Source organism: Larimichthys crocea, chromosome XXIV (genome assembly GCF_000972845.2).
Source record: "Larimichthys crocea isolate SSNF chromosome XXIV, L_crocea_2.0, whole genome shotgun sequence".
NCBI lineage: Eukaryota > Metazoa > Chordata > Actinopteri > Sciaenidae > Larimichthys > Larimichthys crocea.
In genome coordinates this window covers 10,129,071-10,273,249 of record NC_040034.1, presented here as the reverse complement: position 1 = coordinate 10,273,249, position 144,179 = coordinate 10,129,071, and the positions used below count along the sequence as shown (strand labels likewise).

Below are 144,179 nucleotides of genomic sequence, written 5' to 3'. Positions count from 1 at the left end.
TGGTTCATAATCCCTCCTTTATGGAGGCAGAATAGCGCACTGCTGTCTCACTTCAGCGCCTAACTTCAAGGCCAGATATTCCGCGCGGCAGCCTCGCGATGTGTTCTCATTGTCGGAGCGCCTCTGCTGGCAGTCCACATCTCGCCCCAGGGTGACCTCTCCCTTACTCGGGCTATTTTCCAATATTATTTATGCAGAGACTCTCTTTAGTCCTCTCTAAGCTGGCTTTTTGAAGGCTTTTCGCTAAAGGGCTAAAAACATACAAATACTCCTGAAAAAAAAAACCCTCAGAATAACCATACGGAGCACTATACCTTAATCAGAGCAGTCACTGTGTGTGTGTATGTGTGTGTGTGTGCGCTCACTAATATTAGAATAATCCCTGGTGATTATGGGAGTGGTTATTAGGATGAATATGGCAGCAGGGTTGGGTCGGGCCGAGCTGAGCTGAGCCCAGGCTGTAGTGAGAAACAGATGTCAGTTGACCCACATCTGCCGAGCATGCTGGGACGTTGGAGTGTCAGGTCACAGCTCTGATCACCTCAGGGACACTGTACATCTGGGGCCCGAAAGATCATTGGCTTTTTTCTCTTGGTTCACAGTGTCCCCTGAAAGCTGTCTCTGACTGTCTCTCTGCTGCCGTCTCTCTCTCTACCTGTCTGTCTCCCTGTTGTGCCAACATACACACATGTAAAGACTACGCACACACATGTACACACTTAGTACAAATACAAATATTTCTGGCATGAAGAACAAGTTTGACTCTGATCTCTAGATCAAAGGTTTTGGCCAGTCTACCCTCTTGGATTGTGACCCAGACTGGTAAAGTCTAGGGATGCTTGACTATAAGCACTCACTGGTGCAGCACTGTGGTTGAAAGGGAAATTGGTTGAAGCCCTGGCAATGAACTGTTATGTGTATATATGATATGTACATATTTGGCATCTTTGATCTCTCTGTGTATGCTGCCAGGACCCGCCACCATTCCTTTACTGGTCATCTCAGACCAGAATACAGAATACACATGTGATTACTGGTGTGAAATGCAGCCTACTTGAGAATAATACGCTATAAAACTAAACTAAATCTACCAGGACTCCTTGTCAGCTTTTAAATTCTTAACCCATTAATTCATGACTTGATGCAGACAAATATCTTTGTGTCATGTAGAATCTAAAAGCAACAAATCAGTAGATGGATTTGTGCTAAAAATGGCAATAAGTGCAGCTGTTATGAAGCAGCAGGCACGAAGTCAAGCTGCGAACGGCCTGTTAGAATTATACGCTTCTCTCCAGATGTTATATCTTCATATTCTGTGGTTTATGCACTTTGTGCCGTTGTTTATATACATATTATCATCTTAGTCTGCTTTATTCAGACTTTATATTCTACTTTCTGTAAAGAACTTTGTAGAAGAGTATACTGATAATATGCAATTTGTATCCCTTAATCCAGCTTTCTGTTCTTTTTATAAATTCTATTTTTCGTTCTATCTTTTGAAACTCTGTTTGCATTTTGACTTTTCTGTCAATTCCTCTTCTTATGTATTATGTTTTTCTTGGAGTTTTTCCTTCCAGTCTAGGTCAGGAGCCATAGCTTTCGGTGGCCTATAAAGCCCACTGAGACACTGCATGTGATATTAGGCTATACAAATAAACTTGGCTTCACTTAACTATGTACGCATTGCTTTACTCATACCCCATTCCCAAGAGAACATCTTTCGTGAAGTATATTTTTATTGCTTATGACTTTACTCTGATTTTAACATTGACTTATTTTGTTCTGCGCCTAGGCTTTGATTTTCTGTGATCTGGTGTTTGCTGTATTACATTACATCACTGTAAAACATCCAAGAAAGAGTAATTCTACTGAAGAATCAGCAACACAAATGGATGTTAGAGGACTCCTGCAGCGGCTACCACTGACAAGAGAAAGCAGAGAAGCACAGATTTTGTCATTGGCCAAACCAAACATTGTGGCTTAAAGTTATGGTTGTATTTACTTGAAATGATGTGGTAGACCAACACGGAGAATCAGCGAGTGCTAATTGAAAACAGCTTGCTGGAGTTCCAGTGAATGCTAACTGTGGGATAGTGTCTTTTTCTATTGTGTTCTATGTTCTGGTTCCCTGGTCATTCCTCTGTGTTCCCAGGAGGCCTGAGGGGTTATGGTCCTAGATAGCTAGAGTATGACTCATATGGGCCTTTCTGGCCGTCAAATAACAAGTTCACACAGTGTCATATTGCCTACTAAGGCGAGGGTCATCAAATATTTTATTTCCCAATGGCTCCATGGTGAAACCCAAATTGAAAAGTGAATGGCTGCAATTTTCACTGCCTGTAACAAAGGATGCATACTTCACGAGGTTACACAATCACCTGTTGGGTTTAGTTTTCCTGGAGTTAAATGACTTCAGCACATTTCCTGAATAAATGATAAACAACTCTCTCCCTGTGAGAGTCTTTCTCTGATCTTTTCTCATTTCTCCCTGTCTAATTTCTCTCTTCTGCCTTTCCACCGCTTCGCTTCGCTTCGCCTCGCCTCGCCTCTCTCTCTTTTTCTCTTTCAGCAGGATTAAGGCCCATCCTTGTCATCCCATAGGGCAGAGCGCTTTGATTGACAGCTGGGTTCAGCATCTTGACACAGGTCCGTGGCCCCGTCATCATCACTGATCGTCCCATGCTGGCCCTCGGAGTGACAGGCGCCTGCAGAGCCATTTACTCCTGGTGCAGCCAAAAAAAGCCCTCCTCGATCACCGACGCTGCAGACGTACAACCTCCTCCCTCCTCTCTTTCCTCCCGTTCCTTACCTTCATAACTTATTTCCTTTCCATTCAACAGCCTTCTCCACCCTCCTTTTTTTAATTTTTATTTATTTATCTGTCTCTCTCCACCTTTCTCCTCCTCCTCCTTCTACTCTTCTTTTCAACTATATTGTATTGAGTACAAGCTACTATTAATCTAAAGAAATCTGACAGATCTTAATTAGGGTAATTACTGTGTTTGTTTTAACTTAACACTGATGATTCCACTCAAGCTACTATTTTTGAGCAGACCATAACAGATGGGGTGCTTAGTACTCTTTTGGGAAGGCTGACAGGAGTCAGGATGGAGCTGTATGATTTTTGGACTTGATGTTTGTCAACTTAATTTAACTTACAAAACTGTTCAGCAGGAATTCTTCTAAACCCTAAACCACTGGCAAAATGGTGTGTGTCACTTTTGTTTTGATTGATGTAGTGTGAACAAGCCTTTTGGCACAAACTTTTAAGCTTTTATTCTCCGCCCTCTAATACAGCACATAACATTGCCTGAAACTGAAACTACTCAGTAATGTCACAGTGTGTTGCATTTTTCACAAATCCTCGATTTTCTGGTTAACATTTTACTCTTGTTCATAAATCAGTTCAAGGAGAGACTTGAAGGTTTTGTTGTGCAGGATTTCGTAACATCTAGCAGAGAAGTTGCAGACTGCAAACAACTGAATACCGCTCGCCTCACTCTGCCCGTAGGGGAAAAAAAAAAAAAAACGCCCCAAATTTTACACACTGGACCTTTAATAATGTGCTGCATCTTCATGTGACTCCTCATTCCTGGTGTCATATCTTTACCAGTTGTGACCAGTTACAGTAAAACAAGGAATGAAGGGTATTTTTCTTGGGGGGGAGTCAAGCTTTTTGTTAACTAAAAATGAAAGAGCAAAAAGCACAGGAACTTACTTAAAATATACATAACTTTTTAGCAGTTTTCAGCTTTCTTCTTTTCTTAATCATCTCACAACCTCTCAGATTTCCCTTCAACCTGTCATGGGAGCCCAAGGTTATGACTGAACTATATTAGTATCTCTTCCTATCTTGTCCTTCGCTCTAAAAGTCAGAAAAATTTTAGAAACATTTCAAGTTGCTCAGCTTCTTGCGTCAAGTTTCTTACTTGTGTAATTTCACTTCTACTTTCTGTCTCACAGGGGGCTGCCTCACTGCCTCTCAATCTGAAACAAAGCTACGATTCAGGTTGTATGCATTGTAATATGACAGTACGCTTATGACCAAGTTACATGTTATGTGTCTGTGTGTGTGTGTTTGTGAGAGAGCGCAGAAGGACAGGAGGGCATCAGATGAGTACAGACTGTTTCCACCTGCCAGGTGCCTGGTCTCTAATCCCCCCTCTCTGTCTGATTAAACACACACACACACAGACACACACACACATACACACAGGCGCAACAAGGTCATCTCTCTGTCAACCATACAATAGCGCTGTGTACCCATCTGGCCTACATCCTAAATACTTCCTCTTTAGAAAGCAAATAAAAAAGGAGAAGAGAGCTAACATTTGGTGCCTTAGAAACAGGTCACACGTAAGTTACTATTGTTCTAAGTTGCAACAATAAATTTATACTGTATTTAGCACGATTTTATGCCGTTACCACATATTCTGTATTTGTCATCTGGGAGTGCTGCAGACAGTGTTATAAGAGACAAGCGCTCAGTTGTTTTGTCTTATGTCCTCTCGGTCTTGCTCACTCCTGGGTTCACCTCAGTGAGGGGAGGACGCCTCACATAATACTTTCTTTGTATGTTATCAAAAACATCTTTTAAGAACACTGTTGTACGCCCATGCACTGCCAAAACCGCATGAATTTTTTTTACAATAATTATTCTTTCTTTCTTTCTTTCTTTCTTTCTTTCTTTCTTTCTTTCTTCCTGTTTTTACTTTGGCATTGGACAAGTTCCCCCTGTGGTGAGTCATATCATTCTGACAATATTTTATGTTGTGAGTACAGAGCTTTGATATCTAGAGGATAAGAAGGCTTTTGTAGAGACAGTGACACCCATCGTCCTCCTCCTTCCCTCCCTCCATCTCCTCCATCTCCTCCCACTCCTCTGCTTTTCCTTACCCTGGGGAGGTTTGGCTTCTTCTGCCCCCTCCGACGGCTTTTATGTCTGACGAGGTTCTGTGCTGTCGAGGTGAGGACGAGGTCAAGCGACTTCAAACGCCGCGCTGAGGAACATCACATGTAAATGAATAAAGATTAATGCAATAATGTTTGTGTACGCTTGAACGAATGCCTGAACACTGCGGTTTCTGTCTTCAATTTGTTATAAATCCTTGTGGATTTGATCCTGTTAGCATGCTGACAGTAAACACACTGTAACACAATATAGCATGATGTATTCTAATACTATGTGTGCTATTCTGTACTGTGAATTATTTGCTGTATTTGGTACCACAGTAGAGAGCAATATATATTTAGCATAAATCCTGAATACTGTGTGTGTGGTTTGATCTACATTATGATAGTGTAGGAATTCCATGTGGTGCCATGCTGTCTGCTGTCTCCTCTCCTCACCTGTTGAAGCTGTGATTAGATACTGTCAACCCTCAGGCCATAGCTATCACATACGGATAGAGCACAGTGGAGCTATAGCTTTCCCTCATACTGTGGGATGGAAGAGAGAACTGGTGAACTCCAGAAACTGCAGACGGTGCTGAAAGTTTGTGTCACACTAATGAGCAATCTGTCAACAAGTGTGCGCTACAGGGAACTTGGAAAAAAAAATGGAAAAAATGTAGATTATATGGCGGAAATCCTTCTATGAATCCCTCTACCAACCACACACACACAAACACACACACGCACCATGGCAGAAAAATTATGAAATGATATCCCTGTTACAGACGGTTGTGTAGGTGTAATGGTTCTTTACCTCTCAAGTATTTTTAAGTTGCAGTGTGTAGGAGACAGGCTGGCAGTGATTTAAAGGAAAAGTTCAACATTATTGGACTCTCTCTCAATAATCAATACCACTCATGTCTATGTGTTAAGCTGAATTTGACTCCAGTTTTACGTTGCTCTCAATGCGCTTTTTGCAGTGTATGTAGACATACACGTGACAAATGGACGGCTTAACGCATGACAGTGTGCCAGCATCCGTAGACTGTGCATATTTACATGTTTGAAAAACAAAATCGTATTTGAACAATAACAATAAGTGAATACATGAATTAATAAACAAATAAAAGATAATTAAAAAAAAGAAGAACAACATCCATCCACTGGCTAAAGACCTGGTTGCCTGGCAACCTCTCAGTGACCATTTCTGCTTTTATTTTATTTAATTTAATTTTATTTTATTTTATTTAATTTAGCTAGTGCTAAGCAGTTGCTAGGAAAATTACATTTCTATATGTATTGTTTTATTTTGGTTCCCCGATTGCTTACAGTGCCTCCTATCTTTGTTTGTCTGATGTAATTTAATTTCCTAAAAACCCCTGAAAGCAATCTAAACAATAAATAGCTTTAATAAAGTAACCACCAGTTTTCATCCTGAGCTTTTGACAGATGCAGTTTAAAAGTCAGAAAAAAACTGGTAAGTGGACAGATTACATATATTTACCATATACATGTATGTTTAACATTTGTCCAGTGACATTAGGATCATGTTACTTCATCTTTCTCAACACTGTCTTGTAACCAATACTTTCAAATAGACTGATTTTGCTGACACATTTAAATCTCACATTACAGAAAATCAGTACTGGGGTTGTTTTTCTTTTTGTCCAAATGACCTCCTGTAGAGGAGTTAAACACAGAAGCCGGTTTGACATTAGTCATGAGTTATCCTGAGATTATATTTCTCTCTTTAAACTGTTGTTGGGTAAAACTGATCCGAGATAACCAGCATTAAAAATATATAAATTCATTCATGTAGTTTTAATAACTTAGCCTTACATTAAATAAAGACGGAATTAAATTACTTCTAGTGCCGATATATAACTTCTGTTTCAGCTCTGCTACCTGCTGTACTCTACCTTATACATATTGTTTATATTTAAAGGATGGTTCATCCAAATGACAACAGTCACACTTTCTAAGCATGCAAACAATACTTTACTGGCTTATGACATATGCATTTATAAGCTTTCCTTCCCCTAATACAATGAAAATGAATGGCATTTAGCTTGTTTTACTTTAAGAGTTAGTATTGCTCTGTATAAACCACAAACACATTGTCAGTTTTCAGAGTAGTTAATTCGATTCACCTCTACTGTACTGCGGTGAAGGTAGAAATATTACTGTTATCTCAGAACCTTGGAAAATAAATTTTCTGGATGACTACATACCACTCAGGGTAAGTGAAAAAATATGTGTTCTTTTCAATTTGGGTGAATCAAACCTTTAAATATAATTACTTTCAGCCTGAAGGTACCATAAAGCAGCTATATATCATTGACCTTGCAATCCCTTACACAAGATGGTCCTGATTGTGCACTGAAGGGGCCCATCTTGCAAGCAGGGAGGCTGACAAAGTAGGCTTGACCCCGGGCTGAGGCTTGTTGTGGCGCTTCGTCTCTCTCTGGAGGGCTTGTCTGGAGGTTGGCTGTGCTCTGTCTGGGCCGCGCTGCTCTCTAATCACCCTGACACTGCACTTACAGGGCTGACAGCTATGGCGCCAGAGAGAGGGAGAGGGAAAGAGGGAGAGAGAGAGAGATTGTACACGTGACAAGGCCCACCTTGGCTCTCCACTTGTTCCCTCTCAAGATAATCACTTTCTATTGATTTTCTTGCAGCACACACATTCCTGTTACTGTTCAACCTCTCTGATGCTGCTTGTCAAAATATCCAAGGGCCAAAGCAGACAGACCTGTTACCTATTACCTTTCCTGATCCCACTTAATAATTGATAATGTATGCCAATGAGAGAATAGTGAAGCTGCCTGCAGGTCTTCATTTTTGTGCCATGATCAATAATGGCGCTTGATTGTAAGAGCAAATTTTATCCATCCCTTTTGAAAATAATCAGGGCTATTATTGAGGTTAGGGAGTCGGGCGTGGGGGTGGGGGGCTGGGGGTGTGCAGTGAAACATAAACCCAAATACTGTGTGTGTGTGTGTGTGTGTGTGTGTGTGTGTGTGTGTGTGTGTGTGTGTGTGTGTGTGTGTGTGTGTGTGTCGTGCACGCGCAGTCGATGCTTCATTCCTTTACAGCTCATATCAGTGAGCTGAGGCGTCACAGCCGGCGCCCTCTGCTACTTACCTAATTAGCTCTAGGAGCCCCTGCATTATTAACAGACCCCCTAAATCATTCAGAGGGGCCCTAATGTGTGTGCGTGTGGGCGTACGTGTGGGTGTGTGTGTGTGTGTGTATGTGTGTGTGCAAGGGTACACACAGAGGGGGTACAGAGGATCACTGCGATAATGTCCCTCCCTATTCACGACATGTCAGACGTAATTATTCACCCAGGGAAGACACGGGTCCAGAACACTGGTAATGGCACTCTTCTTATCCCCTCCTCCTCCGTCTCCACCTCCACCTCCACCTCCTCTTCCTCCTCCTCCTCCTCCTTCTCCTCCCTTCCCCCCTCTCCCACTGCTTTTATGACTGACAAGGTGCTAGATGGCTCAGACACACTCTAGAGATAGACAAATAGTGGAGGATGGTTGGTATTGTTAGACAAGAATGTTCATGTTACAAAGGTCATGTGTTAATGCGGGCGGAACAGCAGAAATAGACGGATGATGTTTATTTTATTGTGTACATGGATCTCATTAATGCGAGAAGCTATGCCATTTGTAGGCCTCATTTGGTTATATTACATGTAATGTACTAATCATTTTAGAGGAATATTACAGCGATAATAATGTGAGTGTCATTTTGCTACTTTAACCACTGGATGACTCACAATCGTGTCTCCAGTCCAGCAGAAGTGTTTGATGAATATATAATAATTCAAGAGTCAAAATGCAGCTGAATCATGTTCAGCAGAATGTGCTTGTTTTCTCGAGGTTTAGCAGCTGGAAGTGGTTTGGTCTTTTTGTCAGCAGAGTCAGCAAGACACAAATGAAAAGTCAATATACATCACTTCCTCCCTCTCAGCCAATAGCTGCCGTGTAGGGGGGTGATATTGTTCTGTATGAGATAATATTTGGCTAGGCTGGTGACCAGGAGCTCTTGCCCTGGTAATTCCACATGTGTTTACAGGAATGTGACTGTTTCCTGAAGCACTGCAGTAGCTCTGGTATGTGGGTTGAATTCCAAAACATTGCTCCCCTTCTTTGCGGCGTAGTTCACTCTGCCACATAGATTTTGTATGAGTATGAAGGATGAGGTTTGTGGACACGGTGGAGATGATGACTTTCAGTTCTGTAAAAATATTTGTGATGAATTTGCAGCAATCTTTCATGTTGTTAAATATATCAAGGTGTTGATTTGTGTGAATTAATGCAGTTAATTTGGTTTAAATATTGCAGTGTCAGTTTTGTATTTGGATGGATTTGGCACGGTCTGCAGTGTGCATTACTCTAACATACTTCACTTCTTGCACAGATTTTAAAGGCCTATGTGAGGAAGACGATGCTCTGTCAGTCTTCCTTTGCAGCTTTAGTGTTTAGAAGGGTGTATCAGTGATCGTGATTGTGCAGATGCAGGTTCGTGATATACAGCAGTTTAAAATAGGATTGCAAAATTCTGGGAATTTTCAAAGTTGGAAAATTTTCCATGGGAATTAATGGGAATTTATAGGAATAAATAGGAATTTACTAAATTGAAGGTTGGTCCTTAAAAGGGAACTTAAATATAGTTAGGGAAAATATGTTTTAGCATAATCTTGACTTCACCCCCTACAAGCACTGTGAAAATCCTCACATCTCATGCACGGGTAATTTCTACAACCCTGCACCACACTTTAGAGCCCAGAGTCTATTGAAGCCACATATAGACTACATATAGTGACACAAGTTTTGTTGATGGGGTGGATATATTTGATGTATGGTATTAATGTTTAACTTGCAAATAACACATGAAAGATAAGTTAAGATCACAAATGAGATGCTAAATAAGCCTAATTTCATTGACTATTTATGAGGCTATGTTATCATGATGTTAGCTTACCCCAATTACTAAATTACCCTCAATGACCAGTGAATTCCCATACATTTCCATAATTCCCATGGAAAGTTGCCAAGTTGGAATATTTCCAAAATTCCCCAGCTTAACTTCCTATACAAATTGTCTGGAAATTTGCTGAAAATTTTCCTCCTCTTTGCACCCCTAATATAAAAGCATATTACAGGGCACATATGCATAGAAAGTTGGTTCCACTGACACATTTAGCAAAATTAGGAGAAAACAAAGGTTTTACATTACAGCAGTGGACATAATAACACCAGGATGCTTTGAGTATAACTCTTCCAAATTCTGGCAACAGAGGGCTTTAGTGGTGTTTGTTAAAAAACCTGGTTAATGGCGGTGAATATACGTGTAAAAAGCAGCAGCATAGGAGCTGCACTGTTCTTCAGAAATAGTTTTAGCATAACCCCGTCTATCTTTTTAAGTGTGTGAGAGGCTGAGTAGATTACGGGCTTTTTACTGCAGTTGCAGGATGAAGGAAAAATTAGGGTGAAATCCGTAATGGGAAAAAGAATTAGACAAGATAAAAGTCTCAAGATGTCGGGAGAGTGCAAATGAGCGAGAGGGAGAGAGAAACACTTCTTTACATTGTTAATCTGGTCTGCCCCACCCCCCTCTGTTTCAATTAAGAAAATTACTTTTTAGTTCAATTAACAATAATTCACGGTTAACTGAATAAAGTTTATTACACAATCAAGGCGACAACAGAGTGAGAGGGACACACACGCACACTTATACTCACAAGCACGCACACACAGGACCTCCTTGTTGTAGCAGGTGTCAGGGCCCCTGATCTGTCGACCCATGCGGGCTTTGGTGAACTGTGGTCGGAGGAGGCAGGATGTTGGTGGTGACGGCGTGATGCCGGAGGTCGTGGGAGGACGATGTTGTTAAGGGATGTTAGGGAGAAATGTGTCAGCGCGCTCTTAGATGGAGAGGCCCCTCTATCCTCTATCCTTGGCCTCAGGCAGCAGCTTGCATCACAGCGATTAGCTCCAAAACACAGACAATAACACTAGCAGCCACATTGTCATAATCGCCATTACCCCCCCTCTCCCTCTCTTTCCTCCACCACCACCACACCACCATCTCTACAAAACATGGCAGAGACTCATTTCTGGAAGCTTCCGTCCTCTTTTATGGAACTACAGATGAGCTGTCTACCTATAAACATTTAGAAAAAATGAAATAGGGCAGTGTAGAAATTGTCCTATTTTACATTTACATACTGACAATAAGGTGTTCTTTGCTTCAGCCGCGGTTCATCCTCTTTTGTTCCATCCCCACCTCCTCCCCCTCCCGAAATGATTTACGCTGCTACAATTATTGGGTAATCTCCACTGTCATTACTCTTAACATCTGCTCTGTCACAATGCTAAGGGCTTTTGGCTGTGCTCTGCGACAGTTATTCTATGCGCTTACAGTCCTGTGATGCAGACAGACAATCCCCTGCTTTATCCACTTGCCTCCTCTCGGTATATGCTATCTGCATTAGAGAGATGAAAAAGGCTTTTATATGAGCGGGAGCAGTATGGTGGTATGATTTGTTTGTGCTTGTGTGTGAGTGATCCGACTGGAGAGGTAGGCGTAGGAGTTGTTGACTTGGCCCCGTCGGAGTATCTAGAGGTCAAAGTTCAGCTGATGTTCTTGAGTCAGATATCAGCTGAGGGGAAACCTTTTGATAACACAGAGAAGGCAAAGCAACTGATATGTTTTCCATTTGAAACTGACAAAACTACCACCCACCATCTTGATTTCCTCTAATGCATACACCCATTCTCTCATGTGTCTATGTCTGTCTGTCTGTATGAATAACAAGCAACCACCCAGCAGACAGGCAGTTAAGCAGCCTAACCTTTAGCGAGTAGGGAGAGGAACATTCAGAGATTTCCATCAGATTACCCTCTCCAGTTTCCATTGTGTGTGTGTTGGCCCCCTCCGTGGTATTCCCCCCCCCACCACCCCTCACGCAGCAAATTGGAACCATTTGGTATTCAGATAACGGCAAACAGCTCAGATCTGCTGGAACAATAAGCAGTTTCCAACCAATCGCCCACCTGGACTGAGCTACGCTAAGACGGACTTGATAGTCGTCAGTTCTTTCACCACCACTCAATTGCCAGTGTGGGTTTCTTTTTTTTTCCCATGACAAATAGCGTTTCTAAAGCCTCCCTTCTGATTCTACTTTCACCTCCCTCTCCCCTCACTGCTGATTGACCTTCAGCTTCTCCACAAATCACTCCGGAGTGCCATACAAGATGAATTCGGTCTAGTGCATGTCACAACCTGGCAACTTTCTGTCTGTAATAGTTGTCTACGGACTGAAGCAGTTGTTTGTGAGTGTGTATACTTTCTGCTCTTCACCCCAGTGAGAGGAATGTAATGACATGGGTCCAATACTGTGTGATTAAGATGGATGACCTGTTTTATTATCTGTGTTTTGTATGTATGTGCATGTGTGCATATACTCCCAGAGTGCTGAGGGAACACATTGTGACCCTAGTTGTATTTGGCCACTAGAGGCCATGCTGGCAAAGGCTGAAATGATGATTAAGGACAGGGGGGCTGAATGGGAAAATGTGGATTAATGAAGCTCAGATAGAATTAATATCCATGACATCCCACAACAGCGGAGCCTCTAAATGAGAATATGTCGTGGGTCCACCAGAGTCTCAACGCTTGTTTCGCTTTCAAGGTGATGGTAGGAGTAAAGAAGGAAAAGTTGCATCTCTCAGCTGACTTACCTAACTTGTACACACTTGATGGGGAATTTCGTTCTGGTGGTCCCAGTCCATTATCCCCAGGAATTTTTGTTCGTAATAATGTTCTGCAGGGCCAATGCAGGAAGCAGTGTGAGAAACCAATGTTGTGGTGATTGGATGGCAGAGAAGAGCATCAAACTTATGTTTTGTCACAGTAATGCTGACTTTTCTTTTGTCACTTACCTAACTGAAGGTAATGGTGCCGTTCCTTTCCAACTAGACAAACTCGAGTGTTATGAAGACTGTTTAATTTACTGACAGGCAGGAAATGTTTAATATTTCCTGATTCATTGGTTGGCATTTTTATTTAGACCCACTGGTGCAGCACAAGTCACCACTAAATATACACTGTTTTTCAGGAAGTTTGAAATTTGATTTATAGCTTAGCCATAACCAACAACTCTTTGTACCCTTAACTCTACAGGAAAGGGGTAGTATTGCACAGGTGGGAGCAGCAAAGGTGAATATATCCTGACTTTTAGTTCCTTGTATGGGTCAAAATCTATACAAGGTCCTATGAAGCAACTCAGTAGCCACCCCTGAACTCAATGATATCACCCTAAAGATATCATTCAGGGTTATTCTTAAAAGCACTGTTTTCACTAGCTGAGTACTAATCATGAGAAAGAAACTGAACTTACCCATACTGCAGTCGGCATGACATTGTAGAAATAAATAATAATAATAAAAAAGTTCACATCAAACAGTACAAAATGTTGAATGCAATCTGAGGTTTTGCAGAAATGTCCATAAAGTTTTGTCCTCTCCTAAATCATCCCAGATGGGTCCCATCTTATAAGATTCAGCCACAGATCAGCATTACATCCATGAGCTTAAACTTCCAATTAGGGAAGTCATATTTCCAACAAATGAACCTCTCTGGCAGACATTTTAAAAATTCTGCACATTCAGGCGCATATTGAGAAGGAGAAATAAGTGCATATTATAAAAAATGATTTGGACTTTTCAGTTTTGGATGGATTAGATTCAATATGAAATAAACATTGCAAAAATATTATTGTTAGTGCTTGGCTGCAATATGTTTGTTTCTGAGAACCTCAGATGTTTTTAGCAGCAGCTGCAAAGACTACAGATCCAACCCCCTGAAGTTTTAGTTTGGCTGTTTTAGGATAACAGTTGCTGGACCGACTTGTCTTGTCTTTGATTTCACCACCTGGTTCGTTGTTCAGTTGGTGGTCTTTCACTTCTACCTCCTGCAGGCTACAAACATCCCAGGCTTGTGTGTATGCTCACATGCACACACACCTGGACAACTTATTAGCATGTTAAGTCAGGAACCGGAGAATGGTTTAGCTCCAGGTGGTGATCAGTCATTAATGCCCGATCAGTTCTACAGGTAAATGTTTACCTCACACTGGTTAGACATTACTGGAGCCTGGAGGCTAGGATCAGTAAGGCTTCCCTGCAGTATTTCTAACAGTTAACGACTAACTTGTTGTTTTAAGAACAGGAAAAAGTGCAAACACGGAGGTGTTTAAGGTGAGTGTACATCAGGGTCATTTTGTTGTTTCGTGAGGAAAAAAAAACAAATGTTTTGTCTTGGTAACAGGTTACATGATATAACACCACATAGTTTGGTGGGACTGAGTGATTTAGAGAAAACAAAAGGGGAAAGTGGGTGGCAGTTGATAGAGTTCACTCCAGAGCATCTTGCTTTCTATGAAAACATAACTGTGTTTTTTTTTTCTTACAGTATGTGAAGTCAGAGAGGAGACCATGGAGAGTGAGAAAGAAACGCATAATAGTGCACTAACTTACTGTGCTTTATTCTGACACATGAGATGCTGTCAGCTGGACTAACCAGCTGCTCAACCAGCTATTCTGCAGGGCACTAACTCACACCCTGTTGTGCAATGAAGGTACATATAAAAAGGTCCTTTTTAAGAAGTGCCAAGATAGATCCACTTTTGGAGAAAGTTCACATCTCTAACCTGAACTCTTGATGATCCTTTCTCTATAGGCGTCAACAAAAGACTTAAGTCATCTTTTCTCTGCCAAGATATAGGTGATGACAGGTAGGTGTCATTTTGTTACCCCCCTCCTCTTTTAAACTCTATTAAGACATTTTCTCATGAGATTTCATCATCTCATCTCTTTTTTTTTTTTTTCAAGTGGGCCTGAACTCTTCAAGAATGATCCCTCATTACGCCACCTTGCTGCTTTCCTTCTTAAGTATCTAAAGCTGTGACTGGGGTTAGCGCTGACCCAGGGCGGGGGGTGGAGTAAACTCTGGGAATGAGTGTAACAAGAGAGAACATACTCGACTGAAAGGGAAACTGAGATAGTGAGCACTGACAGGATTGAGCTCCCAGGTGGGGTGTTACCCTCAGGGGAGGCAACAGTTGCTGACAAAGCTGTGAATGTGTGTGTGTGTGTGTGTGTGTGTGTGTGTGTGTGTCACACGAGATGGTCTTGGCAAGTTCTCTCTTCATGAATGAAGATTATTTGGTTATTACTCATTAGAGGCCAGTGTCGGTCTAGGATGATGACAATTTGACGTGTTGAAGCGTCCCATTGATTCAAGCTGTGGTCATTGTTGCAGAAATATTATGCAAGTCATGTCTAGAAAACAAATATTAAAGAGCTTTAGTTATTCCCCATTCACTCGGGATATTCTACCACAAATAAATGAACAAGCTCTCATTGACAGTGACAAAATAATAGACATTTGCCATTTTACAGTAGCTTTAGTCACGCAGCAAGTGTTGTTGACTTTGTCGCTACCTTCCCATTGTGAAAGGGTGACCTTCCTCTTTCTCCCACTCTCTGTTCTGCTCAGCTCCGTACATCTGTGTCTGTTTACCAGCCTGCCTGTGTCTCCCTCAATCTGAACTGATGAGTGCAACTCACAGCTGCTCCTCTCTTGTTTCCCGCTGCTTGGGTTGTGTTTGTGTGTGTGTGTGTGTGTGTGTGTGTGTGTGTGTGTGTGAGTGAGTGTGTGCGCACGAGCGTGTTGGTGTGTGGTGTCATTGTGCTCGGCGGTGACAGTGCCATGCTCCCAAATCAAAGACGACTGGCTTGGTACCACAACACACCTCTGATTGCAGAAACAAGAAAAGTTTAGATAAAAGGAGTAAACACGAGTTTATATTCTACTTTTGATCGCTCTGTTTTCTTTATACCAGAATGGAGACATGCATGTGTACAATGTACTACAGACATGTAGTACTATATGTGCATGTACACACACAACGAATATCCACATCTGTGTCACCTGAGCCTTCTGACCTGCATTCTTTCGTGTTTTATCTCTGTATTTTGTAATTTCCTGCTCTATCATTAATAGAATGACAAAAATCTTGTGGTTGATTGGTCATGTGTCAGTAGTCTGGGCCTGTACACCATCCACAGTTCAAATACAAAGATAATAAAAGATAACAATGTGACTTTTACAGTCAATGGGGTGTTAAATTGATTTTTAAGGAGTATTTGAGAGGTTCGTTGCTCACTCGTGGTGACTAATGGGAACAGGATGAGAGGATGGTTTCAGGGAGGGCACAGAGAGGTGAAGAAGAAGGAGGTTAAGAAGTGAGTATGTCTTCAGGCGAGTATGGGATACCTCTGAGAGCCTGACATCATCAGGACAGGTGTTGTTTGCTGTTGTTCTCCTGAAGTTAGGGCGAGGGAGCCTTGAGGTTTTTTGACTGTCAGCCTGAACCTGTCGGACCTGTTTTAGACCCTCAGGACCACATCTGCGTGTTTTCAGATTGAAACATGATGAACATATAGATTTAGGGTGAGTCATCATAGAGAAGCCACACAGTATTTTGAATTCTGGCCATTGTTTTTTCATTTTAATTTTGGTTTAAGTTTAAATTATATGTGAGTTTTTTTGTTATAATCTTTTTTTTATTGACAGAACATCATAAGAGCTGAATGATTATCAGATAGTTAATCCAGTTTTAAGTTAATTGTAATGACTTTGTACTTATTTTTGTCTTATGTAATAGTGACTGAATATCTTTGGATTTTGGACTGTTGGTTGGACACCAAGGTCAGTTTTATGGTGTCTCCTTAGGCTTTAGGATATTATCAGATTAATAAATTGAGAAATTAATCGGCTGGGTAATGGATATATAATTTTCCTAGTCCCTGGTTTATACTGCATATCTATAATTGTTGATTAAGTAACTACATAACTGTATAGATCTAAGTTTGGTATCTTAATTATACAATTTTTTCTGTCTTGCGCCTCAGAGTTGAAGCTCTTGCATAAACACAGTCGCTAATGTATGTACACATACATTTGCATTCCTACATACATTCAGACTAATTTCAGGGGACTGTTGGCTTATGTAGAAGTTTTTCTAAGCCTCCTATAAATATTTCTGTGAAAACACTTTCTCCTTCAGGTAGAACTCGTCTCTGTGTCGTGTTGCCTGTTGGTGCTGGGGAGATGTTTCTTTGGTAATTCATTTGCAATTAGGAAATGTAAATCAGACAGGTGCTGCTGGCATCTATCAGAGTCTGTATTTGTTTTACCTAAGGCATCTCAGATCCTCCCTTTGTAATCACACACACACGCACTCTTACACATTTGAACACACACATGCACGCACGCAGACACAACAAGGTCACCTCCGCGAATCACTTAGGGTCTTTCTACATGAGTCTGAGGAGACTTTAGAAGTGCTGCGTGAAAAGAGAAAGCAAACTTTTTTTTTTTTTTTTAAATGAAGGAATACAGAGTCTGCCTTGTTTCTGACTGACATATGTTCACTGTGTGTGAGAGAAGAACTGGGATCAACACTCTCTGCACATAAGGAGAGGTACAGCTGCTAGATAGCATTGCTTAGTTTGTGTGTGTGAAGTGAGGGAAAGTGTAGGGGGGGGTGCACACGGGAATGCACACTTTCATCAGTGTGTTGGTGGTGTGTGTGTGTGTGTTTGTGTGCAAGAAGAGGCGATTGACTTCACACAGGCGTAGTAGTAATGAAGCGTGCCAGTGTGGAGAGAGTGGAAGTTGAGTGTCAAACTGGTGAAGAGGAAGGAGGAATCTGCAACATTTGGTTTCCAGTATGTCACATTTCCACCGCATTTTAATCACCTTTATTAATGCCAAATACTGAGCACGAGAGATAAATCCTTGTTTACAAAGACTGACCAATATGACAAATGTGCAATTTTAATATTTGGACTGCGGACAAGTAACTTTTAAAAGACAGTTTTTAATATTCAGATGCCCTCCCACACACGAAGGCACACGCCGACCACATTTATATACACACATACACACACACACACACACACATACACACACAGTGTTTTATACCACTGGCAACTGCCTTATTCCCACCAGCTGTCTGAATGCATAAAACCCAGGCTTGTTGTTAAGTCTGGGGCTTAAAAGCACTGCCAAAAAGAAAGCTGGGCAGGAATAACGGCATTAATTCTGTGATTTCAGCCACCACTCAGACTCAGCATTTAAAAGTGCTTAAAACTAGCAGCTGGTGTCAACAAGGTAATAAAAGCAGGCACAAGGGATCACTCTGCCTGACTTGTGTTGGGCAGCAGGTCGTCCATGTTAGTTTAAACGGTAGTGATGCGGGCAGAGAGGAGACACTGGCACGGGCCACAGCCTCCCATACTGCCAGAGAAAAGAGGGGCCAGTTAGGGTAATGTGCGATAGTAATTTGTAGTTTATTAGCTTGTGTCATAGATATATAACATACAATAGATTGATGCTGGCACGTCACGCCCCCCATCTTTTGGTTTCTGTGTTGTGGTTGTGAAATGGCTTGAGAGAGCTCTGCCAGTGACATCACTCTCGCTGCAACGTCTCCCTCCCTCCCTCTTCAGGTGAAGGTATCATTTGCCACGACTCCTGCCAAGTCAGGAGTTGGAAAACTTTAATTTCCCTGGCTCCAGAGACAGTGCCAGAGGTTTGATGTCCATTACCCAACCCTTGAAACAAGAATTGACGTAAACTTGGATTGAGCTAAACACTCTGTGGCAACATTAGCTAACCCCCAGAACCTCTGTATCGTCTTTCTTACTGTCTCTCCGCCTTTTCATGACTTCCTCCCTCCCTCTTCGCTCTCACTTTCCCTCCTTTGTTGTCCTTCTTTTCCGAGGGCATCCTCGTCAGCAAGGTTGAGATTCCTGTTAAAAAGTCAAGTCTCAGCTGGACCCGGGCCACAAAGTGCATTATGATCCACCTCCTCTCTGCTACCCATTAACTTGTCCTTCATGATGTGGCAGCGGCTTGTAAATGCTTCGGCACTTCAGCACTCAAGCTCCTTTGCTCTTAAATCTGCACGCCACAGTCTGTAAAACATCTTGACTGTCCTCGCCACTTTGCACTGATCCATTTTGAAAAGTGAAACGCAGCCTGTGAGTCAGCGTGGGTATCTGCACATCATCACGCCACACAAAACGTGATAGAAATCTGAGCAACATTAACACTAGAACTCGCAGTAAGAAATTAGTATCTGTTACACAAACTTTTTTTCTTCCTTTTTCTTGTGCAGTTCTGGATACTTTAGACACACTTCATTATAAGGGGTCACAACCCAATAATGTTGGCAATGCAGTGTATTGTACACATGAATTTTTTACTTAATAGTGAGGATGTTTTATAAAATCTACACATAGCTGTCAGTCAAAGTAAAGGACAAGTGCAAGGTGTCCTGAAGGTTAATGGCTTAGGAAACGCTGAGCGATTTAAACACCATATGGATAGGCTCATCATCTACAAGCTGTTCAAGGTTGAACCCATCCAGAACACTGTAGGATTGAGATAATAGCCTTCTTCGCCCAACTGTTGTTAAGCTACCAATCTCCTGTCAGCTGCAGAGGAACTGATAGGCATTAGGACCTGACACCGCCGGCAACTTTCTCTCTCTTTGCACAATCTTTGACTCATTCTCTCTCTCATCAGTCTCTCAGGTACACAATACAGAGGCGTTGATGACGCGTCTTTCTTTCTTTCCTTTCTCTCTTCGTCTCACACCAGCGTTTTTTTCTTCCTCTCCTTTCCCTTTTTCCTCATCACTCCCATTTCCCCTCTCCCTTTTACTCCTCAGCCATACACATCCTTTGGAGAGTGGCTCGCCCTCAGAGCCATCTGTTTCCAGGCAGCCTGTGAGCATTGCTGAAATATGTAGGGCCTAATTAATTCAACCAAATTGTTTTAGAATAGATTAATACAATAATGGCAGCGCATGAAAGGTTATTTCAAGTACACCACTCAGCTAATCTCATCAAAGGGTAGATTTCACTGCTCTGCACTCCGTGAACACCCACTGCCATATAGACCCTCATATACAGGAAGCCAATCTGTATGTACTGGAAAGCTTCTCAGTGTGGGCGCTGATTACACAATCATCAAGGAAAGGCAATTATTAGAGAGAGGATTGATTGATACTATAGATGATGAAATGAATACTGTATGCTATGTATGCGATTCAAATGCGGGGCCTACACAGAATTCCTGTATAATGGAAAACAGTTTGAAAACCTATGATTACAAGTATTAAAACTGCATGTAAAATACACATTTAACGAGACGGCACAGCAACTACACTTTAAAGGAAACCCAACAGCCCTATCTCCAGTCCTAGATCATGATCCAATATGTGAACCTGGACCGTAAATGCTTATTTTGGCTGTAAAATGATCCACCTATAAGAATTTGTTATTATTACCTAATTATGATGACGTTGGCAGAGTGCTTCTTAACCTTTTAGAGCCCTGACCGTCAAGAATAATCGGGTTGGTGTTCGTGAGCCAAACCCCCTTCTCCACCTACCCTCGCTCATTTACCTGAGACTGTTCAGGCATTACTATTATGAGCCACTACTCAGGATGACCATTGCTTCGCCCACAGTCAGAACACAAGTAATCGGATTTTTAATTAATTAGTGTTTAGATTTATTGTAATAATGACAGGATTTTTAATTAATTAGTGTTTAGATTTATTGTAATAATGACAGACAGTCAACATGTCTGCTATTACCTAAAAGAGCAATAATAGATAGAAATACATGCTCATATTACTGAGGCCTGTTCACATGTACCAAACATATCCTGTCCCCTTTGTTGACATGGCAGAGAGCTTTCTGCTGCTGAGACACAATATGTTATTTTATATTATTGTCCCACAGTCTGTGGTCTACACAGTCAATGACTGGAATCATTTTTTAGTGCTTTCTCTTCCTCATTTTGAGGTATTTAAGGTCAACTCTAACACAATACAGTTAATATAATAGTAACGCTAATTCTCAGTATTTGTAGTGCGGTGGGGTCGAAAAGCTTGTTTTTGAACTAGTAACCTTTTAGTTTTAGATGGCTCCACTGCTCCTGCCAAGCTTCCAGCTCATACATTATAGAAGATGGATCTGTGATTGTTTTTCCTTTGATGGTTGTTTTGAGCAGAACAGCTGGCGCTGCTTTAAATCCTGTGACCTCTAGAAACAAAACAATAGTCACTCACTTGAAAGCACTTTATAAATGATATGACAGCAAACTCATTATAAAGGGTGTCATTTGAAGTACTCGATATCCATGTTGAGAAAGACAAGTTTTCCTTGATGTATTAGTAATTTTTTTTGTTTGTTTGTGGTTGTCTATTGATCCCTGAAGGAGAAATATGACCTTGCGGGTGAAAAATGGCTCCTCATTCATTAAACTACACACCATGCAGCTCTTGTACTTTGTGAAAAAAAAAAAGCTTTGTAGAGAACATAAATAATATTTTAAGGTAAGCTCGGTCAGTTAGCGCTGCAGTGGACTCATTGCCTGTCCATGGTGTGTCTTTCATGCGAGCATAGGCTCCCAGTTGGCACATTAATCACTTAAAAAATGAATGTATTGAACCATCGAGCCAAGAACAATTTTTAAGAGCAAGTGTCACATTTTCTAAACAGCGGGTGTCTCATTTTCAAATGAAGCTCTTCACATACTACTCCTATGAGACAGAGAGGCTGTGCCATCAGTCACCTGGACTAACCTCTGTGGGGAATGATACAGACAAGCAGAAGTCACAGGGCTGTTGTTCATCAAGATTAATACCAGCTCACTGTCCTCCCCGGAGAGGCAAACTAACAGATTCCCTACTTGACTTCTAGAGCCGACTCCTATAGATGGCTCTGGTTCATTAACACCAGTATTATGGCTGAACCACTTGCAATTAGGAATGTGTTTAAGACGGAGCGCATACACTTACACCAGTGTGTGCTCATGTCTGAATACACACATACCCTTACACCTACACCTATGCGCGCACACACACCCACACACACACACACACAGACAGTGGCACCGTGTCGGGTGCGTTTTTTAAGAGGAGGAATATGATAATGAACCTGGCTTGATAGAGTAATTAACTGGGCTAAATGGAAATCCCACGAGGTTCAGTGATAGTTAGCAGATGTTCTCTGAAATACATTAAAGACCAAACGTCTTGTGAAGGGGGGGGGAGAAAAGAGGGAGAGTAAAAGAAGGAGAATATTGCCACTGTGGATAAAGTTTGGGGTTTTTCAAATAAGGAGTGGAATTTGAGGTCTGGACTTCTGTGGTGGGAGTCTTTTATTTGGAAACAATGTCTCTGTAGGGGGGGGGGTTAATCAGCTGATCAGAGTCATGTGGCGTACAGAAGTAAGAGTCATCAAAAAAGGAACAACCTCAAGCAGGCTTTGTTTTAAATAGAGGGTTTTTATGACCAAGAGAAATTTCTGGTTAGTTAAATTTGCCTGTGACTATGTCGGCGAAGCGGCATGTTTTGAGTTAGGAACAAGCCAATAAATGTGACCCAATAAATCTGCCCCTGGAAATGTTACTGATTTAATAAAGTCTGAAACACACCAATATGTTTCTCTGATACAGTAACTGTTTCCAGTGACACTGATTGTAAAATAGAGATGTGGTGGAATCAGCACCACTAATACTTGTTAATCATTGTGTCCTTCTTGTGGCTTATCGGACGATGTTGGTTAACAGCAGTAGCTCTCAAACAAATGATTTTCATAAACACAGAACCATCATTCGATCGCAGACTGTTCAACAACTTCCATTACCTTTAGGCTGGTGAAAGGTGTTTTTGGAAAGTGTGATCGTATCAAGATCATTTTAATTAGACCAGTGGTTCTTAACCTTGTTGGAGGTACCGAACCCCACGAGTTTCATATGCTCATTCACCGAACCCTTCTTTAGTAAAAAATAAAATATGATTTTTTTTACTGGTGCACAAAATGAACCGTGCATTAACATCACCTTGTTCAAATAACAAAACCAACACAGTGCATGAACTCACAACAACTTACCTCAGTGTGACTTCTGCTGTTGCCTTTGAGAGACCAGTTCAGATATGCGTGGCTTCACCTTGGCAAGTGCCAGTCTCATGTCATTTTCACAGCAAAGTCTGTTCCTTTTCTTAGTTTTTATGTCCAGCATCCTCAAAAAACGATTGCTCACAAAGATATGTTGTAACAAATGGTATGAAAAATTCCAGGGCGGAGGCTCCACCGAACCCCTGAGACCGACTCACCGAACCCCTATAGGGTTCGATCGAACCCAGGTTAAGAACCATTGTATTAGAGCATTCTCAATCACTGTTTACACATAACAACAGTTGAAATGCATGAGAAGTAGCAGAACCATATAAGAGATGAATTTATGCATTGTGTTCACTCATCCAGCCTCTCAATACACGGGTGGCTTGCTGTCTCAGACAGGCTCAGTCTATAGTTTGGCTCTCGTCTTCTATACAGCAATATCTGTGGCACCACCAGAGGCGGTGAAGTCGCACTCCACAGCTAGCTAGCTTGCTAAGTCACACTGAGAAGAGCCATCTGCTTCCCTGTCTGAACTTTAGAACAAAGGCGCCAGGCTGTCAAAGTTTCCCTCAAACAGAAATGCACCCTGACTCAATCGCAAGCAGACGCATACAGGCAGATCGCCATGAACGCATATACATACACAGACACACACGCGCACACAGACACTCCACCCACATATGCGCACTCGTTTTGGACTTGTGTCCTTCTGTTCTGGATGGACTTTCCCATTCTTAGTTCAGTGGCATCATCCGAGTGAACGGATGTAATTTTGGATATTTCCTCTTTTTGCAAACTCAGAAATAGTCCCCTGAAAGAAAAAACAAAAAAAACAAATAAGAAACAAAAAGTGAAGCATGTGGTTTAAAAAGAAAAAAAAACCCAACATGTGCGTGTGTTTGTGCTTGTGGAGAGGAACACCTGTTAATATTGAGTTTATTACTGAATTTCTTCCAGTCAGTCCATGTGGTCAGTAGGTGTAAAGCAGCTGCAGGAAGTGTAATAATGACTTCCTGTTTACTCCGCCTCCTACCACCCACTCACCGGTTACAGCCGGCCATGTGGTCCTGCGTGGACCAACTCCATCGCTAATGAATTGGCACTGGAAGCAACCCTATGTCAGACTAAACACCCGAACATACACTTGCAAGACGTGCATCATCAAGTTTTACATTAAAAACCTGATCTGTCTCACACTCTCTCTCTCATATAAGCCGATGCGATCCTCACTCACTGTGGTTGACACCCCAGATACTTGTTGTGGGTGAGCTCGAACTTCCGGTGACCTCACACCTTAATGTATTGATCAATCAGTGTTCCATTAATGCCACCCCCGCCTCGTTCTAATCTAATCTTTGTTTTCTCTTTCCGACTCGCGTAGGCACATCTGCGCTGTCACACATGAGCAAAGAGCAAAAGAAACCTGGAAAACCTTTTAGCAAACCTTATTTTGACATACTTAATGTGTTCCAGAGGAGTACACTTGAATCCTGTGTCAAGCCAATCTGTTTACATTAAGTGTGAAGAATGCCTGAGCACGAACCCTCCTACCCTAACACGAGAGGACAGCTGATATCAAGCTACAACACTTGGCCTATTTCTGTTTTTCACACAGTGTCTCAGAATGAATTATAAGATAGGACGGTAACTGTCCATAACATGACATGAAGAAATATTACTGACACTTTGACATTTTGCTATCTTTAACACCTAAGATGAAAACCAGAAGGCTCAGAGTTACAGTTGTGGTCATATCTATCATAAACAGTGCAGCGTAAGCGTCACTGTCGATAAAACATAACAGTTCTGTGTGCAGGCGTGCCACATTGCACTAGCAGGCTGCCATGAAGTCTTCCTCTGTGCTGATGCGGAACTTGATATATTGCACTTCTCTCTTTGATGATCCTATTGGCTAGCACTCTCTGATAACTTGGGGAACAACAAAGAGGGAAGTTCTAAATCATACAGTGAGATCTGGTGTTTTTTATTTTTTCATTTTTTATGACCTGACAAAGATCCTATTTAGATTGAAATGCTGTCAGCGGGAGATGCTGTATAGCATTGTAGTGCTGTGACAGCTTCTGTGCATTTAGCCGTCTGAGCCTGGTATGTGCGCGGGAATCTATGTTGAGATGATGATGTTTCTATGGTGCAGCTTGTAAAGATAATGTTAGAGGTTAGCGAGGAGTTAAAAGTTAGATTCTGGGGAGTCAGAGGTCGAACAACCCCTGCTGCGTCAGGGGATGATGGTTTCCTTGTGGCTCTTATACAAGGGTGTGACTGTGTGCTTTATATATTATAAGAAAACTTAAATATCTATAAAAAAAACAATAATACTTGGCTATAGATTAGTGGAAAATAAATAATTGGTTTATGTATCTTTTTATGGGTTCACGTTTTTTTTATTTTCTACATGTGATTCACACATCTAATTCAAAATAAAGTGGCATACAATGGTTACAGCTACAATAGCAGTGTCTGACCACCCTGTGCTGCCATGGTAACCTCTTTAATAGTCCACAGTGTATGGATGTGACATCTGCCATGGTGTGCTTGGTTTGTTTGATTATTGAAAGCCCAGGCAAAGCAAAGGCACATTGATTAAAACAGAAAATGTTCCTCTCCCAAGTAAATGACTGCAGCACGTGTCTCCTGCAAATAAGTGGGACAATGTATTTATTTTTATGAAGTATGAAGGTTAAAAATGCTGCTGCTAAACTGGCACAGTTTCCTTGTTTTGTACAGTACAGTTACACCATCTTACATCAGCAGTGGAACTATTTAGAGTGTTTGGCCTTTAGTTCAGGTCTTAGAGATATGTAAAATCAAATGTTTCTCAACATATCCTAAATTAATGTGAGGTTGTTTTTGTGTTTATCTACTATATCTCCACCCAAGTTTGTATTCCTCCCACTGAGCACAAGGGTCAGCTCAGTTAAGCGCTTGAGTTAATCTGTGCGACATTCCCAGGAAGACAAAATCACTCCATGCTGGTTAACCATTACCATACTCAATTAATCATTCTCCGAGCCTATATGAGAATTTCATGATGCCTGTCTCCTCCTCTTTCCCCTTTTTCTCATGCCACTGGTCTTACTTCATCACATCCTTGTTGACACTCGCTAGCCGCATGGCCACAAAGCCTGCCTTTCATGTGCTCCCCAGCCGGCTCGGAAACACCGGTGTCGCAAGTGCCCCAAAGCGCCATCTGCCACCGCCCCTCCAAGCAGATGATAGAGTTAGCATCTCCGCTTTGCATCCTCCCCGTGGATACAGACAAAGAGACACACATAGATACACCTACACAAACGTATACAGCACACACACTCTGTGCCAGGTATTAGCATATCCGTGTCTGTGTGCGTGTGCTGAGAGAGGAAATGACCAACTTTCCAACTCGACTCTCTGGGCACAGAAAACATGTAGAATAGGAGGAAGAGGGGGATGAGAGTGATAAGATGGTGATAGAGTGGGGAGGATAATGGCATGGGTCAACAGAGGTTGTAAGGTTGAAGGGTCACTTATGCCTTTGTCACACTACATGAGTTTTAAAGTCATCAGGTCGCTGTACCCTTCACAATACATAACTTTCTATCTTGTAATGGTGACTCTTGAAACCGCTGTGGTTGTGACAGATCAGCGTACATTACAAGATCTTTCACCAGGAGGAATCCTTGACGTGTGTCAGGACTCCTACAAACTATGTTTAGTCATGGAAACATATACAAGAAGTGACATGGGAAATGACGTGGTACCATGCGTTTGTGCGCTAATTTGCAGCATAAAACAAGGAGAAAAAGAAAAGATTAAGGGAGAAAGAATAGTTTGAGATGCACACGCAGCAAGAGATATCTGTTTTTGCAATGAAAACTATAGCAGATGACAGTAGAAGAGTTTGATTTCTTGTTCTCATTGGTTGTATCTCATTGCTGCTTGATAGCTTTTGGGTGTCTGCAAGGCTGTGGCCAGCTCTCTGTGAGTATTCAGATCGCATCTTTGAATAATTCACACAAAGCGATAGAGTGTCGATTTGTAAACAACATTTTGCCACATACCTTAGGGGCTTTTGTCAACGATCTCCAAAAATCAGGGCTACAGGGGGTATAGATGGTAACCTTGAAAAAATAAATGCACTGATTGATCAATTTAATAAGTATGTAAAGCTGCGAAAGAGTTTTATTCAACTCTATTAGAGCTTTACTAGGTCATATTTGTAGCACTGGGTAATTTTACATCAAACATTGAAACAATATTTGGGATAAACTGAAGTTAACTTTTGTTTTCCACATGTGAGAGAGATGACTATCCAGGTGAATATCCACTCTGCATCTGTAACTTCATTTTTTTTATTGCAGTTTTGCATAAACTTTCCTTGATTTCTGGAGCAATTAGAGCTTGAAAGAAATTAAATGAAACTGACAGTGGTTCACTGAACACATCTTTTCAACTGCGCTTCTTCAGCTTGGTTTCTCTATCAAGATAGTGTGACGTTTTAATTCTGCCACTGCAGGATTTTTAATGTAGGAAAATAAGACCGAGCTGAAAGAAAGACTCCAGATGCAAATGATAAAGGTGAGTTAAAATTCAGTGCTAATATCATCACACACACACACACACACACACACACAGACACACACAAAAAAAATATGGTGGGTCTATTTTCTGAAGCAAAGAATCCGATTTGATTGAGTAAGTGATTAAAGTCCTTGCCTGTCAGTCAACAGATTTAGTTGAAATTGGCAGCTTTATCACAGTACATCTTGCATAGATTAATTTAATCAGATTCCACTTTAAATGCTTTTCACTGCCACGATAACCCCAAACAGATCTATAATGATGGCTTTAGCCCCAAACTAAAACAAGCCAAAGTGTCTAATGGAGTCATCAGCCCACTCAGATTATCATCATCTGTTTGGGCTAGCTACCTCCGTGTTCCATGCTCCTGCACACAAACACACACACACACACACACACACATGCGCATATCCCTCAGATTCCCAACTACAAGGAGCAAAGAAGCGTCAGGAGATGTTTAATTAAGACAACAGATCAATTAACAGCTCAATTAGCCTGGCTAATTAGGGGCTCAGTTGGAACAAAAGCTTGCTCTCCTCTGCTCTCTCTTTCTATTGGTCTCTCTCTCTCTCTCTCTCTCCCTCACTCTCTCACCCCCTCTCTTTCTCTCCCCCTCTCTCCCTCTCTCATTCACATGCACACTCATACACTCACACCCCTCTCTCACAGGGTTTGAGCACAGGACATGGTTGTCGCAAAAACCTCGCTATAGAGCACATAATCCTACTTAATCGTCAGTCCAGATTTTGGCTGAAAATTGCCTGGAAGGGAGGATAGGAGCAGGAATTCTCTCTCCCTCTCAGTTTTATCTGTGAATCCAGGACGGCAAGGATCTCAGAGGACTAATTGAAGTTACAGAAGCCCGGGGGGGTGGGGGCGCGCGTTTTAGTTAACCTGGCTTTTTTTGTGGCAGTGTGCATAACATCATTCTAACATGTTCAGGTACAGTGTAGCGTACATATAAACTCGCGTGAACTCAGCTTCAACCAGCAAATTATCCTCTTAAGTACAGAAAATGCATGCGCGTGTGTGCACGTGCTCACAAAAGCCATTCTGCCAGGTGTACCTAAGCTTGTCGCGTGTATCGAGTCTTTTGGGGGTGGTGGCGGGGGACACTCCTGACGTTTACATGCCTCTGAGTCTACATGTATTTGGCAGAAGCTCACGCTCTGGACCCCCCTGCCCAGTCAATTAGGATGACTGTGCTAGTTGGTACACAGCCCCATTTGTGTGCGTCTGTGTGAGAAAGAGAGAGAGAGACAGGAGGAGGTATGTTTCCATTCAAAGCCCGAACAATTCTTTAAGCAAATTTTCAAAAAGTCAGCAGAAGAACTTGTGTTTCCATGAACAAGCCTCATGGCTGTAACAAGATTATATAATTAAAATAGCACCTGTAGCCGAGGGCGTAGGTTTTTAAATTTTTTTATTTAAATATACACACTGGTCTGTGTGTGTTTCTATGTTTTACTTAGACGTGTACACACACACACACACACACACATACACCTTCATAAAGTATATGAAGGAATTTAAACAATTTAAACATAAAATCAACTGACACATGTTGAAGTCTCTTCAGGAATAAACTATATGGAATTATATGAATTGTTTAGGATATGAATACTATATATCTAGTTAGTTACAGTCAGATCATTAGGTCACATGTCTCTCACCTTTTCTCTCTTTGCAGTGACAATTCACCTTTTGCACCTTGACTATATTTATAAAATAATTTATTCTCCATCTACACAATATCATTGATGTTTTGGTGTGTTGTCTATTTTATTGTACTGTTTTGGGCTTTCCCTCTCATTTCTATCGTCTAACGCCCTTCGTCGCATTTATTAACAATATTTCAGTCTCATTTTGCCATGTAAAGGCGTCGTTCCCATAATATTTGAGTCGAAACATGCATAAAAACAGGTGGATGGAAACATACTTGGAGAGATGGCCAGAAGGGAGTGTGTGTGTGTTTGTTTGTGCTGGTGGTGGGTAGTGTCCTCATCTGCCCTTCCCTTGCTGTCCCTGGGGTGTTTGTCTGTGTTTTTGTGTGTGTACAAGCTAGCATGCATGCATATGTACTAATGTGTGTGTGTGCTTGTGTATGTGTGAGAGTGAGTGTGTGTGTGTGTGTGTGTGTGTGTCAAGCAGGGTTCAGATGCCCGGTCACCCCATATATCTCCAATGCAGCAGACAGGTCTGGGGTTCTGTTGCTGATGCACTGTCTTCTCTCATTACTGAGCAGGCCCAGGAGCAGGCCCAGGCTCTACACACACACAAACACACACACAGACACACGCACACATGGTTTTGCTGGGACAATTAAATGCGACTGGAAACACTGGAAGAATCTGCCTAAAGTGAAGGAGACGGCTGGAAAACAGCTTCGAATTGATGCATGTTGAATTACCTTCATAGCACAGCTAGATTCATATAAACCCACACACACACCACACACACACACACACACACACCACACACACACACACACACACACACAATGGGACACACTGTGCAAGTCTTGTGACAGGATGACTGACAGAAGGACAGGCTGTGGCCGCATGACTTCCTCTCTCTCTCTCCATACACGCACACGCACCCAGACAGACACACACACACTTCCCTATGTTCCAGTGTTAATAAATTGTGTCCCAGCAGCTGTGTGCTCTGACTGCAGCCTCCGTCTGCCGTGTGATCTGATCTGGCAATGACGTTCGGTAGCCACAGACTCTCCTCCTTCCTGTTTCTCTCCCGCTTCCTGTCCGTCTGAACCTGCCCAGTAACAAATGAATTCTGACCAGTTACTAATGAAACCTTTAAGAATTTGTGAATTTTATACAGCTTGTGCTTATTTTCTTGTACAAAAACAAACCCAATATAAAGTAAGGGAGTGTCTGCAGGATGTTAAATAAAAATGAATGAATCAATATATTTCTGACCGACGTCTACAGTATATCCTTATGCTGCTGTCTGGGCTAAGTCTCCCTTACAAAAGAGTTTTCTGACATCAGTGGGACTTTTATTATGTTTAAATAAAATGAATACAAGCCTAGCCCTTGAAAGAGTGGCCACTGCATTGTTCTACACTTTCTGTAGACACTATAACTTTATCTTTGTGTGTGTGTGCATCCTGTCCTGAGTAGACTGATTCGAGTAATCTTGCTGTTAATAGAAATAGGTCACTCATTAGGCCTCCAGGCTACAATGTAACTGTGCTTAATTACCAGCCTATCTTATTTGCATTCTCAGACAATGTATTCTCAGACAACCCTTTAATATATCCATACATATATATCTGTATATATACATACAGTATATATATATATGTGTGTGTGTGTGTGTGTGTGTGTGTGTGTGTGTGTGTGTGTGTGTGTGTGTGTGTGTGTGTGTGTGTGTGTGTATGGCTATTATACTATACTATACCATTACTAAAAAGAAAAGAGAGACGTTGAGTGCAGAGCAGCCGGGGGAAGATTCCAGCAGTGGATAATTGGCCTTAAGCCATTCCTCTGGCCTGCTGCTCTCTGAATAATGCATGGTCTTTTTAATGAAGCCCCTTTTTGTTGTCTTTCTACTTCTCTAGGATGTAGGGTAAAATTAGCATACTCCTGTGTCTGCATCTTAATGAGGGTTTGGCCACTGAGGCTTGGTCGTGCTCAGAGCTACGCCCATACTTACTGATCTTAGTTTAAAGTTAAGATAAGGATAGCCGTAACAAGAATTCAACCACCCTGCCAGTTGTTGTAGACAGCGGGGCTTCATCAAAGTGCTTTCATAGTGATGAAGGAAAGACAGTTACACACTGCTTTGTCTCAGGATGAATGGAGTTTAGCAGTCACCGCTCTGAAGTTACGGGTCCCAGGAGGCTATGGTCAATACAACTTAAACAAAACATTTAACTTTTAGTTTCATTTAGTTTCTTTTATGCTCCAGAGTACATGCACGTGAACATTTTCACATGAGGCTTACAGTAAGACCCTCTCACTGCTGTCCACATCTGAGAGTGCCGTCTTTTTTAGCTCCAGACTGGAGCCAGGAGTCTGAAGTGTTTGAGCCTGTCCTTGAGTGGGGCAGGAGAGCATTCCTCAATCACTGGGGCATGTACAACAGTTCCCTAATCCTACTGTAGAACCCTCTTTCATCTACAGGCTAATGCTTTGTGAAGCACTGAGCTGTGATCAGGAGAAACTGGTGGAGCAGGTCAAAGGGGGCAAAGTAAAGACAGAGTGAGAGTCAAAAAAAAAGAAGAAAGGAGCTGGAAACTGTAAAGTGGGAGACCTAAAAATGTTGTTGTCATATAGTTTTGACTGAAATCAGGATGGAAGTGTCCGTATCCTCCCTTGGTGATCTTACAATGCTTGATGGCTGTGTGACATATAGCGCTGGATAGACATGGATATAGACAATAGAGTCCTCATAGTGTGTGTGGAAATTGATTTGGGAATCATGAAATGGTAATTTCTCAGGAGTCTTAGAGTGCAGTAGCTTCTTTAGGGGGAATATGACAAATTACATTCTCTACACAGGCAATATTTGGCTGCTGATTTGTTGGTGTTTACTGTAGACTTATAAGAAGCAGCTGAGTGATTTAACAACATCTGCCTTCATTTGTCCAGGCCATCAAGTCACCAGCCTTGCAAATGATACTTGCTTTCTGGCATTTCTTTATTGACTGATTTGTCACAAGCTGAGAGGAGTGGTAAGTTGAGAATATCACGGATGACAACAACAATGCTGGCCTAACAAACTACACTTGGCTGGGATTCTGTTTTCTCCAAACAGAGTTGCCTGGATAATTAACCTGTACATTAACTTCCCAGCTGATAGGAAACGGCATGTGGATATGAGCTCAGTGAGTCATGGAGATTGATCCTGAGTGCGATGGGATGGCAGAGGCAGGAAGCCTCACAGTTTGGCAGACGCTGCCATACCTGTCAATTCTCACATTCTGTTCAGTCTACCAGGTTCAGAGAGAGTCTCATTTCCTAGTTTGGCTCGGGAAGGAGTTTGGCACAGGAACAGAATAAGAAGTGAAGTTACAAGATGCTTCCTCGCTGGAATTGTGTACCAGCAAACTTTCTGACAGCTTGAGCAACCGACTGGTTCTCTGTGATGGACTGAAGTCACGGCTGGGTTGTTGTTCCAGCTGACAGTATGCACAATTATCATGTATCGAAAAGTATCGCGCTATTCTGACAGTGCGACAAATTGACAGAAAGCTTGTTTTTTAATGTTTCAATTTTCAAATCATTTAGTGTGAGATTAGTTTAACGACAGGAAGCTGTCTATCTAGGTTATCTAGCTTTTCCCTTCTCTGTTGGAAACCAGAGTGCCAATCACTGTACTGTGTGTATCGCTGTTTGTTATTGTGAAGTTGGTGATCACTTCAGGCAGCTGATGGTGCACACCACTGCACATCTTTAACTGTTGGCACAAACCTTTCCTCTGTGCTGGGTGAAAGCCTGTGGGACTAGAGGTCAACCCACCGCTGGGCACTGGGCACCGAGTAATGGGCTAGTGGCAGCAGGCACTGGGCACTGGGCGGTGAGTTGGGACACAATAGTAGAAGGCTAGTCCAGGCCAAAATCAGGCCAAGTAGTTGCAATCAGTGGTGCATGAGGAGATCTGGCACAGGCTTTCAGCTGCCTCTCCTCTCCACAGCAGTGAACTGCAGTGATGAGCACCAGGACCAGCTACTGTCTGCCCTGTCTCAATTAGCACTATTCTGTGTTCTATTTACCCCAGAGAAGACAGGCAGAGTCCTCTGTCTGTTTTTTACTTGTGTTGTATTGGGTAATGCTTTATTTCGATAATATCCTATAACAGTTTCCAAACGAAGTCTCCTGTACTTCGTTGCTGATTAGAGTGAAAACACAGAGACAGTACATGCATCAACTACTCACTCGGTTTTTAAGATAGAACCAGGAAATTATGTAGTTAGAGCGATGATCAGTTTGTTAGCCACTTTTGATACCCAGATGAATTCCCTTGAAAAATCAGTTGAAACCATTTAAATCCATGTATTCATTTATTTGTTGTAAACATTATTCTCCATGTCTGTAATTCCCTCTTAATCACAAAGACATTTTTTCCATTTTTGTATGTTCAGCTGACTTAAAGGCCCAGTGTGTAAGATTTAGGAGTATTTATTAGCAGGAATATTCATTAGTATGTTTTCTTTAGTAAATATAGAGTATATAATATAAATAGTATAATCACCTGAAAAAAAAAAAAGAATTGTTGTGTTTTCGTCGCCCTTTATATCCACAGAAAGAGCAGGTCCTCTTCCATGGAGTCCGCCAGTACAGTGGCAGACAAACCAAACCCAGATTTAGATATGACTTTTGCTTTTAATGTGAATTTGGCAACCAGAGTTTTTCTTACAAGCTTGGAAAGAGAGGGTGAGGCATTTATTTCATTGCAATCTTGGATCTTTAATAAAAAAAGTCAAGCTACCTATTTGATGGAATTAACCAAAAGTCAAAAAGTTATTTTGTCTATAAAATGTCACAGAACTACCAGTCACAGTTTTCTACAGCCAAAAGTGACATTCAGATTGATAGTTTTTTCTAATTTACAATGGTATAAAGATTCAAAGAAAAGGAAATCCTGACATCTGTGAAACAAAAGTCTTCAGAAAACTATTGGACCTGTGTTGCCCTGTAAGGTAAAGAGGAAAGTAACAACACCCCTGTTCCTTCTCAGTGCAAATGTCAGTATGTGCAGTTGCAAACTAACTTCTGTTTCCATACTTAATTCAGTAGCTGACCGTGTGGCTTGTTTGGATGTATTTTTTAGTGTACAACATGGCACAGCTGGGTTTTGATCTGAATTCACATGCTTTTTGGCTAATATCACCACCATCTATTTTTAATAAGCACACCACCGTCATGGAATGGCAATGAACAGGACACCTCCAATCATCAGTGCGGCTTGGAGCCCCAGCAATGTTAAATTAACTATGTGAAGGCAGCTGCTCTTTGAGCTCAAACACTTTTGTTGTGTGGTGAAAACAATGAATAATTCTCTTTACACCCCATATGTGGGTGTTGCGAGCAGGGCAGCAGGCAGGGGTACCATTCGCCGCTCAGATCAAAAGCCAGGCAAAGTTTAGAATTAACACACACATCGAGCGGAGGGGAGGTGGGAGGTGCGGGAATGTTTGTTTGTGTGCGAAAGAGAATCCCCCCCCCCTCCCGTATCATCAGGCGAAAAAACAAGATGTCTGTGTGTGTATTTGTCTGAGTGAAAGAGTGAGGATGTTTACATGTGACGAGTGAGTGCGTATGTGTTCACCTTTCGGAGACGACATCTGTGTAAGTGGCTCACCGTTGTTCACGGCGTATGGTACAATAGGCTGTGCTGGTAAAAGATCTGCAGCAGCTCAGCAGATGCATTAGAGATGGCACCAGATTGTAAGCAGTTACAAGAGTAGGTGTGGGTCACATATGTAGATATTTGGACACTTTTTAGATATATGACACATCTGAACTACAGCAGGTGAATATACTGTTAGATATTTGGATTTCTACATGAGTGGGCCTGATGTGGGATGAGCTGAACACAATCGAAAACACCTTAAGAAGTAGTTTTCATTCAAAATAGCTTTGAAAATTTTTGGGACCATGTGTGCACAAACACCCACGCTCGCTATTTACTTATAATAACTTTATAAAGTCATCAGAGTTGAATAGTTGATGGTATTAATGTTAACAATTCTGAAACTAAAGCCTTCCTACCTTTTTTTTATTACACCAAACAGACCCCTCCCCCCCCCAAAAAAAGAAAGAAATTCAACTCAACTCCCAGCATCTCAGTAAAAAGAAATCAGTCCCTAATGGTAAAAAAAAAAAAAAAAAAAACCCAGGCAATTTTCATCAAAACAGTTCAGTGTGCAATTTACCGCAACCTCACCGTCTCCCTCAGATCTTTTTCTCTCTCTCTCTCTCTCACTTCAGCTGTGATTCCTGTGAAGCTTCCGCCAACCCAGAAACACCTTCAGAAAATAAAGTCAGCCTGTTGGTGTGTTGTCTGCAGGGCATTCACCTGCCTGACAGACACTCAGGGAGAGGGAAAAGGAATAAGGAGGGAGTGGGGGGAAGAAAGAGGGAGAGCAAGAGAGAAAGAGAGGCAACTTGTTACCAAGCTCCTCCACATTGATCGTGACAGATTTTTTTTTTTTTTGGTTTTGCATCGAAAGTTAAGCACCGGAGGAGTTTAGCGGGTTCAGTAACTCACTCAGGAACATTTCTACGAACGGACGGAGAAGTTTATTATTAGCCAATAATTCCAGCAGCTGCAGTCAGGCAGTCAGTCTATATGAGAAAATATGGGAAAATGATGCAGTGTGTGTTTACCATGATTTGGTTTGGAGGAGGAATCCAATAAAGATGATGAAGAAGCCTCATCTCCGCACCTCGCAGGGCTGGGCTGGGTGGCAGAGTATTCAGCGGAGTGAGGGGAGAGGGAGCGCAGGGAGAGGGAAGTGATTACTGTCGTTAAGTTGACAGGAAATGTTGCATCTCCTTGACGTTTAGTAATGATCGCAGCAGCTGGGAACAATAAAACTCCAACATTGCGCAATTATTGGCCTCCTTCACTTACATTGGATAAAAGTAATAATGCACATTATCCCCACATCCCCCTTTATAGTCGCACCAGCGAGGGAGCAGAGGCAGCAAATGAGATTTGCTGCGCAGGAAGCTGAGTAGGCTGACGGTTATGATTGACTGGAGGAAGACTTCCTGCAGTGTTGTGTGATGTGACCACTCTCGCTCTCTCTCTCTCGCGCTATAAATTCATCCGTTTTTCTGCTTCCTCGTTTTATTTCTCATGATTCGACTTTGTGCCTTTGGGACAGAGAGGGAAGATTAGAAAGTTAAAACGACACCAAGAGACTGTTGACAGCAGCTTGGATTCATGACAGGCAGAAACCACAAACATTCGCCATTGGCAGTGAGTTAACAAGATATGAGTGAGAGAGAGAGGCAGACAGAAAGGAAGAGAATGTTCTCACATTACCATTACATTCAATTATCAAACTGTAACATTTTCTGTCATGATTTGTTTTTCTTTTATTTAAGTTTAATGTGTAGGAACGATTAAACTGTTCGCCTTTTCCTTATAGATTCTAGATTATTATACTTATATATTACACTTTACTCTAAACCTTGTACAACCTGCTTTGGCTGATAATGCCAATAAATCAAAGTTGAATTTAGGAGAGAGAAAAGTGAAAAGGACGAGATTTGATTAGATTCTGTCAACATTAGTTAAAACTACAAATAATGGTCCAAAATTTGTAATCTAAATACGGAGCTACTCAAATAGATTACTGTCATTTAGCTGTCTCGCAAAGATGAGTGTTTATGTCTCTCACAAACTTTTTCTTTGCTTTCCTGTTTAAAACATTTCAGACGAAGAACACAATGCATGAGTGTATCTACAGCATTTGTATACAAATATCCTATATTTCCATTTGGCCGATTACTGTTATTGATTTATTTATTTGTATTTATTCAGTAATGATTATGCATTAATCATGAGATGTTTATACAGTTTATGGTTCACACCCATTCATACAAATGAAGTGTATTTGAAATGGACTGAGAGCATGATCATTTTTACATATTTAATTGAGGCCTACAGATGAAAGATCGTTTTGACCTTTCTGCTCTGCGTGTGTGTCTGTTATGCATGAGTTTGAGGAGGATACAACCAGTTGAATATTAATGATTGATTAGGTCTGTCGTGGTTGTGCATGAATATCAAGGGTAAGTTTGTAGTACGAAGTGCATTTTGTAGTACTTGTACTTCTCCCCTGAATTAAAACTGCCCAGATTCCCTTTTAATGATCATTACTGGTACCGCACAGGAGGTAAATGAAGGAAATGACTGAGAAGGTCAAGCCTTGAACTGAGTAATTGAGTATTTTATTGGTTTAAACTGCTTTTTTTTCAGTTCACCAACAACATCAACATCTTCATCCTCATGGAGCCCTAAATATATATTGCTGAGGACTGTTGTGAAATTGTGTAGGAGCACTAAAACCGTGACATCTTAGAAAGATGCTTTTTTTGAAGAAGGAAACTAGTTTGTCTTCATCTAGTGCCCTGGCTTCCTGTCTGGGAGTTGTTTCAAGAACAAAAGAAACATCTTGTTCTGTTGAAGAGAAGAGTGAAGTGGAGTAAAAAAAAATCAGATGTGCCTCAGAGTGCCTTCTCAGAAACTCCTCTGACGCCGGATGCTTACTTCTAGATATAGCGAGTGTGTGGTTGCGTGCGTCTTCCGGGATACTTTTACCTTTTCGGAGGGCCTTTGAAGGAAGTTATCAAAACCTCGTTCTTTCATCTTCTCCGGCCCCAGCGCTCTCCTCTCCTCCGCAGGTGGTTTCCCCTCCAGTCCCTTCGCTCTCTTCTCTCGCTTGCTCTTGCCCACGCCTCCTTCACCCTTGCCTTGGGGAAAAAACTCACACACATGCGCGTGCACACTATACTACTGCCCTCGCATGGTCTTCCAATAACTCATAAAAATAGGCCTCACAATGTGTGTGCATTTTTAGCAACTCTCCCAACAAACCTCCCCTCCTGTTTGCGCACTCATCTCTGCAGGTTGAAGTAGGTAGATGTTCAAAACCGCAATGATGCCGTACATTGATTATGTCATGTTTGTTTCTTCTAGGGTTGTATCACTTGTTATGAGTCATGCCAGGGTGCTGACTCTGTGTGCTGATGGTGGAGGAAGAGTTCACGTTCAGTGGGAGGCTTTTGGAAATCACCTCTTTCTTTTATACCCACTGGTTTCAAACGTTTGTGGGTATACTGGCCAAAGCAGTAGCAGGTTTCCTTTAACGGTCAGATGGTTTCATATGGTGTGATGTTAGTTTGAGATAGATATTGGTTGGTTGTGTATGATTATAACCTGCCCGTCGAAATGGCTAAATGCCACTGTCATTCCAATTCCTGGAAGAGAAAATCTCGGCACTTGGATTTCCATCACTCTGTAACTGACTTGCCAATCATTTCAGGTCACTGTTTGTCGCACGTCTTACCAGTCAGACAGGGAGACCGAGCGAGATGTGGCAAACTCCTGAAAATCCTTCTCTGTGTTTCTGTTTCTCTCACCCTTCTCTCCCAAAGTTTTCCTCTCTCTGGCTGGGCGGCCGCAGGTTTCCAAACAAACTAGCTGAAACATGTTGTCTGTGAGTCCGTCCATCCAGCCCTCCTGCTGGGCACCAAAGCTGCCATCCACAATGTAAGCAGGTGGCGCTGGCATCCCAGGGAGAACGGGCAGAGCGCGTGGGCGTCACGCAGGCGACGCCAATCCAAAATTCCCAGCTGACCTCCAAACCAAGGCTTTGGCTGCGCTCGCCAATCTTTGGGAAAACGCTAGTTTTGGTTTGTCTGCGTGCATCTTTCTCTCGCTATCACGCTCTTGTTTTTCCAGCTGCATTCACATATTCTCTTAAATAATCACAATTTCTTGTGCTTCACTTTGTTTGAACGTCTTTCTCTTTGCTTGCATGTCTGCCTCTTTCTGTCTTTCTCTCTGTGTTTGCTTTGTGGGGGTGCTGTTTAGTCGAGTGGGACTAGCTGTAGGCCCCAGGCCAGCCGCCTTCGGTTGGACGTTAATGAACGGAACAGGAGTGGGCACATCTGATGAAGCTGGCCATGCTGTCAACTGATTTTCATCTGGTGTGTGTGTGTGTGCGTGTATGTGTGTGTCTGACAACAGGTGCAGACCAGATCTCTATGCACTGACAAAATACAGACTCTGCTGTGCCAACACAGGTGATTTCCATCTAGAAAGGCACACACAAACACACATCCCTTCCACTCTCCACAGTTTTTCTTACTCTTTTTTTTCTTTAAATACAGAATGCCTTCAGACCTAAATGACAGTTTGATTACTTAGATTATCTTGAGAGTTTGAACTTCCACACTCTTCACCGGGGTCCCTCATTGATCAATTATAAATCATTGCCTTTGAGCTGACAATGTAAAACCAGTCTGATAGACAAACAAGGAAACACCTGTCACACACAGCCCTCAGTCAAACGACTCACTCGTGAGTAACATAACACACACCCAGTGGAAGGTCTGAGTGACAACATCCTGTTCCTCTCTGGTTGTCAACAGGCCTGAAGCAACAACAGTATAAGCGTGTGTGTTCATTAGAATAGTACCTGTCTGGGAGTCCCTTAGCCACCTGGCTTTTCAAACAGAAGCAACTAACACTCCTAATCTTTCTTTCTATATGCCACAGGCAGACAAGATCCAAATCCACGTCAGGAAAAAACAACAAAACCAAACATCACAGCGTTCCCAAATGTCACATTATTGTGCATCGTACAACGGACAGAAGCTAACGAGACGGGGAGACAGGAACGTGATTCTCCTTGGAGAGAGACAATTTTTCGCTGCCGCGTCCGAGTCCAAAAATAACAAAGAACAAAGGCGGATAAATGAGTGAGTTTTTGAGCACAGGCTAGTGGGCTTTGGCAGCACCGGCCAAGGCAGGAGGGGAGGGAGAGACAGGGAGAGCTAGATAGCGGCCCGTCCACACATCTGTCCACACAGCACGGGGTGGGTTCCAGCGACACCCACAGAAACAGGCTTAACCTTCTCTTCCCCCCACCACCTGTTCATTACTATGGGCCCCCCCACCGAGCCACCGCCACTCTGCTCTTCTCCTCTCACCCGCTCCCTTGTTCTTGTTTTCTCTCTGTCTGTCTGTCGCTACTCGTTCCAGTTCTCTTTGTTATCCCGCCGTTTTTTTTTTTTTACCCAATCTCTCCCTTTCTTTTATTTTTACTGTGCTTTTTTTTCCCCTTTTCTCCTCAGCAGTGCAGCAGTGCTATCTCGATCCTCGCTGTCCTCACCGATCAGGCTTTTCAGTTGAAGTTTAAAAAATCCGTGGGACTAACGGAAAGATGGTCTTTGCCGTAACAGGAAGGGATCATCAGACAGGTTGTTTTAACTAGTGTGAAGGAGAAAGAAGTGGTTCAGGCTTACGTGGAGGGGGGTGAAGAAGAAGAGGTTTTTGATGAATTGTCTCTGAAAGTGCATCAGTCTACCCACATCTTCAAACCCCCCCGGTGCCTCTTGTCTGCTTTCAGACCCATTTTTCTCCACATTGTTGGTAATTTGAGCATTCTCGCCCATGGCATCGTTCATAGTTGGCCCATTTAAATCCCCTTAGAAATTCAATTTGGAGAAAGGAAATGACAAGATTTAGCTTATTGAGGTATGCCAGAACATCCATGAAAATCAGACATGGGAATATGTGAGATTGTAAAAGCCTCATCATCGCTCCCCTTTGTTACTGTGCAAAAAGAAGCAATGAATATTCTCTGTGCTTGTTAGGGCTTGTTTGGATTTTTGATCATTTGTTTAGCCAAGGTGAATCACGAAATAGCCTTCCGACTCAGAGGACTGTAGCTGAACACGTTATCTTTGAAAAATCGAAACACTTTCCTATATAGTAGGAAGGATTTTTTGTTTTTAGCCACGTTATTTCTATACCATAATTCTCGTCCAAAACGAAACAAAAGAGGAAAAAAAAAGAAAAAAAAGAAAAATAAATTGCACCCGCAGTCTCTCATATGGTACCACAGTGAGAGCAACTTGGCATCGGCTTATGCCATCATTGTACATAATGTGGTACATATTTCAATTCAGCCAATTGTTATTTTTAACTGTGAAAGATTGGGATTGTGAAACATTGTGGGCTGTGCATGTAAGGAATGCAAATATCTGTCATGAAAACATGTAAAAAAAAAAAAACAGTATTATTTTTAAATATTTCACACGCGTGTTTGAGACGTGTCCACGCTAAAGACGAGAATAATGATCATCAAAACATCATACCAGACTGAATAACTGATGGGCCTCTAATAAGCTCTTTCTCATATTGTATTTTCCATATCAGAAAAAACAAATAACTACGATCTGCCATTCCTATCCTCTTCTTCTTTGGTGTGAGAATGTGTGTGTGTGTGTGTGTGTTTTGTGTGTACAGGGGCATCTTGTTGACTTGCGTTCTGCTCCCTTGGATGCTGCATAACTCCAGATATTCTTTTTGACTCTTTAATTGCTTTTGCACAGTGGCCCTGATGATGATAAGGAGGACTTGGTGACAACATCTCAATTTCTCTCCCCAACTGAATGCTCCCCGTTTCAATTATCCTCGCCGTTTTCCTTGCCGCCCTCACTCTCTTGCCTCCAAATAAATTTCATTTCCCTTAAGCCCGCTGCTTCCAGTATCTGATGGCGTCTCACTCAGTTATCCATGCATGGTATTATCGGGGAGACAGGCCCTTACTACTCACTGAGAGGGAAAGGCTGCAGGGCCCTTATTACATACCAAATATCAGGCACCATATTCAAATCCAAAGTAGCTGCCTGTGGGGAATATGCCTAAACTGGTTCAGCCTTTTAAGAGTTTTGCACCAGATAAAAGTCCACACACTGTATGGAATAAGGGAATTTACTTTGAATGTTACATATTTTAATGTATTTATGTGTTTTTCAGCTATTCTGATGTATTTGTTAACTTCATAAATTGTTTTTCTCTCACCGAACCTGAGCCAAACAGTCACTCTGGGTGGATAAATGCAATTTGAAATCTGAGAACGTGTGTAATGGTGTGTGAAAGGCGACTAAATCCAAATAAGTAATTTGACTGTACCTTTTACTGCATTTTGAGAGTGTATGCAGAACTGTCATGACATCAGTGGATTCGAAGGAGAACTCGCCTTAGCTCTCCAAACAATGAAATCATTATAAGCTGCTTTTTTCAGGTTGCCTACCTTTTAAAAGAGAATAAGGAGGTAAGAAGTTGGATACAGCCACTGGGAATTGTGCAACGTTACAAAGAAAGCAATGAGACAATCAAACAGCGTGATATCATATTGTTTTATTGCCTCCCAAAAGCTCAAAGTAATATTCTGCTTTTGAAAATGACATAAAAATCTCTCTGTGGATTATGGCATGAATATGAGTTCATGCCATGACAATTTTCCCACAGAGAAGAAACTCAAAGTCATATAATAATTACAGAGCAATGAACGTGCAACAATAAACATGTAAACTATTCAAGGCAGCTGAGATAAGATAGCGTTAAAGTACCTTTTTATTGGGAGAGGTTCTCACAGTTCAGGGTGTTCAAAGGTCTCTTACACAACCACAGATGTCCATAAAAACCAGCAGTTCTTGATCAAAGCAGGGAGTGAATAAATATGTGTCAGAGATGAGCTACCAGTGATTAGGTTTGTTAACAGAAGGCAGCCCCTTTCATTTTCAGTCCAGCCCACGCAGTAAGCTAAACTTAAAATTCACATTTAAATTACAGAGAACATCCACATCTTGCAGTTGCTACTTGGACTGGTATGAAAAACGCTTTTGTTTTTCACCCTTTTGAATAAATTATTAGTTTTGATAATCCAACTTTTAGTGATGATACATTTCATCTTGATTTAAAAAAAAACAGCAATAAATGGAAATCAAACATAATATTGCACAACCGCAAATAAAAAAAAAGTGCTTCTCATTCTCGACTTATCACAACAAAAAAATAAACATTTAGTGTGTTTCATTTATTAAATTAGATGTTAATGTTATAGCCAACCAAGCAGGTCATTTGAAAGCTTTGTGAATCTGAACTGAATCTTAACCCTGATGATCTGAAACAATCGGATCAGAAATAATATTAAATGAAATACAACAACTTAATTTAATTTCTCTTGTGTAAGTGTGTGTAAGTTGTTCAAACAAACAAATCTCTTTTTGGTTTTTATGGGTAATTATAACTGAGATAAATTGTGTTAGTATCATTATGATGTTAGAAGATGCAGTGTAGTACTGAGCATGGCAGATCAAACTGAATGAAATCAGATGTAACCAGTTACTCTGTTGTTCCAATGAAAATTGAAATCATATGTAAGTTTAGAAAAATAAATACTCTCACTGTCCTCAGAAATAAGAAGCTGACACCAGAGAATGTTTGCCATCTTTGCTTAATTATTAGTTGTAGAAAGGATTTTCTATCATGTATAACTTCTAACAGTCTAGTGGTTCATTCAAAAACATTTCTGTGCAGTGACTTAAAAACATCAATAATAGTTTAGGTAATGAGATAAAAGGGCTTCACTAATTGCATATTCTGTGATAATTGCTCTGAGACGACGGCCTCTAAGTGTTTCATGAATGGTGGGAACTCTTGATTTCTTCGTCAGCTTTATAATCTCTTTGATAACAGCTCAGAGGTGGGCGGGTTTCACTGCTGTAAAACTGACCGGCAAACTCTTTCATGTGTGGACTTTATGCAGTGATGCAGCCCTATCAACCTGTTTGTTCACTCTGTTATTGAATACTTATCTTTTCCACGAGAAGACACTCAATACCGGAGCAGATAAAGATGAAAAGCGCAGACAGTTTTTTTTTTTTCTTTTTCTTTGTGTGTCAAACCGAGAGCTACCTATTTTCAGTTTCATTGGATTGAAGAAAGACAGAGATGGCTCGAAATGAGACAATCAATGTTGCATGGTCTGAGTCTCAATAATAGCACTCCACATTCATGGCCGGGTGCATTATGGGAATTTGGCGAATCGATCGATCAGTCTGCTCAACCATCAAAAGTGGGACACTTCAAAGCAAATTCAAAAGTCATTATGACATTTGCAGGCTTTTATGCTGCATAGAAATCTATGAGAGCTGGATGATTTGGACAGATTTACTCGGAATAAAATCAGAATATGACAAAATTAAAAGAGTTATTAGGAGCTGAAACAGCAACTCACATGATGCTGAATGCTGTACTGAGATGCATCAGTCCGCTACCTTCCGCCAGTCTCCCTTTATTTTGGGGCTAATTCAATTTCCCTCTGACAGACTCTCACACGCTGACGCCGTCTCCATTACAACGCGCAGCCAAACACAAGCATTCATTAATTAGTGGCATCGTTGTCTTTTAATTATGCATGTGGCTTATTAGGCGCCTCACCCATTCACCCAAGCCTTTCCCGTCTACACTCCCCTCTGTTTCCTCGCTGTGCTCATACGGGACCTTTAAACTTCCACCTGCACATTATAGCTCTAATAAAGCTGTTATCAGCCCGTGAAGGAGATGGCAAACAGGTGAGAAAGGAAGAGAGGGAGAGAGATGGCAAACAGGCGACTGAGGGTTCTGATATGTCAGCAACAGAAATTAGCTAACTGCACTCCCGACTGTGACACAGGCAGGGAGAAAATAAACCCACCAACTCTTCTCTCCCTCTCTCTCTTGCTCTCTCTTGCTCTCTCTTGTCTTCTTTCCTTTAATTGTATCTTCCTCTCTCTCTCTCTCTCTCTCTCTCTCTCCCTTTCTGTCTGTGGTTTGTAAAGGCAGAGAGAGAGAGAGAGGGAGAGAGCGTCAGCCGGTGAATTTTTACAGCTCTCCAAAATCATTATTGGCAATTAGCGTTCGTCAGGGAAGACAGCAGCTGCTTGTAATTACAGGTAGCCCCTCATTACTTCTCAGTGTAGGGGAGAGGAGGGATGGGGAGGGATGGGTGGGTGGGAGGGAGGGAGGGAGAAAACATGTTCCAGAGCCAGTGTTTATATTTATTTATATATATCTTTACCTGTGATGTTGAGCCACATAATGTATACCAGCTATAGTGGAGGGCTGGAGACTTCAGCAGGTGCAGCTTGAGAGGAGGAGGAGGAGGAGAAGGAGGAGGAGGAGGAGGAGGAGGAGAGACTAAACTCATTGTAAACAGCCAACGTTATCATACAAATATTGTGCTTATTGCAGCAGTGCTGTGCATGTGTGTGTAAGAGTGGATATGATTGTATATACAGGCATCAGTGAACGCTCATTACAAAGTTTAGTTACGAGCCTTGACTAATTCTTCAATTTCTCCTGCTGCTTATGAGCTGAGAAGCTCTATGAGCTTCCTGCTCATAGAGCTGTGAGATCTCAGCCTGATGGCACAGGTTGAGGTTAAGATGACCTGACGTCTTCACTGTTACCGTGCCCTAAAATTCAGCACCGCATGGCACGGCGGAGCGATCATCTTGTACGGTTTCACTGTAGTCATTCCCCCCCTGAAGATCTTGGCTTACTCATGCAGGAGTAAGCCTAAAACTGGCCTGGCCAGAAACTCCTGTGATTTAAGAAGAGTCACTCCCTGATAGAAGAAGTATTTCTATCTAATCAGCACACTGAAGCTTAAAACTGGCACGGGTCAAACAGTGTGTTCATTTTAAAAAGCTTTATTTTTTAATCTCAAGGCAAACCATCTCATTAAATGATAGCTGGAGTATCAGATTCAACCATCAAGCGGTTATATATTTTCATACCTTTTAAGCTACGTTCAGCATTTCCTCATGTTTTGTGCTGCCCGTGTTTTTTTATTTATTTTATTTTATGAGGGTTTGGCAAAGTGAAATTGTCAAGCTTTCATTCTGACACACCTGTCAAAACAACATATTTTCTTTTTGCGTAGCCAAAAAAATGTCATTTTGTTCAGATGTTTGCACCAGACTGGGCCAGGTTGACATTAATTTGACTGCATAGCTAAAATAGTTAAACGTTTACTCATGAACGTGGAGAGGTGTACCCTTTGGTAACTATAAAAGGAGATATTTCTGTGGGTGATGAAGATGAGGTAAACACATACCTCGGGCAGGGGTTAGACTCCTATGAATAGTTAATTAATACCATCTGAATGCTTTATATGCCCTAGCGACTGCAAGGTTTAAAGTCCCCCCACAGAATCCACCATAGCCTAGGGCAACAATCAAACCAATTAACCCAGGGCAGAAAACAGTGGAGGCGGAGTGTGTGTGCAGCTCGGCAATACAGTGGACCATTGCTTCTACTGATCCCTTACCTCAGACAGGGCAAGGTTAGGTTCAGGGGAGTGAACGCCCTGCTCCGTGTCGAGGTGTACTTTTCAACATGGAGGTCAGGTCTGCTACATGCAAGGCCTCTCTGCAAGACTAACAGAGGGCATACTAATAGGAGCCAAACATTAGCCTCTTAGCCTCAGCGGAGGGTTTGGCTTTCTCTCAGAGGAAAAGAACGTCTGAGTTTGTTTTTCCTCTTTGTTACTAAACGTAATTATTAGTCTCACTTACCGAATGAGTCATTTTTGGTTCATATGTTCCAGGGGAAAAAAAGTCACAACTGTCAATCTTCAGCTGGTTCCCATGACATGGCGCCGTCGTTCATCCCCCTCCCTGGTGATCAGCATCATAACAGTATACATAACAGTCAATAAACAGCTCTTTCTGCCAACAACGTAAAGCCCTAAGCATGTTCTTGCTAATTCATAAAGGATTGCCTCTTTCAATAAACATATACTATGATTGTCTGTTACAAATAGGAAAGAAAAAAAAAATCTCTTTAGACCTGGAGGATATCTGCAAAGCTTTATTCGCTGTGAGGGTGCTGGTATTTATTTTCTGCACACACACACACACACACACACACACACATGCACACACACAGGCTCCTGCTCAGTTACAGTAGAACAACCGGCATCCTGGCAGCAGAATAGCTCACATTTGCAGGGCATCTCTCGTTTCCACTGTAGACCGTCCAACGCAAATACAAAGAACAACTGTCACATTCAAACTGGAGCTGAAATGACTGGCTGGGTTTCGATTCATCTTGTCTGTCCGGGTCTCTCTTTTTTATTCGCTGCCATGAAAAGTTGGAACTGTATGAGAACCCCGCGCTAGAGGGAGAAGATCAAGTGTGTAAGGATTTAACAGATGGAATTGGGACTAAATGAAGCGCTAATGCATGGATGGTATGAATCCACTGTGCATTTTTTTTTTTTTTTTTTTTCAGGGACATGATGAGATGGTTTCTGTTCAAGGTGGAAGTTAGTCGTTGATTTAATTTCCACTTTAGTTGTAAAATATGCAGTAATATGCATTTAAAAATATACGTTCATCTGTGTTAAAATATTCTGTGTGATTTCACTTTATTTAGATAATTCGCTCATTATTTGCATCTAGAAAAACTGATGATTTATGTAATTTATTCAACTTGATTACGGTTAAGAACTGGGTGGAAGAACTAATACTAGTATTTCGTTAAAAGGATAAAAAGATGCCTTGTGTGTTGGAACAGCAGCAACTATTGTAGTGGACGTGTCAGCGGGCACCTGTTCCATTTAATACTTCATTAATAGGTGGACTGATAGGAATTTTAAAGAATCCACATTTCGCTTTGTGCACTCTCTTATGTTTTGTGCTGTCTGATGGGTGCAACCTTGGTAAAATAAATTTGAGTGGCATGCTTGTGAACACACTTGACATGTTGCCCCCAGTATTTTTACACTGCTGCTGGGACTTGTAATGAGTGCCTAATGCGCTGCCACTATTCTAAAATAGGGAAAATTATAGTGCATGTTTGACACTCAAATCAATTTTTTAAGCTACACAGAAAACATTCCCTCTCTCACATCCGTAGCAGGCTACATGCGGTGTACCCGAGAAAAGCGAGATCTTAAAACAAACCCTTATTTGGATGCTCCTGCTGCTTGTTACTGTGGCAGCTTTGAGAAATATTGTCGTTTTGTTCTACTGATGCCCGCGCCGCTGCAGTGCTGCATTTTAAACTGTTGAGTCAGATTTCATTTACCAGCTCTTTCATCTGTTTTAACTCAGTGAGGCGAGGTATCGCACAGAGTGTGTCCGCGCGCCCGTGCGCACGTTTGTGATTTAGCAGTGAGAGTATGTGTATTCTCTTCGCTGAATTTGTGTGGGCCTTGTCTGTGAACGGTGTTGTTTGTGCTTGTTTGGTTTGCATGTGTATGTGCACCCTGTCGTGTGTGTATCCTAATGTGTGTGTGTGTGGCTCCCAACCCAGAGCTATTATGTGGAGACAGCAGGTATAATATCTGCAAACCTTTGCCGCTGTGCTGGATAAGTAATGGCCTCAAGACGTCACCTTTATCTGTAGCCACACTCCTGCAGCTGGGGCTGTGTACTCCCTGCCTCACACTCCCTCCATGATACACAGGTGTGGCATTATGTGTGTGTGTATGCCGTTTATCCCACAACTCCCCCAACCTCCCCCCCACCCCTTATGTATTTGCCACACACAAAAGTGGTCATGAGGAAGGCAGATAGGACCAAGACTGACACATTCATTTTCTTAACGGCCGTGGATGTGGCGGCGGCGCCGCCGTCTTTTAAGCAGCTTTAGCTATATATCCCCTACAGACGCAGACACTGTGTGAGCGCAGAGTGAGGCGCCACTGGGAGCATCCCATCATGCCCTGCAAACAGAAAGAGAAAGAGAGGCCATGGTGGGGACAGATAGGAGGAAGGAGGATTGGAGGGTGGAAGAAGGAGGAGGGCGATATTTAGACAGAGACGGAGGAAGGCAGTAGCAGAGAGATGCGGGAGGAAGAGACAGAATGACGAGTGAGACAGATAGGGAGAAAAAATTGAAATGAGACGGAGGGAGGGAGAGAGAGAGAGAGAGAGAGAGGTGAAACAAAGGAAGAGTTAGATGGGGAGTGAGTGAGCTTTGTGGTCTCAGGCTCCATGGGAGGTTCAGCCCAATCATTTATAAAAGGTAAATGCTGTCAGGACGCAGGGCGTTTAAAGGCGCGGCGCTGCAGGTGTGATTTATGCTCTCAGTACGGGGCTATAAATCACCCTGCCTTTGTTTCCACAGGCTGCTACTGCTGCTGCTGCTACTGCTGCTACTGCTGCCGCGTCAAGACATACCCATCCTTGCCTCATCTACGGCAGGCACACACAGTGGACAGCAATAAAGACAGAGCAAAGAAGCATGATGATGGGAATGGATGGCTGGATGGAGAGTGAGGAGAGAAGGGGTGACCAGTTGGAGTCTATGATGAGATGTGTTGAGTCAAAGAGGTGTGGTGGGTGTGCTCACACACACACACACACACATACACACAGTCACACACAGCTATCGGTGCAAAGCATGGAGAACCTACTTCATGTTTCTCCATTGTTGTAATTCAGACAGTGTTTGCGAATGTGACCTGCTGTCTTCTAGTCTGACTCCACACACAAAAAAAAGAAAACAAAAAAAAGGAACCAGACTCCAATCTGTGAAGCTGTCAGAAAGCAATTTCTGCTCGGTTCTGGTCTGTAGACTCGTGCAATATTACTCTGAGCTCCTTCACCCAAATTAACATTTTTGCATCCATATTTTAAGTCATTTTTACTGGTCTAATCCAGATGTACTTGAAGCAGCAGAATGATCTGTATCTCCTCACCAAGTCTGTCTAGTGTCCTTTGTAAACAGAGCTACTCCGGAAATTGTCTCTTCATGCCATTACAGACAGGATTCTTGTTCCTTTTAGCTCTGTCAGGCAGGCAAAATGGATTTGTAGAGTCCTACAGGCCTTTTTTTATACAGTGTAAATTATCACATCATTCTTTTGGAGGATTCTGGTTCTTTTCAGCGTAACAATGCAATCATAGTTATACAATCATTTCTCTGGTGGATAACACAGCATTACTGTACAGCGACCAATGTCTTGCCTCTGTCACAAGCCCTAGTTTACCAGAGTTTGAGTGTTGAGGACATAGGCAGTATTGATATGATCGTTGTGTGGGAGGGAATGGCACTTGAGCAAGGTCACAAGTCCTGCTTATGACAGTCACATTGTCAGCATTCTTGTTCTTTCTTCTTTGTTCACCACAAAACACCCACCACTTTTGATGGGGTAGGAAATGGGTTCAACTTCTGTCAACTCTGACGTATGCGGAACAGCACAGTAACATTGTGGAGGGTGTGAGAAGGTTCTCCATGATAAACGATGACAGTCTGCTACTCATTAGAGTGAGGCTTAGTGAAACCAATATCACGTTTAGTAATTTAACCCGCTTTTGCTCTGCCATACACAGTGTCATCAGTCTAAGATATTTAAAGCATTTTCCTGAGTCATTCAGCACTTGCATGTCTTTGAATGACTTTCCACAATGCCCCTGAGAACGAGCCTGAATGGGTTGCAACCATGCTGTTGTTTTTACAAGATGGAGAGATCACTGGCAAGAGTGAGAAGCAATAAAGTCCCTTACTCAAAGCGCAACTTGTCTTGCTTGCATTGTGCAATATTTAGGTTAGGTTAGGTAGGGAGACTGTATGTCCTTGTTTACCCCTGTTTTTTTTCTTCTGCCATTTAACTTAATTTATACTGTAAATTACTGGAAATATAGTCAAAGTACATGTTTGGCTGTTTGATTTGTCACAAAATTGTCCACAAGAAACTTTATCACATAATAATAATTTAACACCTGGACTCAAAAACATCTAAACTTCCAGGTTATGGAGGTCACACACATACCTACTCACACACTGGTGACCTGACAGCACATACTGTATAGCCTCGGATGAGGATGATCAGAGGAAAAACCTGCTACAGTAAATTCTTAATTTCTTTGCTGGTTGTCAGTGGTGTAACAATGCAATATTACATATTTTATCATGTGGGATTATTTGCTTTTTTGACAGATAAAAGAATAAAAGTAGACTCAAATGGAGGTCTGGCTATAGAAATAAGAAAAGCCAAATAAAACAAAGGGAAATAAAATCATGAGATTTGATTAATGGTGTCAGTGTGCTCAACTAAAACATATGAACTCATGCCCTCTGTGGCATATATCAGACAGCATATGCTCTTTATATTTGTAGAACTGTAGATGCATTGTATTGTGTCTCTTGCATCCACATTGTCTGAAAATCATCTTTTGTGGTCTCAATACAGTCAGAAAATCAAGAAGTACATAGCATTTGATATTGTAATTTAATAATTACTTTTGAATCAATTATTTGACTAATAATTTAAGCACTATATATATATATATTTCTCCTGCCTCTTTCCAGTTCAAGAAAGCAGAGATACTATACCACCACAGAAATGATGCAAAAGCAACTCACACCAGCACTTCATCTTCACACATAATCAATCCCCTCATTCAAACCATATTTCAGCCTTGTACGCATCACTCTCAACAGAAACCCAATTGTATTCCACAAAGCAGTCAACAATGTTCTGCACTCAATACATAATACAAGCGTATAAATCACCTCAGCGAAGACTTTCTGTCTGTGTGGCTGTGAGGGCTGAGGGGTGGGGGGGTGGTGGGTGGGGGAAATGGAGCTGTAACACGCAGCGAACACGTACAAGCTGACCTGAATGGCTGCTGGTATTCTGATTTCCCCCAGGAGCTCCTCTCTGGCCTGTGCCGGTGTTTTAGATTCCAGAGGGAGGCCATTAATGCTCAGCCTGTCGACCTGATCCATATGTATGGCTGGCTGTTGCGTTCTGTTCAGCTCCTGCCTCCCTGCGTCGCCTACCTGACTGTCTCAAGGCCTGCTGGAGCCCAAATTGGTTCCTCGTCCCGCAAAGATGGAAATAGAATAGTGGACATGGCCGGCACAAAGGACAAGCAGTGCTGGTTTTACAAGGTGATTATTCAGACCATGCATCTGGATGTCTAGCAGCAGCTAATGGGCTCCATTTGCAGACTGAGGAACACAAACGGGTTCCTGTCCTTTAACTCTGGGTCCAGTTGGAATGGGTTATCAGTACATGAGTGATTACCACGCTGTCCTGTCAAACAGACCAGTTAAACCTCCTGACACTGCAGGCTGTACTACAAACGAATAATGGAAATGCTTTTTTGCTGCAGCAATTATTCCAGCCCTGTGAGGTGAATATAGTTTATATCGGTTTATTGGTTGCAGCTCACTTGGTCTCTCTTTTTTTTTTTTTTTTTTACCCCTCTCTCTCTCTCATCCCCTTTTTGATTTCCAGTCCAACAGGGTGTGATTTGTCACTCATGACGAGATGGGCCTGATATGCTTTTAATGGTCACATACACTTATTCTCCACAATTTCCAATTGGCCAGCTGCACTGAGCGCAGTTGAACAACGTCTAGACAGTCTAATTAACAAATCATCTCTAAAGCTCTATTATGCCACTTTGGTGACAGAACAGAGAAGACAGAAAGAGTAAAAGAGAGGACCACTGATTCACTGTATGATATTTATTTCATTGCTGTCCTTCTAATACATCTTCCAGGGCTCTTTGTTCATTGTTCGTCGCCTTGTGTTAATTCACAGGTTAAAAATATTTTTTGAGGAATGGCCAGGACTCACTTGACATCAAATTGAAATGCTCGTGGTGGAGGGTCTCTTTGTCTTTCTAATGCTGGGAGCCGTTTTGGCCTGTGTTAATATTAAAAATTAATAAAGCTAGAAAATAAAGTGGATATGAACCGTGCTATCCAGATATAGCTGGCTCTCATCGTGTCCATTTAGCACTCAGCATGAGTCTAAGTCATCTTCTGGAACAAATAGTAAGCCCATCTTGTATCACAATACATCCCATCACATTAGGTTGTGCAACATGAACAGGGTCTCTGTGGGATTGAGGAAGACTCAGTAGATAGCCTTTTTCATCGTGGAAAAAATCATGTATTTTCTGGTATTTCTCTACCACTGCAACACAGAAATAAAGATGGGTGAGGCATTCTCTGATCATCAGTATATACTGAAAATAATATCTAAAAATTTTCAAACAACTTATATATCACAGTGGAAGCAGGATTTCTGTATATAACAAAATAAACAGTACTATATCTGTACTGTCATTCCCATATCAGCAATAAACCACACAATTAAGCAACAACAAAATACTGTATTAGACTCACTTCGTTATGATGTGTCATTTTTGCTGCATGTGGATGAAACAATGTAAAATCTTTAGCCTCGGCAAATAAAACTACAATAAGAAATAGACAGCTCTACATAAGAGGAATCCCTGTAGTATTGTACTGTAGTGTACTAGAATCCAGAGGCAAACCATTTCAATTGAAGTTTGCTCTTTATATTTTGGCTCTTGAAAAGTATTAAATACATTTGCTGTGATTAACCAACATTTTCCACTATCCTCGCTCAGCTATGCCTAAATGTTTGGACATAGAAATTCCTTTTTAATCATCAGATGATGAAGAAAAAACCTGCGCTCATTAAACGTCTTTCAGTTCTTGTGCAGTACATTCTGTACATTTTGTGTTGAAGAACATTTTGTCTCCTAAGCCTTCTGTAAGATTATAACGGCTTAAGGCAGAAACATTTCAAAAATATTTGATATGTTTATTTAAATTCAATTTTCATTCAACACTTCTGAATGAAAGTGGTCACATAAACTAATAATAGACCAATATAAACTTAACATACTTCAAACATTTGAAATAATCCATTCGCATAAAGGGATTAATGACAGCAGACATTGTATTTTTTGTATTAATTTAATGCTTTTAATTAGATGATCGGATTATAATAAAGTGGGCACAATTTGAAACTTAGTAAAAGATGGTTATAATTAAATTAAATGTCATGAATTCACATAAATACTCTGTGTTCCTGTTACTGTTTGAATTGATTTCAATTTCAAATTGGATTCAAGCTCCCATGTGAGCATAAGGCAAAAACTGGACAACTGTGGACCTTTTTATATTTATTTTATTTATCCTTTTCCCCATACCACTAGTATTATAGTATATAATATTACTGACATACTGTGTGCATTTATCAGTTTTACTTTGATTATCATAATTGCCATGAATCTAAAACAATTAGGATTAAGACATGTTCTTTTGCCAAGTAGAAAAATAAGGCTTGATGATTGGCTGAGAAAATTATCAAAGAACAGTTTGCCCATCACTTGTTGTTGGCTAAGGGTATAATCCTAATGTTGGCAGTCTGGAAAGAGTCGACTTCTTTCCAGTCGACACTCTGGGAATTTTTTTAGATGTGTGATTTTGTATTTAATTTCAAATTGTTCCTCTCAAATTTGTCATCTGTGTTTCTGCATTTCAATTTTTAAAACAGTTTAATACGAGCGGCACATTTAGAAATATATGCAGGGAGGTTTTCTGTTCCGCATATGCATTCTTCCCTCAAAGGATATGAACAATATAATAGTGATGGTGTCTCGCCGGAGGAGAGTCTCCAGTGGATTGCCCTGTCAGACTTTCATTAATGACAGCTATAAAGCAGAACATGTGAAGAACACACACAGCGGGACACAACTACTTTAAAGTATCTCTCTTTCCTCCTGCCACCTTCTTTCCTTTCCTTTCCTTTCTTCTTACCTTTCCTCCGTTCTCCATCCTCCTCTCTCCACTTTGCATAAAACCCAGGTAACACTTGACTTTTATTGTGCTTATGAGGGTGTAACAACACTGTGTGCAGATGTGGCTGCTTGGTTTTGACATTGTTTCTGCCTTGCATTTTACATTCACTCAATGTAATCAAAGGATTTTCAGTTTTATTGTGTACCCCCACTTAGACTTTTCCATAGTTTACTGCACATTGGAATAAGGCCACCCTAAAGTAAAGTGTTACCAAGACGATTCCTAAAGCAAGAGCTCTGAGAGCTATAATGCGTACACGCTATCATCCCTGGTTAAAAACAAGGGGATTTATCAGGGATGTCTCTGCCTCGGCTGGGGCTAGGGGGACCAAATTACACCCCCAGTGTCTGGTTGGAGGCGGAGAAGGAAATAGATGGGTCCAGATATAATGGTGATGGCCCCTGGGTGGTACTCCTGTGAGGGAGAAAGAGGAGATTAGAGTGGAGGTGTGAGCTCGCAGTAAGATTACATTTTCCCTCTTTTTAATGGATAAGTGCTTCTCTCTTTTTTTTTTTCCTGTTTCACTCCCACTATTCTGCTTCTGTTTCACAGTGTTCCATCTCTCTCTCTGCCCTCCACATACACACACGCAAAATACACACACGTATTAGAAAGCATACACATGCACACACACTAAAAAACACACACACACATGGACTCAGACACACACATCTCTCTTCTCTCCCTCTGTCACCCTCTCCCTCCGTCCTCCCTCACTTGATCCTTACACCTACGTGCTACAGATGGTTTCATTTTATAAGAGATAAAACCACATTTGGTGGAACTGATTAAACAGAGGGAACAACATCCCCATCTGCCATTTATTCCAATCTGAAATTGCTTGGGCAGATGCTGACATCTTTGGAGATGATTGATTCACCCCGTCTGGCCAGAGAGGAGTGGAGAGGAGAGCGGGGCTGGATCCTCCCCGGGGCTGCAGCTTCCTGCCGCCCTGCCATGGCACCACCACAGTGTCACTTCACTAGTGATGGAGCTCCCAGCCCCTCACCCACACACCCGCACCGAGACCCCCATCTCTTGTCTCCAAGCAAGCTGCTGCAATCAGCAGAGGCCCTGATTGGACTTGGGCAGGTGAGCGCAATACACTTTAATCACGGGGGCCAGAACATGCCAGATCATCCCCTCTGTATCCGAGTGTGACTGTGTGGTGGCAGAAAGAGAGAGGGGGAGAGGGAGGATGATCTGTGCGGTTCAACCTTATTACAAATTACAAATAAACATATTTTCCCACTTACCGGGCTGTAACCATGCAGATAGTTTGGGTTTTTATATGCTTGGATTACACTTTGTTTTCCACACCAATACAGCAGAGAATATACAACGGAGGTAGCACTGAGAAATAACAGTTTGCCGTGCTGAGACTGTGTTCCTCAGCATGTTAACATGCTCACAATGAAAAGTGATGTTTACCATGTTCACCATCTTAGTTCATTGTGCTATCCTGCTAACATCTGATGATTAGCACTAAAAACAAAGTACGGCTGTTGCAAGTCATTTGAGTTTATCTTGAGGGCAACATGAATCTGTGCAGCAGTCCATCCAATGGTTCTAAGTCTGGACCAAAGTGGTGGCCTGACTGACCACAAATAGTATTTACGTTAATCCGGACACCCACATATCTTGCTTTTTAACATTTATCATTAGAGCTACATTCTACTAAAGGAAAAGTGTAGCAACAGGGTTCTCTGTGCTATCAAGGGTAACGCTGAGTCTAATTCTGGAAGGAAGTGTTGCCAGTGATTTATTTAACTGCCACTTTTCTACGCTCTGACCAACATGAAATCAGATTCGCTCAAAACCTGGGCACATAAAATCAGAACCACGCGGATGGCTAGATATCATTAGATGTAAGTGAGAAAATATGTTTCTTTTTTTATATGTATGGAACCAATCCTTTCATTGATTCATGGAAATATCACAGTCCTTCAACCGTGCTAGTAAAGACCTTTGTCCTCCATCCTTTGAGCCTTGTTTGTTTACAGTAATTATCATCAAGCTGGGACTTAACCTTGCCTGACGTATTGTAACCTCTGATCAGATAATCAAGGCTCTTTTCACATCATTCTGTTTGTGAACTTTCCTGATTGTGGGGAACGTGAACTAGAATTGTTGCCGTGCTCTCTACGGCCGAGGCCACGTGATATAGCCGTTGTATGAAAAGAATACCAATGGGTCCCTGGTGATTAGATATTCCACTCAACCTTCATCTAATCAACATTTATAGTGTCCTGCCTGTGGAATTACACTGCCCTCCACTAAATCGACTCTGCGTCATCACTTGTAAACACTCAAGCATTTTAAGATGGAAAACTCTTCCTGCAAAAGTGCCATCAAAGCCATCGGTGTGTGAGTTCGAGTGCGCGATCAAACGCGCATAGTCTCATAAAAACTGCTGAGCTGGGCTCTTCAATGCAATCAGGCGCCGGTCTCAGCTCATATACTTGTTTGATGATAACCGAAGATGGAGAGAGAGTGATGGAGCTCTCCGAGGGACTGCAGCGATAATTTAGCTCGGGGAGTGGGTGTGAATCATGGTGGAAGGGGGTTGGGGAGGTGGGGGGGGCCTGGAGGTGGTGGATGAATCATTAGGGTGGGGGCATGGGGAGGATGGAGAGATGGAAAAGAGAGGGTAGAGTCCCTGGGGACTTAGATCCATCAGACAGCACTGCTGTGGCCTCGACTGCAGCATCGACCCGTAGGACTGCAGCCCAAACCCGTCCATCTTTCTTTCTCATCTCTCTCCCTTTTCGAACAGCGCTGGTCTTACTATTCCTCCATCAGTGTGATTCATACTCTCTCTCTTTCTCTCTTCCACCTCTCCCTATGTCATCAGGCATGTCATTCCACATCAGGAGGCCTCAATTCTCCCTTCTCCATGTCTCTCGTAAGCCTCCTGAAGTATGACTGGACCTGACAATGGCAAATGAATTCCCAATCTGAATGCATACTCTCACCCTCTCCTCTCTCGGCCACCCTCTATCTCTCACCTCGGGCTACTCATTCTACCTCTCCTCCCCTCTGTCCTCCTCTCCTCCACTCCCTCTACACCCATGGCAAATTCTGATGGGATTCAGAGGAAATTGCTCACCCCTTGAAAAAAAAGGGAAAAAAAAGAGACAGGATAACATAAAAGGAAGAAAGTGAATTGTTTCAGTTAGTCGACTGCCATTTTGCATGACTGTGTGACATGATGAACAGTGTGCACTCTAAAACATAGCCCTAGACTGCCCTACTTCTCCCAGTGCAATAATCCATTACCAGCAAACATCCACGGCTTTTCAAGAGTTTCAGCTCCCTAAGGCTTTGACTTTGGACAGGCAGAGGTTAGAGGAAAACAACCTGAAAACAGCCTTATCTCCCAACACACGAATGTTTGTTAAGGCTCCCCATTAAGTCTCCCCCTGAATTTGCATATTAATTGCATTTTGGCTCTACTTCCCTCCTTTAAGGCTGCTGTTTATAGGTGCTTTATTTCTTTGAGAAGACACAGACGTCCGCAGGGAGCTCACCTGCAACAGAGGACAAGAATTGAATTCTGCAGGAAATTGCTTTAACTTGAATGTAATCGAATTTGCTCCCACACACACCTTGACTCGAGGACCTGGAGGTCACACACGCATGTGGATATACATGTAGGACATAAAAATGCACAAATCCACATGAAATGCACCGTTACGAAACAAAGCCTTCAAAAACAACCTGAAGAAATGAACGCGACTACAATATGGAAACTCAGATGGATGCCATTTCCCCCCTCTCTCGTCTTACATATTTTTCCGTGCCTTTTCTCCTTTCTTTTTTTTTTTCTCCTTGCCAATTGTGTTCACTGCTTAGACATCAGAGCATGGTTTGGCAGATTTCTCAACAAATGTTTGAAAAGATGTGAAAGTTTTAATGACTGGATTGAATAGGGGATAAAGGAACAGCTGGAGATTCTGTAATGTAGTGGCTATTCTTATATAGGAGAGGTACACTCAAGCTGTCTCATTTGAAAACCGGTTTTATCCATACTTAAGAATAACAGGTGATTGAGCATTCTCTCGTCCCTATCTCCAAAACAATGTGACCATATGGGACTTATTTGAATATGATGTACTGAATGGTACTCTATATGTGTGATATCACATTACGCAGAATGGGCCTATTTATTATTTTCAAGATAATAGTTTCATTTCACAGATTATGACTCACATGGATTTTTTTTTCCCCCCTCACACAAGCTTTGTTTCAGTGATAGCGTGGCATTTAGTAGAAAATACCACAGATACTGAAGTAGTCATTATTTTGATTATTATCTGCTGCCAGTAACAATGTTTGTGATGATCTGTGTCTTCAACATAACTATTATATTCATTGGGTACAACTACATTCCACCACAGGAGACTTGGTTTTATGGTAATGGTCCTTCTTTCAACTGAAAATCTAATGATTTGCTCTCAACCCATCGGAGTAACTCAGTTCCGGGGCATTGATTTCCTTTGTGTCGCAGATTGATCTGTGGCCTGTTAGAGCTCAATATGTCACAGCCTCCCTGCAAAAGGGCCACAATAAAAAGCAGATGCATGAACATGCACTAGAATAGAACAGAGTAGAATAGAAAAGCTGTAGAGTGGATCAAATATTATGAAATATATTCCGCTCGGTGCACATTTCGGTTCATATCGCAGACTAATGCGTGCTTATTCTAAATGAATTACAAGCTAATGATGATTTCATAGATGCCACTGGGTCTCCACGCGGACAACATGATCATTAACGTGCAGCTATGCCACTGGCCCTAATGCCTCTGCCCTCTCTGCTCTAGTGTGAATAATACGTGAGCAGTTGCCTGGGAGAACGCAGAGTCTCATTATGTTTCCCATTGCAGTGGACCACTCCCCAGATCCTCCCTACAGCAGCATCATCTCCGTTCACCCATTGGACCACAGCCCCCTAAGGCAGATGTGTGCATGTGCACTCACACACACATATATTGAACCCTCAGTCTTTCCATTAGGCCATTTACTGTAGCACCCTCCTCTTAACGTGGTTGTCTGACATCTCTGTCTCGCCTGCACTAATGCAGACTGGGTTGCAGACCGCCTCCAGCATTTGTTTGAGAGAGAAATCTGAGATCTGTGCATCAGTTTTGGAGCATTTATTGATGAAGAGTAACAAAGAGCTGCACAGGGTCCTTGCAGTTCAGTTCATGTGATGTGCAAAGAGTATACATGCCTGTGCGTGTGCATGTTTTTGATTCCGCTTTGAGGATGTTTCTATGTGATATGTGTGCATAATGTGTTCTAAAGGGGTTCGGTAGGCACGCGATGGGACACATAGGGCTGCTCTCCCGCAGATGCAATTAGGCTAAATGGGATTATGCCTATCACATTTCAGACAGGCCGGCCCCACGGCCACCTGGGGGAGAGAGGGTGATGGGTGGACGAGGAGGGGGTGATGAAGAGGGATAGAGAAAGGGGAAAGGGGGTGGAGAGGTGGAGAAGATGCAGAGCGGGGAATGTGGTCTCTTAGAGACAGCATCCAGGCTGCAGCAGAGCACACTGATGCTATGCCGAAGGAGAAAATGCCGTCTTCTTCTTGCTGTATTGAAAAGATTTGTGAAAATATAAAGTATGAAACCAGGTACGTATTCCCAAAATATAATAACCCTGTATGTTGTCTTTCATGTGATGCACTATGGTGAATGCCCCTCTGGTATCAGGCTAAATGTCAGCATCAACAAAGAAACCGAGGGAGGGGAGGCTGACATTTTCACACCGGGTGATTCTGCCCATAGATTCGCCTCGTAGAAGCAGTACTCTATTGAACTGTGCGGTCACAGGGTGAGAGGGAGGACATAGATGAATGTCCAGTGTGGTCAGACACTGATTTTATACAAGTAGTGGTATTCCTGAAGGGTCTGGTATGCTGCATCCTTATAAATAGAAAAACTGGATGCTTCCTATGTTTTTAGTGGTGACAAAAGTATTGTCTCTTTGTGTCTTCATGTCTCATATAATTTTAATCATATAGTAGCGGTTTTGCCCCACTCCAGAATAGTGTCCCCACTGAATGTCACACAAGTATGTTGAAACTATTTCAGCACACACAGTATTGTAAGGTCAGAAATCAGAAAGGCCTGACAGTTATTAAATGAAATGACATTTCAGAGCAAACAACTGCAGTCTTCTATATTTTGCTTGATTAACTCAGGCTCGCAAGCTTGTTGTAGCTGGTACAGTCTTTACACACAAAATTATGAAACAGGCTAGACTTTGTCTCCGGTTTCTGTCAGAAAGATCAAGGGGCTGATGGTTTAAGCAAACATGTTTAACTCCCTCTTATTGCCATATTGTCCTGTAGACTGTATCACACACACACACACACACTGAACAGCGAGACATTTGGGCCAATGGTGGACCTTCCTCACCTACATGCACCTCCTTGGCAGGAGCCGAGCAGAAAAGGGCACAGTGGTGCTATCCTCCCAGTCTCCCACGCTCACTCTCACATTAATCAAAAGGGATGTGGTGGTTCCCAGCTCACCTCGCAGTCCCCTGGTGCCAGCTGTGTTTGGGATGGGCCCTGTTGGCCTGCCCGCCCCTAATCACACACTGTCATTGTTCCTTCGGCCTTGTAAACATCGAGCCTGCTACAGCTGATCAAATCCAGGGTCACATACGCTCAGAACTCACGTGCACAGATGCATACACAGACCTCGACCTAGGACGCAAACACATCCGCATTCTCACTTCTACACATGCAAATTTACTTTCTCAGCAGGAAAAATGCACAAATTGTTTCCCTTTTTCTTATTTTCTCATATTTTATGGATCAGAAATAAACTGAATTCATGAACACGTCACAGCAGGACAACATCTTCACCCTCTGTGCCAAAGTACCTGCAGAGAGTGACTACATTTCTGCACGTTGGTTCCCTCTGGGGTGGATGCTCCACGAGAAGCCCATGTGAATGTGAACAGTGCGTGTACATTTATCTTTGCGAGCAAATAACTGTCTGGGTGCGACTGGACATCTCTTAATGATGAGGAATTAAACGTTCATGGTAAACCACTGAGAGAGACTACAATATGCTCCTGAATGAGGGGGGGGGGGGACTGGGAAGTGAGACCGGGAAGAGGCGGGTGAGGGGTGGGGGGTGAACTGGAGAGCTGTGATAGGATACGGCCCATTAATTATTGAATTTGCTGACGTTATGACAAATGGCGTTGTCCTAGCCCTCACTGGTGCCTGTGACTTTTACAAGGCCAGCTGGACAGAGTCTCAGCACTTCTACTGTTAAACCACATACGCAGGTTTAAAATCTGTGCTGTTTTTTTTTTTTTTTCTTCCAGGCTGAGAGATCTTTTTTTCAGCCCACCTGCAATGTGGTAGAAGTTAGATTAGGTATCTGGAGTAAAGTATTTCTAAGCTGGGGTCATTTACACTGTTGCAGAAAACGAAAATCCTCTTTGAGAACCTCCACACAAATTTGATGTTTTGGGAATGAGAGTAATTGAGTGAGGGTGTAGGTGAGACGTAGTAAGCAAGCCAGTGTGGGAGACAGTTACACCTCCGTGTCGGGTGTTTGTGCGATGTGAGGCCAGCAGAGAAAGAAAGGCAACAGTGTGCTGTGTTTGCACTGTGTAGGACGGCCTCCTGCTCCTGACGTGCATGTGGTCAACTGTGCCCTAAGGAGGCGTCCACTATGAATTGTGGGCTTAAAACCTGGAGGCTCTGGAGGGTATATACAGTAAACCCTGCACATTCTCCAATTCATGCTGTCAACACAAAATACTGTAAATAATTTGTGCTTTCACTGAGAACCTGCACTATATAGTCCGCTGTGTGTTTACATCTGTCTGTATTCTTTCTTTTTCTTTTGTCTGTGTCTTGCCCACCTCCAACACGCCCAGTGTGAAAGCGGAAAGAGAAAACAGGTGAGACATAGCTCTCAGAGAACATGTTGTACTCCGTACTGAATACAAATTGGTCTTGTTCGGTTTGTCTAAAATAAGCCCCATTACAGCTGTTAACCTTTAATAGCAACGATGCATCACCTGAAGAAGAAAGAACACACGTCTTTATCACTACTTTTAATATCTCGCAAAAATGAGTCTCTGGCGAATTGCGCGGGGGGTAAAGTGTTACTAATTTAAATTACTAAACAACTGGGTGCCACGTACTGAATAATGACTCCTTTTATTATGAGACACTTAAGATTGACCGAACTGCAGCTAGAATAATAGCAGCATTTATGAGTCAAACGTATGGTGAGAAGTCACAGAGGGCATTCTGGGTGTATTTGTCTCCTGTGGTGTTTGCCTGTCTCGGAATAGAGTGACTGGTTGTGAGGGAGCCGGGGTCTTCAGGCCTTATTTCTTTGCTGGCTACACCATCGTTAATGGCTATCCCTGTAGATACAGCCTGCTGCCAGCTGCTGCTCTGGCCCTCTGGAAAAGAGGCTGGCAATTAGACCTTGCACTTAAAACAAGGTGAGTCAGGACCTTTTAATGGTGCACTATTTCTGCGCTCCCACACATGTGGCCGCTTAGATTTTTTCGCTGCGCCAGAGAACTCTGGGTACTGAGGCGTGGAGGTTAGTACGACCAGATAACTCAGGTAGTGGGTGGCTTGGTAATGGTGTGGAATTGTTCTGCAGAAATAGCTTTTTGTGAAACTGTACGTGATTTACTCCTCCTATTGAAGCCATTTGTTAATAGCATTCTTTCATAACAATTTTTTTTTTCCAGCTCATGATTAAAATTAATACTATATCTGCTGGAATATGCTACAGGGCTACTGCTGCTCCCTGCTTGCTCTGCATTGGCTCCCTGGTGCTTTCTATCCTGAAGGGGTGAGGTTAACTTTCTAATTCTGTCCTGCCGCTCATCTCAGACCTTGATAAGATGGAGGGGAAAGGCTGCCTGTGTTTAGACTGCTGCACCTTGTTTCCTTGGACCTTACCCAGCTGACCTTGAGTCCATACGATGATGAGCATAAACCAGTGAACACATTGACATACATGCTCTCTCTGTCTGTCTCCCTCTCCTACCCACAGAGAAGCATACACAAACATACACTCAGCATGAAGAGGTCATATGAACATGAGCATGGAGAAAAAAAAAAAAAAAGATTATTTACTGTTGCACAAATAGAACAAGCGTAGGCTGAAATAAGAGGGGTAATATCCCTGCTATTTTCTGCTGTAAAGAAAAAAGTCTTATGAGTGTACGACCTCACATATGCCTATTTTCATTTATCTTTAAATGCCTTTATTGTGTTTAAATTTAACCTTTTAAAAGCAGTGTGACAGCAAAACATTTTTTAAAATGCAGATGCTTTTAACCGCTTGGGAATGAGCTTTTCAAGGAGTGGCATTGAGTGAGAACAAGAAGGCTGATGTTGACTTAGTGAAATCTACATGTCTGCCAGATCCTTCCTCACGCTGTGAAATTTTATTTCACAGACCAGACTGGAGAGATTCACAGTTGTCCATAAGCTGCGACAGACGTAAAGGCCATTGGACTTTGGAGCCTGGCTGGCTGGAACAGTCAGACTGCCATCTGAGGAAGGGCTATACACTCATGATAAATGACAGCCTTCAACCTGGCCAATCTAAATAGATTATCTTGGCTGCATCCTGTTCTGACCAGGTGCTGATGTGTAAAATGGACCAACTATGTAAAAAAAAAAAACTTACAGTCACCTGCTGTATGCTGCCTATTCATGGCAATGTGAACACTGGGAAGGAGCAATGAAAACTGGATTCAGTTAGAGATAGTTTAGTTATATTTTAGCCATTTTTTGACTGTTTTCTGGCTTTTTCTGGCCATCATTTTGGCTGTGTTTGTGCATATGGCACAATTTTTTTTGTAACAATGTCTCTCTCTTGACAAATTTTGAAATTCCATTTCCCCAAAAAATGCTATAAAAACTTTACAAATTTACATATCTTTTTAGCTTTTTTCTGCATAAATCTATCAAACAACTTCAGCCATGCTCAAAGCCACCAAATATTCAATAACTTTGAGGATTTTAACTCTTTAAATGCCAGTTTGATCGCTTGATGTCACTGAAAAAAACACAAACAATGAGTTGTTTCCCCCCCCTTTTTTTTTCTAAAAATAACATCATAATGACCTTAAGAGGGTAGTAGATTAAACTGACTCATGAGGGTCTGATCAACCCAGTCAATTTAAAATGGAAACATATCACAGTGGTGGTGTAACCTACACTTTCAACAGTTTTAAATCTCTGCAGTTTGTTTCTGCCAGGCCAAAAAAAATCTTCAATATGCAGGTGATGTGAGTATGCATGGACGCATACCGTGCACATGTGTGTGTGTGTGTGTGTCTGTAAAGAGCTCTCTGTCTTTTGTTCTCCAAGAGATAAAGAGCATCCACTGCTCAGTAACAAACACATAAATATGCATTAATCTGTTCTGGTTGGGCGAATCTGAAGAACTGTCAAGCGTCAAATGTAAAGGTCATGCTTTGCTTGCTGTAAGGGGAAAATCCTGGAGACCATGGTTAGGGCACTATTTGAATAAACTATGCAAGGATTTACAAGAAGTAACCTTCAGGGGTAAACACGCCCCCTTTGCTCACTAGGGAATAGCTACCATTATGAATGCGTTCTGTCACTAACTTCACCGTGCTGGATCAGACTATAGATGTCACACGGATCATGATAGATAGTCAGCTGGTGGGCACCAGTATGGTTTTCATCATCTTGTGCTTTTAGATTAATGTGTCATTCATCCCTTCCCTCCTCTCTAATGCTTTTTACATAATTTTTACACTGTTTATTTATTAGATGTATTACTGCAGTGGATAATATTGTGTATGGAAACAGTGTGCAACAATGGATTACCTTTTGAATTTTGAACAAAGTGCCCCCACACCAACCCCCACCCTTCTCCGTGTAGCATGACAGCCGAGCAGAATGTGGCAGGTGGAGGTCTTTCAGGCAGAGCGAGGGGTGACCTTGCCACTTCCTCTGTAGAATTGGTTGGGTTGGTAACACAGCGCCAGGTCCCCGAAATGTGCTACAGCTTTATAGACAGGCCTGGTGAACAGAGGGCCAGTCCCAGCCCCAGACTCATGCCCAGCCCCATGGCAGCAGATGCCACATGGCGGCCCCAGAGCCTTCAGCCGGCGAGGAGACGTAGGCGAGCGCCAGCCGGGTCACCGAAGCCCATGTCCATGTCATGCACAGAGAAGGCCTTCTCAGCAGGCAGGCAGGCAGCCTGCCGTCCTCTCCTGTCCCCCTTTCTTGGAGGCAGAGTGTAACAGCTCGTTTGCACGTGCTTTGTGTAGATTAAAGCAAGAGGCTGTCAGGAATAATTAAAAGTAATAGAGCTTAGCGCTTTTTGGATTAGTGTCCAGGACAGTGATACTACTGTCTGGGTAGGAGTGTTTATTTATGTGTGTGAGACTGTATGCGCGTACATATAGTATGTGTATGCGTTACTTCTCAAATGAATGTTCACAAACCATGCTGAGGTGATACATAATGTTGAGAACTAATGATAATGTGTCTTGTCCTAACCGTGTGTGTGTGTGTGTGTGTGTGTGTGTGTGAAAGAGAGAACAAGACAACAAAGTCCTCTCATCCCATTAAGTCTATTCTTCAATCACCCAAATGGTTGCTTGGGCAAAGTTAATTGCGACTGTGCAGTAACCCACGTAAAATGCATAACAAAGATGGAATAATTAATATACAGAGGACATGTAAAAAACATAATGCATAACTGACACGGGTTTGTTCCGTCATTTCAACCATCAATCTCTCCTCCCACAACAAACCTATAAATAACACTCTATGAGCAGTTGCTTTGTTGCTTATGTTTATCATTTAAAAAATCGGGTTTTAAGATTTATTCTGTGTAAATTACCACGTTAATGTTCTCTGGCATCACATATGTTTCTCTTATCCTTTTTTTTCTTAGTACATATTTATCAGTGTATTAGGCTACCGTCATGTAATTTGTCAGTTACCTTTAAACTGATTTTCAAAGTTTCCTGCTTTAAATGTTAACATAGACCGTCAGTGTAGAATATTTAGGTTAGGTTTTGGCATTTATTCATCCATTTTCTGTAACCGCTTAACCTTTTCAGAGTCGCAAGGGGCTGGATCCATCCCAACTGACATTGGGTGAGAGGTGGTGTACACCCCTTTTAATTCTTTTTTTTTTTAACGCAGCTTAGCTTAAGTAATGTCCTAAAGGGTATCACCCTGTGTCAGCAATGAATCACTAAGGCCACCCTGAGCACCCCTAGCAGAGAGATACAGATAAATTCATCTCGTTCAGATTGTTCCAAAGTTAGTCGTGTCATTTTCTGAACTCATCTGACACGTTTCAGTCGCTTCAAAATTACTGCTAGACTAGTGGGCGTGGCTTCAGCACATTCAGCGGACACGCCCCGACAGTGGAGCTGAGAATACTGCTTCATTTTTACCCGATTTTGACACCTAATTTCATAAACTTGTTGATATTTTTAATCATTCAAATTTGTCTGGGTGGTTAATAACACTTTCTTCTTTGGTCTGACAAACTCAGAACACATATTAATTCTTACTTACTTACACTTTCAGTAAATCTTACTGTATGTGTCAGCATCTGTAGTATTCTTCAGGACAATTACTTTGAAAAAAGTTGTAGGATAATATGCACAGTAAAAAAAAAAAGAGCTAAAAATCGCAGGCTCTGGATTTAGATGTCATATGACTTTTCTGGGTCGAACTGCAGAACATTCGTAATTTAAAACTAATTTCTTTGAATAAACATAGGGCGATATAAAGGAAAAATGTTAAACCAAAAGGTCATTCAGCAGAAATACTGTGCTTGGATGTGGAAATAGGTACGCAGCACATTATGAATCAGCTGATGTTTATCTCAAAAATGCACTTGTGAACGCTTCACTTAGCGAAAACAGTTATTAGGAACTTCCACTGGACACAGTCAGTTTAGCCATTATTCAGAAAATATTTGAAATACCCTTTTCCCATAATAGGATCGGACCAAAGAAAGGTGCACGCATTCCAATCCAGATTAGAGCTGACTGGTTTCTTTGAATACAAAATGATATCTCCCATCATAAAAGCACACAGGAGGATGAAAATGTAATGAAATTAGAGGGGGCGAAATTACTGTTTGGACTTACAGTACAGTAATAGCGTGATGAATTATAGCACATTTTCCTCTGGGGACATTGCTTGAGGAAATATTATAAAACGCCCATGGGAACCAGCAATCATCAATCACACATGGTGTCATTGGGGGTGTTGTGGTGGCCCTGAGGACTTTGGTCCACACAGCAGCCAGTAATCTAAATGGTGACTCCAAGTACCAAGGCCTCCGTGGGGCTGCCCGCTCTGTCGCCTGCAAAGAAAACAGATCAGGGGAGAGGGATCAAGGTTTGTTTTCTCCCTTTTCTAGGTCATTATTTATTATGTGAAATATCAACGTCCTTGGCTGCTGCATGGGATGTTCTCCCCCCCACCCCCCCAATTGACAGATCTCATTATAAGATAAACGTGACAAAGATAGCTCATAATGCTTCAGAGAAATGTAACACCATTAGCGGGTCATTGTCATCGTTCTAATGTGTCCTTTTAAGCCGCTTAGTGAACTGGTGCTGAAGTGTGATACAGGGATTAACCTATCAGAGAGTTGCTGTGGAGGAGTTGAGCCGCCATTGATGGAAATTTTTGGACGTGTGGTGATATCTTCCCAGGCGCTACGCAGAGTCATGGTGGAGCCTGATTCCTAAACACACAGAGGTTTCTGGGATACGGGGGAGGATGTCTGGAGGGTATAGGCATGCATAGGACTGGAGCTGGCGTGTACTTGCACTGTGGATGAATTCTTTAATGTTGCAATGGAGGAGATGCTTTGAATCAAAACATATGGATGCATTTTTTCCCCCCCTTATGTGCTTGGGAATTATTTTTGTATTTACTGTAGGTTGCTTACAGTAATACTGCAACAATTATCTTCATTGGAGAAACATAGCAAGCACTGGTAGTTGCACGACAAACAACATAAATCTTACTGTATTACCAAAACTACATCTCATTTCTAGGACAACCCTCTATTAAAGAATGTGCTTTTAATGAGTTGACAAAACTGATATACTGAGGTTGAGCGTCTGCTTCAGTGAATTAATGAGTGAGTTTCACATTTGAGTTGTGGAAATGACTTCAGAATGTGAATGACAGCAAATGCTTCCAGGGTTAAATGGTTATTTATGAGGCCATTGTTTAATTCTAACATACAGTGGAACCATCTGCAGTCATGAGGACACATCGTTATCGTTCAGTCATTCATTGTACTTTTGGTGACTGTTAGCTGACACAATTTCACTGATCAATTTCACGACCTCATCAATCATACTATTAGCTCTCAGCGTCACATTAACATCATATTAAAGTGAGTGAGCAACACAAAAGATGCGTTTTAACGATGATACAACACGCACTAGCTGGCATGTTGTCTATGGCTCACACAAATATACACACACTTGACAAATGCGCCGAGAAGTCTATTTGTAAGCTCTGTTATTCTCGAGATATTCTATTTACATCGAGACAATCTTAGCACAAAGGTTACAGTGTGATCAGAAATGCCATGTGGCAAAACTTGGTTTCATAGGACCGTGCGTAGCATCTCCTAGTCAAGTTTAATGGAGGTAAGACATTTCAGCCGAGCTTCACTATTGCATTTTCTCATTTCATGGCTCAGCAGGAATTACCAAAGCTTTTTTGATTACATTTTCATATGACCTTGATCTCAAAGGGCAGAGCAATCAATACAATAGCCATTACCATACTGGTAATTGTTAGTGAAATAGTAATCATTTCTCAGGCCCCAGAATCTCTTTTAGCTTCTTATTTATTTATTGGGCATATGGAGGGAGAACGGGGCTGCTAGCCGAGATGGATGTGATGAATAGAGCCCCGAGATGCAAATTAAAATGTTTGTAATTAAACCCACTGATCATAATGGCTTTCTTGCTGCAGTCCTGCTGGTTCTGGCTCGAACAGAAATGGATTTTAGTATTAGAATTTTTAAAATCTAAGACATAAACAGTGTTTTTTTTTTACACCATTGAGTTGTATTATTTTCGGTGTTTGTTTCTGTGTTTCTGCTGTGTTAGCATTGCAGTCTGAGTGCAGCGGTTGGCACGATGTACTGGAGCCATCTTGTTTACATTCAAACATCAGACAACGTGTAAAGCGGCAATGCACCAAATCACAACGCAGTAGTCAGGAGTAGTCAGGGTAATGGGACTATTTATTCAGCTTTGTTAGGAGAAGAGGTCATGTGATCAGGGGATAGTAATTATAGCATACGCTTAATTACATTAGCAACCTCCTGTCTTTTCATATTATCTCTGACGCAAAAAAACACAGAGAGAGATTTGATTATGTTAATAAGCAGCGTTTTATACATGGTAATGGAGGCCTAGTTCAAAGCCATTAGTGCTATGAGGAATATCCATTTGAGTGTCGGAGCTCTCGAACGCAGCTCGGCTCAAAGTGCACATTGTTTAATGGTATTGATCAACGGTCTAGCGAGCTCCGGGGCTTTTGCTCATTACTGTGTCTTATTCATGCTTTCTTGGGTAATGATGCCCACACAGCAATTACTGCCACAACCATTTAGATGATCTAAGAGAGAAATCATAATCATAAAAAGACGGAGGAGAACAGAAGGAAAAAGCATCATGTGTCATTCTCTGAGAGGGAAAAATGCTTGCTGAGAGGAAACATACGAAGGTTTCAAGTATGTTGACTTCAGAAATCTCCATTAACTTCCAACAAACTCTCATACAGTAGTTGAATCCAGGGCAGAGTCCTGAAATCTCGATCCCAAACACAGTTGAGAATAACCTTCTTATAGCGTGAGATAAGCTCATGTTTCCAGTACAAATACTTGTTTTTTTATTATAAAGCATTTACAGTAGAGTTTTTTGGGTGAATTAATTTAATCTCAATCATCTTAAATCTACCATCAGTACAATTTGAGTTCCTTGAATGTAGTATTTCATATTCGTGTTTGCAAAGGCAGCTTAGTGACATAGTTAGACGGTGTAACTGCTAAAAATAAGAAATTAATTGGATTAATAGAATCAAATTTGTCACATCGGCATAGCTGCAAGGGACTGTTTGACGTGAATTCTGTCATCTGCCCGTGTCTGGGAGGGTCCGCACCCACTTCACTCAGCCTATGCAGACAGCCAATGCAATATAAAACGCTCTTGTGCATCCCTTGTTCGTGTCTGCATCATTTTTTTAGTATATACGACCCTTTAGGCTGTTCCTTTGTGAGGCTGTTTGCAGAATTAATTTGAGAGCAGCGTATTTGACTATATTTTTTTTGCCCATAGGCGCTTTATAAAACCAATCAAAGCATATACAAAGCTAGGGCAGTTTATGAATCAACCTTGCTCCTCTCACATAGTCTCTGGCTGTCTGTCTTGTTTTCCATTTCAGTCTCTCTTTCTCTCAGCATCCCCCCCCCCCACCCTCCCCTCCCCTCCCGCCCGCCTTTTTCCCATCTCTCCCTATCAATGAGGCGGCAGACATCCCAGACCTGCTCAGTCAACTGCTTCAAGATTTATTCTTTGTAACAAATCTGCAACAGCTGGAGAGCCGGGGAATGCATGTAAACTTTGTGTGTGTAATTTGGTGACAAGTCAGGCTTAATCAAGCTCCCAGTGGCTGGATGAGAGGAGCGCAGGGGAGCGGCATATGGGGAGCTGAGTGGTGAACAGGCAGTGGGCAGGGAGGGAGACACAAAGCTCTGTTCATGTGCATTAACATGCTGTACAGTAGCAGTGGCAGGCACACAGACAGCCAGCAGTCAGCCAGCTCCATCCCTAGTCTTCATAGACATGTAGACCAGTACTGGCTGGCTGTATCTATATTGACAGATATGTTTTTGTTAAAAGCCTATAGAACTAAACATTTCTGTTACATGTTACAGACATATGGACATGTTTGATCAGGGAAAGGATTTTGTGTGTGCATAATCAGAAGCTGAAATCCCCACGACTAGGTAGACATGCAGAAATTGAACAAACAAACATGACAAATAGTGCTTAACTATCTAATTCTTTCTACTTATTAATACAAAATGATCTAAAAATGACATAAATGACTGCTATTGTGTTCAAAAGGAACCTAACATATCACTTGGTGCTATTTTGTGGGTGTGTTTGTAGTAGCATATACTATATTATCATTCATAGATGTCAACTTTCCAACATGGCAGTGAGAGTAATTACACAAACATGCATTTTTATTTTTTTTTTACTATATTCCCTTTTCTGAGTACAGTGTTTCTTTTTTATCCATCAGAAAGAATTCATGTTTTTTTTTCTTGGTTCTTGGTTTGTAAAATGCACCGGTATACATGTCACCACAGACATCAAATTCTAAAACTATGATATGCTGCGAAATACAGAGATTAACCTGGTGGCGATGGGCTTTGTGCCACAGTATCTGCCCCTGGCATCTAAAGCATGATTGACATTTGTATGGTTATGTTTAGACAACTCAAAAGACTTAGGCTTGGTTAGGCTTAATGAAAGATCGTAGTCAGGGTTAGATATCGAGTATGACACAGGACAAGTTGACTTTTTCGACGTTCAAGCAAAACCACTATCTTTTCTCAAATGTAACCAAGTGTAACCCCCGTTGCTTACTACCTGCAGTAGTAATCTAGTGTTACTTCCACAAGTGCACATATCAACATATATTACTTTGTTAGTTAGTGTGGTTATAGTTTATATTACAAAAAAAGCCTTGTTCATAATTACTGCGTCTAGATATTCACACAAGCATGTAAGCTAAGTACCCAAACAAGGTTATGCTAAACAGCAGTCTCATCTTACAGCTTTCCTTATGTTACTTGTCATAGGTGCTTGGGATGAACATGCTTTACACTGAAATACAAGAACAACATTTTTGGTATTTGTATTTCTATGTCTTCAATCAAATAATTAAAAAATCAGCCGACAAACTTGATGGTCGCCAGCGAGACAGCCTGCTTTTCTCTAACTCTGAATTCAAAGACGCTCAAAAATGAATAAGAACATTGGAAAATACAGAATAAACTAGTAATACTGTATATTGACATATTTTGATTTACTATTTACTATTAAATTAGGCCATTACATCATCCAGAAGAGGCGGAGCAGCACCATAATCTGACCCAACACAACAACATACATGGAAGCCATTGGAGACGTCCTTGCCGCTGGTCTGTTGTATGAATGACACCCTACCACACACACACGCACACACACACACTCCCTCTCTGACACACAGGGGGGCTTAATGTTAATGACAGGGGTCTGTAGCTGAACTGAACTGTACAGCTCATGCCAGCTGCCCTACGCAGCTGCAACACATGACCGAGAAAAGAAAGAAGAGGAAAGATAGATACATATGGTAAAGATAAGTGTAAAGATAAATGTTACGGATTAGACGAGAGAAAACAACAATGGTGCAACAGTGAAAGCATAGAGAGAGTGGGCGATTGAACTGTAAAGGGAAGGTATGGAGGTTAACATAGAGAGAGGTGTTGTAGAGGGAAAGAAGAATAGTTCATTCATCACAGAGACCTTGCTTGGTCTCTAAGCTTCAATGTCCCTATTGAAACATCCATCCACAACATTTCTGTTTACGTGTCTGTTAAAAGGAGCTATTGTGTGTTTCCCATGGTTCAAGGTATTTCTCTACTCTTGGAATTATATTTTTTTCCAATGGAATAACCTTTGGCTGTATTCTTTACATTATGTACAAAATGGGGGCAGCCATGTTTACGCGATTAAATGAATTGAGACTTTTGGCTGAAGTTGATTGTTACAAGGGAAGACTGTGCATTACATTCTCTATTAACTTTGGAATGACTACCATAAAAGTGATTCAGAACGTGTGAAACCGTGATACATATGTATGAGAGCACTATTTATTTATTATTTTTTTAAATACAAACAAGCCTTAAATAGGAGGAGAGGGAAGATGGCGTAAAAGAGGGGTGGATTATGTGAATGTGGTGTGTGAGCTCGGGCGAATGTGCGCATGTTTTGTCATGATGCATTATAGTTTCTCCTCAGGAACACATGGCAAGGTATTTACCAAGCCATCTGCTAAAATCGCCTGGCTGAATTGAGCTGACGTCCAGTTGCTAAGGAAATGGATGCTTTTCAAAGGGGCCAGCCAGTGTTGCACACCTGTCAGTGTAAAAGGACCCAGTCTCTCTCGCTGTCTGCCTCTTTCTTCATCTCTTTATGCTTGTGTGTCTGAAGCTCATCAGTCACATACTACAGTCAGATGTGATGAGTGTTCCTGCCTCAAAGAAAATCACTATTATTCAGTTTTCTATGATTTTGTGTGTATGTTTGCTTGTATTATATATTTTAAGTGCTAACCTTTACAGTTGGTAGTTGATTTATTTTTAAAAAATTACAATAAAACTGCTAAAAAATGGCCCGATGTATGAGCTGATGTGGATCAGCTCTGTGAGAAGCATGACATAGTGGCTCAGAAGTAAACGTGGAAAAGGAGCACGGTGCACTTCAGCACAGTTGGGCACGTCAACGAGCAGGTGGTTATGATTGCTTTAGTGTCACAATCCTACGGCCTGCGGCTAGACACTTTTCCCAGAAGAAGTTAATGCAGTTGGAGAAGTGTGTCCAGGGCTTGTGATGGGTCTCAGAGAAAGTGGCTGCGGGGCAGGGCATGACCTTCGGAGAGAAGCTTTGTCATCTCGGGCCTGAGCGCCACGTCCCTGTCTGGGTGACACCTATAGAGGTCACCAGAGGGGCAGACTTCTGGTCATAAATCAACAAGGTAACTTGGGACGTGGTGTCCTTTTGGTCCCAATTCCACTGTCCTGCTTGGGCCTTGCCCTAGATTCAAGAGGAGAAATGATATCATATGAGATGGAATGTGTCTTTCCCTGAAAGCTTAGAGAAATTTGATTTTGTGCCGAGAGCTTTATGAGTTAAAGGTACAACTCCTGAGAGTGCTGCTTGACTAATGTTGTTATATGTTATCATATATGATATTTTCTAGGATTAAAGTGCAGATATTTTTCAAGAAAGTTGAAATGCTAGAAGATATGATACTCTTTTGTCTTCACCTTTTAAATTTACCTCAATCATGAGGTGTTGAATTAGATAAAGAGAAGGACAGAGGAGAATGAAATAGGGTTTTTAAGTAAATCTAATTAAAAAAGTGTCAACATTCATCTTATTTAACTTCACCTGCTGTGCTGCTACCTGTACTGACCATTGTGTCCTAAGCTCCCTGAAAGAAAATAAAAAACACAGTGATAAGCGGGTTTATGTCCTTGTAACCTAGCTACATAAGGTGAATATCTGAGTGCAAGATCAGAGCTTTTGCTCTCCCTTTGTACTTAACATCAGCCTTTGTATTCTACACTCTCTACAGTATATTATTACTTTACCATAACAGGACCATCAGCCTTCCATTAGTGAAATATTAATATGCATCTCAGTAAGATAATTGCCCTCATTGCTCTCATTGCCCAGACACCATGTGAACTTAGAAACAATCCCTCCTGTCTGTTCGCCACAGAACAAAAGGGCCTTGGATGGAGGAGGAACATCTTCATTTCCCTCACAGAATACATTAGGCCTGTAAGTGGGCTCGGTTATTGCCGATGCCTGCGTTTGCGTTGGGCACCTGGGATTCTCCAGACCTGTTTGATGTGGCCCTTTTCAAGCACTCTGATCATCCTGTTAAATTGCGGCTAATGGACAGGGCCTGCCACTCGGAGAGGCCCAGACAACGGGGGGACAATTTAGTGACACGCACACACCTGTCCTTTGTAGTTGAGCGAGACATTGTGTGCACAGGCGCATTAGTCTCTGTGGTGCTCATACAGGCACTTTGTGAGCGGCAGTGTAGCCAGAGCTGCCATTTAGGCCTGAATAACCCCCAGGTGCCATTACCTTGGGTACCTGAGTATCCCCCCCCCATGCACACACACAGTCACACACACACTCTGACCAAACAATACAAAGCTAGTGGGGGTGAAGGGGGCTTTTACATATGTTTGTGTGTGTTATATATTGTGTGGCTGCGTTCACACAGTGGACTGTCTTTTTCACTATGGGTGTAGGGCTGATGCATAGCTGCACCTGTCCCTTCAATGGAATCCCTTCAATGGAGAACAATAGGTGATTTTTGTTCCTTAAAAAAAAAAGAAAGTTCAGTATTTTGTGGTTTATTTGAATATCTCCTCACTCTTTATTCAGATTTTTGTTGAGGATCTTTATTCTGGATGTTTTTTAAATATTCAAATTCAATTTTAATGCGTTACAGTGTTAGTCATATGCCCTTACAAATCGAATTGGCTTATTTTCTTTATTGCTTATTTCTTGTGGAGGAAATATTTGAGTACAGCAGCCATGACATTTCTGCTAATTGGTGAAACCTTTAACCGAGCAGAATCTCTCTCCCTTTGTCCCTGATCGCTACCAATCTTTTCAATTTAAGCAAAAATTGCACAGATTATTATTCCTCATCAACAACCAAACAATGAAAACAACCAAAAAAAAACAAAAAAAAAAACAAGGCCCAAGGAAATCAACACCGTTCATACAAACACACTGCAGGCTACTTTTCTGAAGTGTGCTGGAACAAATAACTGAGCAGGTAACTGAGCAGAACCTTTGAGAAATGTCCGAGGTTTGGCTCCCAACCAAGCCCATATTGAATGGCACCTAACAGTTTTAAATCAAGTCTGTGTGCCCAGCATCTGATGTGGGAGGGACTGGGAAAGGCTTTCTGTGAGCGCACCGGGAGATTTTTATATTTGAGCTTAGTATGTGTGTGTGCGTGTGTGCGTGTTTGTGTTTGTGTGGACAATGACAGTATCTGTTGTGCCAGAGGAACTGATGAGCAGGTGGTCTGAGTGGGATTCAGCATACTCTCTCTCCCTCCTATTCACACTAGCACTCATCTCTCTCTGCTTCTGTATTTGAGCGTGTGTATGTGTCTGTCTCTCGGGCGGTCTCACTCTCTTTTTCTGTTTTTCTTGTTTAATTTCATTTTTGTTTGTTACATGTGAATCACCGTTTAGTGCACTGCTCGGGCCGAGCGGGAAGTAATGCAGTTTACTTTTGGAAGAAATGTTGAAAAATTGACCTTCTCTGGAAATGACATGCAATATGGGAGTTTTGACACCTGTTCTTGAATGTATGTTTGATGTTGTGATGAATAAATCATTACAGGAACTCTCCTCTTTCATTACAAAGGCAGTGCAATGTTACATGACTCAGAGGACTCTGGACAATACCTTTCATCTGCACGCACACACACACACACACACGCATACTTTACATACCATCACTAACCAGATGTCTGTGTATTGATTGCTCCAGTGACACGGTTCAGTGGCGTTCCATTTAGCTGATGTGAATACAGGACACTTAATGTCCACATGCATAGACACACATAGACAGACACTTGAGCAGCTCAGGATAATACACTGTACGGGGTGCCTTGCACCATTCACAGCAGGTCTAATATGACCCATATGTTCGTGGCGCTTTGTTGACCTGTTTGGACAGTGACACAGTGTTGAGTATCAGCTCCATTCAGAGGATCAGGTTGTGGAGACACGGTGTCCCATGTCTTTCTTTCTTTCACTAAGATGACTTTAGAAATGAACTTGTATTTTTAGTGGGAAATAGGGTTGTTTATCAGTTTTGTAATGATGAACAATAACCTCAGGTACTGTCTTTTTTAATGTTCTTCTACTTGAGTATTCCTGTTCTAAGCTACTTTACATTTATACTCCACTACATTTATTTGACAGCTTTAGTCAGATTACAATTTTACACTCAAAATATGTGAGTTTAGAAAGTATTATGCACAAACTACTAATAGTTTATGAAGCTAAATATAATACAAAAGCGGCCATTCTGCAAAATTATGAATTTTTATGAGTTAAGTACAATGTGTTGGTAATACTTCTTTACTATTCCTTCAATAACATTTTGAACACATAAGCTTTACTTTTGTATTTTTATAGTGTGGTGTGGCTAGTTTTACTTATATTTACCTTATTATAGATCAGTATATGATCTGAATGCTTCCACCAATGCTGAAACATAATAGACATCAAAACCTGTCAGTTCTACTTATTTATCATGATTTCTGATTTAAAGCATTTGGACTGTATTTTACAGGTTTTCTATGGCTGCACTAAAAGGGTAAAAAAAACAGGCATCCAAAAAGTTTTGTTTTGGTATTAACTCAAGCAACTGGGCATTTTCAAATGATACACAGCCTTATTATTCTGTTAAGTTTCGAGTGACGCAAAAAATAGTTCAAGAAAGAGCTGAAGTGATTAGACAGGAAATAATCAGCAGTTATTCTGATATTCATTGTCATTTTTAAAGGAAAAACAAGTGTGGTGATTTGCTGTTCTTTGTGTAATGTGATAGTAAACTAAATATATTTGGGTTTTTGGATGTTTGATGATGTCACCTTGGGCTGTAAGAAATTGTGCTGGGTATTTTTCATTATTTTCTGAAATTTGAGGGAGTTAATTGAGACAATAATCAACAGAATAGAGAAGCTCAGTGTATTCATATTCATATTCTTAGGACCTGTTGTTTTGTTTTTTTCTGTACTTGTCTGTGTTAATAACTGCGGTCATAAACACTGCAGACAAATTAATTCACATGATATATATATGACACGTTGTATCCATGCCGTGTCGGCACTGATGACTGAGCAAGATGTGAGCTCAGTAACGTCGACAGTTAATGTCTGGCGTGTCATGAATTATAAATAATAGAGGTGAGCTTTCAGCTGGCCGGTGACAAACATTCCTACAGGAACGTTTTAAGTGTTGGGCTTTCTGCTATTGTGTCTGCAGCTGCACTGTATATGATATGAAAGAGTTCTGCAGCGTGTTCAAAGCAGCAAACCATTTTTCATTTCTCTCTGTATCACTGCGACTTGCGTCAGCCTAAGGCAAGAAAAAAGCCAGCCAGTTTTAAATATGCAAATATTTTAGGAATTAGGGGCTTGATTTGAATAATGATGTGAAACGATGAACTCATTTTTACTGGAGAGGAAGAGGCATGTTAACTGTGGTCCACTGTCCTTTCTCATTAGCCACAGTACATCAAGCCTGCAGTAGCTGTGTTACTGTTGCTGTGTATGTGTGTCTGTTTAGATGTTTAGCACAAACCTTGAGTCTTCTTTCATCGCTCTTTAATTAAGGAGCATTTTTTCTGCATTTTGTGTCAGCTCTTTATCAGTTATGGCAGCACAGCTAAAACCTCCAAACCAAGGGGAGACAGACGGGTGTATGGAGGAAGATAAACCGTGAGGCTGCAGACTGGACTGTGGATGTATAAATACATCTGAAACATAGACATCTTTTGTTTTATCCTCTGCTTTAATCTCACTTGGAAATCTGCTACTGCAGCCACCGTCTCATCATTTATCCCCTTTCCGCTCTCAGCAGATATTTAATTGAAAGCTTCGGTCAGACGATCTTTGTAAATTATACTTTTTAATGGGGCTAGAAAGTGCGATAGAATTTATGATTCATGTTTTGATACATGGCTGTAATCTTTCGATAATTTCCATCAGGTCTTGGGTGCTTGTTAATATTTATTGGCTGGTTTTGTTAAGTTGTAAACTGTAGATCAATAAGGGGTGCACTTAAGAGAATTAGATAAAGGATTTATTTTTATTGGTATTGATCATGAAGGCTTGCGGAGAGATGGAGGGAAGGGGAATTGTCTCTGCAATACCTTTGTGAGAAAAGATGGAAGCAAAAAAGCTGATTAAAATATTGATTAATTTTCTGATTATTTAGATTTTTTATGGCCTAAACTACACAGAGGAAAAGTTTTTTGCTGCCTTTGTCTTGTAAAAAATATTTTTTTTTCATGTAACAGCAGTTTTTTCCTGCACTAACTTGTAGAATTTCATTTACATTGTGGTGCGAGAGGAAGAGGATATGTGTATACAGGAATGTTTATTAACAACGTTTGTATTTCTCAATGTCAGGAGGTATGATGATGGCATGTGTGCGCGTGTGTTTATGAAGCACCACCATGACAAGGACAACTTCATGCTTTTTTAGTGTTTGCCAGTGTGTTCATCCTCTAGCCGCTCATGCACATGTGCACGCCCCGTCGTGTGTCTGTATTTGTGATTATTGTGTGAATTGAGCTGTGAGTGGGTGTTGTCCATTGACCAGTACATAGCAAGCTATGCCTTGGCAGGTGTGGGATGCTACGTGGGCTAACTGAAGTCCCTCAGCCAGCCTGTTAGCCAGCCAGTCATCCACTCACTTAGCCAGCCAGCCAGCCAGTCAGCCAGGCAGGCAGGCACAGAGAGAGGCAGAACACAGCTGTTTGAGCAGGCCTCCATTATCCAGCACTATCTATTGATTCACCCTGTGGGATTTTTTCCTCTTTGGCATGGGATCGTCTGTGAACACACACCAGCGCACTAACACGCAACTCCGCGTACAGACACAACCATGTTAAACGGACACGTGCGCACCTTCACACATGTATGCACAGAAGCAACACAGAAAAAATGGAGCACACACATTTGCACCACCATGGGTTGAGATCGATAGCCAGTGGGGGGATCTAGGACCTTTTTTTTAAAAATATTTTTTTATTTTACGGCCTCTTCGTTTGACATTGGGGGAGTTCCCCCTTGACTCTGCGGGGTGCTGCTGCTGAGCTGTTGTATTTTCTCTATGGCAATGGGCAAAGACCCATAAAGAATATCTCTGACGCTATAATTACTTTGGCTGCTTGCAAAATGAATCAGATAGTGTCAGTAGGATTAACAAATGATTTGGTTTTTAATTTTGCCTCCACCATAGGGGCTGTTTGTGCAATATTTGATTATTTCTTGCCGTTCAGAATCAAGTTAATTTTGCTAAAGAAATCTGAGGGCGATGCGTGAAACTAACTTCCACTCCTGCTTCTTTGATCACTGTTTTATCGCTTCTTTGAAGAGAAAATTCTAATTGATCGCGTTTTGATATAATTTTAGTAGATTGCAACGTTCTAAACAGAGAATATGTTATTACACAATGCAACCAAGGGAAAGAACAAAAGGATGCAAACAACATGTTTGCATTTTCATCCTCCCACGTGTATTTGTGTGGACAACCCCGGCAGTAATGATCAAATGAATAGACGTCTTAATCAGTGAGTGCACACAAACAAACCAACAGATACAGTATAAGCAAGTGTAAACTCCAGATGATCATATGATTAATGTATTCATCCTATGCACGCACTCTTCAGTATTATTGCCAATAAATAATGCATGAGCCCCAGCCTTTGTTTATGGTAAAATGTAATGCATGGTTCTGAGTATTCTGCTTTCATGCCAAGAAATGCTTCTCAATACAACGTGCTTCTCCATCCTCTCTTCCCTCCTCTTTTCCTCTCGCAGAACATATACTGTATCCTGTTTGTCTCGTTCCTGTCTTTTCCCTGCTACTCCGCTCACAGTGCTGCCAGCCGGGCTAAACAAGGCTTTGAGAGGCAGGAATAATAAATAAAAAAAAGTTAATGAATAATAACAGCCGTTAATCTCTGATGGAAAACATCTTTTCATATGAAAATCTCCAGGTTGATCTCCCAATCCCACAACATTGTCAATCTGGAATATGGAGGCCCTAAAGGGAAAGGCTCTGTAATCTGCTCTTAATCTGTGTCTCCCCTCCCCTTCCCCTCGCACAATATCCTCAACAGCAGCTGTTTAGCGCCGCGCCGCTTGTTTTCATCACTATGGATTGTCTTTGAATATCACTCTAATATTTAAAGTGTCTCTCTCCTGAGATTGTCTCCGGAGATGATAGGACAACCATTTAGGGCTATTGTACAGAAGGAATGTGTACTTGGCCAGCCTGTATCTAATTTGGAAATTATAGTGATTACGAGCTAAATATAAAAACCCAGGATTTTGAGGCTGTAAGAGGCCTGCAGCGAAGGCTTACTGTATTGTTTGCCAGATGCACACACATATACACACACGCGGGGAATTGCACAAACATGAACACGTGCCCACAGTGGAGGGAAAAAAGTCGCCTGATGCGCTAAGTGCTGTTGTGTTCTGTCGAGTGCGTGTCAGCCTACGTCTTCGGCTGCCCTCTCCTCCTTGCTCTTGTTCTTTATCGGCCCGTCTGTCTCCACAGAGGAAAACATTTGGAGCAGCACCGTTAAAAGCCTGTGAGCGAGGATGCAGGGAGCCTCCTCGGGCTCTTTAGTCCACACTGGACTTTAAATGAAGCCACACACATGATGGCTAACAGATGTTAGCCAGATTACACGCAACATGGGCCCAACCTCGCCTCAACTGCCACTGTCTGTTTGCCTCCACTCAAACGCTCCAGGTTCGAGTCCCCCCCCCCCCCCCCCCCCCCCCCTCCCCTTTCTCTTTCTGTTTCTTCTTCAAATTCAGTGGTAAAGGGTGATCTGCAAGGTCATGGATGCTGTCTAGTAAACCCCTGGTTGCCTGCTCTGAGGGTAGTGCATATATGTGTTTGTGTATATGTGTGTGCGCACACGAGGGGCTGCATTGTTGGGAAAAGGGGAGCGTGACGAGAGTCTGCTGTGGATATAATTAATAGGCCACATGCGGCTGCACCAAATGTGTCACAGTGAGGGGAAATCAATCGATGGAGTCTGCCGGAATAAAGGGTGTGTGTGTGTGCGCGCGCGCACGTGTGTGTGTGTGTGGTGGGGGTAGTTGATGGAAGGGCGGAGGGGGAGGTGCAGCAAGGAGAAGAAGGTGGAGTGGGAAAGAGGAGCAGGACCCAAGAGGGAAATGAAAGAAAGAGAGATGGGGGGAGAAAGACAGGGAAGAACCATGAGAAAAGAAAAGAAGGACTCTGGAGGAGAGCAAGAAAATGTTGCAGAGGTACAGAGGAGGGGAGGGGTGTTTGAATCTCCCATCTCAGCTGGATAGAAATCACAGCCTTCAGCAATATCCTGCAGAGACATTTGACATGGAAATTCATGACCGTGTCAATATATGGACATAGTGTAGATCTAACACATACATCACAGGAAACTCCCCAGCTGCATATTTAGCAGCTGCTTTTTATCCAATCTGATTCAATTTACTGTGAGTCCATACATTTAGTACGGAAGTCACGAGCAAAATCAGACCTTTATTTCCTATTCTGCTGCAGTTATCGCCCAAGCTACGGAACTAATCTGCACCAAAATTAGGATGGCTAAATGCAGTACCGTTAATACTTTGGACTCACCACCCAAGTAGGGAGATATCCTTCCTTCTCAGGGCCCAAACTCTGCAGTTGGCCTGTTTTTTAAAGAGTGCATATCTAAGTTTGGAGGCAGGGGGGGGAAATCAATGAAGATAAGAGTTGGATAGAGAGCTGTGTGTTGAACAGGCTGGCAGTAGACTGAGAGAAGCAGCCTGTCACCAGCTGCAGGGCCCTCTCTGTGTGATTGTGTGTGTGTGTGTGTGTGTGTGTGTGGGACACAGGGACACATCTAGGCACACAGTCGCTGATAGTGCTGCCAGGCGCCAGACACCCATAGATGAGACAGGGGGCGTTATCGCAGACTGCTGCTGCTGTTGCCCTTGGAAGTCACGTGGATAGGTACACATAAAAACACATATGCATGCACATCCATACACTGGCATGCATTTAATGCACACAAACACACAGAGCTGAACTTTAGTGCCTTCTCTTCCTGTAAACTGTCTGTCTGCGAGTTTAGGACAAATGTATCAACCAGATTATTCAGTGTAATTTGCACTCTGGGCCTAAAACGTTCAAGGATGAATAGTGGCTGCTTAGCTGTGTTGATTGTACTTCCAAAGGTTCACTGTGGCAGGCAATTTAAATATGAATGTTAAGCTTGAATAAATCTGTATTGAGGAATTTTAATTTAAAACCTGTTTTAACTAAAGATTATTGCCCTAAAATAAATTGTTCCTGAACTGCAGTGTTATTTCTGCTCTACCTGTTAATACATACCAATAATATGTGCACAATATCAAATTTAACATCTTGGATGTTTTTGGTACCTGCAAAAACCTCATGTTTCTGAAAAACTTCCATTTCACAACATGCATTTTCAACAATTTAATGCAATTCAAGTGTCTTTATGATGCAAACAATGTATCTAGTATGTACAATGTATATATAGTTGGACAGGCGTGTGGTGATGAGTCCAAAACAGGCAACATTTCTGGCAGAAGATGCCTCACTGTCGCTGTCTGCAACATCTCCTTAACATCTCTGTGGCCTTGTCACATGGGGGCAAGTTTCACATAACTCTAACTATCAGGAGTTGTCCACTGACGGTTAAAGGGCCCTGCTTGTTTGTTGTGGGGTGTCGGGATGCTTGGATGACAGTTTTCGAGCAACACAGCACTTGAGACCTCGTGGTGTGGTGCACTGCATGTCTTGCCATAGCTGAAGTTTTACACATATTCACAAGACTTGTCTTTATTTTTTCCGTCTTTAAAACAAAAAAAGTCTTATCCCTCCAATGAATCAGCACTTCTTAAAGGTTGTTTTTAGGTTTTGTCTTCCTAACTTAAGCATTCACCTATTTCATACTGATATTCATTATTACAGATTCTGAGTAAGAATTACCGTGTTTGTTTTGTCTATTCTGCAGCATGCCAGAAGTCATTACAGTTAATAACTTCTGGCATACTGGCTACAATTTTCTTAGGCCAGAGAAACATGTTGCAGTTGCATGTACCTCATATATGATCCCCTTCATCCAGAGGATGTCCACAGTCAATTTCCTGCATGCATTTGGATGAAACACTGGGGGCAAGGTTTATTTGTCTAACTCTGCGTCACACCACAGACACTGAAACTGGACGGGCTTGTTGAGTTGAACGTTCGGTGACTTGGAGAGTAGTCAGTTTATTTGGATCAGGACAGCAAGCTAGTTTTAAAATAAACTAGATTTCCTAATTTTTTGCATTTTGGAGCAATAATGTGTAAAAAAAAACCAACGTGTGTTCAATCAAAAATAAATCTAGTAAACGAGAACAGTATGTGATCACAGCAGTAGCCTGTTTTATATGTTAAAGGCTTGCTGACAAGAGGTCCTGACAGTCTTCTAGTCCACTACCCAACCCTGCCAACTACTGTTTACAACAGTCACAAATCAGACTGGAGATTTATTTTACCTCAGAGTAATCCAGTCATGTTTCTTTGCATTTTGGTCCTCCATCTGAACTCTTTATTGGTGACAGCCACTCTAGATCAGGTGGTTGGTGGTTTGTTGGTTTTGGGAAGATTGGGGGGAGCAAAGGAGCTGTCATTTGGTCTGAGGAACACACACCCCAGACCCAGTGCTGCTTGGTCTCTGTAACACCCCTCGCTGCCTCCCTCTAGTAAACAGTCCATTAGCGTAGTGCTCCAAGGTAAACATATTTACTGGCTGGTGACGGCTTGCCAGTGTGGCTCCTCAGGCCCCGTGGCAGAGGGGATTTCATTAGGCAGAGGGCAGGGGGAGAACGGAGGAAATTAATGTGCCATTCAAGATGATTTCTTTGTTTCCCATCAACATGATCACAGACAGGCCGCAGGGAAGAGATGATTTACGCACACAAAGGAAAGAGACAGGGAAAGAGAGGGAGGGTAAGAGGGAGGGAGAGAAAATATCACAAAAGGCTCCCAGTGCGTGAAATGTCTTCCTTTTGGTGAAAATGCTCTTGTCATGATTTTTGTTATGGCTTGAAGTGCTGGAATTGTTTTCAATCAGAAAAGCTTTCGTGTTTGTCATTAAGAATTGGAAATGGAAGTATTTCTGAGCAAAAACACCAACAGGCACAACAATGTAATGCAATTTTTTTTCCACACTATCTACACACAGTAATCCAACCAATACGGCGATGTCCTGCAGCCTTGTTAAGAGCCTGTTTCACAATAGGAGCTTTTTTTTTTTTTATACAGTTTGCTATGCAACCTGGAGGGTATTATTCTGTGGCCTGCCTCGTTTATTAATAACTGTGGTTCCCCAATTAATTTTCTGAAAAGTACATCCAGCTGATGGCAGCATATTGAGTATGTTGGAACACAGTTTGTAGTGAGGTTGCTGGATTGTTTGCAGTACTATAACTGTACTTAAATCTTGAGTGTATAAACTTTTCTTGGGTGGTATTTTGTTGAGATTAGCTAAATTTTACCATAAAATAACCATATAAAACCAATTTCATTTAATTTATAGGTACAGTAAGTTTAACATTACACACAAAGGAATTTGTATTCGAAGGAAATCTGATCTAATTGAGACGTTTATCTAAAGTCGAAATTCAAATTTTTCACTTGAGTCCCCAAACAGCAGCATTTTGGTATGTAAATACGCATGTGGTGTCCTGCTGCGGTAATGTGACATTTTTGAGTAGAAATGAGTGAAACATAATAAGGGAAGATTGTGGTCAAAAGTAGGCGGCTTGGACTATAACAAACACAGTAAGTGACTCAGAAAAACTGGATTGTAGCCTGTCTTTGGTTGGAGAGGAGTATTCTTCAAAATGAGTAAGCTCTGGCCAGAAAGACAGAACAAACTTGATATTCCTAGAAAAGGAAACAAAAGACCCCAAAACACATCGCCACATCTGTCCGTTTGTTAAAAGTTGTAAATTAATTATTGGCAGGAATTTCTGTACTTCTTAATATTGCTCAGATTTTTTTCACATTCCACATAGATTGATTAAAAAAATCTAAATATTGTAGGATTTCTGCACAACTTAAGCATTTCTGGTTGACAAGTAGTAGCCTGATTAAGAAACGCTGAAAGTTGTGCTTGGACTTGGATACAATTACCAGACTACGTTAACGTGAGGAGTGACATTTACATTTGCTATTCTTGTCTTTCTAAAACAGATCACGATATGTGTGACAGACGTCATACAGTTCCTTCTGGCTTGTAGCCCACAGCTAGCTAGGCTATGTTTTTAGGATCTTAATGATTTATTTAAGTCTTCGGGGTGCAGTCTGATGAGGCATACAATATCACTATATACAGTGACTTATAATGTATGTACACAGTACCTTTGAAATAGTCACAGTTTGGTTCAGTTTAGGAAAAATCTTGGTTTGGGTGAAAGTATGTTAATCCAAGAACATAAGATGACATACAAATGAGTATACAGTGGTCCCTCGTTTATCGCGGGGGATACGTTCTAAAAATAACCCGCAATAAACGAAATCCACGAGGTAAGTTTTATAGTTATTATTCATGTTTTAAGGCCGTAAAACCCCTAACCACACACTTTTATACACCTTTTTACACGCATTTTGTACAGTACTCCCTTAGTTAATCAGGACGCAGAACACATGTGCGGTTCTCCCTTAGCCAATTTAGGACGCAGAACACAATGCGCGTTCATACTGTACAGTACGCTGTAAAAAAAAGCATGCAAAATTACACTAAAAAAATCTGCGAAACAGCGAGTCCGCGAAAAGTGAACCGCGTTATAGCGAGGGACGACTGTATTACATATTTTGTCATGTATATCAGATTTATGTATGGGATTGGTCTCATTTTGTCATGTATATCAGATTTATGTATGGGATTGGTCTCCTAAAAGCCCCTAAAAGTTGGCATGTGTGCTTAAACCTGTGTGGTGAATTGGAGCAGTTTAAAAAGGTTCAAATCTGAGCCCATGGTTCTCCTTTTTTAAAAACATCTATTGATGCATAAAAGAGAGCACAACACTGACAGGTGGATTTGTACAATGACTGTGCTCATGCAAGCATTGAAGGATTTTTAAATAAAGAGGCAAAATAAATCTACATCATAACCTCAACTATTGGAAGGTTTAGAAAACAACCAAATCATAACTGTCGATGTATAAATTCAGGTGAAGTTCCATTGCAGAGTTTCTTGGCTCACCCTCATGGACATGGTGAAGATCTCAAATATCTAGGATGACCTTAGACTAGAACCAATGCCCTCTTTCCTTTTGGAAGGAGCCAGGTGAGGAGGTGACGTAGTTCAGGCATCCAATTACTGCAGGATGTCGCCAGGACACCTTGTGCTTTTTTTGTTCACATTGGACAATGTCCAGAATATCTCAGGGTTGCCTCAGACTCCCACAGAATGGAGAATAGGACTACTGGGAGTGACTCTGCTTTGTCACTTTGCCAGTGTACACAGAAATGGATAAGAGGCTACAAATGGATGAATGAATTAGAATTAAAATTTCAGCTACATTAGCATTTATTTGAACATATTTCTTTTATCATTTGTTTTCAGAATCCGGTATTCTTTCCCTTGGTTTTTTAGCTTCAGGAGTACTGTTTTTTGCCAAATTCATTATCTGCCTGTCCAGGGAGAACTCTCCTCCATTAATATTAATATACATTAAAGGACCACTGTGTAGGATTTAGTGGCATCTATTGGTGTAGTTGTAACTTTTACTTCCTAGCATAAGATGTGGGAAATATGATGGTCGCGAAATGCATGAAAAATGGAAAAGGCCTTATCCAGAGCCAGTGTTTGTCCCTTTAGAGCTACTGTAGAAACAAAGTGGTTCAACATGTATCATTCTAAGGTACAATTCTTATTTTCAGGTGACTGTACACTAATGAAAACATTGCTGTTATCTTTTATCTGTCCAGTACATTTAGGCATATTGCCAAAGATGGAGACGTTATATCACCAGGGTGCATAATGTTTTATAAAAATAGTTTGAGTATATAGCCTATGTACATCCATGATCTATAACCGAACATACTCTCTGTCCTCTCTCTCATCATCTCTCTCCTTGACCCTTTCTATATCTTTCCTTACACCTCTCCTTTCCTTCAGGTCACATTCAGGCTTGTATGACACCCGTGAGCGATGTGCTGGCTGACATGAGCTGCATATAAATGACCGCAGAAGAAAAAACATGCCCCTTTTTATTTACACACACACACACCCATATACACAGAGTGTATTTTCAGATGCCCGTCTGGCTGTGCTAGGAGGCAGTTTTATGTAGTTGGTGACCTTAGACTGTGGAGCAGGTGTTTAGGGTCTGATAACATCATGACAGAGAGTACAGGTGTGACTACATACAGACAGGAAGGACACACTCACACACAAATAGACGCACGCACAGACACGTATTGTGTGTCATATTGGATGGCACGGCTCTTTGTTCACTGACCAAAAGGCAGTAACGTCATACCGCAGGAGATTATTCTCACATTGGATACAATGTGCATACAGCTGTGAACGAATGAAATCAATTTCAAATTAAAACTAGCAAAAGGCATGGACGTGTTCCACCATGTGCAGCCCACTCAATGTAAGCCTTTATACAAATACGCATCTGTTCAACACAAACAATGCAAACATAATTAATTAACAGTCATTATTCGGATACCGTGTTTACTTCCTGTGAAATCCAAACCATTTACATATATGTCACTTTAGAATCTGTAAATTAGTATTTTATGTGTGTTTGCATGTCTTACATCGGAGATCTTTTGTTGATGCAGCTGAAAGTGATCAGAAACCCGTTTCCCCCCCGTCTACAGAAGCAGTGTGTGTGTATCTGTGTGCAGCGGACATGCATATCTAAGAACCTAAAGGTAAATGTCAGCTTTCATGCCGTCCAGGGGGAGCCTTGTCCTCTGCACCATCATGTGGAGAGAAGCAGTACAGCAGTGACTTCATTGACATTCCTCTCCTAAAAGCAGCGGCTAACCCGGCATCAGAAAGTAATCCTTCTATACTGAGACGTAGGAAGGAAGAGAACACAGTGTAAAGCTGATCGATTCAGTCCCAACCAGGAAATTGTACACAAGGTTCAAGAGCTAAGAAGTTTGTCTGCTATGCTGCCATCCAATCTCATTCTGCTTCTGCCCCGAGGATGAATACATAACATGTTTCTATATAGCATCAAACCATGAAGTGATGTTTATAAATTCAAACTATAACATAAAGTGCAGGGTTTTTTTTATTCTTCTCGAGAAGTCCTAGCCTGCGGGGTGATCTTTTGTTGATATCCAGCAGAGGCCCAAGGTACAGCCTTGATAAGGACTGATATACAGACAGAGAATGTTTTGTCTCTCCAGTTCTCATTGAGCATGACAGAGAGGATTTCAGAGAGACTGCACTGCCAGATGGGAGATTGTTCCTTCATGGGTATTGTCTCCGAAACGCCTCGGAATATGTCAGCTTTATCTGTGTTAAAACATACCAAACATTTTTGCATGCGATACTGTGGTACAGAAGCTATAGCCTCTCCCATCTGTGCCGTTGCAAACTGTATCTCGGTCCTGCAGCATCCAGTACACAAGGCAGAAATAACTCCACTGATCTGAGGAGAAGGCTGCCACTGCCAAATTTGTGATACGTAAATGTGTGAAATATTGTGATATTGAGACATGGTTCCAGATAGATTATGTTGTATCAGTGAGCTGTGTTTTATCCCTCTCCCCACTGCTCTCTCCTGCTTGCTCTCTCCCTCTTTCTGTCTCTCTATCTCATTCACACACACATACACACTGACACACATAATGCTCTATCATTTCCCTCATCCCGTGTGAGAGGTGTGAAAGGCAAATATATGCTCTCCTTCAACTGTGGACATAATACTGAGGTCATGAATGGAATGTTAATGAATGTTTTACCACATACCTCTATCAGTGGACGCATACTGAATCGCACTCGCACACCAGGATTTGCCGAGCGAGTACCAGCCTAGCCAAAACCATAACAATACACTATTTCAAATATGCATTCCTTTGTGAGCGAGTGGGTGTTTTTTTTTTTAGACCACGGCAGCTTGCTTTGACTTGTATGTTGAGCTGCAAGAATGTGAGAATGAAGAAAAAAACAAAAAATTTCACTGACCAACAAGGTAAAAGGAGGCAAAAAAAAAAACTGTAACCGCGCAGCCAAGCAGGTCTGTGTCTGAATGCGACCCGTGAACTTCAAATCCTTGTCACATTGGGAATTGCAATAGAGGAAACAAAGGGAACCGAGGTTGTGTGGGAAGGAGAGGCCGCGGCTCGCAGATCACTAGGCTGTGTTTGAGTATCTTATCGCGGCTGTCGCCAGCTCAACCTGGCTCCATTGACTTTGTGTGGGGATTAGAAAGGCCCACAGCTTCTGATTATTTGGGTGAGTGAGCGGTTCTGTGTAAACAAACATTGTGGCCGGGATTGTTCTAGTCACAACACGGCTTGTTGCCCTCTGAGAAACGCCGTACACATGCGCACACAAAGTACACTAGAGAGCTACACACATCATCATCCTCCTCTTGGTGTGTTCAGATGGGTTTGGGTCGCTGTTTTATTCACTTTTTTTTTATGGATATCAGTTGTGATTTCTCATTGATAGCCAGAGATTCTCCATTTAAAATGATGTATTGTTTGTGCAACATGCAGAAAGATGGCAAACCAGACTGTAGCTACTGTAACCAAAAACTGTTGGCATCTGTATACTTGTTAAAGCCAAGAGGAGTCAAGCGGAAGCATATTTGGGGTGAAGGGAGTTGAGCAATTATAAGAAAAAAGAGTACTATTTTAACAACAGCACAATAACATTATGCCAAGCAGATGGGATACGGGGCAAAAAGAAAAACTTTGAGAAAAACATTTACTTGCAAACACAAATCCTCGGTGAGGCTCTTGTTTTATTTTTACCACAACCTTTCACTGTGCTTCTTTTTTTCCTTTCTTTTCTTTCTTTTTTTTTTTAAACAAAGGTAGAGTGAGAAGCACCCGTGAAGGGGCTGTGAAGTCGGCTGCATCTCCAGATATCCATTCCAGATGCTGGCTAGACTTGGTGGAGCCGGGGCCCGTCGTACTGGGGGCTGGATTTAGTTGTCTTTTCCTCCAGGTGTGATGCCTCATGCTGATTCCCCCACATGTTCCATGGGTCTTATCCAAACACGCCGGGGCTGGTGACAGCGCCGGTAGGCCTGCCCTCCCTCCTGCCCGCCTTCCTCTCTCTCTCTCTTTGCCTCCCCTGGTGGCCCACCCACCCACACTGCAGCAGCAGCAGCACCAGCAGCAAGCAAGCAACCGGTCCTCTTCTCCTTACCTGTCATCACAGTTGCAGCCCTGCAATGCTTGTCCGGTGCAAAACCTGAGAAGCCTTTTTCCTTTTCCTTTTTTATTTCACGCTTTCCCTCAGACCTCTGTCTCCGTCTTGGTTTGAACCCCTTTGATGAAGGGTTATGTTCACACTGCTGCTCCACAGGCTCTGCTGCAGGCCGGGACAGGCCAGTTGTTGCTCTAGTAACTCAGTCGTGCTCAACGGTGATGTAGGACGTATTAAACTTGTCATATTTCAAGGCTGGTCAGTTTTAGGACGATACGCCATCAGGGAGCGTTAGGTGGTTTAAAAAAAAAAAGAAGAAGTAGAGTGGAGTGGAAAAAGAAAACAGAAGCTCTGCTGTGTTGTGTATTTGTTCCCCAGCTGAATGTTCGGCGTCTGTTTCCATTAAAAGTGTGGGTGAGCAAAATTCTGCCTTTATCCCACTGTAAACTAGACTGCCTTAAGGTCTTTCTCTTTGCAGTCGTATTTTACTTTACACCATGACTCCATTCTTCCATGACAAAATGAACGTTTCCCTTTACTGTACACGAATTCCACCTACTCTGAATGTTTTTTTTATTTTTTTTTAAAGGCAGGAACAGATAGATGCAGAGGGGGCAAACACTATTAGCTAGCCCACACAAAATATGTTGTCTCATGGCTCGAATTGGACGCCTTCCAGATTTGGCATAACTGAGGATAACATATTTATGGGAACAAGAAACAAGCATCCTTATTGAAACATGTTGGCCTTGGTTTCTTTGAGAGGAATCTGTCTTGGTTTATTAGTATTGTAGCAAATAGTGAGCTGATTGATTATTTCTTTCCCCTTGAAGTTTTTACCACTGAAAAACATGTTTTAGAACTGATTCATTACAAGTCAATTATGGAGTTACAAAATTAATTAGAAGGCAGGCATACATGCTGTTATTTTGAATGATGAAATCAACAGATTAAAATGAAGCTACTGGCTGTTTTTCTGCAGAAGCTCTGAAATGAAAGGGAATAGTTCTGTTTTCTAAATCCATTAATCTATTGAGTCCAAGGCTCTTTGGTATTAGGAAACCACATTTTGAGTCAGATCATACAGACATGGGTTAGGCTCGTATGCGCGTGCACATGCATGTGTGTGTGCGCGGTCTTGTGTTGTCATAACTTTTGCTAAGATACTTTGAAACTCCCCATGAGCCAAAGCAATGTAAATGATTTCCCGATGTTTAAACCATCATTGCTGTGATTGGACTCACAGGATCAAGATTTCAGCATATAAACTGCTTGGATTGTCCCCAGAGCTCATTACAAAACACACAGACGATGGTAACACTTAACTCTTTGCAAATGTGCAATGACAGCAAGTGACCGTGATGTGATTTTTATTGTTTTTACAGCACAATCACAACAGTTCTGTCCTCAGACTGGATGACTGGAGGACGAAACGCGCAAAGACATGACAAGCCTAATGTAAATAACGCGGTCATCTGTGTCTTATCAAGTGATTTCCTCATCAAGTATTGTCCAACGGCTCGTAATATTGCAATGTCCCATTGGGGGTGATTAATATGTTGTGTCAAATGGAATAAAATGTTTGGCAACTTTAGCTTAATATGTTCATTGCAGCAAATGTCAGGAAGCTGTGGTTTCGTTTGGAAGCTGTGGTTCAGCTTAAACTCTACATCATTGTCATACTTGTCCTCCCTTTCGTTAGGGCTGCTTGAGGATGTGTTGTTGTTCTGTTGTACAGCAAGGTATTCATGATTAGTCTTTAATTTGAATGAAATCTGATTAACTGGAGAGAATAAGCTGATTGATAATTACTGTAGGAGCTATTTTAAACAGGTTTTTTTACTGTGTTGAAAATTCAGAACTCTCTCAGCGAAGCACAGTTATGCTTCCATCTCTGGGTTTTGCTCATCCGTGGGAGCCAATGATTTCCCGCTGTTAGTTCCAGGTAGGGCATCGCTAGCGGTGTCGCAGGACCCTCGAGCCACCTTGTCTCGTGACATCATTGCCAGTCATCCATTTCGTCTTCTCTGCTCCAGCTGGAGCTAGATGTTGGACCTCGGCGAGGCCCCAGTGCTGGTATTAATTTCTTGGGCCTGTTGGCGTCCGTCCCCTGGCAGCCCAACGCCAGCTCCAGCCCCAGTCTCAGCCTCAGCCTCAGCCCCAGCTCTGGTTCCATCTCCATGTAGGAGTGTTACTGGAAAGCTGGCCAGTGGGATCTGGCTCTGATAATCATTTCAGGCTAGACCTGCCAGCATCTGTAGCAAAGCTTGCAGGAGATGAGCTATTAGTATTCAGAGAAGACAGACGTAAAGAAAAAAAAAATCAGTAGTAACAAAAGAGCACACGTACTGGAATCATACATCATCTCTAGAAAATAAAGAAATAATCTTTTGTGCAGCCATTTTTCTACAATATGGTTTTATAGTTTAATACCGATATGGTGCATGCTTTTGTGGAATTTCACTGTGGTTTCCAAGATTTTGACCAATTTATATTTGTAAAGGGCTGTTTCCAATTGCAAACGGAGGGAATAGCTGAATAATGAAGTGGAACCTTTTAGGTTTTCTACAGGAGATAAGGCACTAAAGTTCACAAGTTGTTTTATGTTTAATGCATTCACCACTTAGGCACTGTAAACTTATACACTGAAGAACACTTTTGGATAAATAAAAACACATTTGATGACCCATATGCAGTGTTCAAATGTTGGAATGAATCCTATGTGCTGCAGCCACTTTGGATTATGTTACCAGAAGACATGGATTCCTGGCAGAACCCTGTGTGGAGGTTTATTCCTTTCAAACAAGCCAAGCTAATGAAAAACAAACTTGAACATTTGCGTCTCTATGTGGTCAGCAACATTCAGTTTTTCATTTTTCACTTAAGGGAATATTTTTCTAGTTGCTTTTCTTTTCATGAACCGGTTTAAGGTTCATCTTTGTCTCATTCTTTCTCCTGCTACTGAAAAAAAAAGAAAAAGGCATGTCCTCAAACTCTTTCCACCGTAACAGCATACTTACTGCATCTGCTAATGATTGGCACGTGTGTGTTTGCGATTATAAGTGTATTCCCTGTGATCGTGTTTCTGTGTTAGGAGAGGTGGGCAGAATTTCCCACTGGGTCTTGTTCAACCAGTCCCAGGATTCCAGTGGCTTCATGGGATGCCGCACAGTTTCGTAGGCTATTAGTGAATGTTTAACGTTGAGTCAACATGCAGGAAGTACTGTACCTTCCCTCTCTTTATGAGACCAAGATGCTGAATGATTAAACCTCATCTCAGACAATCATTATAACTAGGCGTACTTGGACTGGAAAATCTTTTTTTTTTACTTTTTCTATGAAATGAACATTTCATGGGTGGCTGATATACACTATTTTCTCAGCGAGATGTCTTGGCTCCTCTGAACATCAGTGTCCACTGGGTTTTGTTCTTGGATAGATCAGCAACCTCTTTAACCCTTTACAAGTATTTCATTCTGAGGAGCGCAGGGGAAATAAAAGATGGGGAAAAGTGGAAAATGAATTGTGAAAACTTCAGAATAGTTGGAGCCAATCTTGCATAAAAGCAAGACTCGCTTACGGTCGTGTGGCATCTTACCTTTTGCGTCAGATACTGAAACTCTTTATGCATGAACACTTCACCATGTGACTTGCTGACCTCCAATATGATGCCCATGAATCTCCTCCTTCCTGGACTCCTGAGAGGTTTCTCCAACAAGCTGTTGTCCCTTCTGTAAACACTGTAGTACTGTAGAACACTATGTGTGTGTGTGTGTCTGTGTGCGGATGGGGTTATTCAAAAGCTGTTCCACTTGCATGGCAACGCCTCATTACCCATACTGCCTCCTTCTTTGCCCCGAAGTGGGGTGCGGCTCCCCTCGCTGGGCCCAGTCGTCAAGGTGACCCAACATGCCCCAGGATGGCAGGCAGGCAGGCAGGCAGGCAGACAGGCTTGGAAAGAGGGGGCTGTTCGCTCTGTCTTTATTGTACTGGGGCCACCGTATGCTAGCTGGTGCACTGGGCCCTGGATAGTTCCAGACTGCCGCATGCATCCCGGTGAGCAAGCAGCTGATCTCATTTTTCAACACACAGCTGCCCCAACATCAGGCCCAGGTGAAGGTGACCTCCCTTGCCTGTTGGAGTGCCTCTTAAAGCTTTGAGGTGCAGTCGATGCTGTGCCACATCCAAATTACGGTAACTTCTCGGTGATGTAATGTTTTGTTGTTTTGATTTAATTTTTCAGTCCAGAGGTGTTACGACACAATTTAAGTGTCGCTTTAACTTCAGCAGTATGCAGGACTTATATAGACGCAAATGTGACAGTTGTTGAGTTATTGTAGGCAGGCTGTGCATCTTTACTTTGCAACAACAGACAGATAAGAAAATGCAAACAGGCCTGTTACTGTATATATCACCCTTTTATCTCTCCAGACATCCATCTCTATCTCTTTTTCATTCTCACTCTATCCATCCATCCATCCATCCATCCATCCATCTATCCATTCCTTCCTCTCATTTGTCTCCCTCCCTCCCTCCCTGTCTCTTCCTGTCACCCCCACCCTCTTCTCCCTCCCTCCCCCCCTCTAACACAGGACAGATTGGGAAGCCGTGATGGCGGCACAGAAGTTGAGGGAGAAGCTATTTATCCCAGACGGATCAGGAGGTGTGTGACGGAGGTGTGGACGGTTGCTGCAGGTCAGTGACGTTGGCAGGCGCCAGGCAGGCCGGCCCACATGGCTCGGGGACTGTGGGACTACAGACAGATGGCACCTGGTGGGTGACAAACAATTAACAAACCAACAAGAATAGCTGGATCGGCAGTATACCCACAAGCACAGGAGATAGCAAGAGAGCGGGTGCATCTGTGCTCTGAACACTTTCACTCTTTACTTTTCCTCTCCCCGAGTCTTGTTTTGTATAACAGTTGCAATTTACCCATGTGTCTTTTTCACAAAAACACTCTTGTTGTCGTGTCGCTATAGAACAGTCTAAATAAAGCGGTGTTGAGCATATGCAGCTAGCATATGTTTCTGTTTATTTCAGTGCAGTTTTGAGAGACGCAGTGGGTAATTTAAATGTACAATACAATGAAACAACACATTTGATATCTACTTAAATGTCAAGCAGAAGTTAGAAGCAATCATATAAAGTTTCTTACAGCAAAAGCATTACCTGGCATCGTCGTGCTGTGTGTGTGAGCGTGTTTTTTGCACACACACACACACACACAAAAAAAAAAAATCATGCTAGAAAATTGATTCAGCGTGTTTGTTCAAAAGTGAACATGGTGGCCGATGGCATTTCACCGCCTAACTACATCCAAATGTCATCGTGATGGGGTGTTTCTGCACTCCACTCCCACTTACTGTACAATAAAGATGTTCTCTGTTGGTGAGAAGCGACAGAATCTACAATTTTTAAGCAGTATCTCTTTCAAGAGTCAGGAGTGAAGGATTATTATCCATACCTAACTGTGTGTAAGTAAACGGCTGTCATCTGCGGTAGAATTATTGCTTTGGACTGGCATTGGTCCTACTATGTGTGTGTGTGTGTGTGTGTGAACACATCTGGAGTCTAGACTCTGTGGCTCTGTGGGCAGGGTCCTATCTTTGAGCAGCATCGGGTCCGGAGACCGGCCATGTTGACATAGGTGGCACACACATACCGGCATCTGTTTCAACAGTCAGTACTCTTACCAAATACCCCCCCACACACACACTTTTGACACACACACACACACACACACACACATGTACATACACTGCCGGACACTTTTATCCTCCACTGAGGGATGGATGGGGGGGAAGGAGGGGATGGGGAAAGAAGACAAAGTGGAGGCAAAGGGGGTTGGAGGCAGGGCCTGCTGAACCTGCAGAGGTCCCTGGTAACCAAAAGCAAATGCAACTTCTCAGAATCAGCACTGTAAATCCTCCAATCCCCCTTTTTCATTGCTGCGTCAGGATATTAAGACACGGAGGGGAGGACAGCGATTATGTGCGTGTTTTTGTCTCTTTTTTTTCCCCCCTCGCTCGCTGGTTGTGTGTGTATTTTTGTTCATAGGAGTGTGTGTATATGGATAACAGACAACATATAATGAATTTCCTCTTGAGGAGTTATGGTTAATCATGAAAATGGCCCCACAGTAGTCTTGGGGAGGGGGGTTTGTGTATGTGTGTGTGTGTGTGAGAGACAGAGAGAGAGAGAGACTGCCGGTGGGCTGCATTGCAGGATGTATGCTAGAGGAGCCTTTAGCGCTTCCAGATCAGGGACTTTTATTAGCCCATATCAGAGCGCTGCCACTTGTGATTTACATCCATGTGATTTCAAAACACACACACACACACACACACAAAATGGACGCACACCTATTCATATACACTGCTTATTGTGCACACTTACGCGTGTAACAAAAGTGAGTAGGACACAAACAATGCAGTGGGTCAAAGTAAGAACAGCAGGGAAGACAAATGCACAGAGACGTTAAGAGTAGAAGACGTATAACACAAACCTAAATGATGGAAAGCCGGTCAAAATGATCACTGCAATACTCTGCAGCCGGTTTACATAATGACTTGACGTATTAACGGGATAAACACAACGATAAATCTTGGTCAGAGAAGGACACGCAAAGAATGCGGGAGCAATAGGCTTTTCACAGTAGGAAAATAAACACTGATAAGACTGTGGGAATATAAGTGAGGAGGTATGACGGACGGAGGGAGCGAGTTTATGTGTGCGCATGGACACGTTCACACCAATACACACACACATGCAGAATAAACACAGCAGCACCAACATCGCAGCTGCTTAGATTTCATTTGATACAAACTGCTCAGGAAAGGACAGAGAGAAGTTCGTATCGAATGTACGAGTCTATTTCAGGAGACCGTAGCGGCAGCAATAGGAGTGTCCATTTTCATACTAACCTTTTCTATTCTAAAACCGTCCAACAAATGGAATATTTAATGGCAGAGTGAGTCAGTACAGGCGTTAAATCAATGAAAATGAATGAGGTTCTAGAAAGAAAAGGGGAAAATCAATTTTTATATACAGAGTAGATCTGAATGGGCTCAACTCCAGTGTTTATGCTTAGTCAAAATGGCAACAAAAACAAAAGGCCTCTCTTCAATACATGTAGCAAATAGAGATCCGCTAATAGAATCTGGGATATAAATTTTCCTGTCACCTTCTCTACCTCCAAGGAGCCTCTTGGTCGATAAGGGAGAAAGATTGGATTGAAAATTGATTTTTCAGAATAATTGCTATTCTCTTCGTCAGGGAAACTCAAGTGTCTCCAAGGCCTTTTCCTATTACAGCCACTGCTTCTCCAATTTACCTGCCCTGATAAAATACAAGAAAAAGGGCACAGCCTTTGGCCTCTGCAATCACCAAGGCTCTGAAGCTTCTAGCAGATAAGATTTATGATGAGTTCAGCGTGATCGGCCGTAGCGGCGTTCTGTAGATTGATAACGTTTGACCTTCGCGACACAAAACCCGAAACATAAATGACGCATTAACTTTTTATTGTCTAGAAACCAGTATGAACATATTTATGTCGCAGGCTGAGGTTGCAGTGTTGTGCAGCGCCATGCAGGCGGAATGAACCTCCTTTGCAGAAATGTGACAGCCTTGGCTCCTCGCGTTAATGTGACAGATATTGACACAAACCCACTCCTGTTGCCGACAGCAGCCCGTCATTATGTGTCATCGCCGCTTTGATCTCCTGTGCTCCTCCGTGCTGCAGCAAACAGACCATTTGTAAGGACGCTGATTAGTGGACGGACCTTTACTGAGCCAGATCTAATTCCCAACAGCTTAGCCGGTACCTGGTCCGGGGGCCTCATGTGGCTGATCCCATCCCTTTTCTACTATTCAGTTAACAATAACAACAGCCATTTATCTGAAATAATAGCATGGCAATGGAGCCAAAGATGTGCAAAAAAAAAGATATTTGGAAACATTTCAAGTTCTTCTGAAGACTGCCAGACACCGTTAACTGCCTCAAAAGTGAAAACACTGCTTGTAAAATAGCTTGAGTTTAAACTAAATGCAGAATCACTCATGGTTTTATTTATACGTTTGACATGGACTCAACAAGCACTGTATCTTGCCTGCAACTAGCCTGTGCAAGGAGCAAAAGCAGTGTGTGTTTAATATATGTCGGGTAAACATGGAGCTGCACTTCATTATTAGAGATTTGCAGTGTGTTGCATTGTACCATGTCATTGTGTGGAACAGACTGAGTGATCCTCTAGCCCTCTCTGTCCTCCTTGCATATCATACTCGGCTGCCATCTGAAGCTTTTGCTCTCTGCTCTAGTGTACAAAACCCTATTGTGGTCTCCCTGAGATAAGTAGAAAGGGTGAGACAGAAAGAGAAGAGAGAGAGGGGGGACAACTCCTCTGAAGGCGCCAGGCCTATCTCTTCTATCTCTTTTCCGAGGAACATGCCGGCATTCCCAAAGACACTGGTGCTAAGAGCCTCGTCGCCCTGCTGCCCACCTCCTGCACACACAGGAGAAGGGAGACGTGGAGATTTATGTCATGGTAACCCAATCTCTTCCCCCTACTGAACTCCCCGTCTCCCCTGACTGCCTTCGAGAGGGAGAGTTTTAGGAGACTGTGAGGGCTGCTGATGTTTTTGCAGAACAGACACAATGTTCTCTTTCTGTTGTCTCAATCTGATACACGAGGGCTGCACAGATCGTGTGCCGCGTCCACGTATCGCTTTGTGTGTCTGCATATGCATGTATTTGCGTGCATTGGTGTTTGATCTGATACCACTGGCCCTGCTTTATTTGGGACTGAGTGGGATCGACTCCCACGGATGGCTATGAGAAGAGATGTGACACTCGGAGATAGCAAAAAGAAGGAGGTCGCGTAAACACATTCACACATAGAGACACACACACTCGCTCACGTGGTAACACATTTCAAGCCAGCATTCGCACAGTTGCATTTTTAGGATGCCTTCCTAATGCTCTTTTAACATTTTTAACATTGAGCAGATTTTCACTTTCATCCGGAAAACGACTGAAAGAAACTGCATGAAAAAAAAACTTTGTAAAACAAAACAGATGCTAGGAAGAAGTTGTAATGCCAACGTGAAGATTGCACTACTTCTTCCTATCTATACCTATTAGAATTCAAAGAGTCAACAATGTAGTGTAAGTGTACATAATGAATGAAACACAGAATGTGACATCTCCTTGAATTCACAGGTTTAATATTTCATGCTTCGGAGGCACACCTGAGAGCTGAACATATGACTGAATCAAAACTTAATGTGGAACACGCAATATGCTGAAATGATGAAGTCAAGGGGAGGAGGAGGAGACTGAAATACTGCATGAAGGATGACAGAGTTGCATAGTAAAACACTGAACTGCAGTCAGTTTTTATTTGAAACTTTCCACAAGATTTAAATCTTCCCTGTATAAATAACAAATTCAATTAATGTATATACTACATGTCCAATATTTGTTTCTGAATCTACCCGAACTCAATAACAACATAACACAAATGCACACAGTTCACGTGCAATACTTTGAACAACAGAGTCTCTATCCGTGATGTTTCTCACAAACTGCAAGAGAGACTCAATTAAATTAGACTCCACACATTCACCTCTGCAGCATCTTTCAAACATGTGCCGAACCCACCAGGAGTCGGCCTTATGGAGATGCGTGTGTGTGTGTGTGTTTGTGTGAGCGAGTAGGCCTTTCCTGCATGTGTGTGTTCGGCATGACGTGGCAACCCCCTGCCCTGTTCAAACACGGCGTTGGCTGTGCAGGCAGCCTCGTCGTCAGGCTTGGCTTGCCACTGGTACATGCTGTGCCTGGCACCCTGCGGAGGGGGAAGGAAGGAGCACAGCGGGGCCAGGCCGCCTCCAACACCTCTCCCACCGAGCCAAAGGCCCCTCTGGTGGGGCTCTGAACACCAGAACAGGCCCAGGGAGAAATGATAATGAGGACCAAGACTGTGTTACACAGGATAACACGTAGGGACGCCATCACAGGTTTTAAACCACACACACACACCAAGATGTAAACATGCAAATATAGAAACATGTGCCCGAAACACAAGCATGCCTGCTCATAATCAGGCTGGCAGGGATGCAAACAATCGAACACACACATTCACAAACTGGCAGTCTAGTTTAGGGGAAGACGATGTCACTTAGTAAAAATTTAGAAATTGTACATTGTGTCTTTGTTAGTGGAATTTTACTTGGCGCTCAATCAGTATGGATACTGTGACATCTTGTTTCCTTGGATTTTGTGTTGCTGCTGATTTAGTTTCAGTATCTAACAGTCCAGTAGCTATCATTCGCTCTAACTAAGGATGGTGATCCAAACTAATCACTGCTGCTGCCAGATTTCTCCTGCATGTAAAAGCACTAACTGCTACTGGGCAAGTTACACTGATATGTCTTAATAATACACATCTAATCTGTACCGTTTGTGCAAGTTGTTGATACACACAAAGCATCAAGTATGGCTTCAATTTTCACAGTATGTGCAGGTTTGCAAACTACACAACCATGCCTCCAAGGCTGTACCACCTGCAACTGGTCAACAAAATCATGTTGATGTTTGTTTTACGGGTGTTGTTTTAGCCACGTTTCCACTTTATTTATTCTTGTCATCAGAGCGCATCTGTCAAATAGGTCTTTTCTGCAGATCTCAGCTTAAGGGGGGTGAAACTAACCTTAAATCAATAATCTGTGTGCACAAACAACAATTCGTTCCACCGAAAAAGCACTCACTGTACAGCCATGGCACAGACCAAGCTCAGCACAACAGAGATTGAGGAGTGATGATTATAACCTCTTTAAGTCACATTACAGTAGATACATGTACTAGTCAACTGTCAGCCATTAAGGGGTATCTCGTGTGAGCCTGGTGCCAGCCATTGTGAATCCATTCACCTCCTTGGCACCTTAGATGGGAGCCAAAATTCCTATATGTTCATAGTTTTCCGGTTTGTGGGTGGCTGGAGTCAGTCCCAGCTCCCTCTTGCACCTCCCGCATCCTAGACTGGTTGCCATTCTATCAATGGACAATATCAACCTACAGATGACTTACAGCTGCGGGTTCACTAATTTGAAGGTCTTTGGATCGAAAACCCATCGAGCGTGCAGACTTTACGCAGCAAGAAGCCAGCGCTTTTAAACCTGGAACGTTTTTGCTGAGTGCTAACTGTGCTAATGGTGCCACTGTACCCATCAAATTGAAGGATCAAGTTAGTTAAATATAGTAATTTGTTGGATTTAGTGACTAGCAGTGAGATTGCAGATTGCAACCATATGAATAGAGAACCTGCAGTGGCTCCGTGAATACATTGAAGTGTTTAATTTGTCGGTTCTGCATTACTGTTGAAACACGGCGATGCAACATTTGATCAAAAAACAAATGAACCCTCGATATCTGCTTTCCCAAACAAAGCATTCATATGTTTAATGATCATTTTCATAGTGTACAAGAAGAACAGAGGTGGTGTCAGGTTAAGAGACCTAATCAGCACTGTGCCTTCGCAACAAAGATCATGTTAAACATGCGAGAAACATGAAACCAAAAGTGACAGGCGTCAACTCAAGTGTTGATCGAATTATGCAGATCCAACATGTGATTACAGCACCAGGATTGTAGATATAAACCATACCATGCATGTGTGACTGCTTTGCGAGATGTTAAAGATGAGAGGGGATGAAAATTGGATTAAATTGTGTGTGGCAGCTCACTGTAGGGAGGTAATTAGGGACAAACATTGAGACGCAGAGTCTGATCTCTCCTGCTGGAGGTTAAGTGAAATAGGAGCTGTGAGTCCCAGCGTCCCGGTGGCACAGTGATTAGAATTTCCTAATGTGGGGCTAATGGGATGTCAGCCGGGAGCAGAACCCCTACACGGAACCACTCATAACAACAAGTGGTCAAAGATCAAGCCTGATTAAAGAGATAGAGAAGAGAAACAGAAACACATTGCCAGTGTTGATGAAGAAGCAGACACTTCAGGGAGTCATGAATCCTGACTATCAGCTATATTATCACAACATTCAAGAATGGGAAGAGGGGAAGTGGGACATTACGGTTTTGAAATTAGATACATGATTGGGATGTGAAAACCAATGCTGGCATTTTATTTTAATAACCCACAGCTTGGAAATGCTTTGACATGTTTCCACAGACATGTTATTCCACTACCAGCTCTTTATACGCACAACTCAAACATCAGCGAGTTGCAAATCAGCAGATTTATACATCATTAAGACGAACTACAAGATAAAAACGATTACAGACAGATGTTTGAATCATATTTTCTACTGATCTGAATGACGTGTTACTAGCATTATTGGTCTTCTGCCATTTCCCTAAAGCTCACATACCTGCTCTTTCTCCAGTTTTCTATCTGTTAATCATCTTGTTTGTTTTCTGTGTTCACCCACTCCGGCCCAGCTTGCGTTTGCATATTTGATCAAACTCTGGTGAGGATTTGATAGCGTCGCTAGTTGCCAGTTGCAGCAGGGCCTTTGGTTGAAATAACAACAATAGCACCACAACTTGACTGCCAGCCCCTGATGATGAAACAACAGGGGGAAACAAAAGCAGCCCCCAGAGCTGCAGATGTTGACGCTGGGAGCTGTTTGTTGTGTGGAGGTGTTTGTGAGGTAGAGGTGGTGTGCTTTTGTGTGAGTATGAGTTTGATTGTGTGTGGGTGTATGAACACATGTACTTGCACGTTTGTGTGTGTGTGTGTGTTTTTGTACACTGTATAACTGTCTATGCGCATGTGCGTCAGTGCTGTGGCCCTGTGGCTATGAGGAACCCAGCTGGGAGGAAGAGTGAGTGCATTCATCCTGGCTCTCAGGGGCTGGGGGCCACACAGGTACCCAACGAGGGGATGAAAGGCTGCTCTGCAGATGTCACCCGCTGGGGTTCAGTGGCCTAGCCAGCAAATGTCATGTTTGGCAGCTGGCACGCTGCTGCTCTCCCACCAGTTGTTGGCAGAGGCGTCTTCTAAAGGATGCTAGAGTGGGATGCAAGCACCGGGAGCGCCCTAATGGGAGCAACATTAAAGAGAGTTGCTGGCTTCTGTCTGTCATAGAACATTAACCTTGTCCTGTTTCCTGTTTCTCTCGGGCAGCTGACGCATATACTCGCACTCTCTCACTCCCTCAATAACTCGCACACGTGTGCATGCATTTCTGCACACAGGAGTACTCTCCACTGAGCTCACTATCTGGCTGTTTATCTGTTTAAAGGGTCACTTCACCCCGAATTACAAAAAAGAACCATCAATCTTGTTTTAATTTGTCCAGGCTTCTGCCAATATAATGGAGGTTTGGTTTCTGGTGGTTATTAAAAATTGACATTTATGTCCACCAAATACAGTTTTTTCAGTAAAACGTAGTTACTTAGTTATTAGTAGAAATATGTATGTTTTTTTTCATATTTGAGTGAACCAACCCTTTAAAGAACTTGCTAAAACCGATACAGTGGACTTGTAAGGTCGCATGTCTCCTTATCATCTCAAACATTGTGTTTTCACAACATACGGTTGTTTGGTGTCAAAGGTCACATGACTGGCCAGCGGTTTGTAGACCCTCCTGCTGTCCCACAGCTGAGTTCCCTGAGGTTATTTACACACAGAAACATCACCTTCTCTGAACAAACTCAGACGTGGATCCAAATCCACGTTCATACACCCATGTACATTGAAAACACATTTTTTTCCCCCACTAAACATCTTACAAGATACACGATAAAATTTCTCTGTATTCCCAGTATAAGTAATTGTACATATAGGCCGACATGTCAAGATCTAGAAATGTTACCCCCAGTTTCTTGATTTTTTGCCAGTGTTCCAAGTATGTACAATAGAACAGGGTGGTGTGTATATTTTCCTGCTAGTCACGCAATAATTCCACTGGCATTGACAATACTGTTCCAGTTGTTGGCCTTTGTGTTAATGCTCACCAGGGCCTGTACACGAAAATCACATTTGTGCAAACGCTAAAAGAAGAGATTAATGAAAGGTCAGTTTCTCACTGTAGGATTGCTTTTTAACAACACATCAATCCCTCCATAAAACGGGAAAACACATGGGGAGAAAGCTGATGCTTTTGTTTCTGCGAGTGAGATCATTTTTCTGATCATTTTCTGTCAAGTCACTAATAAGAAACATACATACTATATTTGGAAAGAAGAATGAATCAGTGGGTTCACTTACTCATCAAACTACATGTAAGAATTGCTTGACATTTCCACTGACGCTCCACTGCCTCTATTTTCTTCATCCCGTCAGTGTAAAAGAATGGTAATGTCTAACTAAAGGTTTGTGTTTTACAACATCTGTGAATTATTACTCTGGTCTTTCCCATATACACACAACTGGCAAACGATGTCTGCAGTGTTCTGTCCATATATTACCGTGTACTATTCAAAGAGGTTATGTTATAATACAACTGAATATTTGATAAATATATAAAATCAAAAAGCAACATCTTGTAAGCACCACTCTTTACTCTCTTCGCTGTTTTGTTTTTTAATGGCTTCTTTATAGAAGACTTTTTTCACTAAACACAGGACTGAAACATCGTTTTTTGATGCTCTTAAAGGAATAGTTTGATATTTTGTCAAATTATATGATAATGATAACACTGTCAGTACAGTAAATATGAAGTTACCACCAGCAGCCAGTTATTTTAGCATAAGTTTTTTAATCCATACATAATCCAAAGTATGAAAGAGCCACTTTGTGGTTTTTACGGAGGGGGTTACGTTTTGGACTTGTGGAAATATCTTGGCTCGTTAACCCCTGTAAAACCACAAAGTGTTGACAGGCAGATGTTGTTAACTTTGGACAGAGAGAGCCAAGCTAACTGTCTCCAGTCTTTGTCCTGAGCTAAGCGAAGTGGCTGCTAGCTGTGGCTTCATATCTACTGCACAGTGAGACTTTTCTATAAAAAAAGGTTTGTTTACATTCTTTTCAGAAATACAAGAGAGAGAAAAACAAGTCCATGTCTTCAGCTCGGATCAGTTTAAGAAGCCCAAAATGTGTTTCACACTTTTTTTTATTATTGACGTCATAGAATATAATCAAAACATTATTGATTGGGTCTTTAAAAAAGCTCTGTGTGCTGCAGCTTCAACTGTTAAAAACATAAACTCCTCTGGTCTTTGTCTAAAGGTGTACTGTAGTTTAATACCCTATGCTGACTTTACATATACACACACGTACGTATTGTACATAAACACACACATGCATACACGAGCATACTCACACACACACACACACACACACACCCACACGTGCCAAGTGGACAAATCACACCCAGGGGATTTGGATGTATGCAATTAAGATTATGATCAATGACAAGTCAATCATGTGAGCCTGTTCTCCTCTCCCTTCCCCAACTCAGCAATTATTCTCCAGCTGGTGGGGTCTGCCCTGAACCATTGGAGGAGACATTATACTCCTCTTTTTTCCATCATTTCTTTTTCCTACCACCCCTGCACCTCCTCCTCCCCCTCCTCCTCCCCCCAGTCTTTCTCACCCTCCCCTCCCAGACTTCCCATACAGAGCAGTTTGCTTTGTCCTGCCCTGCTCCTCCTCCTCCTCCTCCTCCTCCTCCTCTGTGGAGCATTTAGCTCTGTCAGTCACATCTGACAGCTCAGGGCTCTTCACCATTAGCCCCTGGCCTCCCAGCCTTCAGACTCCATGTTAGGTCAGATACCCCACCCAACACCAAACAGACGGATGAGAGACGGGTTTAATGTACCCCCTCGGTTGAACGTTCAAACTCCAAACCAAAGCCAGCTTTGAAAGGGTGATGTATGGTTCGTTGTATGCGCTGGATAACCGCCAAACATGCACAAACTTATTTCAGTTACCATTGTTTTCAGTGTTGTCACTTCACTCTCACTCTCATTTTGTTGACCAGTCGGAGCTGTATGGGATGCACACAGACAACAGCAGGAGAGGAGCTGCACCTGTCCTCTTCCCTGTTTTGTTCTTTTTTTTTTTTATTGGCAGCCCGAACACTGTGGTTTTCACAGTTTCTCAGGTACATTTGCTACTGTGCTACCAACTGCACTGAATAATAGTGTTCTGTGTGGTTGTGTACGTTGAAGAGAGGCATGCGCTCGGGTATGCCCATTATTCATAATAGAAAGGCTGGCGGTCCTGCCAGCAGACCCATCGCTCCTGTGCTATCTGAGAGCAGATAAAGGAGGCAGGTGTGAGGAGGAAATTAATGTAAATCCATCAGTCTTCAATTAGAGCTCCGCTCACACCCAAAATAAAGACTCCATCTTAGACCAATAGGACCTCAGCTTTATTCACATCCCAACCCCACCTGCACAACCACAACAACAGCAGCGGAAGCCCTACTGTGTAAACACTCAGGAGCTATATAATGCAATGCTTAATGATGAGCGAGCACGGGATGTGTGATATGTGCAGGTGCAGGGTGTTATCTAGCTCACGTGCTGCAGCCATGGTGTACACGGTTGTCCATTAGGCTCCCAGTGTGTGGCCGGGCTAATTCTGTGTGCCTGGAGGTGCAGGGTCAGACTCTCCATGGACTGTGGGCTGGGGGAAGAACTGCAGTTTAACCTAATTTGGTTCTAATTACAAAGACAGGAAGTCCACCTGCCACACATACGGCTGTGTTCTCCTCCCCTCCAAGGGTTGGAGAGAGTCTGGAGAGAGGGGGGAGGGGTGAGAAGGGAGTGAGACAGAGCTTGCAAGGATTTCTTTTTTTTTTTTCTTCCTTTTATCTCGTGTCCTTCTGTGCGGTACAAAAAAAAAAAGCGCGTCATCACGCAGAATATACAGTACCCTCACAGCTGATACCAAACTGAATATTTTAAATAACTGCCTCAACAATAAATATTTGAAAAGCAAATAGCCCATTAGATAAGAATTTTAAAGAGCTCCGGGAGGCTTATAAATGTCAAAAAGAATGTTATCTGACAAGAACATAACAGTATTATCTCAGCAGTGCCATTACAGCGATGCCAAACACTGAATCAGCCTTGATGTGTATCTCACGGCTGGCGACTTGGGGAGATTTACATCTCATTGTTATTAGTCTCAGGAGTTTGGTTTTATTTGGTGATTGCTGGGGACTGGTGTTAGCCATAACAGCTTGCCACTGAGAATTTGTATAGTTTGAACATGATGCTGGAGTTCCCGTTTAATACATGACATCACCGAGGGAGGAGGCCGTAGAGCTGCTGAATGAAAACCAGAGTATAGTTACAAGCTGTCTTCCTTGTTCTTACTTGCTTTGTGTTGTCTTGGCTTTGCTGCTAGTGTCATGTTTACAAGATTTGGCTACATGACTGAGATTTGTAGAGCTGTACCTATTAAATCACATCAGAAGAGCAGACGTTCTCTTTGTTTTTGCTTTGTCTGTGGCTGATATTGTGCTGGAATAATGGGTTTGTATATTTTACATTACTGCCATCCGTTTTACTAATGATGCTATAGATTTATAGAATCATTTTCTGCAGTACGTGTTAGACAGTCGGTGGCGTTTAGCTTTGTTGTGTCATTAAAGGATAAGGCTGTACATACTCTACATCATATTTTTATTGTTGTCAACCTATGAAATGATCAAAATCAACAATGTGCCAGTCCTCAATGCTTTTCAATTTACCCAGCCCCTATGGGACTTTCAGCACCAAGCAAATACATCCTGAATGAAAATGGAAAAATATGTACCTACATACTGTATTTCTTTTTTTTATTTTTATTTTTTAATCAAATGTTATTCAAACAAGAAGAAATAATACATTTTGACTTTTTTCATCTGCGGATTTAGTGTGCCAGTGATTATTCAGAAGGTAAATGTGGGATTTACTTGAAATAATATCCATGCTAATGAAAGAACATGTCAGTTTCTGGGTGACAATAGAGGTCTGTTGCACAGAGAAAAAGCTGTAACAGACAATACTTGTTTATATAATCAATTCATTGTTGGTCTTGATCTTTTTAATGGGATTTGAAACATGTTAAGCCACATTAGCATTGTGTGGTTATGCAGTTTGCAAGCAGAGACCGTTTTGAAATCTCTCTGCTGCTGCTGCTCTCATGCTTACATATCACATTTAAGTGCTGGCAGCTGAACAGCAACCTTTTTATTTCATGATACGGATTCTTTTTGGCATATTCTATCAAACAAACGCAAATAAATGCAGCCATTTCTAGCCGTAGTTTGAGCTTGTGCGTAACTTTGCGATGTGTAAAGCCCACTGAGGCTTTCTTCTGTCGGGCCTTATCAGCTGACCAGATCCCCCAGTGGTGTTAATGGCAGGCTCTGGCGGTGTAAAGCTCCCTAACAAGGAACCTGATTGTTCTGTTAATGTGTTACTTCCTGTTGGAGTCACTGCTCCGGAATGGAGCCGAGTGGCCAGTGCCGGAAGAAATCCCCACATCAGAGCGATCACAGGCCAGCCAGGGTTTCACTTAGCCAGCCAGCTAGCCAGACAGTCGGCCAGTCAGCTTCCACAGCCTGTGATGGAGGAGATGGATTTCACTAAAGCAGTCTGTGTAACGTGACACCCAGTCCAAGGAACCTGGTGGTCCAAATTAGGTTGGGCCACATCACACAGAGGGTTTGATACCAAGGAGTTCTCAGACGTTACACAGGTCTATGTTGTACTGCATTCATAAGTATGTGTCATACTGTACAACTTAGCATATATTCTGTATTTAACACTTTAAAGCATATGCAAATATGTGCCTGATATAATATGGCACACTTCATTTTTTTTAACACATAATTTTGTGAAGCAATATGGGATTGGCTTACAGAAAAGTGCTACTGCTATGTGGCAGTGTAAGCAAGCAGTGGTGACTGTTGCCACCATGAATTCCTCCAGATTATTCCTCCGCTCTCGGATTTACACTCTGTGCGCAACTTTGATCTCATGGCATTAAAGTCAATAGCAACCAAACAGGGTGTGGAGTAGAGCAAGGGCTTATGGGGCTTTATACCCTACTCTGCATGCAGGCAGCTATCTGGGACCAAACAGAGGCAGGACGAATAGAAGTGAGGAGACAGCGAGAGTAAGAAAGACAGGCAGAGACAGAGACTATCTGGCTGATCATGTGAGTAGCAGGTCGTCTCCTTGGCAGAGAAAATGCTGTGTTGATATGGCACTATGCCTTTTTACCCACCCAGGAGTCATGGGCCAGGGCACCATCAGCTGTGTGAGCGCTGTTCAAGAAGCAGTGGAGATCAGGGCCTTAATCAGTCAGCACTGATACAAGGGTGAAGAGTGGGAATAGAGCCTGGGGCTATTTGGAACAGGAACATCAGCACACACACACACACACACACATGCATGCACACCCACACATCCTTACAAACACAACATCTGATGCACAAACAAATTAGATAAAAACGAAGCAGAATTAGTGATTGGCGTCTCGCGTGATTAGCTGAAGTTCAGCATCGTTCTTAGTTACGAGAAAGGGAATTTTGAATAGTAGATCCTGGCAATAATAGCTCGATGCATTTACATTTAAGCCTCATTTCCCCAGTGAAGAGGAGGATCAGTATGTTGCTCATATGGTTCAATATGTGCAACTCCTGTTGGCATGCTGTGAAGCTGCAAGAAGTAAATAAGGAGAAACTTGTATAGTGTGCCCAATTTGAGTCTTTTCCCTCCAAGGCTCTGAAAGTCTGAAGAGAAATCTATCCTGAAGTTATGTTACGAAACTTAATAACTGACCGACCATCTGATTCACACCCTATCTGTCCAAGACGTGGCACATATTTATTTCCAGCAAGTGATTGCATCAAATTTGTCCTGTTTTTAACTTTGTTAGAAAAAACATGCTTGGCGGATGCACGGCACACACTGGTGGCTGCAGGGAGCCAAAAGCACTTTATTTATGTTTGGATGGCAGCGGGCGCTCAGTTCTGCTTGGCACAGACAGTGAGCTGTGGTCTTTGGCACCTCTTTGCATCCCTCCTGTCCCCCTGACATACACTCTCCCCATCTCTACCGGGCCTCTGTAGCCCGTAGTGTGTATGTATGCATTTGCATGCGATTGGAACTATGCATGTGCGCTGTGTGTTCCTGTTTATACGTTCTTTGAACTACACTTAAGATATTTTCTACCCTGAATATCACATAAAAGAGGCCGGCTGCCGCAATGCTTTGTATCAATTTTTTATAGACTCTTTTATCTCTGCTTTTTCAGAAAGGACTAGCTTCTCTAATTAAACATGAGAAGTTTTTCACAAAGTGTTTTTTTGAAATTGAAACTAATCTCCAGTGCACCTAAGGTCATGGGACTGCAAAGCTGCAAAGTTCCAAGAAGAAAAATACTACATGAATTAAGATGAATACATATGCCAGTGGCTAATCTTCTACTTTGAGACTTTGCTACTTGAAACTTACTTAAGACGTCACATGCAGGGCATGAGTGACTCATGTTGTAATGCCAGCCAAGTGCAAATTCTAATCTTCCCTCAGCTCTGCTTATGCAGGAGAGAGCACTCTGCCAGGGCGTCCACTGAGCACAGCCATTCCAGAAATTCAAAGTTACAAGGTCGGTGTACATCTGCTGCCGGCAGAACCTAAAGTAAGCAAATATCCCCAGGTCTATACCCCAACAATCTCATTTATTATTTTTCCTCCACCTTCCCAGGGCTTTTCATTTTACCTCAGGGAACCGACTGACCCTCACTTGGTATATAAATATATAATTTATATCTCATATATTTATAAACCAAAGAAAGGCCAGCCGCCTTAAAAGGAAGCAAGGCCTTTTTCCTTGTGCCGGAGCTCTGCGGAATCTGTTGAGGCTCAAACCCAGGATCCGTAGCCTGGGTTTCCTCAGTCCGGAGCAGCCAGGCTGGGAAGAGAGTGATTCTGGTCAGGCAGGCAGGCCATCCGCGGCCAGATAACGGCTCATACTGGGACTAATTTGGTCATGTGCAGGGCTGCCGGATGACGAGAGGCTGATAAAGAAAACATGGCAGATAGACAGCTGGGCTGCTGGAGGAGGATGTGAACTCTCTCCAGATCCTAGCTGGAGGATTTTAAGTGTCCTGAGCCTGCCTGTCTGTCTGCCTGTCCATTCATCTGTCCGCAGAAATCATTCATAGATAATTCGTCTTTATTGGTAGAACTGCTCATCTTTTTTGATATTTTAGCTCATGAATTTGAGATGGCGCATACATTTTTCAGATTAACTCATCCATGTGTTGTCCTATTTGACCATGCAGTGGATTTGCACTTTGCCAACACCAACATGTAGCTGATTGACATCTCAGTCACACAAGGGCGTATAGCGTATAGAGCCCCAGAAATCACCGAACCAACATGATGGATGGATAACAATCCCTAGCGGAGGAACTGCTGCGCTGGAAACATACTGTGAACATGAGCAGTCTTGGCCGGCAGAATATGATTACAGAGCACAGTTTGAGAAGCCCTGCCGGGGTCATATGGTTCTGACAGTCCTGGTCTGCTTAGGCTAACACAGAGCCTGTTGCCTGGTCTACAGAGGGGAAAGACAGAGAGATAGTGTGTGGTGGTGGCGGTGTGTGTGTGTGTGTGTGTCTTTGTAGATTGGCTCCCGGAAGAGCAGCAGTGGCTCAGGACTGCGAGGAGGCTGCTGGGAAATGTCTGTGTCACTGGTGTCACCCAGGCAAGGCAGATACACAGAGCAGCAGTCACGGACACATTCTTGGCCCAGGCCGATCTCCAAACACACTCGCTACCACGATCCCCCTTCTCGCACTTTCAAGCTCTCACTCTGCTTCCTCTCTCTCTCTCTCTTTCTCTCACTCTCACTCACAGATGCTCTCTGTCTCTTTCTCTCTGGCCTCTACAGCCCTCTTGCTCTTTCTGCCTCTGTCAACAAACACACACACTTTCACATGGCTTTTTTCTGGACAGCTCAGCAAAAAAAGGACAAATGAAGACATTCATTTCGAGGTAATCACCAAAATCACAAAGAAATATTTGGTTTCTAGAAAGATGGAGGATTTATTGTTAAAACACTCTTCTTCTTTTTTTTAAAGACACTATAAAGTTATCATCTTTAAGTGATTATCTTCAAATCATTTGCACAATCTGTTCTCTATTGTCATGCTCTGTCCTCTATAACTCAGTCGAACGAGGCTAGTGTTGCAGGCAGAGGAGCCAAATGAAGATAACTAGCACCCCCTTTTGAAAGTGCACACTTGACCAGAAAAACAATCCTCTGTCACTTTCTCTCTTTCTCTCTCCCTTTTTTCTTTTTTTTTCCCCCCATCATGTTCTGAGGCTCGGGAAGCAGATGAGCTTTCTGTCACCCATGCAAATCTAGATTGGACTGTCTCGCTGAAAATGAACGGATAGAGCGATGAGCTGAATTAGCGATTAATTGGGATTAAAATGTTTACCACAGGAGGCTGTTTTGGATGACCTTTTATGTACAATGTGTGTATGTGGTGCGTATTTACGCGTGTGCATGGGATGCAAGCTCGAGAAAACAACAGCTCAGCTTTGATTAATATGGATTAGGAGTCTTACAACTCATAATTCATGCACTGAACAAAAACATGTTTGGTAAAACCATAATTCCTCTTAAATATGAAAAGACACTATAGAAAAATAATTACTGTATAAACGTCTCCAGCCTTGTTTTTGTTGAGCTTTGGCCTAACTTTCACAAATATCTAGTTAATATCAAATAAAATAATGTTACCTGTGTGTTATTGATGTATAAATCAGTCTCCTAAGTTTGTTAATCCTCACTATGCAGAGGAGTCAGTATTAAAGCTGCCTACTATAGTCGCCATGAGCAATAGTGTGGGATTAAAACAGAAGATTTAGAAAGTAAGTGCAACTCATTAAAGGGTTTAATGCCACTATTTTCTCCTAAATCTCCAAATTACGACGTGATAACTTGAACAATCTGTCTTTTATGATGCGACTTCGTGATCAGATTTGATTTTGAAAAGATTTTTTGTTTGTTCATATGACTTTCTAGTTTTTTAGCCCTGTTTTTTATCGAATGCCTCTGTCTTAATATGGCAGCGGTTGACAATGGAAATAAATCCAGGATTTTATTGTTCTATTTATTATTGTTTTGTCAGTCAACCAAACCAGTCCTACACATACAGTATTTAACATGCCAGTCATTGTTTAGCCATCACAATACACACATATATCCATCTAGTCATTCATCTCTGCCCCGTCCATCCATAGATACATACTGTACATCTAGCCAGACACATTTCCAGGCAGCTAGTCGAAGCCCCAGGAGTTTGAGCTCTTACACCAGAGAGCGGTGTGGGAGAGACCCGATAAGCAGCTCAGACTGGATCAGTGGTAGCAGGAGGGCAGCATGGGAGCTCCTTACACCCCCCCTTCCTCAATATCCTCCATTCCTTCGCCCCTACATGTGTTCATACCCCTGCTCCTTGATCTATTTCCTTTAGAAATTACTGTGTATTTCTCATGTTTTTTTCCTTACATCTAAATACACAGGCTTGCTTTGATTGCTAATTTTACCTCGCTTGCAACACGGGTCAATCTTGCTCAATTCCTCCACCGCCTATTTTGCCTTCCCCATCAGCACACGCCTACTGAAACTCCCATCTGCTTGAAACCACCTTCTTATTTGAGCCCCTCTCTCTGTCTGTTCCCTCTATGTTTTGCAAAACACAACTAGTTTCTACTCAGAGTTGGGAGGCATTGGAGGTCAAAGAGGAGACTGAGGGCCTGGGAGTGAAGGGAAGGGAAGGGGGGAGGGCTGAGTGAGTGTGGAGCTGGTCGGTCGGTCAGGTGCAGCGCCACCAGTGATCATTAGGGTTACAGCTGCCCGGGCCAGATTGTGTGCTGCCTGCACCAGGCGAGATGTTTTGCCCAGGGAGAAGAGTGAGCATCTGTCTGTCCCTCCCCGTAGACAGCAACCTCCTACCAGCCTGTCCAACTCAACCCAACTGGTAACAAGGTCACCCAACTCTTACTTTCTCACTCACTCACTCACGCATACCCACTCTGAACTACTCTGCACTTCTTTTCCTGTTTCGCTCACTCCCTCCTTTGCAGTCAGCTCCTCTCACTTGCTCTCTCTTTAGGACAGGTTGTGAAAGCAGCAGGCCCTTAGTGCAGTGCAGATTGCAAAAAAAGGAGTGCATATGATATTTGGACTGAAATGAATTTCATGCCAGCGCAATGCCAATACGCATAGCACCACAGAAATGCTTTTCCATTTCAGACTGTAGAGACTGTTTATTCGTTATCTGTACCCAATGTTAATTGCATAGTTTGATCCCTGTTGATAAAGGGGATGCTTTCATCATAAAAAAAAAAAAAATTGGCTCCAGCAACTTGAGAACTAATTTTTTAAAAAACATTTCTCACATCCATTGTTCCTCCTTATCTTATCAAACTAGTACAAAATTATAATTAAGCACAAAGCCCAAAGGGGAACTTGTAGCTGTATGTGTATTCACTACAGCACTGACATCCTTTAACTTCTATTTAAAGACTCAGACCTGATGCGAGTGCCTGAGAAGACTCCATGTTGCCTCAAACCAACATGTATTTAAATTATATTTGTGCATATTTCTTTAAAAAAATTATTATTATAATTATAATTATTATTATTTGCAGCCTAAAATAAATTGAAAAATTATTTGGGGCTAAAATAAATTGTAAGGTATCATGAAAGCTAGATGAGAAGCTCAATACTAGTCTTATGTCTGTCACTTCAATGTGAAATTGGAGTGAAGGGCCCGTTAGCTTAGCATAACAACTGGAGACAGGGGGGAGCAGCTAGTGATGGCTTTGTCCAAAGGTAAGGAAATCCATTTGCTAGTACCTCTGAAGTTCACTAATTAACACGTTCTATATCTTATTTGTTTAATTAGTACAAAAACAGAAGTGTAAAAATGACGACTGTTGTAGGGACTATTTCTTGGCAGGTCGCAGTGACTCCCTGGAACCTTGTTGTCATTGTGAGGTTGCCAGGCAACAAGCGGACACACCAGGAGAATCGCTTTTATTTAAAAAACGGTAATCTTTATTACTTTATGGTTACCTAAGAATGTTCTCCAAAAATGATTTTAAGTGTTTGCAGAGTTTCAGCATGCAGCCACACTTTAAATTGGAAGTGAACAAAGAAAAAATATGTGCAAACTAATTGGTCACAACAATGTGACATTCAGAGAGGCTCACAGAGGCTCTGCTGTTTATGCTCAAATCATCAGCTTCCTACTAGATTATGTGGGAAAACCCTCAGAGGGGTGATTTCTTCTTTGGTTGCATGCCAGACATCAGTATTGTTTGATAGGGTTTGAGGTAATTTGCTGATTGAATGCATTAGGTGATGGGTGCTAATCTCCCTGATCTAGCTTTGTCCATAGACTAACAACTAACAACTAACAACTGGATTGTATGCGGAGGGAAACAAATAACATATGGCATCTGTTGTTAATCTATCATACACAGTGGCCCCTCGACAACAATAAGCAGTTAATGAAAATGTAGAATATTTAACAAGTATGCATTTAACAACATGCGATTTTTCACACTTGCCACAGCAAATACGCATAACCCGAACTTCTAACAAGCAACAAATTTGCTATCAGTCAGTGAAGTGGAGGGGTAAGAAAGCAGTGAAAGCTTTAATTCATTATGGCAGCATCGTCTGTACTCAATTGTCAGCCAGACTGAATGAGCTGGGCCAGGAGCTGACAGAAAGGGGATGAAACAGGTGTGACACCAACTTTCTGCCTCACAGGAGACGATAAAGCCCTTGGTCAAGGGCACAGCACCTGGGCCATTGTTTTATCACACAAAATAGCTTTTAAGTGCAAATTTCCACTTGGTCCTAAAGGAGACCTGGCCTCTGCACTTGCTTTACTCATTTGAACCAATATGTGATCCCTCCTCATTTGCATAATGGGCAGAATGGAAATGAGGGGCCAGCTTTGTCAGCCCAAGACAAAAAGAAGAAAGAAAAAAGGGAGGCAGACTGATGCCATTCTGTTGAACTGCATCTGTACAACACAAAGGTGTGATATCTTGAGTCTCATTTGACCACTTTTAATTATGATCAGAGGTTATATTGAGCGCTGCCACTCACGGTTTGACAAAAGGCCTCATAAGTGGCTGCTAAATGGTGAATAATCAAACATGTGGACAGATGACGTAAGTGCCTGTGTATACATCTTTATGCTTTATTAGCTGCTAACAGCATTTAGACGAGCGTTTTGTTTTTGGTTTTTTTTATTACAAAAGCATCTTTTTCACTTTTCAGGCTGCTGTTTGACACAGAGTGAGTTTATGAGACGCCGACAGCTTTCAGTCTCGTAGAGGGCTGGGTTCTTCTGGTTATTTTATGCTGACTGCATTGCGCTCATGTTGCATCATATGTTTTCAAGTTTCATTTCTCAGTCTGCCTAACAAGAGATCAGCGAGTGAGGACTTGGCAGTTGGGCTGGAATTAATCCACATGATGAAACTGATTCTTCTGTACAACTCTAACTATCAAAACTTTATCTACTGCGCTGCTGCATTCCACTAAACTGTATGCGCATGTGTCACGGCTTTGCCCCAGATAGAATGACATTTGCGTTTATGCCCATGAAATGTGGCCATGAAATTGCGCCCTCCCCGTCCAAAGATAGGTCAAACTGCTTTTCGGTGTCAGTGGATTTGGTGCTTAAGGAAACTGAAGCAGTCTGCTTTAGGTTCTGTAGGCAGAAGCAACGTAAACAGTTGTGAAAAAATGGGTTTTAATTTTGAAGGCTACTTAGTCAAAGTGTGTCACAGCTATTTACGTTGCAAAACCTTTACTTTATAACCCTTAAACCAGACAATGTTTGGACAAACTGTTAACTTTTAGCAGGTCCAGCTTATCTTTTTCCTTTTTAAATTACATTTAGCTACCGCCTTGTTAGGGTGGTGTAACAAACTCAATTCCTAAGATGTTGGAGCATCAAAATAGATATTTTAATCACAGAAAATGAGTCAGAAAAAGGCCATACATTTGTTTTAGTTAATGCTAGCATGAGTGCAGTCACTGTGGTTTGGTTTTTGTTGCTGTATCATATGTAGTTACACATTTCTATGGGATAGTAATTTCTATTTGGTGAAATAAATGTCAGAAAGTTAGATTCTGGTCTTAAATTAGTGTTGACCAAATATGTAGTTATTGCATTTTGGTTTTTGTAGTTCAGTTCTGTCTCTCTACTCTTTTGGCCTTTCACACTATTTATTGTAATCAATAACAAAAACCACAGCACAGCTGGGTTTTAGGTTCGATTTAACCGGTGTGACTTTTCTTCATCCGTGTCTGGAAGCTGTTCTGTGCATTGCTCTGCAACAGCATGGTGTCCTCACCACCTGCGCAGTGGGCTCTGTGGCTGAGAGACTCTCAAACTGTCAGTGGTGGTGCACTGCAAATAGCAAAACATCACTGGCCGCATGAACTTATAGGCATCCTCATCATGACTCATTTCTCTTCTTCAGTTAACCACTGCCAGTTTTCATTGTCGTGTGCGCTTTCTGTGACCGGCAAACAGCATTGTGGTGAGACAGCACGCCCCGGATTGAAGTGTCCCATTGAGGGAGACACATCTCAGTGCATAAAAAGACATATGGGTGATAAAATGTTACTGTTTGAGTATGACATGCAATTATTGCCATCACCTGTAATCAGTGATTGTGGATTTTAAGCACTCCCAGTTGAAATCTATTATGAGAGCCAACAACGGCGGCGTTTTTTTTTTTTTTTTCTGCAGTGGATCTTGGTTTAATGTTAGATTTCATTGTATATTAGTTAGTAATGTTTTTTTTGTATGTACTGCATGTACAACCTGTCTCTCTAGTAGCATACCACAGTTGGAAAATATGAGTACATGATTTTTACTAAGAAACCAAAGCTCATTTCAGTTGTCTGCGTACGCCAAAGTGATATTTCCAATAAGCCACTACTTGCTTTTGCTGTCTTTTTCCCTTGCCTTGCTGGCACTTAGGCACAAAGGTATTTACTTTAGTTTAATCTTCTTGAGCTTTCTACAACCAGGCAACACGTCCACATAAATTCTTACATGGACAAATACACAAAGAAGCAAAACCCTGTCGCCTTGTTCTCTGCGAAGGTAGATTATCTGTGAATGCACGGAGAAATTTCTCGGGGGATGCTTTGGCGCCGAGTAATAAAACTCGGAGAGTGTTGCCTTTGCCAAGCTGAGACATCTGGTCACCTTATCACAGATAAGTGGGGGTTAGTCCTGGCATCTGCTAGAATTAATCCATTTTGCAAACACAGTTATCCTAATCTCCTAAATATGTCATTCCACAACTGTACAAAGCAGTAGGTATAATTTTCACCTTTCCTTCTTCAATGTGCACAAGATTGATCAAGGCACACTTTACTGTACCGTGTCATGACACGTGAGCAGTGACACAGTATAGAAGTGGAAGACGAAAAGAGCCTGGAAATCGGTGTCACCACCCGCACCTGGCCAACTATTTGCTGGTGCCCAGTCTGGTCTACAGCTAGCCACCTAACATCCCTGCATGAATATTCATGTGGGCGGATTTCTCTTTTGTTGCCTGCCTAGTCAGCAGTCACAGAACACATGGTGAGTGTTGGCAGCGCCCGGCCTAGGTAGAGGGGCCGCGGACGGAGGCAGTGGCAGGAACCAGGACCTGTGAGGCTGACTGACATTTCCATCTGTGGCGAGGCCTGGTAATTATCGGGGAGAGGAGCGCCCGCAGCAGCGCGCCATCTGCTAGGGGAGATGGCTCAATGAGGTATGAGCACGAGCGGCACTCCGTCGGGCCACTGCCTGCCTCTGACATGAGGGCTCGCATCTGCTACCGAGGAGCCGGGCTGCCCAACACAGCCTGTCTGCCTGGCCGAGAGAGGGGGCTGACAGGAGGGAGGAGAGCAGCCAAGAGCCCCCCCTGACCCCCTCCACCCCCACCACCACCCACCGCCATCACTACCACCACTGCCCTGCCAAAGGCACACTTGACAAACAGCAGAGCCCACTCACAAGTTTCCATACAGATCTCATCAAGTTGTTGGTCGGTTGTAAAGGATGCCTCTTAGTTCCAGTTCTCGCTGAGGAATCCATCATGGTTATGTCAGTGTCAGTGAATGTTGGAACAGGAAGACAGTACGAGGTGAGACTTAGTGAGCAAATGCATCATACAATATGCATTCGATGGTGCGGCTCAGTTGAAATATCCTCCACTGGTGTGTTCGTTACCAGGATTTGCTTCTGACTCATTCGTGTAGCACAGCTTTCTGAGACTGGTTGGTTTTGCGGGAGCGCCCGGGCACTACATCACACAGCCTCCTCACACACCTGACAGGTGTGTGTGTGTGTGTGTGTGTGCACACATTAGCCTCATGTGTATGTTATCCTCATCCCGTCATTGTTGCTGCTCTCATTTTGTGCTCAGCATGGTTAGTCCAACTGTGGTTCTGTTATTACACGCTGCCCACAGACATAGGCACACACTCTCAGAGCCACACACACTAACATCCCATTAACAATGAGCACAGAGCGCAGGCCCACTGCACTGAGCAGTCAAGATGGCTAACCACTGACAAAGACAGCTGTGTGCATTATTGTGTGTTTGTGAGGTGTGAAGGCAACAGAGTTAGTGTTGTTTGTGACGTTCTTGTTCTGCTCAAATGTGACATTATTTTAAAGAGATTTAACCGACACATATTTAGAATCAAGTTAAGGGCGCAGTCACACCAGCATGTGATCAGTGAATTTGCCGTGAGTGAATATGAGTGTCCTCTTTTATGCTCATCTTGCCACTAATATAACTCGTCCCAACAACCAGTAGCACCTAAACATTGGCGATAAACTTGCTCTTATGTAAAGACCAGGTGAGGCATTGCAGAGTAGAGCAGTTTATCTGTGGTAGTTTCTGTAACTACTCATTTTAATTCTATCTCCTCCTGTTTGAGTTCTTTAACATCTGTCAAGTCCCTGACAAGTTTGTTGTGGTAGTTGTTTTTACCTTTGTGGATCAGTGTTTTCATACTGCCCTCGTTGCTCTTGCATCACTTATTACCACTTGAGATTTACTCCGAGGGAGAGGAAAGAGCCAAGGAGGCAGGAGGGGTGGGGAGAGAGGTAGGGAGCGAGAGCATGAGAGGTAGAGAGGGAGGGAGGGAGGGAGGGAGAGGGCGAGGGAGAAGCGCATCTCTTCATCGCAGGATTTTATTTGACTGTTTGGACAGATTGGTAGAATTCAAAATGCAGCAGGGGCCTGTGATGTGGCAATAAAGCGTTTGCCTTTGATCCCGCCTCGCAATTTTTTTTTTCTTCTCCCCTGCACATGTGCACGTCAAAATCAATTAGATCAACTCCGAAGAGGCGAGGCAGCTGCGCATCCGCACAACAAACCTTTGCATCACCTTAGTTTACCGACAATCTGATTATTATTCTCATTGTCAACTCATTGATACAAACTCTAGCGCTGCCATCACCTGCATGCACAACAAACTTCAAGGTGTGTAAAAGATGAAATGGTACACAAATAGAATATCCATCTTAAGAGACAGAAACACATGCTTACATCCTAGCCGCAGCTGTCAATTACCTACAAAAAAAACCCTCTTTGATAAGAAAAAAAATTTGAATTTCCCCCCTCCCTGCACTTGGAGTGGCTTTTTCAGATGTCGTAGCACTTATGAGAAATTTGTGACAGCACCAACAGCGCCTATTCCCTATTCAGCAGCATTAACTCTGTGCCATGTGTCTAACAAACGGAGGCCATTCTGGAGCCCTTAATGACAAGGCTGCTCCGCTCCTCTCCTCTCCCCCTCGCTCTTTTCAAATTGCTCTCTAAATGAAGTACAGCTGTGTGGACCAGGTGCTGCCATCCCCCTTTCAGAAAGAACAGGAAATTATGAAATCCCCAAATCCTTCACAAATGGCGGGCAGGAGGGAAGGTTGGAGAACGTCAGCTCGGCTTGCCTGGTCTGTAGCTACATGTCTCTTGTCGATGGATGATCTTTCATTTGAGTTCGTCGTCAAGCTCTCTCCATCCACCGCCACGACCCTGAACCTATCACTTACAAGTGCATACAACAGATGTGCTGATAGGTTCATTCAGTTACAGCATCATTTTGGGATCATTTTTGGAAACATGTATTGATACTGCTGCTGGGTGCATCTTATCCATGCAGACTTTGGGGAGCAGCACTAAATATGTGCATGATGTCTGATGTTGGTTAGGTTGCAATTACTGAAAATATTTCTTTCACGTGTATGTGGTCTGGAGGCTTCATCTGACTGCAGATTGAACCTTTTTATCAATCCATTAAGCTGTGTTAAAAGGGTTCTGACTGGGCTGAACACAAAGTCATCCCTCCTTTTCCTTTAAAAATAAGATTTTGCTAAAAACCTGCAGTAGCTAACAGAGAATCCAAATAACATTCAGAGCTCTGTATTTGTTCTCTGTGTTCTAGACAACAGAGCGAGCACAACTGCTGAAGTAGGCCTCCTGCTCAGGAGACTGTCAATGTGCAGCTGTCAATGTCTCCATAAAGCCCCATATCCATAATAGACAAAGCACTCATCAAGCCTCAGCTTCATCTGGTCTCCCAGATGCCCCATCACCAGGGGCAAATCCCATCCAGGACTGAGCGGCGCACCATGCAGCCAGATGTGAGCTGGCAACATGGCCGTGGGGTCAACACATGGCAAAGGTAGACCCAATAAATGAATTATACTCTGATTATCATAAATGTGGCATCTGAGCACGGCGCTTGTGTTAGTGTTGTTTAAAAGGGAAATGCTGGGACATACTGTATCAGCTGCACCGCTGCCTCTACGACACACTCAGACACGCTGGTTTATGTTTCATCATGTTAACGTAAGAATGCAACATATAGGACTCAAGCATGTGTGTGTGATTTCTTTGTTTTGATTTACATATCACTCAAACTTTGTGCAAAAATAAATAAATAAATAAAAAAAATACAGGGGGTAACATGATAGAGCCAAAACATATTTAGGATTCTCAGAATGATTCCATGCCATATGCCCTGTATTTGTACATAATTCCACAATGTTCTAGGTCGCTCCCCGAAACATATTCTGTTTCGTCACATGCCAAAAAGACCTTTCCCCCACCCCATCCCTCCCTTCTTCGGTTCGACACGTTTGCATGCGGTATCTGGCTGCCCTGGCTCCCTGTCTTCCCCTTTAAAATGCCATGCCAACTTCAGAGGACCCAGGTGTATGGGTCCGTTATCAATTCCACTAACAAGCGTGCTTACTGGGATCACAGGACGCGTTGTGGCTTGCTTTAAAGTCCCCGTCTGTAGCCAAGGCTGACCTGAATTGGAGACATGCAGCCCCCTGCTGATAGCAGCCAACCTCTGATGGGCAGTCCCTCTCCCAGACTTGGCCAGCACTCCGCCTGGGAAGGAGGAGGGGAGAGAAGAAGAACTCTTTGAAATGCTGGAGTTCCATGAAGAATTGAGAAGCAGGACAGAATCAAAGGCTTCTGATATAGGAAAGGAAGAAAAAAAAGAATCTAAGAATATAGAATCAAGACTTGGTGATGAGGAAAAAAGGGGAGATCGGAAAAAAAGCCCCCCTCCTTCACATATATATATACACACACACAAGATCACATATATTCTGCAAACAAAGAACATATCTGAAGCTGTAAAGAAAACTTCTGTATCTCTTTGCCACAGAGGCCTTCACATGAAGCCTGCAGTTTAAAGAAAACCCTGCGGTACATGGTGATGATATCAAACACCTAACGCTTACTGTAGATATCACACAGTATGTCTTACAGAAGTATGTTCCGCATTAAATCCTGTGATCACGATACTTTTAAAAAATATGTATGGACTGTATGTGTGTGTGTGACACTATGCACTGCATATTTTTCTATATATTGCTATACATGCATAATAAAAAAGAAAATGGGTGCATGTGTCTCCAACTCAGCTCTTGCTGCTGCTTGTATTGGTGGCAATGGTGGCAGCTGAAGGCCATTATGTCCAGGTGGCCTAGAGGATGCAGGGGCTTTACTGAGAGCTATACACACCATACACAAACACACACACACACACACACACACACAAACACGTGCATGCACAGAAAGCTTCACAGCTGCTAGGGCCCACTGCATGTCAATTAGGACGGCAGAGGATGTACAGGGACACATGGACATTCACACAGCACATGTATAATGCATGACAGGTTGGATGGACTGTATTGAGGGCTACCAGTAGATTGGATCCAGCAGTGGCGGTGTATAAAAAATATATATTTCAGACAGAATCACACACCTGAGGTCCTCACTTGGCAGGTGGATTTGATGTCAGTTGGCTTGTGATGTTTGAGCACCATTCGTGTGTATGAGTGTGCTTGTATTTTTTTTATGTTAGTGTACCCTGGATATGTATAAGACAAGCTTTTTCTATCACTCACATATACACGAAATAAAAAAACTGAAAGGAGCGTGTTGCTTAGGGAGATTGCCTCGTGGATCGTGGCTGCTGCTGTGGTCCTGCATGACGTCCACTACACATATTACCACTGTCATTATTGCTGCCATATCTCCATTACAGTTTATAGTTAGTTGATGATTTGCTGCTGCTGTGCATCTGTGTCTCTCTATTTCTATCACAGGTTCCACTGCTACTGTAATCATTTTATCATTCATTGTAATTCATTGTCATTTTGTCAGTCATTGTAATTGTACAATATGTTTGTGTTGATTTGTTCTGTACACGTGACATCTATTGCACGTCTGTCCGTCCTGGGAGAGGGATCCCTCCTCTGTGGCTCTTCCTGAGGTTTCTTCCACCTTTTTTTCCTGTTAAAATGTTTTTTTGTGGGCAAGTTTTTCCTCACTCGAACCGAGGGTCTAAGGACAGAGGGTGTCACTCCCTGTACAGATTGTAAAGCCTCCGAGGCAGATGTACTTTGTGACTTTGGGCTATACAAATAAAATCTGATTTGATTTGATTTGATTTGAAAAAGGGGAAGTGAAATTGTTGTGACAGCCATTAATTCCCCAGAATCTACCCTCATTTCCATTCTCACCTGAAACAAAACAATTTTCATGGTTGAGTGTTCAGTGTGCAACAGAATATTAGGTGATAAAAGATGTTGGAAGGCAAACCCAGCAATGCAAGATTCCAATACAAAAAAATGATTTTTAGCATGAGGATGATGACAACCGTCATAAATGTTTATGCTGTTATCATATGTTTGTATACCCACATTGTTGACCAGTATTTTTTTTTTTTCAAATGCAGTGCGAAGTTTTGCCCTCTTACAAAAGATTCATTCCATTTAAGGTCAAAGCAACTCAGAAGTTATGTGCAGAAGCTAGCACATTATGCTGATTACTCTTATGAAAATTGCATGTAGTGGGGTGAGGGGTCACTGAAGCTTAATTCCGTTTTCATGTTTTGTTTCACACTAGCCAAGCTGTGGGTGTCTGTGTGTGAGGCACTGTCTGCTATTGGCCTTGACAGCACGCAGTGTAATTGGCTCACTAAGGTGATTCAGTAATCGCCTGAGTGACACCTTCCCTGGCAAATTTTGACATTGGAGGTGGATGAGGATGCGGTGGGCTTCAAGTGCCAAGGGAGCTAACCTTGTAGGACAACCAAATTTACAGAAGGGAAATGTGGAGGAGACCCACTTCATTCAGTGTATTTGCATCATAAAATGAAAAGGTACAATGAATAGAGACACCTTTTTTTCTTATCCTCCTAACCTTATTGACTTCAGCCATTAAATTGTCCTTGTGTTTGACTGTGTTTCTTTTCCACTTCCTTACTTTGTCCATTCGCTTCCATTTCCACTTACTTTCCGCTCCCTTTTATTACTTCTCCTCTCCCCTCAGACTTCACTTACTTCTATGGGTCATCACTACTGCTGTCCTTCTCCTCTTCCTCCCATCTTCCTCATCTTCCTCCTCCATTTCGCCCTCATCCATCTCCTTAACGTCTCTTCTCCCTTTCTTCCGCCTCCACTACTTCCTTCTCCTCCCTTTTGCTCCTGGCGTAGCTCATGGAGAGGAGGAGCAGCCAACGCTGTTCTGTTCCTCAGGACTGTCCTCCTCGTGCAGAACACAGATGGTTATTATGGAGCTGCACATAAATTGATTATGTTGGAAATTAACTGTTGCTGTCAAAGGCAGCCGCCAACCTGTCCCAGTGTGTCCCTGCGCCCGCTGATGCATAGGATCCAGCTGATGGACCAGATGTTTGCACAGTGCGTCGCTCCTTTTAAGGTCAGCACAAAAGTGGTATGGGGGCTCTCTGATCTCCGTCTCTTTGTACTTCCAGCCTGTGCCCTCTTGCCTCTTGACATTTTGAGGAAGTAAAATGGAAGTTTTCGAATGTGGACGATTGTGATGTCACAGTGGTTTATTTTACACATTTACTTATTTCATTGGTCACTTGTAATATGTTTCTGGATTTATTAACTTTTCCTTGGGAGAAATGCTTCCTGTCCGACTATGTGCTTGTAGGATTTGCATGAGTTTTTTTAAGAATGGAGGCTCCTGCATGCAAAGTAACATTGAATCTATGGGAGGTTGAAGTAGGCCTCACAATTGTGCCAAAAGTCCATGTAGTCTCTTCAACAAAACCCAACATGCCAAGAGTCTCCAAGCGTGTGTCCCTAAGTAGGACTGTCTTCCAGCAGCTCATTACAGGTTGGTCTGGATAAGCATGATGGGTGACTCCTGGCTGTGGCCTCAGGGGACAGCTAGCACAATGCCAAACTCAGCAGAAAGTCAAGTCTTAGGAGTGTTCCTACATTGTTTTCCAGGCCTGACCTTGATTCCAGGCCCACTCCTGCATGTTTCCGTATGCATGGCAGAGTACGGAGGGCTGCCAAAATCTGAGCCAAACAGGGAAGAGACACACACACACACACACACACACACACACACACACACTAACACACAGACACATGAGTAACCACACACACAGACATGGGCCAAATCCCATTGAAAAGGGTAACCTGCATGGAGATGAAATGCTGAAGAAGTTGCTTCCTTTCATATTCATTCCATTAAAATATAAGATGTTCACTTTAAGGACTATATTTGTACAGGCAGTGCAGCACTTAATGTTGCATTATATCACAATTTTAGGCATTTTGAATTTCCCTTTCCTCCCTGTGATCTCTGCATCGCACGCATTCCGGGTTAAGTTAAAAGCATGGCAGGCTTTCTGTTTTTCCAAGAACATTTTGTTCTTGTTTAATGTAAAATTCTGGTTTGTTTTTTTATACGGATGAAAAGAAAGATCTTCTCTGATGCACTTCCACCCTGGCGTTAAATATGTTAATACCTCCGCGGTGCAAAAGTCTCTTGAAGCATTTTGATTAGCACCACTCAGAAGACGAAGATCACTGTAAAAAACATCTCTCTGTTCAAAGCTTTCAGCTGCTTTTAGGCAAAATAAAGCCTCACTGGTCAGTTAACTAACTGAATCATGTCTCAGGCCAGAATGGCATAGTGACATGAATATGAATGTCAGCAGGTGATAAACAGAGTGGATTTCTGGGACGTGTTACTGTTTGCGACACATACCCCTCACACCCCAGATGTAAGCGAGCTGGGGAGGCTGCCACTCAATTTGACGACATCTGAGCAGCTAGCAGCAGTAATTGGCTACAACAGCCTGACTGTATGGCAATGACTCTCATAGGCAACTATAAAGATACTGAAATCACATATAAAGTACAGATTACTGTATGTCACATTTCTGCAAATGCAAAGCAAGTGTTGTTTACCTGAATAGTAACTTGCTACAGATAGGTAGGTAGGTACATTACATAGGTACAGAGTGTGGTTGATAACACAAATGTGAAACTGTGCAAATGGAGTCAGTATCACTTTGATTTAGTTTAATCAAATTACAGATCCATGAATTAAAATTTGGCCTCTAAAGGCTGCTGCAAAACTTTTGGATCTTCTGGAAGGGTGAATCTAGGCTAAATAAGGAGAACTCAAGCACGCTTTTAAATGCAACAAACAATTTCAAAACGTGGGCAGAAAACTTTCCAACTGTAGCCAACACCTACTTGGGTACAGGCCAATCCAGGATCATGAACTTGAAGGATAATCAGTCCCAAAGCCTTATTGTGAGTGCAAATCTGTAATACAATAACACAGATAATCTGTATAAGTACATCAGAACAGTTAATGATAATGACAAAATATACTTTAGTACAGTACAGTACAGTTCCGTTGGTGTCACAACATATCAGATCTCTTTAACTCTATAGGCTAGCACCTTAAAAATGTATCACCACATCCAATGTTATAAGTCAGATATATTTACAAGGAAAATAGCAAAAACAATACAAATGTTGGGTAATGGTCACAGAACTGATTAAAATGGAAATCCACAGTAATCATTTACAGACAATAGTCGAAGTAGGTCATGGTTACGACATCTATATGGCAGCTTTTCCACATTATATATCATGAAAGTCTCAAGGAGAAATGCCACGCTTTGGATCATTACAGTGCACAAAATCATGATTTTTGTCAACTTGCTCAAAAAAGACATACAGTACCTTTCCAAGCCAAACTATGAATAACTGGTAATTAACTTCAAGGTGAGACAAAAGCAGATGTTGCTCACAGAGTTTGACCCTCTATGGACTGCGAGGGTGACAACACCATTACAGCCAAGTGTGTCCAAAAGTCCAAAATAAACAATGGTACGGTTAAGATTTTATTAGATTTTGGCACAAAAACAACTTTGTTAGGTTTAGGGAAAGAGCAGGGTTTGGTGTAAAATAAGCACTTTGTTAAGGCGAGGGAAACTTTGTGGTTTTGGGACTGCTTTGTTAAGGTTAGGGCAGCTCCGTTGTCAAGGTTACAATAATAAATACATAGGGTTAAGTTTCAGGGATTACCATGCTTGAAAAAACAAAACCTCTTTGCTCCCAATATAATTTCTATGGACACTATAGGACTGAATGTAAACATATCTCATTTGACACTCAGGTTATAGAAATGATACTGCCATGATTGCTATAGTTTAAAAGGTTGCCATAGAGATGTAGTTGTAGAAAGGTGAACTGAACTGAGCTAATATATTACTAAAAATGTCATACTTAAGCTTGAGCACCACATCATCAGTCATACTGTGTAGACTGGTACTGTTCATTCTCACTGGTCTAGCACATTAAGCATAGCAGAGGATGTGGTACATTTCCTCAGTGGAGGACCCACTGCATATTAATATGGTTTTGAAATGTTTGAAGAAGTTTATCTTCTTTTACAACATATTTGTGTGTAATATCTTTCAACAACCAGACAGAGTAAAAAAAAAAAAAAAAAAGGTTCAGAAAACAAACTCAGGATTTCAGAGCAATGTGCGTTCATTGTTTCACAACTTAGATTATAAGGAAGAAAAGGCTGCAGGATTTCTGGTGATTTACACTCCTCTGTGTGTTTTAAAAAAAAAGAAGGTAGGAATCTCCTTTTCTTCTCATCTCTATCAGGCTGGAACACCTTGGGCTGATAGGAGCTCAGAGGTAGCTACAAGCTTAAATGAAATTTTCCATGTAAAAAGGGGGTGCGTGCACGCATGCTTGTAGACGCCTGTGTGAGTGTACGTATGTGCGTATGTTCATGTATGTCTGTGTGGGTGTGCGTATGGTAGTGGTGGGAGATATTTTCCAATCACCGCTCTGCCGGTTTCTCATTGTTCTGGGAAGCTGTTTGCCACTCTGCACGATTAACAGTATTATCTGTACCTAGCCCAGTCAGCCAGCCAGTCCTTGGGCCATTGTGTTCCTGTCAGGGGTGAGTGCTCTCGACGCTGTGTGTCACGCCTGCCCCCCGACAGTAGGGACAGGCTTGGCTAGGCCCAGGTGGGACGTGCTGGCATTTGGGCACTGTCCGCTGCAGGAGGGAAGGGGTAGATGGGAGTGGGGGGGAGTTAGTGGCCTAAACAGCAGGCAAGAGGCAGAGAACTGGTCCCCTTGCCCAGCCAGAGCTCCAGTTCAGGGGTGAGGAGGGGTGAGGGGGTGAGGATGGGAGGCCCCTAGGGGCCACCTTTGTGTGCCCTGAGCATCAAGCTCCATCTGGTCACTCTGCACAGAGGACAGTGTTTGTGACAACCCTGTTTTTAGAAAACAGAGTTGCCTCATAGTTTTTGGCTCTCCTTCATATTCTCAACTCTGATGTAACTTACCGTACAATTTTGAAACAAGTGAACTTGAGTAGTCTTCTATATGCCAAAGGGAAATATTTCATTCTTTGCATCTCTATTTATTTGACAGATAGATAGTTACTTTTGAAGTAAAACATATTTATTACACAGAGTAGATTAGTGGGAGTAGTAGGACCACAAAATTGCGCAAAATTCAACCACTGCTGTTTGTTTGCATGTTTGTTGCCTGTAATACGATGAGAAAATGTAAGTGCAGTGCGGCCAAATAAAAGAAACTCTTGTTGACCTTCATTTTTATCCAGTCGAGCTAATTTTCAGATAATGAATCAAACAGCAAACACTTAAATGCAGCCTTTTAACCACATTTCCGTCTTATTTGATTCGGTGATGTAGTCTCCTCTGATGTAAATGTCATATTAGCATAGCATTGACAACCTACTGGACCGCTCTCCATGTCAGTCCCTCTTCCTCTCGCTTCCTCCCTGCCTCCAGGCCTCTTCACCGCTGACCCCTCTGCCCTCTCCTTTGATGAACTCATGAATTCATTGCCCTGGTTCTCGGGTCCTTCTCTTCCTCTCCTGCTCTTTACCCCTCTTCCCTATGCTGTATAATTGACTCAGCTGCAGCCTTTGTGATATAATAGCTAGTTTACCTGGCAGAATGACATTTCACAGGCTCTGAGCCACCATAAAGCTAATTGTTCTAGAGCGAGAGGGAGAGAGCAGTGTGTATGTGTGTGCAGCGGATGATAAGAGGAGAGCGGACGCTCCATTTGTGCTGTATAGGCCAACAGAGGGTTAGAAGTGACATTTATCTCCACATTGAGCCTCAGACCCAGCCATGGCCTGATGTACTCTCTCTGTCTCCCTCTCCTGCTCTTTTTTTGCTCAAATCTTTTCTTCTCTATTACCTTCAAAGACATTTTCTAGTTTTATTCCTTTTTATTAACTTTTGTGCATGTGTGTGTGTGTGTGTTTGTGCATGTAAGTAGTCAGTACCTACCTCGTTTTTGACCTAAACCAGCTACCCTGCACAAGTAAGATAGGGTCTTTAATTAAGCCCAGTGGCTCTATTTCTCCTCTCAGTATTCAGCATAATGTAGAAGGAGAAGCATAAATTTCTATGGTAAGGAAAGGCAGGTGGTTTCACTGCGATGTAATTCCAACGTGTTGCTTCTGGTTGCTCGGTGCTGTTTGCCCTGTCCATCTGTCTCCTGTAAAATGAATATATGGTGTGAGTCCATTTGTTCTAAACAAATGTCAGCTACCAAATAAGGCTCTGCTGTTTCACTGAAATGAAGAACATAGAACAGTTTGCAGCACAAATGATACAACAAGGTCCTCCGTCATCTATGGTTGATTTAAATGTTAAATGTCTCACTGAGATGTTGTTGAGGGTAAATTTTGACTGAGCTGTCGGACTGAAAAAACGTCAGTGTCATGCAGTTTATGTATGTGATGGTGTGTTCGAAGGGAAAATAAATCATTTTTTTTAGGCACATTGTTCTTACAGCTGTAGCTTTGTGAGGTCCTTTATGATTGAGCTTCATGTCAAATTAGAAAATAAGGTGCCTGATCATAAAACATTCTCAACCTTGTTATGTTGGAGCAAACAAACTGAATCAAGAATGATTATTTCTTTCCATTGTTGCCTTGGTCTTCTAACTGCAGTAGCTGACAATCACATTGTTCTCTGACCTCCAGTGATTTACTTCTCACGTTGTTGCAGTAATGTACATGTTTGTGTCAGTACATTGTGACATCCTTGTTGGGTGTGAAGTTTTAATGTTAATAAGACTAATTTCCAATGACGGGTAATGGCCAGAGGTTCTTCAGGGATCTGGGAACTGCCAACATCTACCAACCTGAAAATATCTGATTTATGTATATGGCTGTTGCTTTAGTAGCAACAATCAAGTTTCACATTAATTAAATGTTTCTGTTTAAATGTCCTTCTCATGTGTTTTTATCGCTTTTCCGTTGCTTTAATCTAAGTGTTCTTATGTGGCACTAAGGCAACGTAAATGTCCTGCAACATACTGTGATTGTCAGTGTGTTTTATTGTAAAATAGAGTATCTTATAGCAATTGTGATATGGCAGTCTGACTCTATCATTCCACTGAATCAGATTCTTTATATAGAGTCTGACAACACACTCAGAGACCAGAGTCCTGACATGTTTTGTATTGATTCCGGCTGGCTGACATTTCAGATAGCCCTGTCTAGAGTTTCAGCAGAGAACGAAATGGAAGGACAAATATAGAGAGAGAGGAGAAAGCTCCCAGAGGGAGAGCAGCTGCTCAGCAGTGCAAGAAGATACATTTCATAATGAGAACATATTGCTATTGATTCCGAGTTTGAATGGGAGCATTGATTTGATTGAACAGTCATTACATCGTGGCCCTTAACAAGCATAATGTGATCAGACTAAAAGCATGTATAATGTTATCCACCCAGGGAGAGATTCTTTGAATGTGCATGTAGAAAAATACTCTACGTGAAAGGAATACTTTGAGATTTTTTGGGGGAAATACACTGATGCACTTTTCTTGGAGAGTTTGATGAGAATGCCGATCTCGTATCTCGAGCATTAGAGAAGCGAGGTGGTTAGCTTAGCTTAGCATAAATACTGGAAGCAGGGGGAAAAGAAGGTAGCTTGCCTTTGTACATAGGTTAAAAAAACGCCTACCGGCATTCACCACAGGACTGCAAGTAACCAGGAGAGACTTTGTTTGCTAAGAAATACCTGGCCACAAACTACAGCTATAGTTACAGACTCTCCACCCATCTCCACTCTTATTTTGAGTGTATTGCATTTGCCAAAACAGAGATAAAACACACAGTAAAGATGAATTTGACTGTTTTTCAAACTTTATAGTTATAATATCGTTTGTACATTTTTATATTAATTAAATTATTTTTTCAGCAAATATGGAATATACATAAAATATAATTTACTAAACAAAATGTTTAAAACAAATAAAACAGTAGATGACTGAGAGAAAAATAAAACATCAAATATCTACACTAATGCCATAAATGCTCCATGTAAACACGCTTACATGTCAGTGCTCTCATATTAAATATATGTCAACACATCTATCTATCCTGGCAGGTTTTGAGGAGGCATGTCCGCCTGCCTCTGTGTTGAACAGACTGTGGGATGTCTCTGTAGCGTCACTGGGTTTCTTCTGCTCTGTTCCTGTCAAAAAACCCACAGGCCCACCCATCCAAGATGGCCTCTCTGCTTCCCACTTAGAGAAATAGATGGAGTGTTTAAGTGTTTTTGTCGAGTCAAATGGCACCAGGCAGATGACTGCATGCCATTACCATAATTTACCCTGATGCAGGCTGTCAGGGTGTATCATCAGCAGGTCTATTTTCTGTCCTATGGAGCTTTCAGGAGCTTATAGACAGGTGTAGCTCTCCACAGTCACTCTGTGAAGCTCTGCACAGGTTCAGAGTGTTGCTTAGTTTGGCAAAGTTTTGTTTGCTGCCTGCCACAACTTGTCACCAGTAAAGTTAGCTCCACTTCCTCTTCTATAGTGACAGCTGAGGGGTGATGAGTGGCACTCGTCCTTCAGTCTGTCTGTATGTCCATCCCCACCTGTCTCTCTGTGCCAAAGCTTTCAGGGGCTGCCCGCACAAATCTGTCAGGCAGATGGGGGGCCGGCTTTTTACATGTCACTTGAGGGACGCCCAGGCAACACAATCTGCGGCCCACAATGCAGCGTGTTTGAACCTTGTGAAACCCGAATGGAGAATCGATGCAACGCCATCCATGGCCCAGATTCTCTGAAGAATCCCTCTGTATCCTGCCTGTCTGCATCTACCTTCTGCCGGGCTCCTTTAGAAGAACTCTACATCTTTTATTTATCCCTTGAAATAAGGCTGGACCCTGACGAGAGCATAGGCTGCACACACAGACACACTGTCTCACGCACACATATACACACACATGCAGACACACAAATGGGCCTCCTTCTGTTACTGAAAAGTCGGCAATTATGGAGAGAGAGGGGAGGGACAGTTGGGATTTGCATATGTCGTTGAGAGAAGAAACTACATCTCCCACAAGGCCCGGCGGTGGAAATGAACCAGCTGTCCATGGTTTGTAGATCAGATCCCATCCTCTTGATTACGAAATCACAGAATAATAAGGACCAAAAAGTTGTGGGCCACGCTGTTTGTTCCTCCTTTGTTGTTCCCTAGAACAGAAGTTATTTTGCTTCCGCTGCCTCCGAGCTGTTTGCCATGTGCCAATGTTTGGTGCACTGTGCTCCACTTGTTCTCCTTCTCACACAGAAAATCAGAAGACTCCAGCCCTGCCCCTCCAAAGCTGTCATGTGAACTCCCGCCTTTTGTTTAATTTACATTTTGAGGCACAGCCCATCAATTCCCCCTCTTCCCGCTGCCCCCTGCCAACACCACCACCCCACCACACCAACTGGCCTCATCAAAAATGCAGAGTTCAAACTAATTAGTGACATTTGGCCATTTGTGAAACTTTTTCCTCTCCAAGTTCAGCTTCTGTCAAGCATGGCCTCATAGCTCATAGAAGACTAGAATACTTTTTATCAGTATGAAAAATTACATGGTAATGGCAAAATCAATGCATCAATGTGGTAGAAATGGCAAAAAGCTATTTCTACCACTACATCTATGCCAAGTAGAGTGATGGATATTACAAGCTCGGATACAATCAGATGTAATAAAAGGTAAAATAAATAGAGATTAAGAATTATAAAATAAAATAAAACAACATTTACCAAATAAATGTTCCATTTTAATACTAAAATAAACATGAACGTGTGATAGTCATGAACTCATCCCATTTAACAGTTTACGCTCTACTTTTCATTTCTCAAAACTCGACAGTACAAAAAACAAACTGCAAACTGTGGCATCCGTAGGAATAAACCACAGAAATAAAACGAGTTATGATAATTATTTCCGTGTGTGCATATGCACAGTATGTGGGTGTCTTCCAGTGATTTGAAAAGTTTGCTTTTGTCACGAGAGACATCTGTCTCACTGATTAAAAATAGCTCAAAGTATGAAAGCAAACATCTGTAGGGACAAAAATAAACAAATGACGTGATAAAATGATGACATGAAAGCTTAATTACACAGATAAGTATTAAGGTTCTAATAACAGCTTGTACAGAGGGGTAGAATGTGGAGACTGGAGATATAATACACACACACCGACACACGCAGGCCTGTTTAATGTGATTTGGCATTTGGGATGGATTTAGCACGGCCACCATGCATCGCTGCATTGCAATGGTCGACTCTGTCAATGGATGAAGGAATTGTGCAATCTGAAGTGAAATTAAAGCGGTTGAAATTAACATTACAACCTAATATAGCATACATGTATACATGTATTACCATAATCCTCAGTTCTTGAGTACTTTGAATCAGCACACAACTTTACTCTTTTGGCCACTGTCGTGTTTTCTTTGTTTGCTGCTTTCACTGAAAATGCTCTATAAACCCAAGGTGAGCTGTCTAACACAAAAGACACAAAGTTAGTGAGCTAGTGGAACATTTAGCATCACAATAGCCATATATATTTCTCTATAATTGGTGGAGACCAAAAACAGAGCTAACAGACTTAGGACTTTCCCCATGAAGACAGAAACATGACTACAAATGAATTCTAATGTTGCTACAATATGTGGTGCATGTATGAATAAGCAACTCTTTGCTAACACAATCACCATAACAATTTAAAGGGTTGTGTTCAAAGATTGTTTCTGTTGACCCTTAGTGACCAAACACAATGTTATTACAGGTTTAAAGTCAGTTTAGTTGTCATCTGGAATCCTGGTCAGCTTGTTACAATAAATGTACGATGTTTTCTGTGGCTCTGGATGAGCCTTGTCTGAGAAAATAACCTGATCATACCAACAAAGGCTACAGAAATACAAATATATAGTAGAAAGAGGGCATGAAAGGTCAGATGAAAACATAAAGCTGGTTGGATTATGGGATATAGAGGCTCCAGTGTTTTTAGCGATATCATATCTTGTCTGCTGCTTCGTCAATATTTGCTCTTGCTTTACTATATATGTCTTGTGAGCTCTCCAACTTAATTGATGGAGTTGGCTCAAGTTGCATCAAGTTGCTATCCTAGCCTGTCATATCAACCCAATGACATGTAGCATCTGACTCACATCCAAGTGACACAAGTCATGACTGAGTGTTTCTAGAGTTGTTATAAATCCTAATTATTGACAATGACACAGCACCCCCTCCAGCTGACTCACCAGAAATGAGTGACATCTTGTTAAAATGTGTGCATCTCTGACCTTTATCAGCAGCAGTGTACTGAAATGCAAGTTACTGTTCGCTTTAATTTGATGGCAGCTTGTTTGTTTCCATTCCAAAGTTGAAAAAAAAAAACATTTACAAAAATGAAAAAGCATGGCTGCAAGGCTGAAAGTTTCTGCCAAACTTTTCTTCTGCGTTTCCTGTAGAGTCCGGGTGTGAGGGGAGCACTTGAAAACGAGCAAACAGCAGAACATGGTGAGGAATGGAGCGGTGCAGGTGAGGAGAGGGGAGGTAAAAAGCTGACAACGTTAATGTGGAACCAAAAGGAGAGTACAACCTGGCAGTCACTCAAATCCTGCACCTGCACCTTTATAAAACAAGCTCTCCGGTGTGTCTCTCTGGCTCCCCCTCTCTCTTTTTGTTTCCCTCTTTCTTTCTCCCTCCCTCTCTCTCTCTTTTCTTTCCATGTGCTGTGGCTTGGGGCGTTGTCATTTTCGGCATGTTTTCTATACACTGTGCACTCTGTGTGTGTGTGTTAATTGTGGCCATCCTTAGGGAAAGGGAGAACAATGAGAAGGACCTGTTTGAGAGGCAGCCGTGCCAGGCCTGTGGTACGACTCAGCGTGCAGCTACAGACACCTGGTCTGCCTGAAGGGCAAGAGGAAGGTAGACTTGCTTTTTCTCCTCGTCCTCCTTCTGCCCTCCCTTCACTTTCTATTCGACCTCTCTCTCTCTTTCCCTTTCTCTCTCTCTCTCACTTTCACACACTCTTTCTCTGTCTCTGCTCTCCTCGAGCTTGGAGAAAACAGCTGCTGTACAGCCTGTGCACAGGCATCCCACCTTACCAGCCCAGCCTATCCCATCAATCATGGCACACTACTCACCGCTGTTTGTAAGGATCCAAGTGCACTAGACAGGGAGAAACTTAGAACTTTGTGGGTCAATGACTTTGAAACAATTTGTCCAGAAGGCCTGAGGCCACAGTACCAGCTGATCATGTTTCATAAATTACAACAGTACATCAGTGACCATCCTCAAAAACTCTTGATCAAAGTTACCCACTCAGGAGAAGGCTAAGGTTTACCCACTGTCTGCACCCACGGGCCAGATCATTAATATCATTAAAGGACAATTCCACTTGGTCTTATTTTGAAAGTTTTTGCCACCATTTCTGTCAGTTATGATAATATGTACCCAACAAAGAAATTGCAGAAATCTAAGAACATGGGTCCCTACAAGTAACGTGAACAGTGGTCGGACAAATAAATAGGCAAAACCATTTTATTTTGAGCTTTTACCCATATATGAATAAACCTGAAATAATCTCTCTATATATAGGAAACTTCCTGTAGTGTTTCTGTGCCCCAAAATCTCAGTTATTAAAGGAATAGTTTGACATTTTGGGATAATATTAGCTTTCTGCTAGTTAGACGAGACAGTCAATTCTGCTCTTATGTCTGTACGGTCAATATGAAGACGTTTGCAGAAGCTGGTCAGCTTGTGGTTTGGGATGAACTATTTCTTGGTGAACTCAGAGAGTAGTTCGGCCTTTAACCCACACTCCCTTAAAACCACAATGTTCTGGGTTTTTTTTATTTTTTTATTTTTTTTACAGATTAAACAAATGTGTTTAAATGTCATATCCAACATTGGACAGATAACTCTAAAACTGGACTGTGATCTGTGTCTGACACCACTGTGTGGTTTCAATTTATAGTCTGCGGTGACTTTGTCACCGCTCCTTGGCCTTTCCGCTCAACTTTGACATTCACCATCAGCTTTGTGGCCATATGTGCACATGGTGGTTGAGTGATGAAAAAGTTGCCCGTTTTCGTATTCAAGTCTGACATATTGAGGAATGGAAAGATGCTCGTAGAGTGCTTGTGGGCAAAGACAGTGACATACGGACACAGTCTCTCTCTTTCTCTCTCGCTCTTTCTCTCTCTCTCCCTCTCTCTCTCTCTCTCTCTGATACGCACACATACGCACACAACTCTTGGTCAGCAGCACAGATGAGTTCTGGGAAAACAAGCAGCTGCAGGAGGAGGAAAGGACCATAAGGCTGGACGGCTTGCCAAATTTCATCATCTATTATGGATTGCCTGAGATGCACACTCTACTGCAACCAGGGGCATGTCTCAGCTTCACATGCATTTGCAAATCTGCGCGCACGCACACATTTACATGCACACGTGCACACCTCTACAATCAAACCCACATTATTTTAAAACCCATAAATCCTAGACCTTGAAGGCCAAACTGAACCTTCAAAGTTACACCGACACGCACTCATGCATCGTGTGCTGCCTCATTCATAATAATCTCCCTAGTAAAGTTTTATTCTTGGGTTCAAGAGCAAAAGCCAAGTCACTATCTATTAATTAAACAAATTATTTGCATGCGTCATACTACAGTGTCTTTTTCAACAACGAGGTGTCACTTATGTCAGAAATATTTGAATGCTATACAAACGGCCTTAAAGTGAAAATAAATTGATAGCCAATGTGTCTTAGTTAGTTCACTATAGTGTATATTCTCTGCAATGGTTGGACGTGCTTTGTTGGACAATAGCCAGACACTGGCTGATGCTCGGCGCTCACATAGAAGTTGCTCACTAGATAGAATATTCACTTCAAGGGTAGAGGTGCCTAGCAGGGGATGACCACAGGGAGCAGCGCAGCTGGAGCTCAGCTCACATACAGTAGATTCTATGTAACAGCTGTTGTCAGGCTCACTCTCTATCTAATGTGGTTTTGTGCTTGTATGCTTATGGTGACGGATGAGTCTAAAAACCAAATATAAACTTTGTACTTTGAAATTTACATGATACATCTGTGCTACATGAGCTGGACAAAGCATTTCAAGTGTATCTCTTACAAAAAAATATATCTAATGTATTCTTTGTGATATTTAAGCTGCCTGGCTCTTTTACTCACTGCGGTTGCAGTGCTCATTTGCACTCGCCCTTGCAGCCGCTGCTGCAGCTGGTTTTATGCTGTGCTGGGCTTATTATAACTACTTACATTGTATGGCATTTCATAAACCCCAGTCCTACCTCATAATCCACCTGTAGGCTCCGAAGGCACCAGAATTCATCAGAAGAGCTCGACAAACAACTTTCACCAACCAAACAATCCGATGTTCACACACACACTTCACGCAGTGATTGGCAAGGTGAGGGTGCGAAAGTAAGCAAGTTTTGAACTTCTCTCTCAAGATAACTCTTTTTTTTTCTCTCGTTTGTTCACAACTATTGTGTATGTGAGTTTTTGTTTATAACTGCAAGTGCAACACTATGACTGCGAGGCTGTGAAAATGCGTGCTGTTATCCCCATATTTAAACGATAATCACGTCTCACCCTTCTGTATAACTTGGTCGCAGTTCTCAGAGGGGAGGAATTTTATTATACCGTCACTCCCCAAAACCCAGAGCGTGGTACATGCTTGTGGGGAGCGACAAGGCCAGAGGCTTGACACCAAATATGAATCACTTTCGCTGCTTGAGGATATTCACTGCAAGAATTTGTCACTTTTTGGTTTAGAACTAATTCGTTGCAGCTTCAAGTGTCTGTGGTGCACTCACTCTTTGGTCTCGCTGAGATTTCTGTAGAATACAACTACAATTTTTTTTATTCCCTAGCAAAGCTTTAAAGAAAAATCTGTTAATTTTATTTGGTATTGACTTTCCAGTAAGTGAAGTTTGCGGGCAAGTACCTCAAGCACACAGTAGATGCCTCTACAACACAATCACTAGTCCTGTGGTTACATTTTATAGAGTAGTCTTGGCATTCTTGGTCCCATCTTCAGGAAGGGAAATGGGATAACTTGTTGTTGTGCATGTTTGTGTATCTTTTCAGAGGGAGCACTTTGGCAGGCACCATTACCGCCCAGCAGTAAATTGCCTTGTAAATTACAGTGCCGGGGTAATAAAGCCAGATTTGTATATCACCGGGAGTGGAGACTGTGTCTGTCTTGTAAATTTAATTAAACAGCAGGTGCAAAATCAGGTCATATGGCTTTGATGTGCCCCATGTGAGAATGACAACCAGACAAAGATTCTAATACGGGCAGCATTTACATATTTTTGCATGCGGCGGGCGGCTTGTACGGAGGTAAGGGGAGCCTCGCCTATCACCTTGTTGTGTATTAAATTTCCCCCAAATTAAAGACGATTCAAATTAGCTGTCACCTTTAATTTTAATAGATCTACAGCCAAATAAATGGTTAAACCCTTCAAAAAAAACAAAAAAACAAACAGCCTCTTGCTCGTTGAGAGGGTGCATAAACTCACCCATTACCAACACCTAGTGCCGACTGAAACACCTTCAGACTAATTGGCTTTTATTGCCTGTCTACTGTACATTACACAACGTCAGAGCTAAGCCATTAGAATGCAATTAAAACACTTCTCAAGAACTTCAGCTAAACAAGATCCGACATCGAGCTAAACCAGCACCCTTAGTATAGTATATTAGAAAAACTGTTATCTTCTTGCCAACTAGAATTGTGTTTTAATATAGATCTCCGTCTGGCTGATGTGCACTGAAGCCAAAAATCATCCTCTTATGGCTGTACTTGACCTGTGACACTGTCAACGTGCTGTCTGAGCTCCAGAAGGCCCTTTCCTGTACGTCGGTTTGAGCTCACTGCCAGAGAGCCTACGAATGTGTCAGCGGCATCAGTTGACCTGACGGCAACACCTTCGCTTGTTTCTCTTTTTTTTGTGTGTTGGGAGGAAGTGGTTGATAATTACCACCTAGGATGTAGCCATCTGTGCCGCCCTTTCACGGCCTGTTAAGCTCGCTTTTCAGAAAGTTTACTGTTGACAGAGGGCACGCGAGAGGAGCGAACGCCAGAGCGCGTTAAAAAGAGTGCACACTCAAGCAATATTAAAAGCAACGTTAAGGAGCTGATTTACAGGCGGAAGGTGGAGGAGGAGGAGGAGGCAAAGGAGGAGGGGGCGCAAGGAGAAGGTGCAAAAATATGGAGGTTGGACACACTTAATCCAAGGGGAGTGATTTCGAAAACTTGCATCCAAGTAGAACTAGTGAACAACAACACATTTAAAACCAAATTGAAGCGAGTATCAGTTTCACAGGGACCTCACGCAAGTTCACAATCCCTATCTTGTTTTTTGTCGCAGCATGCACACTTGTTCCAGCTCTGTAACTTTTCATCAAACCCGTCCATCACTCAGAGTTGCCTATTGTCATCACCCATGAGGGACACCTGTGTTTCTGCCATAAGGCAGCAGTTATCATCAAGCTGTCGGATATCTGTCACTATGGCAAGGATCTGTGTGGAAACCTTCGCTGTCAAAAGCTGTCAAATTTCACTGAGTCTTTAATGAGAAAAAGCCAAGTTGAAACCACAGGCACAGACGTGTGTATGTGTGTGTGAGTGTGTGTGTATGTGAGTGAGAGATAGAGCAGGCTGAGGGAACAGGTGCATGGCTGGAAGCTGTGGTGGTGGTAGGTGCAGCAGGGGCTCGGTACAGTACGTCATCTCTGGTAGTTGACGGTTCCAGTCCTACTAATCAAACACACATCAACTGCCAGTGACTAAAAGACACGACTGACATTACATAAAGAGCAGTGGGCTGGAAATTGATCCAGCTCCATTTCACAAACTTCCTGTTAAATCCACAGACGAAAATATTTTTTTTTTATATTCTAGCCTCAGGTATTTAAAAAAAAAAAATCTATTTGTTAGGTGTATAAAAAGAAAAAGTTTCTTGCAAAATGTAAATAGATCTTGAAAACATTTCTTTGAGTGATTTCCCTGCAGTCCTCTTTACACCTGGCAATATCACAATCAGCTCGAGCCTGTTTGTATTTGCCTAGGCTCTCTATTGCAAAACAGATCCCTAAGGTCTTTGCTGTTCTCAGGTATGTCACCATGACAGAAAACAGAGTTTGTTGCTTTCCCCGCGGCCCTCAACAACCGTTATCCTCACCGCGCAGGACTTGCCGTCCCAACAGGCCTGTCGGAGGCCAGGTGAGGAGGCTCAGGTGAATGACCCCAGGCAAACTTCTCCCAGATAAAATCGAGAGAAAAGGAGGGAGAGCGGGGAACGAGACGGGAGACGAGTGGAAGCTGGAAAGCAAACAGAAGGGGTTGTAGAAGAAGAGAAGTGGGATGAGGGAGATGACTTTTATTAAGGTGCACAGTGTGGCAAGAGGGTAAGTCAAGCAAAACTGAAGGTAAAGGGAGAGGAAGTATGTGATGACACATGAAGGGAAGTAGAGAGAGAGAGAGAGAGAGAGAGTCATTGACAATGACAGGTTGTCATGCAGGAGCCTTGTTTGTAAATCATCCAAGTATTTTGCTCGATATACTGGATTAGGCTAATTGAAGCCTAGACTGGATCTGAGTGTATTTTCCAAATCTCAATCTCTACTATCTATCTACTGCATGCTATATCTCGACTGTTTGAACCGTCGTACGCGCAGAGTTTAAGCTGGACTATTTCTTGACTTCTTGGAGTCTCTGTTGATTCATGGACTTCAGGAAGAAACTTGTTTTTTATACCAATAAAACAAACGAGATGCTTTTTTTTTTTTTGTCGTTCCAGTTTGTGCTGTGCTGAGCCAACCGCCACCCTGCTGTAGCATCTTTTTTTAATAGAGTCACATGCATATGTTTGCCTCTGTCTTATGTTTTACATTAGATGATATTTATTTAAATCAAATGGAATTAAAGATGTGTAATATATATAAGTAATATATATAATATATATATATAATATCTATTCGTATATATATAATAGAGATTTGACCAGTTTATGTAGAAGGAAATATAAATATGGCCTCACCTGTCCCCCCTTTTTATTTCTGGTGGTGCCACTGCAGACATGAGAGTGTTATTGATCTTCAACTCTCAGCAA

General features: G+C 42.2%; 1 long non-coding RNA gene across 1 annotated transcript; it reads left to right on the top strand.

Moving 5' to 3' along the window:
- Window positions 1–48,880: 48,880 nt before the first annotated feature.
- Window positions 48,881–97,156, top strand: LOC109138783 (uncharacterized). The gene is made up of 3 exons (XR_002042024.2): window positions 48,881–49,428; window positions 55,580–55,822; window positions 96,420–97,156. It is a non-coding gene; the product is annotated as an uncharacterized LOC109138783 (long non-coding RNA).
- Window positions 97,157–144,179: the final 47,023 nt, after the last annotated feature.